General features: G+C 37.4%; 1 protein-coding gene across 8 annotated transcripts; it reads left to right on the top strand.

Annotated features, from left to right (window-relative positions):
• The first annotated feature begins 295 nt into the window (after positions 1-295).
• CEP152 (centrosomal protein 152) lies at positions 296-99,109 on the top strand. Of its 8 annotated transcripts, XM_043472049.1 has the most exons (30): positions 296-449; positions 1,047-1,196; positions 4,442-4,541; positions 6,368-6,461; positions 18,789-18,892; positions 19,117-19,189; positions 19,268-19,546; positions 20,643-20,808; positions 23,498-23,641; positions 24,741-24,880; positions 28,714-28,914; positions 33,900-34,047; positions 35,181-35,272; positions 36,008-36,171; positions 50,954-51,149; positions 56,959-57,081; positions 57,667-57,776; positions 58,517-58,645; positions 58,767-58,902; positions 63,357-63,542; positions 65,242-65,523; positions 67,901-68,032; positions 71,935-72,585; positions 76,149-76,278; positions 79,937-80,104; positions 83,235-83,334; positions 84,216-84,319; positions 92,471-92,627; positions 92,871-92,974; positions 97,752-99,109. In XM_043472049.1, the coding sequence occupies exons 4-30, from the start codon at positions 6,375-6,377 to the stop codon at positions 98,789-98,791; spliced, it is 5,346 nt and encodes a 1,781-aa protein (XP_043327984.1). In that variant the 5' UTR covers positions 296-449; positions 1,047-1,196; positions 4,442-4,541; positions 6,368-6,374; the 3' UTR covers positions 98,792-99,109. The 8 variants fall into 8 exon arrangements, with proteins under 8 accessions (XP_043327984.1, XP_043327985.1, XP_043327983.1 ...); XM_043472050.1 differs by lacking the exon at positions 1,047-1,196; XM_043472048.1 differs by lacking the exons at positions 1,047-1,196; positions 4,442-4,541.
• The last annotated feature ends 45,070 nt before the right edge of the window (positions 99,110-144,179 follow it).

Genomic DNA, 144,179 nt, shown 5'->3' on the forward strand with positions numbered 1-144,179 from the left:
CAAGACCGGTTTCTCGGCGCGAATGAAGACCAGGTGCTTGGGCGTCTCTAAGTAACTGATAAGCCCGCCCTCTCTAGAGTCAACACTTTCATAATTGGCTCGGGAATTCACCAATAGGTACACAGGAGGAACTTCCCGCCACCTCTGGCGCCCGCTTTTAAACAGCCGTGTAGTGTTTGCAACTGCGGGCGGACTTCTCAATCTAGCTTGAAAAAGGCGGAGACTTCCGCTTCTATGCCCCGCCCCGAGCCGGCATAGCCCCGCCCACCATGCCCGCGTCTAGACTGCAATTGAAGGAAGCGGCTGCTCCTCAATGGCCTCGGGGCTCAGTGGGTTCGGTTGTGAGTAGGAAGACGCTAGCGGGTTAGAGCCGGGGTGAGGTATTTGCTAGAAGGTGGTGTTCCTCGGGAGCTTGAGTGTCACCGCTGTGACAGCATCCGTGGCCTCCGGTGAGTTTCGCTTCCTGGCTGGGGTGGGGCTGGGATAGGAGGAGGTCCGGGGTCCTTGGGGTCCTGGTTGAGGCTTCCCGGAGGACTGATCTCCTCCCTCCCCAAATCCCGGGGTGGTGGATTGCTTGCGGGTGGCGGGGCTCCGCCTTTGACTTTGAAGTGTTAGCCAGATCTCAGGTTCCTACTTAGGAGTGACGTTTGGGAAGCATCCTCGCCTCCTCCAGACTGCTAGGGTAACCCTGAGACCCTGCCCTGGGGACACCCGCCGTGGTTACCCGGCGCTGTGCCTGGCTCACAGTGGGTGCTCTGTACACGTGTGTTGACCGAGTGCAGGTGACCTGGCAGCCCAAGTCAGCAGCCTCAGGCATCTTGGGCTCCGTGGTCCTTCGGTCTCGCGGTACCTGTTTGTTGTGCCATAGTTGAAGCCAAACGGAGTTCCTTGGTAAGGACTTGGCTTATTCTTCGTTCAGCCTGTGGGTCCCTACTCTCAGCATCCTCTGGGCACCCTGAATGCATTTGTTCAAGCTGTTGTTCTTAGTACTGATCACAGGTTATTGTCATTTGCCTTTATGTCTGTTTTTTTTTCCTTACACCAAGTCCTGATGAACTTTGTGATCTTGAACAGTGATTGCAAGTAATTGCTGAATGAATAAAACAGGCCTCCTAAGCCTAGTATGTTGCAAGTCTGAAACAGACTAATGTTCTCTGGCTGTTTCCATTCTTGAAAGGAAGCTAGCATATAAGCAAGTAAGTAGCATTTCCTTCCCCCTAGGGCACTTAAAAACCACTTTTGTGGCACTTAACGTTTTCTGTCTTACAGCCATGAACTTGAGTCTGGTTTAACCTGAATTTTGCCATATTCTTCAGATGCTGAGACAATGTATATGCACTTCCTACATGTGAATGCACTCAACTAAATGAGTTGAAATTGAAGCCTTAAGAAAAGTACAAGAAATAAAGACAGAAAGTGCCAGAGTAACTAAATTCATGAAGCAACAGGATTGGGGGAGCATCTTGAAGAAAGTGTTATTTTTATCCCAGAAAAAGTTGCATTATTTGAAGGACACTTTCACACACAGGGCACACTCACCTTTTCTCAGATAGACTGAATGCTGTCGGTTTGTTTAACATCTTTTGTAGCTGGCAGACTTGTATTCATCAGTAACATGTTATATAAAAAACAAAACTAAAATGTATTGATTGACACACAGTATAGGGCACTTTACATACGCAAATCTTGTGGATCCTCATAGCCAGTCTTTGAAATAGTACAGTTTTTGTTAAATAAAACCCTATTTTATTAATGAAGAAATGGAACCAGTTGTGCAAGTTTGCACAGCTGATAAGCAGGCGAGCCAAAACCTAGCCCCTGGTTGTTTGAATGAGTGCCCTCTTTCTAAACCACTTACAGCCATGCTGTGTCCTTTAAGATCTATTTCTAATCTAAAGCCTTTCTTTCTGTGAAACTTCTTTCAGCCTTCTTTTCTTCTTCAGTTCAGATCAGTTGCTCAGTCGTGTCCAGCTCTTTGCGACCCATGAATCACAGCACGCCAGGCCTCTGTCCGTCACCAACTCCCGGAGTTTACTCAAACACATGTCCATCGAGTTGGTGATGCCATCCAGCCATCTCATTCTCTGTCGTTCCCTTCTCCTCCTGACCCCCAATCCCTCCCAGGATCAGGGTCTTTTCCAATGAGTCAACTCTTTGCATGAGGTGGCCAAAGTATTGGAGTTTCAGCTTCAGCGTCAGTCCTTCCGATCAACACCAAGGACTGATCTCCTTTAGGATGGACTGGTTGGATCTCCTTGCAGCCCAAGGGACTCTCAAGAGTCTTCTCCAACACCACAGTTCAAAAGCATCAATTTTTTTGGTGCTCTGCTTTCTTCACAGTCCAACTCTCACATCCATATGTGACCACTGGAAAAACCATAGCCTTGACTAGATGGACCTTTGTTGGCACAGTAATGTCTCTGCTTTTTAGCAACTATATTCCAGTAAAAATGGAAAAAAAAAAGTACAAAAAGTTACTTGTAAAACAAAAATAAATATTGGTTGGGTGCCTCACTTGTGCAAAGTGTGGGAGAGATACATTTTAATAATTCTGCCTTTAGAGTGCCTATAAGATGAGGCAAAAACAATGCTGCTTTTGCTTTTTAATATTTCATGCAATTAAACATCCATTGATCTTTGTCATTGCAAGGAGGGAAAATAAAACAACCAGGGACAACAAAATGAGTACTAAGTGGGACATATGACAGAACAGTCTTGGTAATAGTTTCAGAAAAGAAGTTATCTAAGAAGAAAATATTAAGTAGCTTGCTACTAAAAAAAAAGTACTGTTCACTTACTCTGCATCTTGATTTTTTAAAATGTTTAATGTATAGAGAAATACTTCATTATTTTTATTAGTGACACACTGTTGCCAAATTTATTCAGAAGTACTTTTACTAGGGCAAATGCTCTTTTGATATATTGATAGTTTTCAAGATGGTGTCCCCAATTCACACTTTTCATCAGCAATTCATGAGGATGCCTGTTTCCTATAAAATAGCCACCACTAGGTGTTATCGAAGTTTTCCAGTTTAGTGGTTGAGTGTCATATTTCATCAGTTGTCCATTTTAAACTGAGTTGTCTGATTTCTTTTTTGTCTGTGCTGGGTCTTCGTTGCTATGCACGGACTTTCTCTAGTTGCAGGGGCTCCTCTTGTTGCAGAGCGCAGGCTTCAGTAGTTGTGGCACATGGGTTTAGTTGCTTGGCAGCAAGTGGGATCTTCCTGGACCAGGGATTGAACCCATGTGCCCTGCATGGGCAGGCAGATCCTTATCCACTGTTACTACCAGGGAAGTCCTTTTTCTCATTTCTTTGTGAGAATTGTATTTTGGTAGTTTGTCTTACATTTTGCAAGTATTTTTCTCATTATTATTATATCTTTGTGTATATATATATATATACACACACACATATATATATGTATATGGGTTTTTTTTTTGTTTGTTTGTTTTTTTCTGGTTAAGTTTCTGTCAAGTTTTTCCTTTTTATGGCTTCTGAATTTATTATCTTGCTATTTTTTTTTTAAGCAACTTCTTTTATTGTTCTGAATATTAACTCCTCTGGTAGAAGTAATTAGTATATGTTTAATATGCAGAAGAAACACATTAGCTTTTATTTTACATTTTAGTTAAAACACTAATTATCTTTTTAGTAAGTTTTTTTTAATGCCTAAGTAAGTTTATCAAATATACTTTTATGCCTAAAACAGTTTCTTATGGTCTCTGACAGTTTGCGCTTTTCAGAAGGAAAGCTAATTTGTACCTTTTCTTCCCCAGTGGAGAGAGATTTTGTTCTTTCAGATAGTTTCAAAAATTTCTTCTTTATGATATGGTTTGGATTTAAAACACCATTCAAAAAAAGACAGTTGTGTCTTTTACATTTTCTCCACTTGGAAAGACCTTGTAGAATTCACTGTTATCTATTACTATTCGAGAAAAAGTAGTTTTTTTTTTTTTAAAATAGCTATATTTAGCAACAGGCTCTTGTAAATCTCAATGTTCTTTTTCAGTATTCAACAGGAGTTGATGGCAGGTTAGTGAAGGGCAAAAAAACCCCAAAAAAACAAAACCCTCTCTCCTTTTACCTAGTGAAAGAGAAGTTAATCCAAATTTTGTATTCTGGCTTTAAGTATAAAATTCAGGAAAAGGTGGAAAATATCATAAAAATTAGAAGCAGGAAAGATTATATCTGTCTGGACAATTCAGTCTTTAAGGTCCAGCCTAACTGCATTTCTTTTAAGGTGCCAGGATCTAAAGGGGGTTGTACTTTTCATTGTGTATTATCTATAATATTTCATTATCTGTTATCTATAATATTTCTACTGTCTTTAGTGAACTTGATGTTCACCTGAAGTAGTGAAAAATCCCTAGAGATGTGAGCTTGTGTGCGTGTTTTCCCCTCACCGCTTCAGCTACATTCTGGCCTCTTCTCCATATTCAGGTCTCCATCTTCTGCTGGTATACAGAGGGTTCCTGGAGCCGCTGAGTGGAGACCAGGTTGAGATTCCCCACGTGTCTCTCTTCCCTCTCAGTGAAGAAGGGTGCGTGTCCCTTCCTCCATGGTGCCCTGGCACAGGAGCAGGTCTAGTCTAAGAAGCAGAGGCTGGAAGGGTTTGTTGACATGAGGAGTGTGAATTCCTAAAGTTGAAATGAATGGGGTGGTTGTAGGGACCAGAGAGGAGAGGAGTAAAGAAGTTGAACCACAAATTAGAGCTTGGCCAAGAGACACAATTCAGTCCTTGAAAAACAAACAAAATTTGACTTATGGGAATTATCACTGTTGAAATTTGTATTTGTGTTCATCTGTAAAATCATATTTCATCTATTCTAATATGCACATTTTCTTTTCACGTTTTTTTTAAAGGCTGCTCCCCATGGCTGATAGGATCTTAGTTCCTTGACCAGGAATTGAACCTGGGTCACAGCAGTGGAAGCACTGAGTCCTCACCCCTGGACTGCCAGGGAGTCCCCTTCTTTTCACATTTTAGCATCTGCAAAGTTGGACCTTGTTTTGTCGTAATTTAATTGGCCACATCTTTTGCTTAGCAGTACAAATGAAGCTGTGTTATACAATCAAGGGCACCTTTAATCCAATGAAGTGGAACAGCTTTTGCTGTAGAGCTACATAAAAGTAGCTTACATGGCTTACATAAAAGTTTGTGATCTTAGTCCTCAACTGTTAACAGGCAGGAGCTAAGTTCTTCATGGTAAAATGTATTTGGATTGCCGGGTCTGTGCTTCTCATTTCACTGTCAATTTAATGACAGTTTAGAGCCTGAAAAGTGCAGTCCATGAGCTGTGACCCAGGCTCACATCAAAGCGCTTTTCACTGGCACACACAGGAGTAGACTGAATCGAGGGCAGTGTTAGGCCGTGTAATTGATGACGCCTGCCTGCTTTTTTGTCAGGATGCTTTGGAGCTTTGAAATTCTGGGTAGGTTCTGTGGACTGTCAGGATCCCTAAATATTGTTTAAACCATCAGCCGTCTTTTGACCACAAGTACTTGAAAACCCATCTCCTGCTGCCACAGCAGTGACCATTCTCCAGGGAACACTTGCTGTTGCTTTTGGACAGTGGTATAGCTTCACATCCTTCACTCATGTTTTTCCTGAGTACTTTTTACTAGAACCTGATTTGATCAAGCTTAAGAGCAGGACATTTAACACATTTTTGTTGTGTGCACTGTGGAGTTTGCCAGGTTGTAAATGTTTTTTGGGTAGCAATCATTAACACAGCATATAGTGGCTCTCTTTCTGAAAAACATGACATTTGTATTGGTGATATTCAAAAGATGAAATAAGAACTTCCCTGGTGGTCCACTGGTTAAGATTCCATGCTCCCACTGCAGGGGGCTCGGGTTCGATCCCTGGTCAGGGAACTAGATCCCACATGCCACAGCTAGCACAGCCAAATAAATATTTAAAAAAGAATGAAACAAATTGTGGTGGATGCTACCTGTGTCATATTTAATACATCAAATTAGAAACTTTGAGTGTGTTCTTAAAATTTTTCTGTTTGGGCATGTTTGTGGTTTATTACTATTTTTGTGTGTGGACAAAAATCTTACTGTGTTGAGTTATGCTTTCCAGACCAGAAGAAAGTTCTAGTCATAGGTTTATTAGCTTTTGGCATTTTTTCATCTTTTTATGAATTTCTGTTATAATACCTATTTTCTGTGAATCATGGTTTAATTTGTAAGAACTCTCTTTATATTGATATTTGGAATACTGATCACTTGTCATGTGTGAGTTACATATAGCTTCTCCCCGGCTGCACCTGTCTTTTTGTGTACGACATCTCATGTAGTTTGCTCTACAGTAGTTTTTGTGGGCTGTTTAAAAACTAAGCATCTTTTTGTTCCTGCAGGAGGACCATGTCACTAGACTTTGGCAGTGTGGCCCTGCAGACGCAAAATGAAGACGAAGAATTTGACAAAGAAGACTATGAAAGGGAGAAAGAGGTAAGTTATTCAGAAGAAGAATTCTAAACCCGATCTTAAACAATTTTATATTCTAACCAAAATTATATCATTTTGTGTCATTTCAAAGGTCTTTTCCCCTACCCTGAAACTTGATCGGCATTTTAAATGGTAGATGAGTGGAAGGCTTCCTTTTTTTGAGACAAGAATAAAACACAACTGTGTATGATGCCATCAGTTAAATGGTTAGATTCTTTAAGATCTTTTCATTTAGGAGGTAGTGGTTGATCTTGGAGGCAGAGATGTACTTGCATGGGCAAGTCAGCAAGATTCTTTGCCTCAGGTATTCCACATGCTAGTGGAGGCAGATGATAAACAAGCAAACAAAGTAATTTGTGTGAGTGATAATTTAGCACTGATAAATGATAGGGAAACAAAATATAGTGATATTAAGGCAACCGGCTGGGAACTGGTTGGGGAAGGTCCCTTGGAGGAGGAAATGTTTGAGCTGAGCCTTGAGTCATGAGATGAAGCAGAGATACCGAAGCCCAAAAGGAGTACTCTAGGCCAAGATATAAGTGTTAAGCCTGGAAATTGAGAAGAGAAACCTCCATATCTGTAAAATAGCCAGAAGGCTGTGGTGTTGGGATTGTATGAGCAAGGGGTTAGTGGTGAGGCAGGTGAAGAGGGGCCAGATCATGGGATGTCATGGGAAAATGTTTGTATTTTTTTCTAGGAGTGGTGGGAAGCCAGTGGAGGATTTTAAGCAGGGAAGTGATGTCCGATTATATATTTGAAAGATCTTTCTGAATGCTCTGTTGGGCGAATAGATTTAAGGAGAAAAGGAGTAAGTGTGTTTAGTGGAATTCTTGGCCCAGTAGTAATAGTAGCAGCCGGTGGGAATCAGTTTGATTGTGATGATTGTTTTTAGTTTGAGTCAGATTTCTTGATTGACTACAATAACAGGTTTTTTTTTACTGAATGTTGATATGACCCATTTTCTTTCTTTCTTTCACATGTTTTTTAAAATTTTTTATTCATTATAGTTGACTTACAATGTTGTGTTAGTTTCAGGTGTATGGCAAAGTGATTCGTTTCTCTTTTTAGATACTTAGATTCTTTTTTAGATTCTTTTTTCATTGTAGGTTATTATAAGATATTGAATATAGTGTGTTATTCAAGAGGCCCCTGTTTTGTTATTGCTTTTACATATAGTAGTGTATATATGTTAATCCCAAACTCCTCATTTATTCCTCTTCACCTTTCCCCTTTGGTAAACATAAGTTTGTTTTCTATGTCTGTGGGTCTATTTCTGTTTTGTAAATTCCTTTGTATCATTTTTTTAGCTTCCACATATAAGCAATATTATGTTTGTCTTTTACCATCTGACTTGCTTCACTTAGTATGATAATCTCTAGGTCCATCCATGTTGTTGCAAATGGCATTGTTTCATTCTTTTTTATGGCCAATATTCCATTGTGTATATATACCATTGTGTAAATCTTCTTTAACCATTCATCTGTCAGTGGACACTTAGATTGCTTCCATGATATGACCCATTTCCCAATATGTAAAATAATAATTTTTAGTAGTTACCATGGACCATTTGTATTAATCGGAAGCAATGAATGGGGTCAGTTGCCCGCATGGCTGGCAATAGCATTAGGGTAGAGACGAAGCTGGCGGCTTGGTGGATTTTGTCTATAGACGTGTATTGTTTGTTTGCACAGTGTTTTTGAAAAATTGAATCTAAATTTAAAGATTGGAAAATTTTATGCAGCAGTCCAGAGTATCTGGCCTGTCTTGAAATAGGCTGCATGTGGCCTGTGTCTGCACATAGTCGTAGGTGGGCTGGAGCTGAGCAGTGGCTCTCCCATTCCAGCTGGCCATGGTGCCCCCAAACAAAACAAAACAAAACATGGACTTGTGCCCTTGAACCCACTAGCTTCACTCTTGTAAATTCTCTGCCAAGTCACTGAGGGCATTGGAGTTTGTGACCCTTGCCAGGGTTTCCAGATTTTGATAGGGGCCTTCGCAACGATTGTCGTGGCAGAGATGGGGTTGAGGGTTTTCTGTTACTTTTTAAACTCACAGCATGAGGTTTTCATGACCATGATGGCCTTGGGTAGTTCACTGGAATTTAGCTACTGGGATTCTTGAGAGGATCAGTTTGAGTAATTATTATACTAGACTTTAAAGAAGAGAAAAAATAATCCTGACAGGTGATTTTTTTTCATCAGAAATGGTGGGTAGGGCATTAGAACTTACTACCAGGTGTATTGTGTGGTGAAAGTTTTAAACGCTGTATTGATTAAGGAGACAGTTAATTCTAGATGACATAGAAGATAGCCACTGGGATCATTCTTTGATAGATTATGTGCTGGAGTAGGGAATTTCCAGAGGAAAAGATGATCTTAAGAGGTTAAGTATTTGAGAGTGATTGTTTCTAGCACAGTAGAAGAAAATAGCCAGTTAACTTTGACTCTAACTTGATTACTATGGATAATAAATGTTATCCATATGTTAATGAATGTTAAATGTTATCCAGATGTTAATAAAAAGTGTTTCATATTTATTAATAAGTATTTTACCTTTTTAAAAAATAGCTGCTAGGGAAGAAGTGAGATCAGAGGTTAGAATTTCAGCAATAAAATTCAGAATTTTTGTAAAAATTTAGCCATATATATATTTTGTCATTAGTTGGTCAGTTCAGTCGCTCATCCATGTCTAACTCTTTGTGACCCCACGGACTGCAGCACGCCAGGCTTTCCTGTCTATCTCCAGCTCCCAGAGCCTACTCAAACTCATGTCCATCGTGTAGGTAATGCCATCCAGCCATATCATCCTCTGTCGTCCCCTTCTCCTCCTGCCCTCAATCTTTCCCAGCATCAGGGTCTTTTCCAGTGAGTCAGTTCTTTGCATCAGGTGGCCAAAGTATTGAAGTTTCAGCTTTAGCATCAGTCCTTCCAATGAATATTCAGGACTGATTTCCTTTAGGGTGGACTGGTTGGATCTCCTTGCAGTCCAAGGGACTCTCCAGAGTCTTCTCTAACACCACAATTCAAAAGCATCAATTCTTCGGCACTCAGCTTTCTTTATAGTCCAACTCTCACATCCATACATGAGTACTTGGAAAACCATAACTTTGACTAGACGGACCTTTACTGGTGAAGTAATGTTTCTGCTTTTTAATATGCCCTCTAGGTTTGTCATAGCCTTTCTTCCAAGGAGTAAGTGTCTTTTAATTTCATGGCTGCAGTCACCATCTTCAGTGATTTTGGAGCCCCCCAAAATAAAGTCTGTTACTGTTCCTATTGTTTCCCCATCTATTTGCCATCAAGTGATGGGACCAGATGCCATGATCTTAGTTTTCTGAATGTTGAGTTTTAAGCCAGCTTTTTCACTCTCCTCTTTCACTTTAATTAAGAGGCTCTTTAGTTCTTTGCTTTCTGCCATAAGGGTGGTGTCATCTGCATATCTGCTGCTGCTAAGTCGCTTCAGTTGTGTCTGACTCTATGCGACCCCATAGATGGCAGCCCACCACGCTCCCCCGTCCCAGGGATTCTCCAGGCAGGAACATGAGTGGGTTCTGCGTATCTGATGTTATTGATATTTCTCCCGGCAATCTTGATTCCAGCTTTGTCATGGCGAGTTAAGAAATAATAAATCACCTGATCAAACCTAAATTCATTTTCATATCTAGAAACCTTTCCACCTCCTCAGTCTCCCTGACCCTACAGTAGCAGAATAGTTTAAAGGCTTAAGAAGTTAAAAAAAGAAAATAATCTTTTCATGCCTGCCTGGTTGGGATTGCTTTGGGATTGCCAAGCAGATTAGAGTGTTAGTAGTGGGCTTCCCAGGGCTGCCTGCCAATGCAGGATATGCAGGTTGGATTCCTGGGTTAGGAAGATTCCCTGGAGGGGGAAATGGCAATCCACTCCAGTGTCCTTGCCTGGAAAATCCCATGGACAGAGGAGCCTGGCGGGCTACAGTCCATGAGGCCGCGAGGAGTCAGGTGTGGCTGAGCAGCACACACACACATGGCTAATGCACATTGCTTTCTCTACTTAATAAATCACTTTGTATTCAGTTCATTTGTGTAGGGGGATTGCTACATTCCCAAAGATGTCCCAAGTAGGCCATATCTGTCTCATGGGCCACTTTGCTAAGGATTTGTGAGATTTCCCTCTCTGTAAATGGCACAATAACCACTTGGAGATTCTGACCGTCTCGTATGAATGGCCAGTTGCTGATACAACATGCTTTACCAAGCTGTTTGGTTTTGACACTTTGGGATCAGCTGGGATTTTGTCCACACTTGCCCATAAGTCAGTGAATAAGTCATAGTCAACTTCTAGCCTCCATGCCATCCTAATTAGCACCTCTACAGTGATGATCTGGACTTTTCTGTTTCTATTCCCTCCCTTGTTTGCATGGAAGAGTAAATGGAGAAAGTGCATTTAATCTTTGGAAAAGGAAAGAGTTTAGTAAAGTGATTTCAGTATTCAGAGGACAGTTGGACCAGTGAAATCTCAAGACACAGACCACCACAGATAGACCCATATTTTGAAAAAAAAAAAAAAAAAAGAAAGAAATACTCCAAGAATTTTTCAGAAAAGTAAAGCACTATAATCATCTCTAAATCGCCAAAGTTCTGAATGGTATATTGGCAAAAGTTTGGCCATCGTGTTCCAAGGCATGGCAGACAAGTGTATAACCCACAGCCTCACCAGGGTTTCATTGGAAACTCCACCTCTTATACAGTGAACAGAGTAGATTGGAGTACAGGCGAGGGAGGGTGAGAATATGATGGAGCTATGCTGTCATGTCAGTTAATACTCATATCATTCTTTCCTCACAACTTATTGGAGTTCATTACTTTGAGAACTACCGATGTAGCTGTCCTTCTTGCTACTAAGTAGACCTCATTCAAAGTATTCTAGGCAAACTTTTACATGTAAAGCTTGTCCAGAGAAGAGGAATTCAAAAACTCTTTCCTTAACTCATTCATAATGTAACATAGTATCTCTGACTCAACTGACATGTGTTTGAGTAACCTCTGGGAGATACTGGGAAGACAGGGAAGCCTGGAGCGCTGCAGTTCGTGAGGTCACAGAGTCAGTCACAACTTAGCCGACTGAACACGACAACAATGTTCAGTTCAGTCGCTCAGTCGTGTCCGACTCTTTCCAACCCCACAGACTGCAGCACGCCAGGCCTCCCTGTCTCTCACCAACTCCTGGAGCCTACTCAAACTCATGTCCATTGAGTCAGTGATGCCATCCAACCATTTCATCCTCTGTCGTCCCCTTCTCCTCCCACCTTCAATCTTTCCCAGCATCAGGGTCTTTTCAAATGAGTCAGTTCTTCACATCAGATGGCCAAAGTATTGGAGCTTCAGCTTTAGCATTAGTCCTTCCAATGAATATTCAGGATTGATTTCTTTTAGGATTGACTGGTTTGATCTCCTTTTGCAGTCCAAGGGACTCTCAAGAGTCTTCTTCAACACCACAGTTTAAAAGCATTACTTCTTCAGCACTCAGCTTTCTTTATGGTTCAACTCTCACATCCATACATGATACTGGAAAAACCATAGCTTTGGCTAGATGGACCTTTGTTGGCAAAGTAATGTCTCTGCTTTTTAGTATGTTGTCTAGGTTTGTCATAGCTTTTCTTCCAAGTGGCAAGCATCTTTTAATTTCATGGCTGCAGTCATCATCTACAGTGATTTTGGAGCCCCTCAAAATAAAGTCTGTTACTGTTCCCATTGTTTCCCCATCTATTTGCCATGAAGTGATGGGACTGGATGCCATGATCTTCATTTTCTGAATGTTGAGTTTTAAGCCAACTTTTTCACTCTCCTCTTTCACTTTCATCAAGAGGCTCTTAGTTCTTCTTCGCTTTCTGCCATAAGGCTGGTGTCATCTGTGTATCTGAGGTTATTGATATTTCTTCCGGCAGTCGTGATTTCAGCTTGTGCTTCATCCAGCCTGGCATTTCGCATGATGTACTCTGCATATAAGTTAAATAAGCAGTTAATATAAGTTAATTAAACAACAAATGTAACAATGTGATTTTGCAAAACATTTTCCACCTAAAGTCACTATGTAATTTCATCATGGAATATTACAGAGATATAGTTGTTGCTGTTGTTGTCATTGTGGTTGCTGAAAGCCCCAAAGTTACTGGTAAAGCCACATGTGCTTTAAAGTAGACTGTCATTTTGCTGGAGCCGGCATGTACTTTCTGCAGTGTCACCAGAAGTAGTTCTTCGATTATTGTTTGGTTTTCCTATGGCTCAGTGGTAGAGAATCCGCCTGCTGTGCAGGAGATGTGGGTTCAATCCCTGGGTTGGGAAGATCCCCTGGGGAAGGGAATGGCAACCCACTGCAGTATTCTTGCCTGGAGAATCCCCCGGACAGAGGAGCCTGGCGGGCCACAGTCCATGGGGTTGCAAACGGTCAGACAGAGCTGAGTGACTGTCACTCACAGATGAACTGTCACTCACACATGTATGTATTTTGGAGCCTGTGGTTTGGAGTAGAAGGAGTTAGTAATCTGTGCTTATCAAGATAATACTTGCTGATTATCGTTCACTTCAGTTCAGTCGCTCAGTTGTGTCCGACTCTGCGACCCCATGAATCTCAGCACGCCAGGCCTCCCTGTCCGTCACCAACTCCCGGAGTTTACTCAAACTCACGTCCATCGAGTCGGTGATGCCATCCAGCCATCTCATCCTCTGTTGTCCCCTTCTCCTCTTGCCCCCAGTTCCTCCCAGGATCAGGGTCTTTTCCAATGAGTCAACTCTTCGCATGAGGTGGCCAAAGTGCTGGAGTTTCAGCTTCAGCATAAGTCCTTCCAATGAACACCCAGGACTGATCTCCTTTAGGATGGACTGGTTGGATCTCCTTGCAGTCCAAGGGACTCTCAAGAGTCTTCTTCAACACCACAGTTCAAAAGCATCAATTCTTCAGTGCTCAGCTCTCTTTATAGTCCAAGTCTCACATCCATACATGATTACTGGAAAAACCATAGCCTTGACTAGACGGGCCTTTGTTGACAAAGTAATGTCTCTGCTTTTAACTATGCTGTCTAGGTTGGTCATAACTTTCCTTCCAAGGAGTAAGCGTCTTTTAATTTCATGGCTGCAGTCACCATCTGCAGTAATATTGGAACCCCCAAAAATAAAGTCTGACACTGTTTCCATTGTTTCCCCATCTATTTGCCATGAAGTGATGGGACCAGATGCCATGATCTTAGTTTTCTGATTGTTGAGCTTTAAGCCAGCTTTTTCACTCTCCTTCACTTTCATCAAGAGAGTTTTTAGTTTCTCTTCACTTTCTGCCATAAGGATGGTGTTGTCTGCATATCTGAGGTTATTGATATTTCTTCTGGCAATCTTGATTCCAGCTTGTGCTTCTTCCAACCCAGCGTTTCTCATGATGTACTCTGCATATATGTTAAATAAGCAGGGTGACAATATGCAGCCTTGACATACTCCTTTTCCTCTTTGGAACCAGTCTGTTGTTCCATGTCCAGTTCTAACTGTTGCTTCCTGACCTGCATACAGGTTTCTCAAGAGGCAGGTCAGGAGGTCTGGTATTCCCATCTCTTTCAGAATTTTCCACAGTTCATTGTGATCCACACAGTCAAAGGCCTTGGCATAGTCAATAAAGCAGAAATAGATGTTTTTCTGGAACTCTCTTGCTTTTTTGATGATCCAGTGGATGCTGGCAATTTGATCTCTGGTTCTTCTGCCTTTTCTAAAACCAGCTTGAACATCAGGAAGTTCACGGTTCATGTATTGCTGAAGCCTGGGTTGGAGAATTTTGAGCATTGCTTTAGTAGTGTGTGAGATGAGTGCAATTGTGTGGTAGTTCGAGCATTCTTTGTGATTGCCTTTCTTAGGGATTGGAATGAAAACTGACCTTTTCCAGTCCTGTGGCCACTGCTGGTTTTCCAAATTTGCTGGCATATTGAGTGCAGCACTTTCACAGCATCATCTTTTAGGATTTGAAATAGCTCAACTGGAATTCCATCACCTCCACTTAGTGATGATGTATTCAAAACCTGGAAAATGATCTTGAGTAGAAAGATAAGTGGTTTGAATAGCAGATGGCAGACAGAAACTTGTACCTGGGAATACAGATTTGAATCCCTCTTAGTTTTTATACTGGTACTTCTCTAGGAGAATAGTAAGCTCAATTGAGCTTGGAATGATATAGTTTAAAGACTGTTTCCATCACAAAGCCTTTCTTCTACTTTTAACTGCCTTGTTTGATTACTTATGGGTACATTTTTGATGTGTTGTTTCCACTAGGGGGAGTTGTAAAGCTAGCATTTGTTTGCATTTTATATTCTTTATTTAGTGAAATTTTCTTGTCATCACCTAAGTAAAGCAAAGAAACAAATAGTGGAGTGTTCATATTGTATTTTTTTGTTGTTGTTGTTCATGTTACATTTTGTTTTCCTTTAGCAATTTCTTACACTTTATCTGGGACTTTCCTGGTGACTCAGTGGTAAAGAATCTGCCTGCCAATGCAGGAGACCTGGATTCAGTCCCTGGGTCGGGAAGATCCCCTGGAGAAGGAAATGGCAACCCACTCAGTAGGAGTGCCTGGGAAATCCCATGGACAGAGGAGCCTGGCAGGCTGCACTCCACGGTGTCACAAAAGAGTCAGACATGACTTAGCGACTAGACAACAACAAATACTTTATCTAGATGGTGCCTTTGAAATGTTTCCCATAATATATAGGTATTTTTCAGGAACTGTCACAATGGGAACAAAAACACTGAACTCTGGCTGACTGACCTGTATACAAACAGGTAGGACTGTGTCTTCCAGTGGCCAACTGAATGTCTTGTGGAAGAAGATCGGAGTGGGAATGGAGAGATTCAGGTTCCCCTGCTGGCCCAGGGGCTGTAACTCCTGCTTTTGTGGGCATGCCCCTCACCTGCTCTCGGCCTTATTGTGGTCACCTTTAGCAGGAGAGATTTGGCTTGGAGGGTCTCCATTGTTCCTTCCAGACCTAAAGTTCTATTTGTCACTTGCAGTGTCGCTGATATTTGTCTAATAAATGTTGCCCTGTTTCTTTTACAGATAGGTGGCAATCTGGGCAAAGTCTTCCCCTTTAAGATTATAAAATTTGTTTTACCTAATGGAAAGGATTTAAAAAATTTTTTTGCATGTAGTGTAATTCATGGACTAAAGGTCTAGCTGCCAAGTTATTTGGCCCTTTGTCAGTCCCATATTGGGCCTTTTCAGGGATGTTTTTATTAATAACTTGGCTCTGGGGCTAAGATCAAGATTCTACTTAGTGTGTATCCATGAAAGCATTATTTCACAGTTCATATTTTAAAATATCAGAATCGGTTCATCAGTGCACTTGTTGGGCAACTGGTTTAGAAGGCAGATGAATGCTGTCCACTCCATTTGCTGCTGTCCTCTGGGGAGAAGATATATTATCTGCTTTGTAATCTGAGAACTCTTGCTTTCATGAATATCAAGGATTATAGACTCTGAAGACAGTCTGTTTACTTAATTTAAGCTGAAGAATCTTAAGAAAAGGTTTACATGTTCCTTGTTTTACATTCCCCTTGAACTAGGCTTTTTGGCTGTTCTATGTAGATTATTGTAAAAGTGTTTTGTTGCTAAAGTTCTTTGAGTAAAATGCTCTCAAATAATTTTTTTTCTTTATTTTTTCAGGAACAAACACACAAGCTAGTAAAGGGAGAGGATTTTATTGACTAGTTTAAAATGCATTTCATAGGGGTCTTAGCAATGTGAATTATCTTTTCCTAGGGAAAGTGTCTCTTTAATTATTAAATTCAGTTGATAACTCAATCATATCCTAAGAGGATTGCATTTGCAACCAAAAGACAGTTATTACTTCCAAATTTGGAAGTCATAAGGGGAATTAGTTCTTGCTGTTTATAAGGATTATTATCTTTGTTCTTGAATCTGTATTTGGTAATTGGGTGGATCTTTAATGAGGAAATTCTATAGTTTCTAAAATTTTCTATTTGGTAACATGCATAAGTTGATATGATAATTTTGTGTTTTATGGCACAAGGTTCAAAAGCAAAATCTATTTGACAGTTGTATGAGGAGGGTACCCTTTGATCCCAGGAATGGAAGCAGGTGGTATTTTGTTCCTGAATGGCCTTATTGGGAAGCTCATTTAACCTCTCTCTGTCCTCAAAGTTATGGAGCCAAGGAATATAGCCCAGCTATGACAAAGATCTTGAGAAATTTTTTGAACGTGAATGAAATGATTTAAAAATGTTAGTACATTTTGTAAAATATTTTATAAAACACTAAATACAGTAGGGATGTTTTGCTACTTTACAAGTTTACTTATGGATCCAGAAGCATTTTGAGGAACTTAATTGCTTATGCTCAAATTAATTTTCCTCCATGGATGCCAGTTTTGTTAATTTTGTGATGTTGCAAAGAAAACTATAAGAACTGCTTAATTATTGTGTGACTTTTTCTATCTTTATGGGGGGGGTGTGGAAATTGTACTGTTTAGATGTTCCTATTAAGGTTTTTCTGAATTATAAAGCTGTGTACTTGAACCTCACTGAAGGTTTAGAAGAAAATGTTTTTTCCTTATAGGAGTCCTTATTTGATTTAAGTATAAAACATTTATTTTGATTTTACTCCCTGTGTTATGTGTGGGTATAGTCTTTCTTAAAGTTCTCATAGGTGCTTTTTTTTCTCTTTGTGAATTTTGTCTTTGTAAAATCACTTTGCCACCTTTCTCTTGAGTTCCATTGTGGCATCCTACTATATTAATGTGTTCTGTTTTAGTGTTTGTTATTCTTTATATCTTTAGGTCAGCTCTGATATGGATAATTCACAAAATGATTTTTCAGTTACCTATGTGAGCAGGTGGCTGATAAGTCAAGGTGCTGGTTGTTAATATCAGTTTCATCAAGATAACTTTTTATTGGAATAGAATATTTTTCTCTTGCTTCATTTTTGGAGAAACCAATGTGTTGAGAACACCTTCGAACAAACAATCCACTCAATGTTAGAAATATGTATGTGGGTGAAGAAGTGTCCCCCTTCCCCACCTCACATACCCCATTCCATTCCCAAGTTTGACTTCACCAAAACTCTGTTAACAGTTGGGGCATTCTTTTCAGACATTTCTTAGGATAGTTTTATTTAACTTTTACCATATGCATTTTAAGAACATCTTTTAAATTATAAATGTAATACTCAGATATGTTTTATAGCTACACTGCATTTCTTTCATTCTAATGGCAGAGAAATAGGGGAAAAAACCTGCCATAGACTAAGAAACATCTCATTTTTTTCTTCTGGATATTTATAGAGTATTTAATAAATTCAAAATTGATTTATTACATAATTTTATGGGATTGATTTATATACTGTGGAGGAACTTGGTTACTTTACTAATAATGTAACTGGTGCTTAGGTTTAAAGAGAAGTCATTATAAGCAGTCCTTTGACCCTTTAGTAACATAATGTTTGAATCTTCTGATTATTACAAATTTTAAGTCATTATATTGGGATTTGAAGACATTTACAGATATTGAAATTCAACAAATTAGACAATTCATTTGTCTCTTTGTCACAGTTTATCTTGAAACTTGAGTGAATTTATCTAGTTGTTATAAGGCTAAAGATGTGATTTTTCTGGAAAAAAATTGGAGAGCAAAATCAGATGCTTTTATGTCAGTTTTAGTTATACTTTTGAGAGCACTGTATCCATAAAAACCTGAGTCTTACAGCCTTCTTTCTACTCAACTGTTTATAAGAGCCAAGCATTGTGTATCTTTTCATCATTGGAATTGGATGGCTCTCTAGTAATTAGTCACTCCCCAAGAGGTTTCCATCGTATTATTGGAGCTTCTAAGGGCTTCCAAGGCCACCTGCTGCCGCTGCTGTTACCACCACCTGGGTACAGTGCATCTGGCCACTCAGATTCCCTGGAGGGTGTCTGATTGCCAAGTCCTCCAGGTCTGATTACTGGTAGAACAGGATTCTGAGACTCAGATCTGCCCCCCGGATAACATGATACAGTGATCGTGCCATTATTATGACCTGCTGTGTTTGCCTAAAGAAGTTTTAGAAGCTTTCCTGCTATATGTGTGCCTGAATCTAAGACCTCTAGAAAAAGATAAAGCCTTCCAATATAAATCCTGATATTTATGTGTTCCCCTTCCCCCAAGTGAACTGACAAACGTAATTCCTGTGGAATTTAAGACCTTTATTACATAGAGAAATTAGGAAATTCTTTGACTTCTACAGTCAAAATCACTGGTGCCAAGGCAACTTTGGTTTGGCATCTTGGGTCTGAGCCAGTGTTGTATTGACGCTGACCTTTCTGTCTCAGTTGCAGCAGTTACTCACAGACCTGCCTCACGATATGCTGGATGATGACCTGTCTTCCCCCGAGCTTCACTATTCAGACTGCAGCGAGGACGGCAGAGAGGAAGAGTAAGGACCTGAAACCCCTTGCGTTGTATATCACAATGCTTTGAGTTTTTTTCTTTAGATACCTTGCAGGCAATAATAACAGATATGATTGTGAAATTGTAGACTACTACTTAATCCTTTAGGTAAAATTTGGAGGGCACCCATGTTAAAATCTTGAGGTTCTCTATGGTGTCTCTGTCCAAATAGATGGTAGGCTCTAATTTAAAATACTGATTTTTCTCAAGCACACATCATTCTGAGCAATTGGAGATGAACTGGACTGAGCATCAAGTGCTGCCTAAACCTCCAAATGTAAATGTAAGTATCTGGCACCAACTTGACTTTGAGGGTGGGAATAGATCTTAGTACCTTTCTCTTACTCTTGTTATCTAATAGGCCTATAATGAGATTCGGGATATATGTATTGGAGAGAAAAGTGGCAATGGCTGGGAAGAGAATCAAAGCAGAACTGAAGACCAGCATCCTGTCTACCATCCTGAAGGAGGTGGAGATGAAGGTGGAAGTGGTTATAGTCCTCCGAGTAAATATGAACAGACTGATTTATATCACCTTCCTGAAAACTTTAGGCCATATACCAACAGTCAGAAGCAGGAATTTAATAGCCAACCAACCAATGTAATTACATTTTCAGATACTCAAAGGAATCATTTTCAGGTATTGTAAAAACTTGACTTTCAAGAAATTTGTGCATGTGTGTACACACATTTGCTGTGTGTGTGTGATTAAGAAATGTTTGTGAAAAGTGCAATAGTAACATTTAAGTACAAATAATGCTGAGGGTGCATTTAATCAGTCTCATGCTGAATTAGTCGTGCAGTTTTCTGTTTACAGTCTAATTAAATCATCTTAAATGAGAATTTTAAAATAGAGACTTCGTGGAAATAATTAAACATTAAAAGTTAAGTCTGTCAAAGAATAGCCACCTTTGTCTACTGAGGCTTCTGGCTTCTACCATTAACCCTGCTCTGGTGAGAAGCTACGTTCAGGTACCCTGATAGAGTTTAAAAGTGGTTAATCAGTACATGACAGCAGTCAGTTACCTTCATCATCTAGCTCATCACCCTTATCACACATTTTGTGTCAAATACTTCAAAGCCAATTATCTGTTGTGATGATACAGCAGTAGATAGGGTGAATGTTAAGGAAAGAAATACTTTCCCCCTCTGCCTCTGGAGAGTTTGATGAATAAGACCTTAGGATACAGTTAGCTGCTTCTTAGATTTTCTCAATGACCATGAATGCCTCATTTCACTAATAGATATTCTGTGTTACCTGATGACAGGATAATTTTTTGGTCATTTTAAGGTGGTCATTTCCCCTTACTTACTTATTTCTCCTTACTTCCCTTACTTCTCTATAAAATATTATTCATCCCACAAAAGTTACTGAGTATTTATTACATATGAGTCATTGTATTACATGTTATTGCATAGATGTGTTTTCACGATGTTGGTATCATCTAAATTATTCTTAAATGTTTATATACAATCTCACTGGAATTCTTGAATGTTATTTATGGAAATGGCTCTATTATATGCTCAGAAGTACAACTAAAATGTGTGAAATTACATGTTTCAGGCTTTCTATGAACTTTGTTAAGTAACAGTAAGTGCTGTTTTTAAGTGGAGATGTATATATAAAATTTGTAATTGTACCACCATTAAGTGTTATAACAAGTTGTCTAATTCAGATAATTTTTGAAGAAAAGAGCAAATCCTAATCATCAATTTTTTCTCTCACCTTATAATAGCAATTTGGGATGTCCCAAGGTCCTAGTTGTCAAGCTTTGGAATCATATAAAGTGACGTATAAACCTTTTCAGTCTTCTGCCCAGAATAATGGCTCACCAGCCCAGGACATTGCAGAAAGTGACACATTTGAAGGTCTGCAACAGCAATTTTTAGGAGCTAATGAAAGTAGGTATCAAGTTTAAATTTCTTCACTGCCTATTTGGAGAACTTGGAGCACTTGGAGCATGTTCAAGAATTATGATTTTAAGTAAGATAATGAAATTTTTTGAAAAGAGTTCAATTTTAAAAGATATATCCTGAAGTTTGAATAAGCGGACATGAAGTCTAGAATTGACTTCAAATATCATGTTGTTGGTGGGTAAGTTTGTGTGTGGATGTAGATAAAGTGAGATGGGCTATGAGTTCACAATTGTTGAATCTAGGTGATGGTTTCATGGGGTTTATTGTACTCTTTTCTCTACCTTCTTATATATTTAAAATTTCCCTTAGTGAAAAATTATAAGGAATTTTCTCAGCTGTATATTTCAGTCATTCTATTTGGTTAAGACTTAATTAACTTCATATAGCATATCTTTCTTAACAGAAGTCTAAATTGGAAAATGAAATGTAGTTTTCAATCTTAGATTTTTTTCACTACATAGAAATATAATTTAGTAAGTCAACCGTTATCTTAATTTTTTTTGTTTGTTTTTAGAGTTTTATGTAATGGACAACTTTGATATAAATGACTATACTCAGAATTAAAACTAGACTTACATCTCAGGTTTAGTCCTGTGACACTTGCGAAAAAATTTTCTTTTGGAAAGTATATGTATCAGTAAAAGTGCTACTAGGGAATTTTGAGGAGATCCGAACATTCAAAACTAAAAACCAAACTTGACTAATCTGAATCTTTGTTTTCATACATCCAACTTTTGTCATCCTTCTTTCTGGCATGTGAAGTAACTTCTAGTTATTGCTGAAGAGCCAGTTCACATTCTAGAATGTGAACACAAGTGTTGTCTTTGTATTACATTTAAGAAGTGGGGGAAAAGTCATATCAGATATTCTGGGTTTCCTGGGCTGCATGCACCACAGAGAGAACTGAGCCCTAGTGCCCTAACTTCATGGTGCTGCTTCCATCTTAAGCTTAGGCTATAGATAGTGTCAAGGAACACCTTTTCCCCCAGCGAGCTGGCAGCAAATATATGGGCAGCCTCTCTCTGTTCCTGAGGTTTTGTGGCATGAAGAGATGAGGAGGTGGACAGTGTGTGTGGTATAACTCTTTTGGGGTTAAGTAAATAGACATCACAACGGTGGCCTGACAGCTTGATGTTATTCTTCCAGTTCTGCTGTGTTTGGTTACATTTATACTGCCTGGTCGTTTTGCACATATCGCTTTCATCACTTCCTTAACAATCTGCATTTTTATCCAGTTGATTCATTTTTTTGTTAGTTACACATTTGCCTAAATTTGACATCTGAAAGTTAATTAACTTAGTGGTAGTGCTGGATTTAGTGATTATAGGTTCTTAGTAACAGTAGTTTAAAAAAAAATGAGTTTGAAGAGAGGTGGCTTGTAGATTGTGTTTATTCCTGGATTAGCCATGTTCTAAGGCCCAAGAGAAGTTTGACTTGTAACAGAATTTTCAGCCTTCAGTTGGAGGTTTCAACCATATCTTTTAAAAAGAAGATTGTTTTATTTGTTAGCAAATAGTAGCATTGTTCTTATAGGATAATATTCGTCATTGTGTAGTTGAAAGATTATCCTGCTTCTGTGAATCACTTTTTTCTTTTTCTCCCCCGGTGATTTTTAAGTGGTCCTTAAAATGACTTTAATTCTGAAAGAAGACCTCAAAAATTTTTTATTAATCTATTCTTTAATTTGTTTAGCAGTTATTTGCCAGTATAAATGATTTCATTTTTGCTTAAAATAAAATATTTTGAGAAGGATGTCTAGAAATTTTCTTTGAATATGGTTTTATAGAAGTCGATGTACTTTTATTTTTCAACTTAATGAGAGCTTGGAGCTCTATTCGATTGTTATTGGTATATACTTATTTTTCATTAGCTTGAATGGTAGTGATTCAGAGGTATACATTAACTAGTGACTTTTCAGACTTTCGTGGCAGTGACCATAGTAAGAAGTATGCTTTTTTTTTTTGCATTGTGATGAGGTCTACAATATTTATATAAATACTGTATAAATAAGTTTTACATAGTAATATTTATGCTACATGATACACTGATCATATTCTGTCTTGTTATTACCAAACCAAAATTTGGATCTTCTTGCCTGCTTGCAATAGAGTCAATCTAACCAACACCTGGTTGTGGTGAAGGGAAAAGTGTGAAAGTATGTCACTGAGTCGTGTCTGACTCTCTGTGACCCCATGGACTGTAGTCCGCCCGGCTCCTCTGTCCATGGAATTCTCCAGGCAAGAATACTGGAGTGGGTTGTCATTCCCTTTTCCAGGGGCTCCTCCCACCTCAGGGCTTGAACCCAGGTCTTCTACATTGCAGGCAGATTCTTTACTGAGCCATCAAGGAAGTGCAGCATTTATGATAAGGTTCAGTAAGAGAAGTCCTGGACAGCTGATGCTTAAAAAGCTCAAACTCCTTAAATGGCCCCTTACACGCTGCACTTGCCTTCACTACAACTAGGTGTCAGTAGATTGGCTTTACTGTGTGCGGGTAAGCAGACCCAAGTTTTTGGCTCAGTAACATTGTTTATTAAAAATGCTAGTCATAATCTCCTGAATTGATTTCATGATACCCTAAATTATATTTGCAGTTTGATAAAACATTGCCTGAAAAGACCACAAATTTACATTTTGATATGCTTTTATCTAATAAATTGTCTTTAATTCCCAAGCAGACTCTGCAGAAAATATGCAGATTATTCAACTTCAGGTTCTTAACAAAGCTAAAGAGAGACAACTGGACAATTTAGTTGAAAAGTTAAACGAAAGTGAACGTCAAATTAGATATCTGAATCATCAGCTTCTGATAACCAAAGGTGAGAAAATAGCTGTTGAGTGCTGTTGTGTTTGAGGTTCATAGAGCTAGATAGCTTATTTCCAGTAACCTCATTTTAAATATGAAGCGTAGAGATTTGATGCACTTGATGAAGGGCTCACGATGAATCAGTCAGAACAAAACAAAAATCCAGGACTTTTGACACATTGCCTTGGACTCCTTTCCAGAACATACATTTTGAGGTCCTCATTTTTTTCCCCTTTTTTCTATTCTATTAGATTGATAGAATCAGTGAACATTATATAAATATGCTGATAGCATTCCATCTTAAAAAGCTATCGATTCTTTATGTAGTTTACCTTGGATAAAGTATTCCAGTTCCCAGAGACGACTTGTGTTTAGTGTGCAGTACGTTTTCTGAGCCTATGAATTAGCATAACATTTCAATCCAAGTGAGAGTTAGTGATCCTGAACTGCTTTGAGAGTGCCAAGGAGAAAATGTGGTCATCTCTGGGAGAAGCAGAATGTAAACACAGATTTCAGATTATAATTGCTCACTCTCTATGCTTTCTGTAGTTTCGGTCAGTGTTGAACTCTCATTTGTAGAATAATTTTGTGACTGAACTCCAGCTTATTTCAAACTTAATTGATAGTGAAAAGATCTTTTGTAATGCTCATGAAATTTATTTTGAGAGAAGAACTTGTGAACTGTTACAGTAAAGTATGTGGGAAGTATTAAAGACTAGGTGAATTTAAGAGGTCATTGAGAGTATGTATAAAAAATAATTTTTCCTCAGATTGTTTCTTTGATCAGCAGGCGCTTGTCATATCTATGTAGCTTCTCAAGTAACAGATATTGAAATGATTTTTTAGGGGATCTTTTGGTCCCTAAAGGGATACAATAAGATTTTTGAAGAGAGTGGTTTGCTGTTCTGTAAAAAAAAATTTTTTTGATGTCACTCGCATTCTTTTTTTGAAGCTTTTCTGACTTTTTCCAAATCAAGTGAAGTTCATTATCTGAACTGAATTAAATGCAGCAACATTTATATGTGATAAAGTTCTCATGTTTGATAGATTATGGCAATTAAGGATCCCTCTGCAATAACATATTACTTATATAAAATTTTTTAATATTCTAGATGAAAAGGATGGTTTGGCCCTCAGCCTTCGAGAATCACAGAAACTCTTTCAGAATGGAAAAGAAAGAGAAATACAGCTTGAAGCACAAATAAAAGCACTGGAGACCCAAATACAAGCATTAAAAGTCAATGAAGAACAGGTAAATATTTGATCTTCATTATTTATGGCAAAAAGTTGTTGATTACAATGAAATGTTAGTTGCTTAATGTTTTGTATTGTGGGACTAAATTTAGAAAAACTTTGAAGTTTACACATTCTTCTCCCATAAGTCAGTCTACATTTCTTTCCCTTTCCGTGGAGGAATGGGTCTCCCATTCACCTAGTCATCTATCCACCAGAAATCTGGAGGAGAGCTCAGCTTCGGTGTTCCTTTGTCTAGTCAGCCACCACGTTGTGTTGAGCCTCCTCTTTTCTGCCCACACGTCCCTAGTTCAGTATGTTATCATCTTTTGCAGAAGTCTTTTATGTAGTCTCTAATCTTTTACCCCTTCTCTTCTTTCATCTGGCCATCTGAGTAATCTTTCTGAAGCACATTCTAGTTATGTCTTTCCCTTACTTAAAGTCTTTCAATGACCCTGCTTTACTTGCGGGATGAAATAGGGTGTCAGGATGACCATCTGATCCTTGCCTTTCTCTTTCTCACTTTTTTTTTTCCAGTTTTATTTATTTATTTATTTTTTTACTTTACAGTATTGTATTGGTTTTGCCATACATTGACACGAATCCGCCGTGGGTGTACATGTGTTCCCCATCCTGAACCCCCCTGCCCCACCTCCCTCCCCATCCCATCCCTCTGGGTCATCCCGGTGCACCAGCCCTGAGCACCCTGTCCCATGCATCGAACCTGGACTGGCGATTCGTTTCACATATGATAATTTACATGTTTCAATGCCATTCTCCCGTATCATCCCACTCTCGCCCTCTCCCACAGAGTCCAAAAGACTGTTCTATACATCTGTGTCTCTTGCTGTCTCACATACAGGGTTATTGTTACCATCTTTCTAAATTCCATATATATGCATTAGTATACTATATTGGTGTTTTTCTTTCTGGCTTACTTCACTCTGTATAATAGGCTCCAGTTTCATCCACCTCATTAGAACTGATTCTAATGTATTTTTTTAATGGCTGAATAATATTCCATTGTGTATATGTACCACAGCTTTCTTATCCATTTGTCTGCTGATGGACATCTAGGTTCTTCTCTCTTAAACTCAGTAGCCTGTCTGTTTTTATGTACTCATATGTGCTGTCTCCTATCACTGGAATGCCCTCTCCTCAGCACATTGCTATTTGATTAACAAGCCCCTGCTCAAGGCTTTTCATTTCCTAAGTCTTCCCGTTTTCTTCCTCAACTCAGATGTTCACATCTGTTACAACAGACCTAGAATAATCTTGAAGGCCAGAAGGGGTTGCCCTCATCTTAGTAACCTCATCACATAAGCCTAGAGCCTGATATATTATAGGTGATCAGTACATGGTGAGTGAGTTATGGTGTTCAAAATTGACCTAACCTCTGAATTTTTTTTTCTTACATATTTCTCTCTTCCTGCTCTGATATTATCACAAGTATAGTTTTATTTTGTGTTTTGAAATCTGATAAACAAGGGCTACCCTTAGAATTCTTAAAATATTTAGTAGCTCTTTTTTACACTTTTCCTTCTAGACCTTGCAAATCAACTTCCCATGCTTTATAAAGTCTTGTTGGGATTTTGATTAGTGAAGCATTGTGTTTACCATTTTATGGATGGTTAACCAAGTCTTGGCGAGGTCACATTACTTTTCCAGGATTACAAAGCTGGTTACTGACAAAGCATCAGAAACTAAATTTTCTGACCCCAACAGACTAGCCTTTGAAGTGGTGGCACATTCTCTGATTAATGAGAAGGGTGGCCATTTGATCATGGGAAATAGTCACAAGTCATTGGTAGCCACGCCTGGCAGTGAATGATTCTTGTGAGTAATGCTGTTTTGGTGGTTACAAACAAAAGTGACTTGGTTCTAGATGAGATTAGTGGCTAGTTCTGAGGATGGAAGAGTTTAAACAATGTTGTCTCAAAAAAAAATAAAATAAAATAAACAATGTTGTCTCATGTCTGGTTCATTTTCAGCCTTCAGTTCTTAGCTAAAAACAGAGAGGACTTCTCATCAGCCTTACATCTAAAGTAGTCTATTGCTTCTCACTCCCACTCCCCTCCATGGTGCCATATTTTATCACTCTATTTTAAAGCCGTCTGAAATTATCTCATCTGTTTACTTATTATTGTCTGTCCCTTTTCACCAGAAAGTAATAAGACTTTAGGCCTTGGCTGTCTTGTCATCCTGTCCTTAAGTGCTTGGAACCCTGCCTGGCACAAAGTGTCCACATCATTTACTGAACAAATGATGAATGTCTTAAGTAGTTTAAGTGGTATTGGGATAAATAGGCAATCTCTGGAATAGAATGAAGAAGCGACCTCATTTGAAATTTTTCATTTTTATGTGTAATATAGACTATCATTATTTAAAATTTTTTGAAAAATGATAGTTATTAAAGAGTGGCTTTTATGTCATAATCTACATAATCTTTTAGTAATCTTTTTATAAGTTAGAACTTGCATTTATAAAAAATAAAATAGTATAAAATTAAATTAAAAATTAAAAGTAAATAAATTTAAAAAGGCAACAGAACCACCAGGTACATTAATTTTCTATTGCTGCTTTAACAGATCCCCACAGGCTTAGTGGCTTAAAACAGCAAAATTTATTACCTTACAGACAGAAAGTCAGAAGTCTGGCATGGCTTTCATTGAGCTAAAATCAAGGTGTCAGTAGAGCTCTGTTGCTTTCTGGAGATCCAGGGGAGAATCCCTGTTTTTGCTTTTTCCAGTTTCTAGAGGCCCCCTGCATTCCTTGGTATATGGTCCATTTCCATTTTCAGAGCTAGCAGTCACAATTCTGACTTTTTTTGCCCCAGTTTTCCTCATTAAAGGACCCTTCTGGATACAGTGGGTCCACCCTGGTAATACAGGACGGTCTCCTTATTTGAGGTCATCTGGTTAGCAACTTTTATCCACTCACAACCTTAATTTCCCATTGTAATGTGACAGAACTATTCACAGGTTTCAGGAATTAGAACATGGGCATCTTGTGGGAGTTGTCAGTAAACCTGCTACACAATTACTTCTCCATAACCATACAGTTACAGTTTAAAAAGCTTCCTTTTTAGTATGTGACCACTGAGAAGGTTCATCAATCTTTCCAGCAGCAGTTGTCTTTAACCTCCCTTCTACCTCCCTCCCCATCCCACCTCTCATGTCTGATTCATGCTGCTCTTTGGCAGAAACCAACACAATTCTATAAAGCAATTATCTTTCAATTAAAAAATAAATAAATTTTTTAAAAAGTCGTCATTTTCCCATGACCTAACAGTTGGACTTCCCTCCAGCACTTGGAGCACAGAGCGATGCAAACAGCACTGAGATGGGTGTATAAGCAGCAGACTCCTTGCCTGGAACCCACATTGCCATCATGTTGTGCAAAATCTTCTCTCTCTTTCCTCAGACACTTCCAGACTCTTTTTCCTTGTGAATAATAATCCCAGCAACCACGGGCCTGGTGGATCCCAGCTAGGGAACTAGAGCCACCACGGGGAGACCTTTCTTCTCTTTGTTCTTGTTCTTGTTGTTTAGTCACTCAATCATGTCTGACTCTCTGCACCCCTGTGGACTGTAGCCCGCCAGGCTCCTCTGTCCATGGGATTCTCCAAGCAAGAACGCTGGAGTGGGTTGCCATTTCCTACTCCAGGGGATCTTCCCCACCCAGGGGTTGAACCCCACGTCTCTTGTGTCTCCTTCATTGGCAGTGGGTTCTTTACTACTGAGAAGCCCCTACTTTCATTTAGTTAAGCGTGGTTGAGTTTTAGAATTAAAATTCATGAAGATAACACAGAGTCAGAATACTGTAAATGTGTATCCTGTGTGCATTTTCTAGATGATTAAAAAGTCCAGAACTACTGAGCTGGCCCTGGACAGCCTGAAGCAGCAGCTGTCGGACTTGCATCATTCGGAATCGCTTCAGCGCATGAGGGAGCAGCACGAGAGCATCGTGACGGGCCTCACAAAGAAGTATGAGGAGCGAGTGCTGTCCTTACAGAGGAGGTTGGATGCTGCCCTTGCTGCACGGAAGGAACAGGTTGGAGTGATTTCAAATAGCAACTGTTAGAAACAAGTCAAGTCATGGCTGACGTCTTGCGGTTCATCATAGAGAAATGCTGGGTGTTTGCAGTAGGTGTTTGAGTATGAGTAAAATTTAAAAGCCCGAAGAGTTTTATCTGTGGATATGCCCCGAGGGCATACTTTTGGAAATCCTTCCTCTGGTAGGACTGGTTAGTGCTTTCTCACTTCTCCTATTACTACTTCTTCATTTGTCGAATATTTATGCATATTGTTTATATGTCTTAGAAGATTCCAAACTGAAAAGAAGGAGTGTTCTAGGAGCTGGCCTGGAATTGAGTGGTTGTCCTTGGAGATTAACCAGGAGAAGACCTTTCTTGGGTCTCCCAGTGTTTGGTTATTAACTTGTCAGTAAATATTGTCTAGAAATGATTCTTGGGAGAAGAGTTGATTTTGAGACTAGTGTAATAAATAGGGAAGAGATTCTGATCTGAAATCATTTAGATATGAAACTTGAGCATGTTTCACAGTTTTTATTTAGCTTTGCCCCAAAGGGAATAAAATGTTGTAACCCAGGTAGTGGGTTTGCTTGTGCTCCAAAACCCCAGATAATCAGTTGAATGAATAAAATTTCAGGGATTGTCTTTCTCAATGTAATTTCAGAATTAATTTAACCCAAGGAAAGAAGAGAAGAATGTTAAGATGAGAAGATCTAGAAAATCCCTCCCCATTTAAAATTCACACTGGTTTGGGTTGTTTTTTCTTATTTATACAGCTGACTGTAAATTTTTCCATAATTTAGGTTGAGTACTATAAAACTGCATTATTGGCAATAATAATTGTTTGTATATCATTTCATTTTATTTTACTTTTATAAGTGTTTATATGAATTTTTATTGGATTTATTTTCCCATATAGATTTTTTTAAGATTCTTTTTATGTAGAAAAATACTGTGAATTTGATCAGTGTGAAGGATAAGTAGAGGGTGGGGAAAGACAAAGACTTTGACAAATTATTAAAGTCTAGAAAAAAAGGTAAAAGAATAATTATTAAAGTCTACTTTCTGTAATATTAAAACATATAGAATTTGAGATATGGTTTTATTAAGTGTGGCTCTGTTTGGGTAGCAGCGTGAAAGCTGCTGTGGAGAGTGGTGCATTCTCCAATGATGAGAGGAGTCAGTATCCGTGGCTTTTCCACGCTGGGTTGGGGATCTCTCCGTTCTCTCCTGACTGAGGCACACTCACTCAGGGGCAGCCTGGGAGCAGTTCCTAGTGTGTTTCAACCCCTGTACTTGTTCCATTCACTTTTCTCACCTCTTCCGACCCCTCAAGCCAAAGAATCCTAGACTAGAACACAGAACAGTCTTCATTCTGTGCTGACTGGGCTTCCGATGCCTGAACCATACAGTGAAAGTGTTGATTAAGGTCTTGTCTGCTGTTACATTCTGTCAGTGATTTTTCTTTTTTCTTTTATTTAAAACAGAGCAGAGCATAGCACTGATGTCAGCTTCTGCGTATTGTTATAACTGCTTTGCAAAGTGGTGATTCTGAAGTGCCCGGTGTTTTTTTCTTTCTGGGAATGCTTTTTTTTTTTTGGTATCCCTTTCATGCTGTCCATTTGCTATCATTTGACTCAGCAGTATTTTTAATAAAAGGCGGTTGGTATTATCTCAGAATCCAAGCCGAGAGTCCTAATTGGAAAAAGTGCTGTAAAGATCAGCCAAGAGCCAGGGAGTTGGCTGCCTGTAATCAGGAAAATGCATGAGTGTGTTCTATAGAGTGTGATTTAGATTTTCTTACCATAACTGGTAACCATACATACATACTGCCCCTTGTCCTTTTTTTTTTAAAAAAAATAGAAAAGTTATTGAAGAGGAGCAAAATCTTTCCCTTTCTGATAAGCCTTTTCCTGCTCCACTCCACTCTGCAGGTTACAAAGAAGAATAAAACAACTCTTGAGAAAGAGTAGCATGGAATTAACTAGGTGATGTAGCAAATGAACAAGTTTGCTAATGTCTGGGTTCTTAGTAGCTTGCACATAGTCACACAACTGTGTACCTAAGTACATGCCAGTGTTACCTGAGTAGATGATCACACATTGTATGATTTGTGAGTGACAGAGATTGTTAACCTGACATCTTCTAAAGCAGTCCATGACTAGGCTCCAGGGAGCTCTTGAATCTCTGAAATTGTGGGTGTGATTTTCTCTTGGGTGTCAGTATATGCAGTTTTCTTTGAGAAGACCCATGAGCTTATTCAGATTTTTCAAGAGGTTCAGACCTCCCCCTTGCAAAAATTTGAAAATCACTGCTTTGTGAAAAACTTGCTCTTGGAGGGGAAGGACTATACTTGTAAAATAATCATATTATTTCATTTGTTCAGCAAAGTTTTACTGAAAACAGCTAAACATCAGGATGTAAAGAAAGTTTACATAGATTTAAATCTATTTTGAAAGACAAAACTCAATGCAGAAGCTACCTAATTCCACGTGATGGGAGGAGTAGCAATCCATCATATAATCGTGTTTATATGTGTTTTAATTTTTGTGTAACTCATGTATTTTGAGAAATACATGGCATGTAAAATTATATTACTAATTTAATATTTTCCTCAAGTCATCAGCTTTTCTAGTAGAAGGGATTGTACACACACTCAATGTGTAGTTGTTCTTGTTATTTTGGCTGAGTTACCCTTGGGTTTTGTGTGTGTGTGTGTGTATGTGTGTGTGTGAGACAGAGAAGATGAGAAGAAATGAGCTCTTGCAGCTTGTAATGTTCCTTCACTGACAGGATGCTTATAGCATGCTATCTCTGAGGTGCTTTCCTTCCAGGTGTCTCCTTTCTCTTCCATTCACAGAATCCTGAGATCTCTGTTCAGGTGTCTGAACTGACTTCTACTTTTTCCTGATACCGGTTGACATCTCTGATTAGCTCCTCGGTGGTTTAAATCTTTCTTCATTCTGGTCTTCTTGAAATCTTCAGCTTCTGTTGAAGTCATGGACTTTGGTTTCTATGTTATGACCTTCAGCTGATCTATCTTCTAATCTTTTATATGTATTTAAGCACTTCCTATTGACTGAGAGACTCCAGCAGACCTGTGTGCATGTGGCTTGATTTTTTTTTTCCTTTGTGCACTACAAATCTGTTCAATTCTATTTCATCTTGGAGGTTCAGCTATTGTCTCTTTTTCACTGCAGTTATCTCATTCAGTCTTCAAAGACATCTGCCTCTGTCAGTCTTGAACTGAGTGTTCTCACTCAAGCTAATTGCGGAAAAGATAGAACCATTTATTTTTGTTTTGTTTCTTGGTGTTTAAACTGCATAGTTTTATGAGTATGATATATGTTTTCCTGAACTTGTCAACAGGAAACAGCATGACTTAATTGATTGTTCCCTAAGGCCCCCACCTTTGCCCCCTGCATTCTGCCATGTGGCTTTTGGGGATCTTAGGTCCCTGACCAGGGATTGAACCAGAGTCTTGGCAGTGAAAGCCCAGAATCCTAACCACCAGGCCACTTGGGGGACTCTTAATTAGATTGCTGCATATAGTCAGATTATTTCCATGGTCTGCCTCTTTATTGTAATAGTTTTCATAATTACCTTTTCTTGAACTCTTTTGGGCCAGTTCTCAGTGTCTGGTAAAAGCTATCGTGACCTTCCCAGCACATAAATGTGACTTGTCTCCCCACCTCTTCTTGCTCACACATTCACATTGTCATGAATATTAGCTCATCCGTTGTGTTTGCCTTGTTACTTTGGTGCTTTAGAACCAAACTGGCCTGGGAATCAGCAGCAGTGTGCCAAGAGGTTTGCACTGTTGAATAAACATGGACCAGGTTCCAGAAGCTTCATTTTGCTCAAAAATTTGGTAGAAAAACGTTAAAGCAAACGTGACACATTATGAAATAGAATACAAAATGCTCATGAATTTTTAAGCTAACAGGGAACTTCAGAGTCTCTCTGTTCTGCTTAAGGAGAGTGTTAGTATCCCTATGAGGTGATATATTTTCTATTTGTAACCGTAAGGCATTATTAGGCTTTAGATTATGGTAAAATCAGGCCCCAAATGCCTTCTCTCTGTCTCAAAGTCCTTTCTTGATATGCCTCTTACTATTTATTTTCTTCAGGCTTTTTCAGGTAACTTTAGCCAATTACCTTGATTTACTTATGTGCCTCTTACATGCTCTGCTATTTGCCTGGAATTCAGCCTGTGTCACCCTTCCTGAATGAGAGAGATGATGATTTCTTCTACCTGGCTTTGGGATTCCCATGGCTCATTACTTCCAAACAGTTTCTTTTTGTAGACATTTGAATATATTATATACCTGCTCTAGATTCTCTGTATAGCCCCATGTAATTACATACATGCACACATTTATCCTGTTTTTCTTTGTCATTTTTCAAATGTCTTTTGTAGCATTCACTATGTATAAGGCACTATATAGGCACCTTCAAAGAGACTGTTAAGAGAAAAAAGACATATACAAGATGGAAAAACATGACAGAAACAGATCAAGTTTAAAACCAGTTCAGAAGAGGGAGGGCTACTTTTTGGCTATTCAGAATAGAGTAAGTTTCCATGTGTTTTGTCTGTATTCTTGCTGACTTGGGACACAGATTCCATGGTTCAAGGTGGTTTGCCTACTGTGTAACACAATTATACTGAGAGTGTAAAATGCAAATAGGGATGTAATATATTTCCTTTGGCTTGAACAAAATCCAATTTTATAATAACAGTGTCTTAGGTATACAGAGCAGAAAGAGACTTTAGAAGCCATCAGATTCAAATTCAACCGAAAGGAGAAACAGACTGAGCAGTCGGTGACTGACCGGTTTGTTCTCCTGACTCAAACTTGTGCACTTGACCTTGTAAAAGAGGTGCTCCTGTCAGGTAATGATTTTATATTTGACTTAAAATCCAAATATGTAAGGTCATAATTGTCAGTTTAATATACAATAACTTGCTTATGAAAAGGACTTCTTGGATGCTTTTTCTGTTTAGGAAGATATCTGCTGTCATTTGAAAGATCAGGTTAAGCAACTGGAAAGGAATCAAGAAGCAACCAGATTAGAAAAGACTGAGATCATTAACAGATTGACGAGAAGCCTGGAGGAGAGTCAGAAGCAGTGTGCCAACCTGCTGCACTCAGGTGGGTGTCTGTGTGGGTGCTGGCTCCCCAGAAGGCTAGGAGAAACTGTGGAGCCAGCATAGTAGGATCCATGAATTACTGTAAAAATCCAGAAAATAACAGAAAAGTTCATCGGGGACAGAATTTTTTCTTAACATTGTTACTGGTGTATGTCTATGAAGATGTGGTGTATTTTCATTAGATAATTGGGGAAATCCAGACAAGTATAAAGTAGAAAATAAAAATAACCAATAATCCTACTATGCAGAGACAACGGTTAATGTTGTTCACAAGGGAACATGTATAGACAGTTCCCTGCTTCTGTACCTAGTGTGTTTTAAAACAAATCCAAGCTGAATGTGCAAAGATTGAATAATTTATACGACTGGTACAATGTCTGAAGAATGGGTTATTCAGAAGTTGAAGTCTGTCTAAATGTGTGTGTGTGTGTGTGTGTGTGTGTGTGTTCTGGTGGGGACAAAATTCGCATCATACTCCATTTAGGTCATTTAAGTTTTGTGTCCTTTGTTCCACATGGTATTACTTACTGAGCCTTTTTGGTTGCCATTAAAGTCTTTGAAAATATGATTTTCTTTAGTTGCCTAATACTCCATCATTACTTTGCTTAGCCATTTCTTAGATGCTCATTTTCTTCTGAGGAAACCCAATAAAGTCCTTTTTAAATGGGAACCTTTTAACCATTTAAAATATTAGGTTACTGGAGTTTCAAGAGTACAGTCCTAGTTTGCTTCTAATACGTGTGGAGGTGGGAGTGGTGGAAATAAAAGCACTCAGAAAGAAGCTAAAGGCAGCAAGATGTGGTTTTCTTATTGGAAGGTAGAAATGGATTGGGTTCTAAAGAATTTTTACTTTGGTGATCTGTGAGCTAGAATGTTCTGCTCCTATTAAAGGACTTGTGGAGTGTTAAGGTCTGTAGACATGGCTGGTTTAATTTATGGCAAGGTTACAGTAGCCCATGTCTTCAACTCCCCGAGGACCTTTGGGCAGCGGTACTAAATCTTGAAAATGTCAGCACCACACATATGCTTTCTGGGTCCCACCGGCTATAACCTCAGTGGATGCAAGTTCTTCTGTATGTCATAGGTGGTTTGTTCCGTTACATCTGACGTATTCTGTGGTTCTTTCTCCCGCAGGCTCAGTACAGGAGGTGGCTCAACTCCAGCTCCAGCTGCAGCAAGCACAAAAGGCACATGCTATGAGTGAAAACCTGAGCAAGGCTTTGCAAGTGAGTGTTGCCACTAGGAAGAGACTTTCTGGGTAACTGAATTAGGCGATGGTTACATCACCTTTTTGAACCTTGGATTTCTCTGTGTATGGTGGTTGGACCATCTCCAATCCGGCTCACAGGAGTCACTCACAACCTTACCCACACAGCTGGGTAGCCAAGCCCTGGTCTGCCCACCTGTGGAGCAAGGGACCATCCCTTCCTTCACATGGCACGTTCTTTCATCTTGGGGAGTGTCCCAGAGATAGGTTTATCTACAGGTGTGGGAAACCTACAGTTCAACTGCAGTCCTCACACCCTCCTCCAGTACCAGTTATGTTTTCCACTGGAGGAAGTGTTCAGTATTCCCTTCCCTGGAAAGATGTATAGTATTTTGTGCCTTTTCACCACTGGCAGACTAAACCAGTCTCCTCTGTCCCCTACTCTTAGGCAACATGCACTGCCACCAGCTTCTCAGCTCAAGGGAGGCTTTTTGTGGAGGACGGAATGTCAGTGAGGGAGGTGTTGAGAGAGGTGTTTACATCTGCTTTCTCATTCACTTTATTTGTTCATTCAGTTTACTTGAAAACCTTGATATGTACTGGCCTTTACATTTTTAATGCATGCCAAAAAATGTATTTGAAGTAGCATTTCTGCCTTCTGTTGATCATTAAAATGAACTTTGAAGAATAGAAAGAATGACTGATTCCTTCTTATAAAAAAATGAAAATGACTTTCAATAATTTTGTGTTTTAGGAAGAATTAAAAGAACTAAAAGATGAAATTTCTCTGTATGAATCTGCTGCAAAACTAGGAATACTTCCAAGTGACTCAGAAGGAGAATTAAATATAGAACTAACTGAATCATATGTTGATTTGGGTATTAAGAAAGTCAACTGGAAAAAATCCAAAGTTAAAAGGTATGGAGAAAATACTTTACTATAGAAGAATTCACATTAATAATATTGATGGTGCATAATAAGCAAGCGGCACCAGGCATGAAATGATGAACTGCCTAGGGGTTCCTTAGTGCAAATCAGTTTATTTTAGTAACTTCTAATGAACTGCCAACGTCAGAAATCAAAATGAACAGAAACCTCAAGTGTTGCTATTGTACTGTCTTAATACCTATAGGCACGTCAGTTCCAATAAGGTAAAAATAATTTACTTAAAATATACAAGTTAAATTCTACTACTTAAATTATGTATCTGTTTTATTAAGGCAAGAGCATATTATTTTTATTATGTTGAAAGCAGCCATTTATCAATGGTATGTGAGAAAATGAGCATTGATTTTCCCTAGGAACCTTACTGTGACCTTATTTATTTATTTATGGCTACGCTGGGTCTTCGTTGCTGTGCAAAGCCTTTCTCTAGTTGTGGCATTCGGGGGCTACTCTCTAGTTGCGGTGCATGGGCTTCTCATTGTGATGGCTTCTCTTGTTGTGGAGCATGGCGCTGTGGGGCACATGGGCTTTAGTAGTTGTGGTGCCCAGAGTCAGTTGCCCTGTAGCATGTGGAATCCTCCCTGATCAGAGATCGAACCCATGTCCCCTGCATTAGCAGGTGGATTCTTAACCACTGGACCACCAGGGAAGTCCCTGTGACCTTACTTTTAAAATAGGGATTCTGTCTTTTATGCTTAATACAGATATTTTAATGCTGCTTATTTAGCACATGTATTTTTAGGAATCTCATGGAAGGGTGTGCGTCATTGTCCCTGCTGGGCCTAGCGGGGAAGGGAGTGGTCATGGTAGAAGAGGGAGCACATTTAGATATCATGAAACACTTAAAAGATAAACACAGGAAAGGATGTATAGTTTTAAGCATTTGCTATTTGGAAGGGACTATTTAAGGCTCTCGGAGTGGAGTATGGAAGATGAAAGAGACGCTCTCCCCACAGGGAGTTTATATTTTGTCTGATGAAGAGAGGGAGACATACTTGTAAGCCACTAAGTGCTGTGTGCTAAATGCAGTGCTTAACATACAAAGGGGGTATTTAGCCATTTCTTCTTCTGGCCTGGGATAAAGATGAAAGATAGGCTTATTTGGAAGAGATTGCATTCAGGCTAAGGAAAGCCTTTCTTCAATGCATTCTTGAATGAAGCCACCACCATCCAATTTATACTTTAAGACTGAGTTTGCCATCTTAGTGTTTAGTGAAGGTGTTTACTACCTGGTGTGTTTCAAGTATCATGGAACTAAATACAAACATATGAACCCTCTGAAAAGTTTGTTCCACAGTAAGTTTTAGAACTTACCTATTTTAGTGCTGTGATTCCATTTTCAAAACAACCAAATGAGGTGCAGTAAATTAAGATCTCAGTCAGGTGATGCTGTGGAACACAGTGTTACGTTAGTTGAGTTAGGTAGCACTTATCTGGAAGTCAGTCTTTAGAGACTCTCATCTCAACAGAGCACAACTACAATCCAGACAGATGCCAAGAAGCAAATAGCTGACCTGGATTATGTGATATATCTGTTAGAAGACATCTTGGGGCTCATACCCCAGGGCCATATTGACTTAGATTTGTTGGTACCCCGTGTGTGCATGTGGGTGCTTCAGTCGTGTCTGACTCTTTGAGACCCCATGGACTATAGCCCGCCAGGCTCCTCTATCCGTGAGTTACCTGATTTCCTAAGTGACCGCGGAGTAAATGGGTCAGGGAGCTGGGAGAGGTGCTGCCAGGACTTCAGCCGGCCAGCTCAGTCTCAGCAAGGAGAGAGCGACAGGAAGCCACAGTGCCGGAGCGGCCACGCCGCGGGGTAAGCAGCTTTTATACATCTAGGCCTGTTCTGATCCACATCAGAGTGTCCACAATTGTGATCCTGAGTTATCAAAGGAAGCCTTCAGCTTTGGTTAGTTAATTATAAGCAAAAGAGGATGAATGCGCTTTAAACAGATTTACATAAAAATTTAAAGTTAAAATGTAGTCATCTGGAAAATTGACTGCTGTGAATGGCTCATTTCCTGTTAATGCTGGATTAATTCTCAGGGGCTAGTGGAAAAAGCCCAGTCTTTAGATCCAGAATTGTTTTGATTCATAGCTTTGCTGTTTATTACTAACTTTCTGACCTTGGGCAATTTTCTTGACTTTTCTTAGCCTATTTTCTTATCAGGCAAGAGTATAGCATATCCCTTGGGGGCTTAAAATAGATAGAATATAAAGGGCCTCATGTCATAAATTCTAGCACATACTAGGCATTTAATCAGTGGTAGCTGTTACTATTATTATTTAAGAGAGACTTGGCTAAAATATACCATTGATAAGATTTTATATTAATCTTTTTTCTTGGAGTGTAATTCTTTACAATGTTGTGTTTCTGCTCTACAACAAAGTGAATCAGTTATATGTATACATATATCCCCTCCCTCTTGAATCTCCTTCCCCTTAATCAGCTTTTGATTGGACACATTTTATAAAAAGTCTTTGATCCTCATTTAAATCTTGGGGAAAGCATGGGAGACATATTATTTTAGAGTTGGGAAAACCGGAGCTCAAAAGAGCGAACTCCTTAGCCCGAGAAGACAGACGCTTAGCCACAGAACTAGTACTTCAACCCAAAACTTGACTGTCATGTATATCTGTTGGTTCGTATTTGCAAGACAGTCAAACCTGTTTGCTCTAAACTTCATTCTTCTATGTTGTTTTAAAAAGAGGATTAAAGATTTAGTTTCTGCCAAAAAAGATATCTCTGCAACTTATTACTTTACTTTATCCCATAATTAGTATGGGAATTGGATAAATAATACATGTATGTATGTGTGTGTGTGTATATATATATATGTAGGTTTATCTTTTGATGTAGAGTTATTCCATCTTGCCATTTACTAAAATATATTTACTTTGCCCTTTCTATTTAGTAATCATCACCCAGATCCTACAGTAATTTAAAGCACATCCCTGTGTTGTAGACACGCATTCTGGGAAACAAACTCACTCAGAAGGATGATGCAGATAGAGGAGTGCAGTTTATTACACCGGCGGGTCCAAGGCAGAGTCTCCTCTTAGCCAAGGACCCGGACCAATTTTTGTGAAACCCTTATATACCCTAAGTGTACGTGCCCAAACCCACCTCCCCAAATTCCCTGAAACTAGTCTGAACAAAGGAAAAGAAAGATACAATCAAAGATAACCTGTGATTCATATGCCTTAGGCCTAGGTAGTTAACAGTGGACAATTATCAATAGGCCTGTGGTCATACCCCAATAAGCATAATAGAATTCATAATTCTGTTCGGTTACACAGACAATTAGGGGTCTTTTAGGTGACTGAGGGTCTAGGTACGAGCCCTGGGGCTCTTCCATCCGGGGGGCCTGGTTTCCAGTTGGTATGTCCTTTCCATGGGCATAGAGCTCAAAGTCCACAGTCCGGCCGAAGATGGAGTCCTGCTTTCAAGATGGAGCCTGTTCTGTCTGTTTCTTCCTTCACCTGTGGATAATGAACTTGAGACATCACATGGCTATCATACCAAAAGGAATGCCAGTGTTAAACCAGGAAAGTGAGGGATAACTAAAACAGGTGGTTTGTCACTGGGGCTCAGGAAGATGTTCAGTGAAGTGCAGGATAAGTGAAGACATTATCTTACAATCATCCCTCCTATCATTGGCTACATGGCTCAGTAGGTAAAGAATATGCCTACCAATGAGGATATACTACAGTTGCAGGTTTGATCCCTGGGTTGGGAAGATCCCCTGCAGAAGGAAATGGCAACTCATTCCAGTATTCTTGCCTGGAAAAATCCCAAGGACAGAGTAGCCAGGTGGGCTGCAGTCCATCAGGTTGCAAAGAGGCGGACACGACTGAACACGCACTTAGTTACTTACTGTCCCTCCCACCAGTGCTTTAATGGATAAGAATTGAGCTTTGTTGTTGTTCAGTCATTTTGAGGAAAAAGTAAAAGTGTTCTTAGTTCAAAGTGGGAAGAGGTACAAGAGAGATTAGATTTGTACCTTTTCTCTGCTGAATCATGTTTCTTAGAACAAAAGGAAGCAACACTTTGCCAATGTCAAGAATTTTAGTTCTTTGTTGACTTCAGCTCCTTTCAAATCACTGACCCAAATATTAGCGGCTCCAAGCTTTTATTCCCAACTACCATCTCCCTCAAGCTACTGCTTAGTAAACGTTAAGGGTTTAGCTCAGTGCTGTATTTCACATTCATGGAATGGGAGTAGCTAAATCTGCATGCAGCCTGCAGACAGCTTCCCCTCTTCCTTATTGTAGTTGGCTGTGAAGCTCAAATAATAAACATTTAACAAGTGGAAAGCCTTTCTCCTCCGGTTTTCTCAGCAGGCTTCATCAGGGACAGTTTATTTGGATTGAGGGGAACCGCCCTCCCCAGGGCTCACTAGTGAGCCTAATACAGAGCTGGTCACCACTGCTGGCTTTTCCCTTTTGGGAAAGAAGAGAAAATTATTTTAGCTAGCACTTTCTCTGCTCTGACTTGGCTCCCTCTAGGAGTACATGGTGTGCTATTTCAGTGGTCAGTGTTCAGTAAGAAAAGAAGCATAATTTGTTAAGGGCTTGAAAGTTAGTTCACCATGTCGTGTAGCACTGGAAGATGCATTGCAATATGTTTTATATTTCTTACATAAATTATATTTATCTCATATTTATATAGAAATGGTTTAGGTTGGTGAGATCAACACACATACACATATTTACACTATATATAATACATATTTTAAAAGTTGTGTATATTGATAAATATGTAGTACATTGCCAAGAGCTCCTTTTGTAACATTAAAAAACCCCTAATATTTTGTTAATCCTCTCTCTTTCTGTATATGTATATGTATGTATATACACAATATGCATATATATGTGTGTATATATTTAATGTTTCATTTGGAATCATCTGAAACTGAAAAATTAGAGAAATTATGTTAATCTGGATACTACTCTTTTTCATTTTTCTTAGAAACAGACTTTAATTTTTTAGAACAGTTTTAGATTTATAAATTAACATAGTACAAAGAATTAACCCATATTCTGCATCGGTTTTTCCCTATTAACATTTTACAACAGCATGGTACAACTCTTGAACTAATACTGATGAATTATTGTTAACGAATATCCATAGTTTATTTAGATGTCCTTCGTTTTTACCTTGTGTTCTTTTTTGTTTCAAGATCACATCTAGGATACCCCCTTATAGTTAGGAGTCATTTTCCCCTAGGTTCCTTCTGACTTTCCTCGTTTTTGAGGACCTTGACAGTTTGAGAAATGCTGGTCAAGTGTTTTTAGGAAGGAAGACCCTCCTGGAATTTGAAGTTTTTCTCGTGGGTTTTGTGGAGGAAGACTGCAGAGATGAGGTTCCATTTTTATCACATCGCTTTAAGGGTACATACTATCAGCTTTTTATTTCTTCTCAAATGTAGCTTTCTTCTTTTTTATGGAAACACTGGAAGTTACCAGTTAAAAGCAGCCATAATCTTACTTCCCCTCCCAGGAAGAAAACTACTATTAACATTTTGGTATATAACTTCCACGTTTTCTATTTTGTAGGTTTCTAAAGGATAAAATACTATTAAATATACTACTTTAATATGTGTCTTTTAACTTGGTACATTCTGAAATCCTTAGATATCTGTAAATATTGTTGTAAATACTTATCAGTGGATATGTGGAACTATATTTTAGTTAGGAATACACTTTAAAAATTTTGTTAACCATAATTAATGCATTATTATAACTAAAAGCATACTTGTAGTCTGGTCTTTATTCACATCTTTGGTTTATTTCCTTAGATGTGGGTGAATAATCTTGTCAAAGAGCATGTGTGTTTGATGCTTTTAATAGGTGTTATTAGTCATATCATGATAGTACCTATTTCTCTGTACCCTAGCCATTGTTGAAGGTTATCACTTTTCCTGTTTAAAAATTTTATGTAGTTAGATCCATCACTTTTCCCTTTTGATTTCTTGATGATATTTTTCTAGTATTTTTTATAACTTTGCTTTTTAAACCTTTTAAAATTGTAAAATATAACACATAAAAGTGTATGAAATATAAGTGTCCAGCTTAATGTATGATTTTAAAATGAATTCCCATGGAACTATCATCAAGGTCAAGAAATAAAACATTGCCAGCCTGTATTCCTCTTTCTAGTCATAACGTTGAGCTTACTACTGTCTTAACTCTTAAATTATTTTGATTTTCTTGTTATCTTTTAAAAGCTAGTTATTCTTGCCTGAACTCTATGTTAGATTGGCCTTCATTTAGAGAGAACTCATATATCAGGTGGTTTTTCTTTTTCCCTCTTTTCTATAGCTTTATTGAGATATACAGTTGACCCTTGAGCAACATGGGTTTGAACTGCAGAAGTCCACTTATATGTGGATTTTTAAAATAAACATAGTATATGTATTTTTATTTTACAGGTGGTGGAGGAGGGGGCCAGCACCCCCAATCCTCCACGTTGTTCAAGGGTCAGCTGTATTTCCAGGGTCATAAAATTGACCCATTTGGAGTGTACACAGTTCAGTGTGTTTAGTTGTCCATCTGTTACCACAACCTAATTTTAAAACATTTCAGCTTTCCCCATAAGAAGTCCAGTGCTTACTCCCAGTCATTCCCTGTCATCCTGTCTGTCTTCACTGTGCTCTACTTAGTTGCTCAGTCGTGTCCACTCTGCCACCCCAGGGACCGTAGCACGTCTGGCTCTGCCCTTGGGGATTCTCCCAAGAATACTGGAGTGGGTTGCCATGCTCTCCCCCAGGGGATCTTCCCAACCCAAGGATCAAACCCAGGTCTCCTGCATTGCAGGTGGATTCTTTATCATCTACCAGGGAAGCCCAAGAATATCAGAGTGGGTACCTATCCCTTCGCCAGGGGAACTTCCCCACTCAGGAATCCACCTGGGATCTTCTGCATTGCAGGTGGATTCTTTACCAGCAGCTCAGGCAAATACTAATTTTCTTTCTACCTCTATGGATTTTCCTATTCTGTATATTTCACTTTAATAGATTTATATAATATGTGGTTAGCTTTTTTTTTTGATTGGCTTCTTTCACTTGGCACATAATGCTTTCAAGGTTCATCCATGTTGTAGCATGTATCACTACTTCAGTCCATTTTATAGCCAAGTAATATTCCAAATATATTCTAAACAAGTAATATTGTACAAATATAGCACAGTTTGCTTGTTTATTCATCAGCTCATGGACATTTATTTGGATCATTTTACTTTTTGGCTATTATGAATAATGCTGCAAATTTTTGAGTGGACATGTTTTCAGCTTTCTTAGATGGTTTATATGGCAACTTTATGCTTAGCATTTCGAAAAATGGTCAGTTTTCTGAAGTGGCTGCACTGTTTTACATTGTCACTGGCAATGATTGAGGGTTTCAGTTTCTTTATATCTTCATCAGCACTTGTTATTTTCTATTTAAGAAACTATAGTTTCCTGGTGGATATGGAATAGTTTCTTATCATGGTGATTTGCTAATGATGTGGTTTTTACTTGATGGCTAATCATGTTGAACATTTTTTCATGTGTTGATTGGCCATTTGTGTTTTTTCTTTGGAGAAATGTCTATTCACATCTTTTGCCCATTTTAAAATTGGGTTGTCTTTTTACTGTTTAGTTTTAACAGCTATTTATATATCCTGAATTTAAGTCCCTTGTCAGATACATGCTTTGCCTATATTTTTTCCTATTCAGTGAGCTGTCTTTTCTGTTTCTTGATAGCATGCTTTGAAGCATGAAAGCCTTTAATTTTATGAAGGTTAACTTATGTACTTTTTTTTCCTTTGGTTGCCTGTACTTTTCTAAGAAACCATTCTCTAATCCGAGATTCCGAAGTTTTATACCTGTTTTCTTCTAAGAGTATTATCTCTTATATTATGTCTTGAAATCCATTTTGAATTAATTTTTTGCATATGATATGAGGTAGGGGTCTAACTTTATTCTTTTGCATGTAGATATCCAGTTGTTTTGTACCATTTGTTGAAAAGACTATTTTTCACTAAATTGTTTTGTCATGCTTGTCAAAAAATGAATTGCTTGTGAATGTGAGAGTTTATTTCTGAGCTCTCAGTTTTATCTCATTGAGCTATGTATCTTTATGCACTAGATTGCCATATCTTTGTAGTAACTTTTGAAATTGGAAAGTGTGAGTCTTCCAACTTTGTTCTTCCTTTTCAAGATTTCTTTGGCTAATCTGAGTCTCTTGCAATTCCATATGAATTTTATGATCAGTTTGTCAATTCCTGCAAAGAAATTAGGCAAGATTGTGGTAGGGATTGTATGGAATCTGTAGAACAATTTGGAGGAATATTGCCATTTTAATAATATTGTGTCCAGATCCCTGAACACTGGATATTTTTCCATTTATTTTGATCTTCTTTTATTTCTTTCAGTGTATTGGTCATACACGTTTATAATTTTGTGGTTTTCAGTGTATTAGTCATGCTTTTGTTAAACTTACTCCAGTGTTTTATTCTCTTGGCTATTCTTTTTGCTGGATTGTTTTCTCTTATTTATTTTTCTGACCTCAGCACGTAGCTTGGAGGATCTTAGTTCCCCAACCAGGGATCAAACCTGTGCCCCCTACAATGGAAGCATGGAGTCCTAACCACTAGACCCACCCGGGAATTCCTTGGATTGTTTTCTTAAATTTATTTTCAGGCAGTTCATTACTAGTGTATAGAAATACAATTGATGTTATATTGATCTTGTGTCCTGCCACATTGCTTAACTTGCTAATTATAATTAGTTCAAATAGTTTTTTTAGTGAACTCCTTAGGATCTTTTATAGTCAAGATCATGTCACCTGAAAATAGACATATTTCTTTCTTTCCAATGCCTTTTATTTCTTTCTCGTGACTAATTGCTCTAGCTAGAAACTCTAGTAACAGTGTTGACAGAAGTGGCAAAAGTAGACATCCTTGTCTTGCTTCTGATTTTACCTGGAAGTATTTAGCCATTCTCCATTAAGCATGGAATCTAGCTGTGGGATTTCTGTAGATATAGGTTTTCTTTAGATTTTTCTTTCACCAACATTTTGTTTGTGAGACTTACATTACATTGTAGCTGTAGCTACATTACAAGTAGCTATAGCTCTTTCATTTACATATATAAATATATGTGTGTGTAACTTTCATTTGTATGAATATTTCACAGTTTATTTTCCTTTCTACCATTCATAGATTCTTAATATTATTTTCTGGTGCAATGTATATACATTTCAGTTGGGTATATACTTAGAAGTGAAATTTCTTGTAGTACATGTGTTTCAATTTTAACAGATAATGCCAAAATCTTTTCCAAATTAGTTGTGCCAATTTACCTCACCACAAGAAGTGTATGAAAATTGTAGTTGTGCTTTGTCTTCTTGGTAACACTTGATATTGTCGTTAATGTGTAGTGTTATTTTATTTTGATCTTTATTTGCATTATCCCAGATTACTAATGCGATTGACTTCTATTTAAGAAAATATGTCTATTGTGTTTATTGATGGCTTGGGTGTAGGGGTGTGTGTGTGTGAAGAGGGACTTGCTTGTGTCCCTTTTCAGTTTTTACATGATTTTTTTGTGTGTGCATGTGTTCTGTTGATTTATAGGAGTTTTTTGTTTTTTAATATCTGTTCTAGATAGGCATTCTTTGGTTATGTGTATTGCAAATATCTTTTTTCACTTTGGGCTTGTCTTTTTATCCTTTTCATGTATCTCTTGATGAATGGAAGTTCTTAAACATCAGTCAAAAATTTCCATCTTCATGGTTAGTACTTTTTATAGTCCCTTTAAGAAAAATCTTTCCTTATTTCAGGGTCATGAAGTTATTCTTTTATGCTGCTTTCTGAAAGCTTTGTTGCTTTGCTTTATACTTTAGTTTTGCCATCTACCTGGAACTGCTGTTCTTGTTGGGGTTTTTCTGACTATTCTTGCTTGTTTACACTTCCGTGTGAACTTCCATGTTTAACTTGTTCTGTTACAGGAAAAAAAAAATCCTGATAATATTTTCACTAGGGTCATGTTATATATATATATATATATATATATACACACACACATTAACCCAGGGAGAACTGATATCTTTAGGATGTTGAATTTACTTATTCAAGAATGTAGCATGTCTTTTAAGAGTATTTTGAAGTTTTTCACATTTAGATTTTGCAAAATTCTTGTTAAATTGATGCCTAGATATTTTATTTGCAATAGTGAATGGCATGTTCTTTTCCATTATTTCTTCTGAGTATTGTGTGTATATATGATTTCTATATTTTAGCTTATAACCTGTTGCATTCTAATTCTCTTCATAGTAGTTTTTCCATTAGATTTAAGATTTTTTAGATATAATTGTATCATCTGCCAATGGAGATAGTCTTACTTCTTCCTTTTCACTTATGCTCCAAATTGCTTTCCCTTTAAACTTAAAGTTCCTGTATTTTATTTAGACATTAGTAGTATAAATGCTCTTTCCCAAAGTGGTTTTACCATTTTGCATTCCCAGAAGAAATGTCTTAGAGAGTTTCAGTTGTTCTCTGTCATTGTTAAAACTTGATAGCCAGTCTTTTAAGATCTGAGCACTTCTAGTGTGTGTGTAGTGATATCTCATTGTGGTTTTAATTTGTATTTCTCTAATGACTAATAATGTTAAGCATCTTTTGATGTGGTTTGCTTCCTCTTTTCTTGACACACTTAACTGCCATTTGTGTATGTTGTTTGGTGTATATATATGGACTGGCGTGCTGTAGTCCATGGGGTCATGAAGAGCCGGACATGACTTGGCTACTGAACAACAATATGTTGTTTGGTCTTCATATAGTTCAGGATACAAGCCCTTTGTCAGATATATGTGTTGTGAGTGTTTTCCTCCCCTCTCTGGTTTATCTTACCATTTTCTTATGTTATCTTTTGAAGAGCAAAAGTTTTTTTATAAACTCAAATTTATTTCTTATTTACATTTCATGGTTTTTGTACAGTTCATGAGTTATTGTAACTCAGTGTTAACAAAATTTTTCTGTTACGATTTTAGAAATTTGATAGTTTTGGCTCTTATATTTACATCTGTGATCCATTATGAGTTAATTTTTTAGTATAGTGTGAGGGAAAATTTGATTTTTTTTATTCCAATAAATCCAATTGATCTAATTCCATTTGTCAGAAAAACTTTTCTTTCCCAATTGACTTGCCTTGATATATTTAATAATCAGTTGACTGTATGTTTGTGGGACTGTTTCTGTACTCTCCATTCTGTTCCAGTGATCATTTTGGAGGGAGCAGTCTTGATAATGTAACTTTATAGTCTTGAAATGGGCTGAACAAATCCTTCAACTTCGTTGTTTTCAAAATTGTTTTGGCTACTCTAAGTACTTTGCATTTCAAAATAAATTTTATGATTAGCTTGTCAACTAATACAGAATTTGCCCTTTGGACAAATTTGAAACTTAAATTTCAAATTTTGAAATGTGTTGAATTTATAGATCAGTTTTGGGAGAATTGACATCTTAAGAAATTGCCACTTGTCACTTACACTTCCGTAAAGCTGAGGGAATTAAAGAAATTGAGTCTTTCAGTTTCTGAATATGTGTGCTATACTTCTCTGTTTATCTAGGTCTTCTTCCATTTCTCTCAGTTATGTTTTGTAGATTTTATTAAATGTTTGTTTATTTCGTGGTGCAGGAGTCTTAATTGTGGCATGCAGGATCTTGAGTTGTGACATGTGGGGTTTAGTTCCCTGACCGGGGATTGAACCTTCGCCCCCTGCACTGGGAGCTCTGAGTCTTGGCCACTGGACCACCAGGGAAGTCCCAATGTTTAGTAGTTTTCAGTGTAGAGATTTCCCTTTAGCTGAAGAATTTCCTTTGGCATTTGTTCTACAGCATGTCTGCAAATTCTTAGTTTCCTTATATGGAAATGTTGTTATGTTTGGTGATTATGGAATTCTGGATCAACTGTTCTTTTATTTCAGCACTTTAAAGGTATGCTCTCCCACTGTCTTCTGGCCTTGGTAGTTCCTGAATAGAAATCTATTGTTATTTGAATCGATTTTTGAATCGTTATTTGAATGTGTAGTTTTTTTCTCCTGCTGTTTTTAAGATTTTTTTTTCTTTTTCTTTTTTCAGTACTTTCATTATGATGTGTCTAAGTGTGTTTTTCTTTTAGTTTATCTCATTTGCGGTTCACTGAGCTTCTTGAAAATGTAAATTATGTCTTTTACCAAATTTGTGAAAATGTTGACTATTATTTCTTCAAATACTTTTTCTGCCCCTATTGCTTTCTCTCTCCTTCTGGTCCTCCAATTACATATAATGTTAAATCTTTTTATGTTGTCCCACAGTTCTCTGAGACACTGTTCATTTTTTTTTTTCCACATTAGATAATTGCTATTGAACTGTTTTCAAGTCCGCTCACTCTCTCCTCTGTCATTTCTATTCTGTTGAGCCTGTCAGTTCCTTTTTTTTTTTTTTAACTTTTAGGTATTGTATTTTTTAATGATAAAATTTCTATTTGGTTCTTTTAACGTTTTTATGCTCTGTTGAAAATTCCTATTTTTTCATTCATTTCAAGTATGTTTTCTTTACTCATAAAGGCTAGATATTTGCTGCTTTAAACTTTTAAAACTCTCTGTAATATTTCTAGCATTTGGGTTTTCCTTGTTAGTTTTATATTGAGTAAATTTAGATTGTATACTAGACACTGTGGTTATTTGGTTGTTTAGAGACTTGTATGGGTGTTTCAAATCTTCATTTATTTCTCTGAGCCTTTGCCACACTGGTTTGAATCTGTCCTGTGTATGTAGTTAGTCAGTTTGAGACTTGTGTGGTTCAAATTTCAGAGAGAGTCTCCAAATCTTTGCTGATTTGATGCATGCAGTCTGTTCTCTGCATACATAGTTCAGGGCTTAGACTAAGGCTTGCTTATACACAGAATCCAGAATTCCTTCCTCTGGTCATCCCCTCAGGAATCTTCCTGCACTCTTACTTCATCATTGGCTTAAGCAATTGGGTGTTGATATAACTTATAGTGGCTTTCATGTTTTTTGTGTTTGAGATTCATTGAGCTTCTAGGTTTTAGGGGGTTTTAATTTTCATCACATAGAAAAATTGTGGTTATTATTTTTTCAAATATTTTTTTCTATCAGCCTCCCCACTCTTCTGGGACTTTAACTACAGTTAGGTTAGAAAATTTAATATACTCTATGTATTTCTGGTCTTCTTTCTCTTTGTGTTTAAGTTTGCTATGTCTTTATGTCCATGGATCTTTTCGTATGCTGTATTAAATATGCTGTTAATTTCATCTAGTAGGTATATTTTTTCAGATATTTTTATTTTTTGTCTCTGTAAGTCCAATTTGGGGCATAAAGTCTTCCATTTCCCTCCTCATTGTTTTCGTGTCCCTCCCCCCCACCTCCTTGAGCATATGGCATATACTTAATTAATTCTACTATCTGTCATCCCTGGTCATTTTCTCCTGGTTACAGTTCATATTTTCTTTCCTGCTTTATTCACATTTGGTAAATTTTGATTGGATGCTGGACATTCTGAATTGTATGCTTTAGATTTTGGACTTCATTGCATAAAAAAAAAATACTGTTATTCTTTTTCTGTGACATACTAAAGTTACCTGGAATTCATTTGATCCTTTCAAGGCTTCTTTGTAGGCTTCATTAGATCAGATTTAGAACAAACAGCTTAATCTGGGGCTAATTTGGCCTTATTACTAAGGCAGTATTTGATGCTGTGTGACTTAGGAAGTCTCTCCACTATGGTTCATTGAAATACAAAATATTCCCAGCCCTGCTCTTTTGCTGTGGCTTTCCCTGCCTCGCCCCCATCTTGAGGTAATTTTCTCACGTATACCACAGGTCTCCAGAGCCCTTTCTCTATGTAGCTACCTTCCTCACAGTGTTTTGCTCCCCAGATTCTAGCCATTTTGGTTTTCCCATACTGAATTCTGCAACTCGGTGAGACTGCAGAGAGCAGACTCCCTGGGTTTCCTCTTTCTAAGCTGCATACTGGAAACTCTCCAGGAAGAAAGCTGCAGCCATTATAGCGCTAACCTTGCTTTACTTTTCTCAAGCATCACTACACTATGCTGCTTGTTGTCCAGTGTTTGAACACTACCATTTCATTTATTTTATTTAGTTTTCTAGCTTTTTTAAAGACAGAAAGGGAAGACTGGTCCTTTTAATCCATTATGGCAAGGAACAGAAATACTCATTCCAATTTTAAAATTTATTGACCAACTGCAGTGGGGATTAAATTAGCATGGCATTTATTTGTGTTTTTTTTTTTTTTTCTTTCCAGTTGTTCAGATATCCACCCAGACCTGTGTTTTAATAAAAGAGAGACAGAAATTGTTGATGAGGATAACTAGTGTTTTACTATTCATTTCCTCTTTATTTTCACATTGTTTCTCTTGGAGTCATGAAGGACATGTATATATAGCATGCAATTTATCAAAAGGAAAAATGCATGCTCTGCTGAAGTTCATATGGTTGAACTTCTTGCAGTGAGGCAGCAGGACTATGCTTAAGAATGGTCTTCCTCTGAATGAACTTATTTTTTATATAGGGATGTATCAAAGGCAATAACCTGTGTATGACAAAGCTTAAAATTGTTTTTGAAATACAAGAATATAGTTGGATGGGTTGCAAAGCATGGTTACCACTGCAGTTAGTTGCTTTTAAGGAATAGTTATGCTTGATTTGTTATTGGATTTAACCTTAAATACAATCATTTTTCCATTAGCATTGTACAACCAGAAGGCCCAGATGAAGCGCTTTCTAAAGAGGAGGTCATCTTGAAGCTGAAAGCAGAGGTGCAGCGTTTGCTGGATAGCAACTCTGTGAAGCGTCATCTGGTGTCTCAGTTACAAAGCGAGCTCAAAAACTCTCATAAGAAAATTGAAGATCTCCAAGTGGAGAAGGATGAAAAAAGCATTGAGGTAGAATTTATAAAGCTGTAAAGCTGTTTTTCAAGACTTCATAAAGAAAAGTCTTACAGTTTTCACATTTAAATTAAACCTTTGTCTTTCAGGCATTCATTTGACTTTTTTATATGTAAAGTTAATTAATTTCTGACTGTGCTGGATCTACTTTGCTACACACAGGCTTTCTCTGGTTGCAGAAAATAGGGAATGCTCTTTAGTTACGGTGCCTGGGCTTCTCATTGTGGTGATTTCTCTTGTTTCGGAGTGCAGGCTCAGTAGTTGTGGCTCTCAGGCTTAGTTGCCCCTCGGCATGTGGAATCCTCCCAGAGTAGGGATCGAACCCACGTCCCCTGCATTGGCAGGCAGATTCCCAATGACTGGACCACCAGGGAAGTCCATAAATGAAGTTTAAAGAAGGAAATGCCACTTAAAAGAATATACTTTCTGGTTACTCTTGGCACCTAGTAAATGAGATGCCAATTAGGTAAAATTCCATAACCACAAATCCAGTGAAGCATTCTTTATAACAGGGTATCTGCATTTCCTCAAGATTGGCTTGTTCCGGTAGTGCTTTAACATCTAGTTAGACTCTCCACAATGAAATGCCCTAGCAATTTGTCTGATATTTCCCTGGCCCATGTTCTTAAAACAAGTCATTCTACAATGAAAAAAAAAAAATTGTATGGTGGTGTTAGAGGTGGGAAAGGCTTGTCAGAGTCCTTGAAACCTACCTTTATATCTTTATAAAGTGAGTTAGTGTGCTTACTTTATAGATAAGGTAAATGAAACTGGAGGAATTTGTGACCCTTCTGGGCTTAGAGTGAGTCTTTGGGTGAATTGAGACTAAAACATTGGACTAATGAATAGGTCAAGGTTATTTCTCTAAGATTATGCTATCAGAGGTCTTTAGGGATTGATCCTAAATCCCTAGCTCTTTCAACAGCTGCCTTTTTCACCCTTCTCTATTTCTAAATCCCAGCTCACCTCTATTCCCATTGGAAAGAAAGATCTAGAAGCTAAGAGGAGAGGGAAGGTAATATATGAGTGTAGGTAGGTGGGACTTGCCTGGTGGTCCAGTGTTCAAGACTCTGTGCTTCTGCAGAAGGCATGGGTTCAATCCCTGGCCAGAGAATTTAAGATCCTCCGTGGTGTGTGGTGAGCCAAAAAAAAAAAAAGGATGTAGGTAGTATATTCCTTTTCCTCATGGATGGAAATAATATTTTACTTCCTACTTTGGTACTGTTTTATCTCTTGATCCTTTAAGCTAGGAGTTGTATTCATTAAAACAGTGCTATTAAAGCAAAGTGTGCAAGATGTTCTCTGGCGCTTATTATTGTGGAATTTTAATCGTGCCTAGTTTGCTTTCCAGAAATAATAGTGTGCTCTCACTGTGAAAGCCCTGCCCAGTTTGGTTCTTTCTTTTGAGTAACTATGTTTGATGAGCACATTGATTTCAATATTAATAAGCAAATGAGAAACGGGAGACTGTGCTTCCCCACAGCACATTTAACATCTTTAAACCAAGCTTTTTTAACTGTTTCCATGTGTTTTTTATAAAGAATGGAAATGAAAATTTGTGTTAGGTTAGAGTTGATTAGTTTAATAAGCATTTTAGTGTGAGTGTGCTAAGAGTAGGAGCCTGATTTGGGGTCTGAACCTTAGCTCTGGTGTCTTGTTGCTTTCTCTTTTCCATATTGAAATCCCTAGTTGGCGTTTGCTGTACAGATACACTTTCACATGTGTGGCAATGGCTGGTGGCCATTCCTTGTGTTGTTTTTAACCTTTCCGTTTGCCTCCACACTCTACAGTCTGTTTTTATCAGTAGATTGGAGGGAGCCATCTCATCTTTGAATATCTTTTTTTTTTTTTTTTTTGCCAGGTAGCCTTCTGCCATAGTGATTTCTCAGCAGTCTACATTTGGTTTTTCTTAAAGTGAGACTGAATTCGGTCCTTGATGCTTATGGCTATTCTGCTTCAACTTAACTATATAGGAATCTCTTGAGAGTATTGTCTTGATAATTCTGTGAGTGTTTGCTCAGTAAATATTTATTGAATTATTACATATGTTGACCCATTTTCTAGATGGGGAAGACGGAGAGGAGATAATAATTTAATGGACAGGTCGGTTTTTAAAATAAGCACTCAAGTTCTCAGTCATCTCATTAGCAGATGAATGCCTTCAAACTTGGCCTTTGCCTCCTGTTTCTCTCATCTTTTTCTAATGAAGCTCCCTATTTAGTCTGTAAAGTCAGAAAGCAGGGTTGGGGAGGTATGTGGATAAAAAGAAAATCATTCAGTTTAGTTTTTTTTTTTTAAAGCTATTTTATGCAAGGTCTAATGGGATTCAGCAATGAAAGAAACAATGGCTGTTCTGTGAAGGAACTTCAATTCTAGAATATCGCTATCCAGTGGAAATATAATAATGCCATATATATAACTTAAAATCTCTAGTAGTCCCATTATGGTAAAATAGGTGAAATTGATTTTAATAATTTATTTAACCTAGTATATATAAAATGTTATCTTCTCAATATGTGATCAATATAAAATTATTAATAAGACAGTTTTTTTGTGTGTGTGTGTGCTCTGCCCTTGAAATCTGGCATGTATTTTCTGCTTACTGCATGTTTCTATTTGGACAAGTCACATTTCAAGTGCTCAACAGCCATACGTGGTTACTGGCTACCATAGTGAATACTACGGATCTATAAGAAGATGGACGTGTATAACTTTGTGTAATAAGGATGATACTAATTACAAAGTGCTATGAGAAGGAATAACTAACTGATCTTGGGGGTGGCGTGGGGTACTAAGGTAGCCCTAGTGAAGTCTGTGAGGGAACTTTTGATCTCTGTCCTCAAGGATAAACCCAGGGGAGAAGGTGGAAAGGGACATTTCAGCCTTGAGCGGACGTATGTAAAAGGATGTAGCAAATAAGCTGTAAGTTCATATTATATAAACTTAGTCTTTCTGAAATCTTTAATGCAGCTAACTTCATTAAATGTCTTGATTTTTTTTTTAATTGTGGCCGCACTGGGTCTTTGTGGGGTGCCGGCTTTCTCTGCTTGCTGCGCACGGAACAGCCACTTTCTCTGGTTGCTCTTGAGCGCACGGGCTCAGGAGGTGCAGCAGGTGGGTTTCGTTGCTCTGCAGCGTGTGAGATCTCAGTTCCCTGACCAGGGATCGCACCCGAGTCCCCTGCACTGAAAGGCAAGCCCTGGACCACTAGGGCAGTGCCTCTATCGATTTTTTAGAAAGAATGATCATAGCTGGCATCAAATCCGGAGCTTAATGAAATGATGTTGAAGTTTTGTGCTTGCTAAGAGAAAGAACACAATAATTTAAACTTCCCTGGATGTCTTTTTAAAGAGAACTGGGCCATCAGAATCCTCCTTTAAAGCCTTTATGTATTAAGAAGGGCAACAAAAATATTTCCTATATAATCTTTTTTGACAGATTTCTTTCATAGATGTTTTAAAGGTATTGATATATTTATTTCTTTATAAATGCCTTTAGTATGTTTTATATCCATTTCTATGCATCTTATATAGAACAATTTAAAGTTACTGCAGAGTTTTTTTTTTTTTTTTTGCTTTTATGTCATATGACTGTTCATAGCAGTGCTGCTTTATGACATTTCCAGGATAATATGTGATGAAACTGGGGAGTCTGCCCATATATAGCACTGTGTAGTGATTAGGAGTGGGTCAAATACTATGCTGTTCATTTCAGTTGAACAACTGGTCCATTAAGGTAGAATGTGGCAAAGGCCTTAGGAAAACCAGACTGGCTTACTAGCAGGCAGAGACCACATCGACACTGAATTTTTTGTAAGCTTAAGAAATGAAACACAGAACCCTTTCTGTGTGTGATACTTAATAGAGATCGTTACCTTACCACAAGCTGTGGTTAAAGCCATACTCTGATTCGAAGGGACTTGATAGGCAATGTTCAGTAGCCAACTCAGAAGGGTCCTGGCTAGAATTTTTTGAGACATAGAAATTAGGAAGATAGTATAAGAGTTGGTATATTACATTTCTTGTGTTTTTGAAGATAATGCCTTCTGTATTCCAGCTTTAGAGAGAGAAATTTTGTGGCGACATTCAAATGGTCCTTTTCTTTTGAAAGACATTCTCGAGTTTTGTGCCAACAATTACTGCAAGTACCAAGTCCCAGTGTGCCTGCAGTGTGAAAATATGTCAAAATTGAGTGCAGTAACTAGCCATGAAGATTGTTTTTTCAGGGTAGCAGTATGATGTTACTTTCATTCTAAGTAATAGAAACTCACTTATAGGGAAGGAAGCACAAATGAATGTCATAAACCTTAAAAAGTAGAGGCCATGTTAAAAAAAAAAAAAAAGCCATTCTAATAAGTCAACAAAATCCTTTAAAGTCTCATTAATACCCCGAAGTCTGGAAAGCTAACAGAGTAGATATTCTTATCTCCTCTTTCTTATAACTGGGACAGGAGCAGTGACTTCTGGGACATGATGCAGGTGAACCAGCAAAGCCAGCAACTAGAGCAGTCTCCCTCTGAAGGAAATGAAGACTAAATGGGAAAAAGGAGCCAAAGCCTTGGGGTTCTGTCACCCCACGTAGAATGAGATACATATACCTCTTTTTCCCCCAGTTAGTGGAATGAACTTTGGTATAGATATATTTTAAACATTGAAGAAGAGACCTCAGAGTTTAGGTAAATAATAAAATCAATAGGTCAATTAGAGTAGATATTTAAAAAAAAACAACTTTGACCTCTTCAATGAACAAATAACTTATAAAAATGGATAAAAAACTCAGGTAGTAAGAGGAACCTTACTATATATATATATATATATATATATACTAACCTTATATATATATATAACCTTACTAACCTATATATATCTGGGAAGATGAAGAACAAGTGAACAATGAAGGCATGTAAGAGGTTGCTCTCTGATGGTGACACAAGAAATGCAAATAAAAAAAATTTTGGAGACCCCTTCCCTCAGCAAACACAATAATCATTCAGTCACTGGCCATTGGTGGCAAAGAGAGCTGGACAGACTCTTGTACTACCTGACGGTATACATGTGTACCAACTTTCTGGAAACAATTTACCAAAGTCTGTCATGAATTCCTATTGAATAAAATGTATGAATTAATATTGACTAAATATGCTAAGCCTAATGGGTGAGAGTGTGATGAAAAATAGAATGTTTCCATAGTCGCAAGTGTCTCTGAATAATATACTTACTATTCATTGCAAAATAGTAACTTTATAGTGGAGGTGCCTGCAGACAGGGTCTTTGACCTTCATCAGTTAGTTGATCATCACCAGTGGTGAGGCATATTGATGTCATATGTCTCCTCAGAAGTGTTCACATCACTTCTTTGGTATTCATGCCAAAAATGCATAACCTTTTAAATTATTAAATTTAATAATGAAGTAACATCAGAAAAGCTCAAATTGAGGGACAGCCTACAAAATAAACGATTAGTACAAGTACTCTTCAAAAATTTCATGGATTTGAAAGACAAAGACTGAAAAAAACTGTCCCAGATTGGAGGAGGCTAATAAGATGTGACAACTAAATGCAATGTAGAGTTGTAGGTTGCATCCTGAACCAGAAAAAGACATTTAGAAGAAAATTGGAAAATTCTGTATAAGGTGTGTAGATTGGGTAATAGTATTGCATCCTAGTTAATTTACTGGTATTGATAATTGTACTCTGGTTATTTGTACTGTTTTTGTACTTTCTTTGTAAGTATGACATTGTTTCAAAACCAGTGTTTAAAAATTTTTAAAAACCTGAAAAACTTTTGATTTCTCTTTAACATTTAGACTAAAACAGATACCTCAGAAAAACCAACTAATCAGATATGGCCTGACTCTTCTGACATGATTGTCAAAGATGAACTACTGCAGCTTAAAAATGAAATTCAAGTTTTACAGCAACAAAATCAGGTGATTAAAAAACTTTCCTCTATTTTATGAGAAATCTCATGACCTCATTAAAAAATAGAGAGGTACTATGACACAAAGGTACTAGTGGACAAGTACATTAGCAGGTAACTAGGATTGCAGTTATTTCCTTTTACTACTGGTCATGTGGTAGTATTTTCATTGGAAGTTAAGTTAGTGTAATTCCAGCTTCCTGTCTGCATAATTGCATGGCTTTTGGAGGTATTCTTTGCTCCTTAGTCAGCTCTTGACCAAAAAGTAAAACCTTGCTTATTTGTATGGATGGGAAGATTATTGTATTCTAAGACTTGTTAGAAAGACTTGTAAACTAAGACTTGTTAGTTAGCCAATTCTTCACTGATTGAATGCTTTTTTACAAGTTTTTAATGTTTACTCCAATCAGAAAGCTACTTGATAAGCCTATACTCTTACAAGGCCTGAAGAGACTTTTATAGAATTATGAAAATGATATCATGTCAAATAATGTTATAACGAAAGAGAAAAGGGACAGAGGATATCAGAAAATAAGATTAGACTAGTCAATAAAGGTGTTTATTTCCTCTAAATACTTTATTCTTTTGTATCCAGGAACTTAAAGAAACTGAAGAAAAACTGAGAAATACAAATCAAGACTTATGCAATCAAATGAGACAAATGGTACAAGATTTTGACCGTGATAAACAAGAAGCTGTTGATAGGTGAGGTACAGACAGAGGCCTCCCTTCTCACATCTCCTATTCTCTCTCCCTTACACACCCCCTCCAAAAGATTCAAGTAAAATGATGGGGGTGAACCCTCCCCATTGAGATCATAAATTGGAGAAGATGAGTCCCTGGCTTCTCAAATTAGAATTTGGAACTCCCTTTCCATAGACATAATGTTACGTAGTGGGTTGAATTCTATAGAATCATCCAAACTGTAGTTCATTGAAACAGTAGAGCTTAATGGCTTAACTCTTTTTTTTTTATAAGAGAAATTTGTGGGAGGAAATAATGTCTTCTAAATACAGAGTCATAAACTTGGAAACAGACTTTTGGAACATAACTTACGTGTGAGTTGGGTGCTTTAGTATTTGCGTTTAATATGGATAACTTAGAATTTTGGAACCACACCCTCTGTTATTTCAATTATTTTTTTATAAACAAGTTCTAAACACAGACTGTTATACTCTGTGTGAAGGACTAGGGCATTCACACATCTAGGTTTCTAATTTTTCTCTAGAAACATTTGTAGAAAGACAATGTTGAAGATTCTCATAAGATCATCTATTGAAAGTTAACTATTACCACTTTTGGTTGGGGAAGACCAATCTGATCTTAATTGCGCTTTGCATTCGTAGGGAAGGAATGGGAAGGAAGGGAGGGAAACCAGTTCATCTCGCTGTTTCTGGTAATGCTGGGCACTGCCTTAGATTCCGCTGTCTGTCGTCTGTCTCTAGGTCTGAGAGGACTTACCAGCAGCACCATGAAGCCATGAAAGCCCAAATACGGGAAAGCCTGTTAGCAAAGCACGCTTTGGAGAAACAGCAACTCTTTGAGGTTTATGAGGCGACTCGCTTACAACTTAGGTGAGAATGCAAGTCTTGCTGCCCTTGAAAGTGTAGAGAGAGCTTTCTCTTATTCCATCATTTAGAGGAAAATTGTTCATTCTGCAGCCTTACATTTAGTTGCTGGTTTTGTATATCCAAGGTCTGACTTAGATAAGGTGAATAAGGAGATGGCGGCTGTGCAGGAATGTTACCTGGAAGTGTGCCGAGAGAAAGATAACCTAGAAGCGACTCTCAGGAAGAGCATGGAAAAAGAGCAACAGGCACAGGAGAAGAAGGTACAGAACAAGTTCATGTTGTGCTCACGTCATTGCTCTTTGAAACCAGTGCACTCATTCTCTTGTGGAACAGGGAAGACTTCTGTAGAAGGCTCTTTACGTTTGACTGATTGACACGAATTCAGCTCACAAAAGTTCAGTAAACATTGAAATGATTATTAAAGCCCTAGTAGAAAATGGCAGATCCATAGGAGAAAGTGATTCTTCCTTGTAGATTTCTAAGAAACCAAAGAGAGTTCTATAAAAATAAGGGAGGTGGACCCGAGTCACTTTGAGTCTGAAGCCCAGGGATCCTTGTTTTGTGTGTGTTTGCTGCTCAGGTGGTTACTCCCAGCCCTGTGAGTACTGCACGAAGTATCCCCCTCGGAGACCTTTTTCTCTGACCCATTTCTCTCAGCACGTAAGCATCCATTTGTGCTGGGGAAAAAGGCAGGAATTTGAACTGTGGTATTGTGATACAGGAGGTGATGATGTGGGGCTATGGAGAGGAAGGTCAGTTTAAGTGTGACCTCTGTCCAGGGAGGTCTTGTCATTCAAGGAAGCTGGAGGAGCTGCAATGTCCTCTGTACTCCTGCCTGAATCTTCCAAGTTGCCCTTGGCGAGTGTCCAGGAGTCAAATCACTTAAAAGCAGTTGCCCCTCCTGTTTTCTTCCCTATCCTGACCTGAGCCTCATCCAGACACCCAGCCATCTCTCCCTTTCCCTTGAGACCAGGCTGCAGCCCACAGTCTGAAAGCCACCTGCATCAAAATTAGAAAATATTTTTAAAGTCTTGAGGAAATGTTTTTAACAGAGATTTCTGAATAAGTTATAATAAAGCGTGGCGATTGCTACTGCCAGACTTGAAAAGAATGGCAAGGAGCAGGTGAGGAAGTCCAGTTCATTTAATATTTTGATTATTTTTGAACAGGTTAATATGGTAGAAAAACATGCCCTGTATACATACCATCTAGTGAAAAAAAACTAAGGGGAGATGTTTTAGTTTGTACTCATGAAATAAAAGCTAGAAAGTGTCTTAAATTACCTAGAAATTAAAGACTTAGCTCAGTAATGTTTAAAAAAATTAAAATAGGGAGAAGATCTAGTGTGATTGTTTTCTTTCTTTCTTCCTTTAAATATATAAATTGGCAAGAATATAAGAGCATTTCTCTCAAAGAGGTCATTCTTTTTAGAAGTATATCTCCTAATACTTTGAAAAGAATCAATTTGGCTGTAAAATTTCACCCCCCATAATCGATCAGTTGCAATTAATAGCTGGTACTAACTGGTATTTTGGCTCATGAATTCTTGTGCACTGGGGCAAGAAGAAAAGTTAAAACTATTTGGGCCTTCCAAGAAAACCTACAAGTTAGACTTTTTTTCTTTAAAAGTTTTAAATTGCCATACAATAAAACTGATTCTTATTCATTTGATGTCCATGTGTGGACTGAAACAGAACAGTCTCATCATCCTAAAAAATTCCTCTGCGCTATCTGCTTGTAGTTATACCCATCCCTCACTTAAAGGGCCAGTGTACTTAAGAGCAGTTAATATTTTAATTCCTTTCTTCTCTGGATATTCTTTAGTTTTTTTATTTAGGTTTATTTAAGTCCTTTACAAAGCTTAGTAGCCTTCATGAGCCAGTCAGAGTAGAACTCCTTTACATTTATGAGACTTTAATTTTTTCGTATCCTCCAGAACTAGACAAAGATATGTATTTACATACCAGTGTACTTTCCTAGGACTTGTTTCACATTCACACAATGGGAGAATCTTACTAACTTGAGCAAGCTAGGGAGCTGTTAGGGTAGTCCTTCTGCACAGGACGTCAGTCGTTTTCCCTGCAGTTGGTCTCCGGGTCAAGAGCTTTGCTTGGATACAAAATGTATATGACAGGCAATGCTGTGAGTCCCCAGTTGTATTTCCTCTTTTCATATGTCATCTTTCTGAAACACTTGTTGAATCAGGCTGCAGGTTAAGTCCAAGTTCAATTCCAGCCTTTAAAGCTTCTATTAACAGATGTTAACCCGGCATGTTCATATACACTGGAAGCTTCAAACTGGGTAGTAATCAATAAAGGCTGTGAATCTGTGAGCTTCCCTCGTGGCTCAGACAGTAAGGAATCTGCCTGCAGTGTGGGAGACCTGGGTTTGGTCCCTGGGTTCAGAAGATTCCCCTGGAGAAGGAAATGGCAGCTCACCCCAGTATTCTTGCCCGAAGAATTCCACAGACAGAGGAGCCTGGTGGGCTACGGTTCCTGGGGTCGCAAAGAGTTGCACACAACTGAGTGTGCACACACAGATACACATGAGTCTGTAGACGAAGAAAAGGTGACCGATGCTGCCCTGCGTAATGCCATTCCTATGCACAAGCTAAGGCTTGTTAATACAGTTGTAATCCATGTTAAATCAGTCCTTAGAAGTTGGATTTTTTTGACTGTCAGAGGCATGCAAAACAAGTTTCAACATTTTAAAACTATCCAAGTATTCCTTCCCTTGAATGATAAAACTTTTTGAATTAAATATTCCTGTAGTATGTTCAAATGACAGATTCCTGTGACCAATTAATTTGCTTTTCTTCTGTAGAGTTGGAAGCAAGGTTTTCCTCACTGTGGTGGATTGCAGAAACGGCCACACTTTCTTCTTATCCCTGAATGTGGGTCTCTTTGCAGTGTGGCTTTGTAGCTATTCTCAGTTATAGATAGTCTGTTTATCTTCCCTTGAATCTGACCTTGGCCAAATGACTGACTTTGGCTAATGGGATATTAGTAAAAATTATGTAAAAGGACACTTAAAAAGCATTTATGTGTTGGTCCTTAGAAGCTTGATACTCTTAGGAATGCTTTGTCCAAGCACCATGTGAAGGATCTGGAATAACGTGCTTGATGATGAGACATGTGACCAAGTCACTGTGTCAGCCTGGTGACGTTGAACAAACCACTAGGCATGTGAGTGTTGCCGTCTTAGACCACTGTAGCCCCAGTTGTCTGCAGAGATGAGCTGAGTAGGCTCAGGCTATCACCACCACCCAGCTGATGCACAGAATCATGGGAAATAATAGATGCTTCTTGTTGTCTCTGTATTGCCTGGTTTATTATGTAGTTAAGCTAATATACTCACACATATAGACACACAGAAAATTAGTAGCAATTTTCTTCTGTGTGTCAAAAGGAAATGCAGATACATATAGAAACAACTCCTAAAGGAAAGGCACACACAGATAAGATAGTTTGGGGATTTGTTCTACAGTCAAAACAAAAATAACAGTGATATATGATCTATGATGTGACAACGGACAATTTTCCTGACCATGTGGATGAGATAGTCCTAGTACAACTTCAGTCCCCATGATGTAACTGAAGAAATGGGTCTCTCAGTCCCTAGGAGGTTTTCCAGAACCATACAACCCTCAGCAAACATAGATAACATCTTCTTGGCATGTACCAGTGGTGGAAAGGACTCAGATAGCAATTAAGACAGAAATAAACAAGGTCGGCTGTGAACCAGAAAAAAATCGGGACAACCGTATAGTCATGAGTCAAATATAATGCCAAAGAATCAGAATAAAAGATCTGTTGCCAAGTACTAGGTATGTGAGGTGTGCTTCCTTGGTATTGTAGTCTGTGGTCTTCAATGTGTTTCTTCTCATAGCATCTTGGTGGGACTTCCAAAAGACCCATTTGAAGAAACTTTCAAACAAATGGTCGTAGATAATTTTGATCCCTGAGTAGAGTTTTATTAGGGTTTTCAGACCAATTGTGTTCCTAGAATAGAAAATATTATAGGAATAGTTCAAATGATTAAATTTTAACTGACGCTTGACAGTTCTTATTTGATAATGCTTTAGCTAGTTTTGGTAAGGTTTTGTCTTTGATAATGAGAAAAGTGCTAATCTGAATTTGTTGAAGGATGCATAACTTTTAGAACAGAGCAGTAAGAGACTTCCCTAGAGTTTCAGTGATGAAGATTCCATGCTTCCACTGTAGGGAGTGCAGTTTTAATCCCTGATTTGAGGAACTAAGATTTGTGCCCTGCCCCACCGCCCCGCCCCCCCCCCCCAAAAAAAAAATAGAGTAATAACTTTGGGCTTCTCTCAGAATACAGATCTTTTCAGAAATGTGAGTTTTCCTGGGCTGTGATACCTCACATGTCCCGTGATGGCTGGGCTGTAAACATAAATGTCAGTTTCACTTTTAAAAAAGGATATTTGGTCTTCTGGGAGTATTTATGTATTGGATGCATTTATTGTGCTAGATGCCTTTTCTTTTAATGTATCCAACTGTAAATTTCTTATCCAAATATGTGAGATGTAGGCAAGTTTTTACAAGACAACTTATTCAACTGATTGAGTTAGCATATAGGAAGTTCACTTGTCTCTGTTGCTGTTTTCTATTACATGCATATAAATATTATTTTATAAATTTGACTTGGAGAATATTAGTGTCATATGAGATACTTATTTGAATTTTGTTTAAAGAGACAGCTATTGGAGGAAAGAGAAGAGTATGTAAGGAAACTACAGGTGGAACTTGAAGAAAAGTACCAAGATACCCTTGTGATGGAAAAGGACAAGTGGCTGAAAGAACACGAAAGTAATATTAAACAGCAGGTTGAAAATGAAGTGATATTAGCAAAAGAACACTGGGATAAGGAACAGAAAGAGGTGTGGGTTAAAATTTCTTTCTAGTCGCTATGTTTTAAAAATGTATAGTATTAACTGTTGAGAGAGAGCTCTTCCTGAACTGACATTATTTTTAATAGCCAAGTACATATCCAGTATTCTTGCCTGGAGAATCCCATGAACAGAGGAGCCTGGTGGCCTGTAATCCATGGGGTCGCAAAGAGTTGGACATGACTGAGAAACTAACATACACACACACACACACACAGACATATATAATCATTCATTTTATGTCTTTGAATTGGGCTGTTTGCAGTTTACACCAGTTTTATTTTTTAAAACTTCCCACCCCTTAGTTCTTTAGCCTAATTCAGGAAATGTGTTTTGAGGGGTACTTTTTAAATTTTTCAAATGAAACAACAATCAAATTTCATATTGTGAAATGATTCTGATAATTTGAGACCAATATAATTAACAAATACTTAACATACACTGTGGATTAGAAGATAGAAGTAATGATTGGGTAGACTTGGAGGTACAAAGCTTCTATTAACCTCTGTAGCAAATGAGGTTAAGAAATGCTCATAGTTTCCAAGAAAATGAAGAACCAAATTGTGATCTTAAAAACTTAGTTGAAAGTGAAATAAGTTCTCAAACTTGTTTAAACTAGCTTCTTTTGTCCTTGCTATTGCTATTAATTCGGGTTGGGGCTACCTCAAAATGAAATCGTAAACCATTGTCCTGTCTTGTGACCTTCCTACTCATCTCCCATCCCTTCCCTCAAATTTCATCAGTCAAGTGCTGGCACCTGAAATTCCTTCACTAGTCATTTTTTAATATAAAAATACATTCTGGAGTGTATCTAGCCATGTATGTATAAAAATATAGATGGCACAAAACAAATGTCCTATTTTTAAATTACTGCAAATTGTTTTTTAGTTGGATTTTTTAGCCAGTTATTTACTAGGTGGAAGAGTGAGACAGCTATAATGCTTTTGTGAGAATGTCAGGAAAGGATAAATCAAAAAAGGCCACTTAAGGTAGCTCTTTTGAGAGAAGCAATGCAGCCAGCAGCTGTGGTAGGCAGGGAAGTAATCTGAAAACCCTGGATACCCAGGAGGTGGGAAACAAAAAAGGAAAAGCAAATTTTGCTGTTTCACAGTTTTGCCCACTACTAATTATGTTTGCGTCCATCCGACTACACTGCTGAAAGTCGTATCATTAAGACATTCTTCCAGTAATGCCCTTCTCTTGAATGCACAGCTGACTCAGTGCAGTTTAATATGACAAACAAGATTCTAATGTGTTCAAGTAAGTCAGACTATTTTTTAAATTGTTCAATTTTAGGTTCATTAATTATACTTACCCCATGCCTGCTCTGATATTGATGGAAAATCACATATTCATAGCAGAGATTTTCTTCATTTTTTTCTTTTTTTAAAATCATACCATCATTGTAGTGGCAATGTGAAAGTTTCCATCTTGAGAGCAAGGTAACCTGATCTTTTACAACATGCTTAAATCTCCCATGTGACTTGTGTCCCATAGATAAAGTCAAAGAGTAACTTTCAGGATTTCTGTAGGATATGTTCTCATTGACATTTCAAAACCTCACGTGATTACTGCAGCAATGTTAGATGGTTCTCAAACCATCTGTGGTTGCTTTTTTGGCTACCTGTTAATTCTAGTTTTTGCTTATTTGAATATTTTTCTCTTCATGTGATTTTTCTTCTGAAAACAGATCAAACAAGAACTGATTCAACAGCTTGAAAAGGAGTGGCAGTCTAAACTGGATCAAACTATAAAGGCAATGAAAAAGAAGACCTCAGATTGTTGCAGCCAAACTGACCAAGAAACCACCATTGATGTTATTTCCAAGAAAGAGATGGCAATCATGATAGAAGAAAAGAAGCGAAAGATCCAGCAAAATTTAGAGCAAGAGAAGGAAACAGCCATCAAGGGGAACTTGAAGAAACTTGAGTTTGAACTGGAACTCAAATACTGTGAAAATATTGCCAAACAGGTAATAGGCAGGTTTACTATAGCACAATTATTGGAACTGCCTACTAATGAAAACCTGTTAAGTGCTGCCATTGAACTTGTTCATAACTTTATATTTAAATATTTTGTGCACCCTAGTGTAGAGTAACAATCTTATGTTCTAAAATTTTCACTATATTTTTGTCACAAAACTATCAACTCTCAGTTTTTCTCTATATTCTTTCAGTGTACAAAATGTGTGCTCCTCTGAGTTGGTCTAAATATTAAGATGACTGAGGTTAATGATGATGGTTTGACATCTGAATGAAGCATAATTTACTTATGTATCTTTCGTATCTAACTTTATGGAAAATATTTTGCTAAAGTAGTTACAGATATGTAAGCTTAAAGTGAATAAGATATTTAACAATATTTGTGTTGAGACTTGAATCTGGAAGCCTACCTTTTAAATGCGACTTTGTCTATAAATCCTGTGGCCAGAAAGGGTATCATCACCTCCCCTTGGAAGCACTCAAAAAGGTAGCTCCTTTTTAAGTGGGGCCTGTTACTTGCTTCCAAGAAAGGTCAGACAGAGAAAAGCATAGCTCTGTGTTAATAGAATAAAGCTGAGTTATTATTTTGTCAATATTGTTTATTACAGTGATGCTTAAATTTTTTGTTCTTTGGATGTCTTTACAATTTTAAAAACTGAAGACTTGAAACAGCTTTTGCTATGTTGGTTGTATAATTTTTTTTTACTGTATTGGAAAAAAACTGCAAGAAAACTTTAAAAAATAAGAGTCTTCATGCATATTTGCCTTTGGCTTCAGGGAAGTGACACATTATATAGCATGTAGCCTCTGGAGAACTGTACTATTTACACATGAAAGAATGGGAGTAAAAAAGATAAAGGAGGTCCAAATATTTTGAAAATAATTTTTACCTAACAAACCACCTGACAAGGTTTCTAGCCCTCAGAGGTCCTCGGACCTTAATATAATATTATTTATTATATATTTTAAAATTTTAGATCTGTTACTTAATGTAAAGTCTTAAGATAATATCTGAAGTAAAATTTTAAAAAAATACGTACTCGGCTTTTGATAAATACTTGTTCTGCCTATCTGATAAATTGTTATTCATGATTTTACAAGGGATACTGAAAGTATGGAAGCATAGGCAAGTATATGTAATTTTATTAAGGGTATTTTCAGTCAGTTAGAAAAATAATTTTCTCAGCTGTTTAAGTTTTGAACAGAGTTAATAAAGTGTTTTATTGGCAAAGGGACATATTTAAGGGTGCTGGTTCGGTATTTATATAATTACAGATCTTGTGAAGAAAAACAAAAAGCCGTATGTTGTAGAAAGGAAATGTTTGCAGTAACTTATGAAGGAATATAAATTTCTGTAGGAGCTTTATCTTTTCCCCATGTTTTTAACTTTCTAGAATTTACCTATAAATTTATTTAGCATCTTAGTGACAAATTCAGCCCCTTACATCAACTCTGCTTTTGTGTGTATGTATGGTCATATGTATATCTTGATATTTTGAACAAGGAAATAGGAAAGATTATTTAATAAATGATCCGTGGTAACCCATAATGGATTTACAACCAGATCACCCTCATAATTCAAGGCTTATATTTTTGCTTGACTTGAAGTATCCCCCTTACTTTATAGTCACAGATTCATCCTTGACAGCAAGAAAAATTGTCGAGTATAAGGCTCTAAACTGTATTGGTGCATTTGCCTGTGTGCATATGTTGATACGTCAGGCACAAGGACTGAGAAGGTGGTGGGTATACTGACTGGACAGAGGCCAACGCCGAGCAAGCTTCCTGCATTTCTTCTTTTTCACCCTGAGATAAATAGGAGTTTGTTGGAAGTGGCAATTTCTATGATTTTCTAGTAATGGTGGTTGTGGTGGTGGTGGTTTAGTCACTAAGTTGTGTCTGACTCTTTGCAACTCTATGGACTGTAGCCCACCAGGCTTCTCTGTCCTTCGGGTTTCCCAAGCAAGAATACCGGAGTGGGTTGCCATTTCCTTCTCAAGGGATCTTCCCTACTCAGGGATCGAACCCTGATATCCTGCATTGCAGGTGGATTCTTTTTCAGGTGGATTCTTTACTGACTGAGCCACCAGGGAAGCTCTTTCTATTAATTGTAGTGGCCATTAAACATGTATAGCTTTCTGCTTCCTCTTTTGGCATTTGCATGGGCCAGTATGGAACATTTAGAACAGAAGGATTAAATTCACTGCTGGGGATAAGGGCTGGGAGGTACTTGAAATCAGTTTAACTACTCCAGTGCAAAACAGCATAAAATGCACAGGGAATCAGAGAGGCTTCCTGCAAATGGGATCTTTCTGAAATTGTATACCTTACTTTACCTCCCCATCTCTCGCAATTGCTCTCCTGAAGGTAGAAGCAGCTGTGCAGAATGCTCGTCATCGGTGGCTGGAAGAACTGCCAGAGCTGGCAGAATATAAAGCACTTGTAAGAGCAGAACAGAAGAAGTGGGAGGAGCTACAGGAGCAGTCAGTGGCCAAACGGGTAAGAGCTCTCCTGGGAAGAACCTTCAGGAGGACCTCATCTCGGTCCCAGGAACTCCTACCTGCTCACAGCCTTGTGGAAGGATTACATGCAATAGTGCCTATATAAGCTTAGCTCAGGACCGAACTAGTGGGATCTGTTTTCATCCGTATCATGTATTTGAGGGGAAGAGAATGTGTCTCAGAGTCAATGAAACTCTCACAATCTGGAACCTTACCCATGGAACAAAATCTTTTTCTACTTTGCTGTATTTCTAGGAGAATCAGAGAGCAGTTAGCTATATGATATCCTTTCACATGTATAACTGTTGTTTTATGTGCTGTGTCAGTAGTCTTATACTTCCTTTGGTAAATAATCATCACTTCTTTCCAGAGATGTCATGTTGCTTGACTAGAAGCATCAGGTATTACAACCATTTGTATTCTCCCAACTTACTTTATTAGTATAAACCAATTCTAGTCAGAATACCAATAAACTGAACTTAGTTTTGAAATTTAACCCAATAATTTGAAAATTTATTTGGAAAACTGAAAGGGCTAAGAAATTTAAAATATTCTGGAAAAGAAGTAGTAGTCCAGCCCTAACACTTAATAGAATATGTTGGAAAGCAACAATTCAGACAGTGTTGAGTCACAAAAATAGAATTCTTTTTCATTCAGTACTACAGAGACATTGAAGATATGTCCAACACGAATAAGAACTTAATTGTTTCAAAACGTGGAATGAGGAATTATTCTACATTAAGTAATCTTATGATAGCCAGACAGCACTTTGGAAAAATTGTTTTCCCACCCCAAACATCACAGTAAACTCTAGGTTGATTCAGAAATTAAGCATTTTAAAATGAAAGTATAGGAAAATTAAAAGAAATTGAATATTTCAGATTTGCATCATAATTCGGTAGTGAAGCAACAGGCACATTAGCAAAGACAGATAAATAGGATAAAATATGTACACCATTTAAAACATTTTTGTTTATGTAATAACATTAAAAGAGGGGATAATAAAAATAAGGGAAGTAAGTGAATCAAATAGAACCATTATATGTGATAAGAAAAACAATACAGATTTATGAGAAACAATCTATGGATAAGTACCCCAAATATATGAACATACAGTCTTCATGAGAAGTCCACAAATAGCAAACTTAAGGTGCTATTTTATGCCGTGTGTTTATATCCTCTCTTAATTGTAATACGCAAGATATAATAGATTGAAGTTTCAAGCATATATTACTCTCCTGTTGTCACAACAATTTTGGAAAATAATGTGTGTAGTAGACATTGTAAATGAATCATATGTTGTATTCATAGTCTTATATTCCACAAATTACTTAAGGAATAATTCAGCGTAAGTAAAAAAAAAATGTTTTAATATTTTTCTCAAGTTATGTGGTGGTACATGGATGATCATTATAATATTCTCTGTATGTTTTTAGTTGTTCAGTTGCTAAGTTATGTCCGACTCTTTACAACCCCATGGACTGCACACGCCAGCCTTCCCTGTCATTCACTATCTCCCAGAGTCAAACTCAGATTCATGTCCATTGGATGATGCCATCCAACCATCTCATCCTCTGTCACTCCCTTCTCCTCCTGCCCTCAGTCTTTCCAGCAACAGGGTCTTTTCCAATGAGTTGATATTTCAAAAGGAAATTTAAGAGATAGAGAGAAAGAGGAAACTCTATGATGATGTACATATGTCTCTTAGAGTTCAGAAGTTAAGAATAATAAGTTGATCTTTCCGTAAGAACACAGAGTCCTGATTGAATATATGTGAATGTAGAAATACAGAAGCAAGAGGACCACGTGTTGCGTCTCAAACTTTCAACAGGCATGAGAATCACGTGGAGGAGTTGTTAGAGCAGATTCCTGGGCTTTGCTCCTAGAGATGCTGATTTGATGGGTCTGGAGTGAGTTAACATGTTGTAAATCCTTCCTCCAAGCCAATGAGGTAGGCAAGAGCGTTTTTCAGCACTGGCCGAGAAGTTCTTGTAAGATTAGAGGGATACATCAAAATCTGGAAATTTAAAGCTAGTTTCCAGAATCCAAAATTAGTCAAGTTGTTTCCTCAACTTTGCTGCACATTTGAAAAACTTGAGAATCTTTAAAAATTGCTGCTGCCTGGCTCCCCCCTCCAGGCTTTATGTTTTAATTGGTACAGGGTGTGGCCTGGGCATCAGTCAGGATTTTTAACAGCTCCTCAGGTGATTCTAATGTGCAGCAATGTCAGGAAGCTCTAAATCAATTAATGCTGCCAAATTCTCCTGTAAAACTTTATATGAGAGGTTGTATAGTTTTGGTGAGGTTGGACGGGTCACCCAATTTCCCTGGAACCTGACCCCTCTACCCTAGTTACCTGTTGATCATTTCCAGGCATCCACTGTGACATGCCCTGTTTGCCTTTTTGGGAAAGGAAACATGTTTCACATGGCTACTGAATTATTTTACTGGTGGTAAAAGAATTTTGCTGTGAATTCCTTTGTAAAGCTCATCTTAGTGGGTTCCTTTAGTAAACTTAAAGAATGATTCAAAATTTTTGACTTATATCCAACTGTTTAGGAACACATTTTATTGAGTAAAGATACATAACGTGCCTAGGAATCTATATAGTTGAAGATAATTTGCTATAATTATGTAATAGCTAAGAATTAAGGAAGCCAACCCTTCATCTCCATAGCCACAGTGTATATATGGTATTGATTCATAGTGGTCACCACCATCTAGGCCAGACCAATTATTCTTTTGCATTTGTATCCCTGTGGCTTCTCTGATTTAGTCCAGGGAGTATTAGAAGTGAAAGGAACTTGAGGTTATCATCTAATCTGCTTGTTATATAGAAGACAGTGTAAAACAGATAAATTTTCTAAGCCTGTGCAGCCAAGAGTAACAGTAAATACATAATATTTTCTGAGTCTTATTGTTTGCTATGCTCTGGACTAAGTGCTTTAAATGGATTACTTATTTTTGTCATTTAATCTTAAAAAATCTTAAATAATTTTTTGCTTATTTAAATAATTTAAATTAAATAATTTAAATAAAAAAATCAATTATCAGATGGGCATTGTAATTATCTCCAGATTATAGATGAGGAAATTGAGGATCAAAGAAGTTGAGGAGTGGGAAGTTGTTAATTTCAGCAGTTTATCTCCAGAGCCTGTATTATATGAGGCTGCCTCTGTAGTCCAAGTCAGGATTTGAGCTAGAGCTCAGGATTTTTAATCCCCTGTTAATTTTTGCTTGTGTTCTATTGATGCATATGATCTACTTGTCCTGTTATTCTGTTACAAAGAAAAATTAGATTAATGAAAAAAAATGACTTTTCTGTTTGATATTTTATGAACTGATTTAAGCAGTAGAATTGCATTAAAATACATTATGTTTGCCAGCAAGTTATTGTTCAGGTAAGTGTTACATTCCTAAAAATAGTAAGATTTCCGTATGAGGCTGCTTTTTGCTTCACATAAAAGATGATTTATTTTTGGGTGGCTTAGATTTGAGATAGCATCTGTATTAAAATACAAATTTTTTTTCTAAAATTAATTTCAGATAATTATGTAACTGTATATTTTTTGGTCACTTTAAATTTCTAGTTATCCATATAGAAATGGATGTTTTATACTTTAATTTTGTTTAATTTTTATTTTTAAATTTTATTTATTTTTGTCTTACATAAGACAAAATATTAGATGGTTTAAAATGAGGGCAAAGATCTTCACATTGGGTGTAATTATATTTTAGGACCAACTAATGTCATACTTAAATTTACTTTTTCTCTTTAATTTTGATTTTAAATCTCTTGTTTGACAAGTTCAAAGATTAACCCAAACAGTAACTTTAATTTTTTTTTATTGATGGAAAGAATCATAAAAAGTTTTCATTATATATTGTTTTACTCTTTAGATACTGTTTGCTGTTTCTGAAGCTAAAGAGAAATGGAAAAGCGAGGTTGCAAATATGAAGAAAAATGTCACACCTGGAAAGGAAATGGAAGAGAAGATTCATTCTCTGCAGAGAGAGCTTGAGTTAAAGAATGAGGAACTCCCCGTGGTTGTCAGGGCTGAGCTGGCAAAGGCCCGGAGTGAGTGGAGCAAAGAAAAGCAAGAAGAAATCCACAGAATTCAAGAACAAAATGAGCAAGATTACCGGCAATTTTTAGATGACCATCGAAATAAAATTAATGAGGTGCTTGCTGCAGCTAAGGAAGACTTTTTGAAGCAAAAAGCTGAACTACTTCTTCAGAAGGAGACAGAATTACAGACGTGTCTAGACCAGAGCCGCAGAGAATGGACTATGCAGGAAGCCAGGCGGATCCAACTGGAAATCCATCAGCATGAGGAGGACATCCTAACTGTCTTGGAGTTTCTCTTAAAGGACACTCTGAAGGAGCAAGCCAGTGGTTCAGAGAGTAAGCCCCTTTTGGAACTCTTGTCGACTTGTTCTTCGAAATGGATGTCTGTGCAATGTTTTGAAAAACTAAAGGCCTGCATACAGAAAGCATTTCAAGATATACTCTCCTTACTGATAGAATCTATCGACTCAGACTGGGGGAAGGTATGTTCCTGATAAGTGAAAAGAGCTATGATTCAGTGTCATGTATGATTATTGAAGTTGCATTTGGTATTTCTTCCTTTCTTCATTCTCCAGTTTAATAGATGTGAGACTTGTGTTTTTACTAGTGGTTTAAAAAATCTTTAGCAAATTCAAAGGATTGCAATATATATTTTTTTGCCCCCAAAACTTTGCTCCTTCATAGTGCCACAAATATGAGCAGAGCTTTTATCTTCTAGATATCTTTTTTTCCCTAAAAAAACAAAACAAAACCCATGCTGTTCTTTGTAAGGACCTCAGATTTCAGAAATGGAATAACTTTCATTCCTATTTTTGGGGGACATGACAACTTTAAGAAACATGCATCGTATTAAACTAGAACTTCTAAAGAGTTTGAAAGCCTATTGCTTACCCTTGAATTTATATCTCGTGCAGGCAAAAAAACACTGAGTCCAAAGAATATTGTTTTAGAAATAAACAAGTAGAGGTACGGTTTAATCACATAAAACTCTGAGGCAGAGTTTTGTTGGTGTATTTTGTATGTGCATGTAGAATGGATTAGTTGTATTCTTCTCATTGTATAAGTATTCTCTGACACCAGCTTTTAGTTTGTGTGGAAGATCTAATAAAACCAAAGTCTTGCTGCCTTATCGTTAAATACATTAGATATACATGAAAATTCCAGAATGGTATTCTAGCCATTGTGAGCAGCCAGTGTTAACATTTGGTATTTGAGGTAGAAACAAATGCCAATATTGTAAGTTTTGTCTGATGGAAGGGTTGAAACATGAGTTAAGATTCATTAAAATATTGTGATTAAAGATTTTCAAGGCCAGGATTGAGCATTTGGTATTAATACCTACTGGAAAGAATTATAGGCTACAAAAAAGAAAATCTGAGTTCTAATCCCATACTTAGTAATGTCTAGTTTATTACTTTGGGTAGTCATAAATTATAGTTGCTCATCTGAAAAATAAAATACAAATCCCTGGTCTAATTCCTTGGATTTGGGTAGGATAAAAATGACACAGCTTGGTCTTTCTGCATCTTGCATTTGAAACAATACAGAATTGTAGAGCCAAAGGAACCTGAAAGATCAGTCTACCCCATCCCAGTTCAACCCAGTTGATATTTTTATTCTTGATTTCACAAAGATGTTACTGCCTAATATTACTTTTAGTGTAAAATTCACTGGGCAAGACCAATTCCCATGATTACTGCTTAAAATACTTTATTGAGAATTTTTGGATGAAGTATATAATTAAGAAAAATTATTTATGGCAACTTAAAGGGTATGAAGTGATGGGAAGATCATGTTATATGCTTTCGAGTTTGCTTTCCTGAAGCAAACTTTTGTCTGCTCTAAAAGTCAAGAAACTCACAACACCATTCTTCTAATGTTAGCATAGAATCAACCCCGGGGTCTTTTTATAGGGCTTATAGTTGTGCAGGCTTCCCAGCTGGCACAGCAGTAAAGAATCTGCCTGCCAATGCTGAAGACACAAGAGATGGGGGTTTGATCCCTGGATCAGGAAGATCCCTTGGACAAGGAAATGACAACCCACTCCAGTATTTTTGTGTGGAAAATTCCATAGACAGAGGAGTCTGGCGTGCTACACAGTCCATGGGGTCACAAAGAGTCAGACATGACTGAGTGACTGAGCACACATAGTTGTGCAAGCAGGATAAGGCCCTCTGTATGACTTTATGTGTCTTACACGTATATGGAGACAAATTCACATAATTTGGCTCAGAACTTAGACTTTTGCAGCTTATGTTGAGTGGGATCAGATTCCATTCTCGGGAGAAGGGTGACTCTGAAATGTCTTATTTGGCATTTGTTACAGAAATTTGTCACAGAAGAGTAGTACTCAGCCTTCTGCTGTCTTAGAGCTAACTCTGCTCAGGACCTTGAGATAAAGCAGTGATTAAAAAGCAGTGATTATAAATTTGTGATACAAGTGCCGTAAATGTGAAGAGCTGTGATTTATAATTAATTAAATTTGTGGTTTTTTGAACTTCTCATGAAACTTAAGACTGGAAAAAAGTGATCAGTATATATAAAACAAGTCCTCATTAAAATTACTTAAATGTCAAGATTTAATTAAAATTTTTTTCAGCTTTATTGAACTATAATTGACAAATAAAATTGTAAGATGTTTAAAGTATATATCATGGTGATTTGATACACATATACATTGTGAAAAGGTCTTCCCAGGTAGCACAGTGGTAAAGCATCTGCCTGCCAATGTAAGAGACCCAAGAGATTTGGGTTCGATCCCTGGGTGGATTCCACCATTTAGTTAATTAACACATCCATCACCTCACCTATTTACTGTACTTTTTTGTTGGTGAGAACAATTAAGTTTAGATTATCAAGATTTTAAATGGCCAAGTTGTTGCAATGAATTAAAAATACAGTTTCCAATAAAATGAATGCCTTATCAAACATGTTATTTATATTTATATACTAAGTATATTAATACAGCAGTTCATAATGACGAAAAGAAAAGAGAAATAGCAATTGGAACACAATTTTTAAACAAATTTAAGGATGTGTGGTTTTACCACCAATGTCAAGTTAAAATTAAGACAAAAAGATTGCTACTTTTTTTTGCCATCTTGGTTTTTCTCCAGTTCTGAGCAGAAATTGGAAACATTAGCTGCCTTTGGGATCATTTTTTATTACTCCTTTGGTCTCAACCTCATAGCGTCTTGATTGCCTGGAGTTTGCAGTCTTTGTACCTATTGACCTCTGCTTCTGTTGGGCTACATGGGTAGTTTTCCTGACAGTGATTCAAAATCAAGGCTTCCAGAATTAAGATATATAAAGTATTTTAAGTAATTAAACAAGACAGCTTTCTCAAGATCATCTGGTCTGTTTGGGATTCACTAGTTGTCCAAAATTGGAAAATATATTGTCTTAAAAAAATGTCCCAACATTAGTGAGTTAGTAGCCGTGTTGCCAGAACAGAAAGTAGAATGCAGAAAGTGTTCAATAAATACTAGTGAGGAAATGGTCTTGTGCAAGATTTTCACTTAAGTGAGCCTCAGTTTCTCTCCTTAACATTAGAATTGAATGGTCTTTCCTTGTCAACAAATGACAATGTAAAGTATTTAGATACATAGCATACTATGTAAGTTTCAAAGATATTTATTGTTGTTACTTTCAATTCGTGGAAGGCATAAGCTTAGTATTGTAAATTTCTAATGAATTTGCCCCCTGTTGCAGTGAAAATGTTTCGGATTTCCAAGAACAATTCTGATTGCTCATGTCAGTCCTGTGGGTTGATCACATAAACTCTTAAAATATCTTAAAAGTGCAAACGATATCTCCATCTGTCCCATAGCTAGTCTACCAGTCCTCTGTTGGATTATGGTCTCATTTGGAACATACAATCATAGGAGTCTAGCTGATAGTAATGACAGTATTCACATAAAACCCTAAGAAAAATGTTGATAGTTTAGGCCAGATTTTTTTAAGGCTGTTTTCTTTTTATATTTTTAATATTAGCATTTTAATTAGAGTTTTAATAGACATTAACTATGAAGATAATCTGTTTCAGACAATTATGACCAAGATCTATAAGGATCCTGCCACGGGCAGAGGAGACCCTGGAGTCCAGGCGATGCTTCCTGCGCCTACGTCTGGACGCCATGCTCTGCCTTTGGCGGCTGTACAAGAAGCAGAAGCTGGTAATGGGATTCTGTTCCTACTTGTCTTTGCAATATCCATAATTCCAGTTCCCGAGGGTTGCTCTAAGGATAAAAGGAAATCAAAGATGTGCACAGTTTTCATGAGTGAACAAATGGGTGATATGATGCTACTTTATGTGTATCCTCTCCCTAGGTTCATTTTACATTAGAAGACAGGGTTGCTGTAGGCCCTCATATTTCCTCCCTTTTCATGGTCTTCTCTCCATTCATAAGTGACTCGTATTATAAAGGTAATAATGAAAATTTTAGTAGAGCAGTCATCTTTTCATTCCCTGGCTTTGTTGAGAAATCAGAGGTTACACATAAGAGAATTGCCAAATCACTGAGACTTTTCCATTCAGGTTACTGAAGCTTGTTTCAGCTATTTTTAATAGAAATCTCTCTGAAGTGTACTAAGTGTTTCCTGCTATATTTGGAGTTTTCTTCAGGTGGGGGGCAGTGTTTTTTTCTCTTCCTCTCTACCACCTGGCACATAGTGAATGGCACATAGTTTGTGTTCCTTGAATATCTGATGAATTAATAATTTAACTTAGTGACTTAGAGTTGTTAGTTTGAAAAGAATTGCACCGTGCTGCAACCCCTTGAGGTATTCAGAGCTCACTGGGGAATATGGGCATATACTGCCCATTTACTGGGATTTTGAACTAGGAACTGCCATTCTCCTTCTAAGTTCCAGTCCTCTTAGGACATCCACCCCTTGTAACCTCCTCCCTTCCCCCACCTACAAATTTATACATATTTTTTCTGTTTCTTGTCTGCTGTTTCCATTGTAACCTGGAAAAGAACTAAGGCTTGCCAGAGGAAATCATGTACAAAGTGAATAACCTTAGTTTCCACACTCTCCAATTCAGTAGGCATATTACCAGAGTCCTAGAGAACATCTGCCTTTTCTAAGACATCAGTTGACTGTTATTTCTCTCATCGTCTGACCAGAGACCCTCTTCCCTTACCTCTAGGTTCTAGATGGTTGCGAATATCTTTTTGCCAATTAAGTAAATACTAATTTAACAATTAGCAGGGTAATACTATCCTAATTTGTATTTTGTTTCCTACTTTTCAATGTCACTTTATGTCTGTTGTTATATTTAGAATAACTTGAAAGTTACTTCCTAATTTGTGAAATGCATAGAAATGAGTTTTAGATATCATTTGGCTTTGGGAGGTCTAGTCAATATGAAAGAAATCAGTTTTGACTTAACGACAAATCAGGCTATAGAAGGATTTACATTCTTTCTTTAATCTTTTTTCCCCTAAAAACAAACACATTAACATCAGAAAGGGTTGAATAATCCAAAACATTTACTATGTGATCAAGCCCCTCACAGTCCTACTACCAGAGAGTACCTCTGTTAGTAGTGTGGTTATATTCTCTTAATATTTTATCATTTTAAAAACTAATTTAAATATTAATTATGAAATAATTGATACATGCAAAAAATATGTGTAACGCACAGGTAAGTTATCAACCCAACAACCAGGAGCCCACTATTTGACTTAAGAGGTAGAACATCACCAGTACTATTGAAGATGCCCGTGTTTCATCATCATTCCATCCCTGTAACTTCCCCACCAACTGAGGTAATAAATATTCTGACATTAAAAAAAAAACTTTCCTTGCTTTTCTTTATGTTTTGACCAAATATTGGTATCCTCAAAAAGCTATTGCTTTCATTTAACATTAAAAAAATGGTTTAATACTTGTTTTAGTCTTTGTAACTTGTTTTTTTCCACTTAATATTGAGCTTCTAAAATTTGTTAATGTATATGGCTCTGGTTCATTCATTTTCATTGTTGTATAGTATTCTGTTGTATGAATATAGTATAATTTATCTATTTTCTTGTCGATGGGCGTTTGGCCTGGTTTCCAGTTTTACAAAACAGTACCTTCAATGAAGTGTGTAAGTGCTGTGTATGGTGATGTTTCATTAATCCTTTGATGTTTGTAAACATAAATGATACCATTTGAAAGAAACTGAAAAGTAAGAGAGCTAAGAATAATTTTGCTGGACCAATGTTTTTACATCAACATTTTAGATACTGGCCTCTGAGCCTGTGCCAATTTGTATTCCTACTTCATTATATCAGTTATATTAATAGTAATAATCTGTCATTTTTGTATATTACTTAAATTTTATAAACTTTGTATGTTACTAGTAGCCATAGCTATTCCTTATTGTATACTTGCTCTATGCCAGGTTCTGTGCCAGACAATATTTGTAGGTTTATACCTCCTGACAGTTTTGTATCTTTTTTTTTTTTAATTTGGAGATAATGTCAAATCTTACAGAAAAGTTGCAAAAATAAAAATAGTTGCAAAGATCACTCATATACCCTTTACCTAGATACACTTAGTGATAACATATTACCCCATTTGTGTTCCTCCGTGTGTACATGTCTGTGAACATTTCATTTCTTTCTGAACCTTTCGAGGATAGGTTATATACATTATAGGACTTCCCTGTTGGCTCAGACAGTAAAGCGTCTGCCTACAGTGCAGGAGACGCAGGTTTAATCCCTGGGTTGGGAAGATCTCCTAGAGAAGGACATGGCAACCCACTGTAGTATTCTTGCCTGGAAAATCCCATGGATGGAGGAGCCTGTTAGGCTACAGTCCATGGGGTTGCAAAAAGTTGGACAGGACTGAGCAACTTCACTTTCACTTTCACTATATACATTATGCCCTTTTACCCCCAAATACTTCAGTGTGTATTTTCCCAAAATAGGGATTTTTCTTATATACTTTAGTATAGTAAATTTAACATTAGATGAAAATCTGTGTTACATAGTTTTATCAATTTGCTCTTTGTATTCTAATTTTGTCAATTGATCTGATAAAGTCTTTATAGCATTTTTTTCCCCTTATGGTACTGCAGTCTGTCTGGGGTCATGTATTATGTTTAGATGTCACGTCTCATTAATCTCTTTTAATCTGGGGTATTTCTATGGCCTCTTTTTGCCTTTTATGACATTGATATTTTCGAGAGAGATATTCTTCACTCTCCCCAATACCTGTCAACCCCTGGCCTTTAATAGAACTTTCCTCATTTTGAGTTTGTCTGGTGTTTCTTCATGATTTGTCATGGATTGTGTTTTCTTAGTTGGACCACTGCACAAGTGGTGTGATACCACACCTGGAAATGTGTAATGTTCATATTTCTTGTTGTCCAGTTTCTTCACTGTATAATTACTGTGTTTTATTTTCTCCCTCACAACTAATTAGGAATCTGTGGGGAGATACTTTCAACACCGTAAAAGTGTTCTTCTCCTAGCAAAATATTCTAGTCTCATCTTGAATGTACTCTGCCTCAGTACTGGAGTCAGCCATCTCTTGAAGAACCCTGGCTCCTTTTAGTGGACAATTGTATTCGATACTAAGATCTGAGCATTGTGTTTCAGAGCAGTTTTTAAAATAGATGATATTATTCAATTTTCCATATTAGGAAACTGAGTCTCAGAGGTTAAGTAATGCAACAGCTGATAAAATAAATAGTGAAAACAGGATTTAAATTCAAGTCTCTTTTTCTTAAGCATCATACTTTTTTTCAGTTAGACTATAGCCTTTAGTCATGTCATCTGGTTTCCTTCCTTCTCATAGTCTAAATTGATATAAAAGTGTGCTATCATTTAATTTTTGCAGATAAGAAAAAGATCCTTGAAATTAAAGATTCATGCTGTGGACACTGCTTCCAAGAACTTGAAAATGCAAAGCAGGAATGTCAAGATCTGAAAAGAAAACTGGAGAAATGCTGTAGGCATCTTCAGCATTTAGAAAGGAAGCACAAAGCTGTAGTGGAAAAAATCGGAGGTTAGCATTTGAAGTAACACTGCTACAAGTGTAAATCTCCTTGATCCTGGTTGGAATGTTCAGATGGGACATTTTAGTTAATGGAACCACTGATTATCTTTGGGAATTACTATATACTAATTTGGATCTGATTTTTATTAGGCAAATAGTTATTACTGAACTTAGTCCTTCTTTTTTTGATTGAATAGCTTTTGAGTGTCTGTCAAGCAGTGTTCTAGGCACTGGGGGTACAGCAGTGAAGACATCAGACAAAATTCCACTTCTGATGGAGATGTACTGGACTCTGTTCTCTTGCTTCAAGAAGCTTATCATTAAAGGAAGAGAACTGAAAACATTAATGAATAATTGCAGCTCTGGGTAGCTGGCAGTATGTTCATGTAAACTAGGAAGAAAGGATGTTAGTTGAATCTTCCTCCTATTAAAGAAGGCTTGACTAAGCCTTGAAAGATGAATGTGTTTGCCAAAGAGAATGGCGTTTCAGGCAGAGGGAAGAGACATGAACCAAGGCGTCTGGGTCTGATGTGGCCTCCTCTCTCCATCTGTTCTTCACAATGCTGTCGGGGAGTTGTCTAAACGGCCCGTCTTCTGCCTTTTCCTATTGCCCTCTTGAAGAAGGGAGCTATTGGGCTCACAAGGCTGCTCCCTCTTACCTTTCACAGGGTGTTGACTTACACCCTGTGCTCTGTATTCCTTATCTTTGAAATATTTCAGATGCCCGAGCTGGTCAGGAATTTTCTTTTATAATATTGTCATTCTGTCCTATGCTTTCCCCTCTCATTCTTGTTTTGGCCCTACTCTTGCCCATCCTTTAGAATTCAATTGAGAGGATATGTTGTCTGCAGAGCCTTGATTTTTGCCAGTGTTGGGCTAGATGGGCTGCTTCTGTGTGGCCTCAGGACATTTGTCTCCTCTGGTAACAGCCTGTATCTCACTTTTTGATTACTTGCCCAACATCTTTTTAACCTACAAATTTGTTGAGATGGTATCTCATTTATCCTTATAGTCTGGTACCCGTTATATACAGTAATAAATGCTTGAATGAAGGATGGACTGAATGCAAGGGTCCCAAACAATGTTTCATCCAGACCCAGGCGGGTAGGTTCACTTTTTTCCTCCATCCACCTCTGTCATTTGCTTGGACAACAGTCGTCTTTTTCTGCTTCCAGTCTTGCTTCCAATCCATTCTCCATCAGGAAGCTAGAGCGGCCTTTTAGAAAAGTAAATAGGATTGTGACACTCTGTTGTTGTTTAAAGCGCCTCAGTGGCTTGTCTGGCCCTCGGTGTAAAACAAAATTTGACATAATTTAAGAAGCCCTTCCTGATCCCACTTCTGCCAGCCTTTCAGGCTCATGTCCTGCCCAGCCCTCTTATCCTCTCACAGAGCTGTGGCAGGGATTTCACTGACTCTCTGGGCCTTTGTGCACCTCTTCATTTACCAACAGCATCTGTCTCCCCATCCTGGTCACAATGCCTGGCTAACGCCTATTCGTCAACCCCCAGGCACATAATTTCCCTATAGAGGCTTTCCTAAGCACCCCAGACTTGACTAGTTTCTTCCGTTAGGCATTTCCCACTGCTCCTATGAGTTTTGTAACATTTGTCATCCTTGTGATTATTTAATGTCTGTATTCTCCTTTGGAGTGTGGTGGTGACAAGGATTAAATCCTGTCCCAGCCTTAGCATAGTACCTGGCATCATAGCACACTTGGTAAACATTTTTGCCCAAGAGTAGCCACCTACTCCCTTTACTGCTTCCTAAGTCTGTTAAAGATAGGTCATAATTGTTTTAAGGCTGAGAAAGTGTTTTAGCAATTTTGAGATAAAAATTTTAACAACTGCATTTCCCGTGGTGATTGCTTAGGTTTTTAACAGCGGCTGGAGAGCGAGTAAATTTGTCCAACTGTGGTGGTAAATTTCTCTTCCTGGAGGAGGCTGTTGTAAAATTTGATGAAAATCAAGAAATTTGTTTTATGTAATAAAATGATAAGGGCAGTAGGTTGTGGTTATTTACAGATAATAATATTTAGCACTGTACATTATGATCATGCAGTAGTTATTCTACATAGTGTTTTTTGAGGCTGATTACTTCTATAATTTGTGGACTTAGAAATAATCCAAGAAAGTTGGTAGTTGGCTCAAAATAGCAAGCCAATAAAAGAGGTCAGGGTCAGCATTTAAGCCATTTGATAATTTCAGTGTTTGTGTTAATGTAAATCTGCTAGTTGATAAAATTTTTGCTATTTTGATTGCTTTATTGTTTATTAAATTCCATTTTCCACTGTCATGGTAGCATTTATTGAAAAGTAATGGAGTAAGAGTGAGTGGATTAGAAATATACAAGCTGTATCCATCACTGGGAGAACAGAATGATTTATTCCCCAACCTGTAGGGTGTGTTGAAAGGCTGGAATAGTAGGAAACAAGGGGTGCCATTTTCATATTTATTAAACATTGTTATTGCCAGACCTTGTATAAGGTGCTGTGCATTTACTATTTTATTTCCATTATAATCGTCAAGGTCGATAACACTATCTGCATTTTACACATTAAAAAACTCAGTTTCAGAAAGATTAGTTTGCCTAAGCTCATCCAGTGCGTAAGAAGGCCTTAAACTTGTGACTCTCTGACTGAAATTTATGCTTTGTCCTCTGTGCCACAGGGACTCCATCAGTCTCCTTACCTTGTTTTTAAAAGTTCAAAGAGTTAAAGATCTAATGTTATTTTTGAAAATGGCACCTACTTAAGCTTAACTTTTTTCTCTTAATTTTGTATTGAGGTGCTTGTTCAATGATCAATTTATATGAGCATAGACTGCATACCAGGGTCCATGAGGGACATGGAATTAGGAAATCTGTATTTCTAAATAAAGCCTTCCATCTAACTGGAAGGCAAACCACATGCATATGAAGCAATTGGAGATTTATTACAGGACAGTCTGTAACCCAAAATGAGTTGAAAATGGAATACAGATTTAAAGTGCTGAGAATATAGAACAGTGGGTGGTCAGATTTGGGTTTCACAGGGAACGACTGGAAATTTGGCAGTCTCCTCTATGAACATTTGTGCTGGTAATTTAAGGGAAAGACAGAGAAAAAGAGATTGACCAATATACTATACACTTTCTTTTTTAGAAGAGAATACTAAAGTCGTTGAAGAATTAATAGAAGAAAACAATGACATGAAGAATAAATTAGAAGAATTGAGAACACTTTGTAAAACACTACCACCGAGGTAGACGTTTACTATTTCAAAGAAACTGTTTATTTCTGAGTATCTTTACTTTTTTAAAAAATAACAGTCCTATCAATATTATCATACCAAGAATATAAATTACTGTTATTGTTGCATAGCAAAAAGTATGAAAAAAAAAAAACTTTTAAAACCCTATTCCCAGGAGATACTCTTTTTTTTGATAGGTATGGTCCCATTGCCATTTACTTTGTTGTTTTGGGTTCGCGTTTATACAGAAAGGTTGTATAAACCCAGAAGATACTCTTTATTTAAAGTCTTTGGGTTGGGAAGATCTGCTGGAGAAGGGAGAGGCTACTCACTCCAGTATTCTTGGGCTTCTCTGGTGGCTCAGCTGATAAAGAATCTGCCTGCAATATGGGAGACCTGGCTTTGATCCCTGGTTGGGGAAATCTTTTGGAGAAGGGAACAGCTACCCACTCCAGTATTCTGGCCTGGAGAATTCCGTGGACTCTATATCCAAGGGGTCACAAAGAGACATGCCTAAGTGACTTTCAGTTTCACTTTTATACAAACACAGCATGTGCACATGTTTTAAAAATTGAGATTATTATATAAGCCACTTTGTGGCCTTTTATTAGTATTATAAGATAAACTCTTCCCCCATGTCATTAGATATACTTTTATAAGGTACTCTTCAGTAACTGTGTAGGTTTTCATCATGTGGATTTATTGTGATATAAGTAACCATAACACTTAAGTTTGCCTTTTTCTCCTAAATAATTATAGTAGAATCCTCAGATGTGTATTTTTTAGCACACAGCTTGTTTTATTAGAATATATATTTATGTATATATATTTAAAAAATTATATATGCATATTTTTCAAATTACATTTTTCACTTAATCTCTGTACTTTTTTAGGTCACTGTCAGAAGGAGCTATTGAAAATGCCTGCCTGCCATGCAATGAGGTGGCCTTGGAAGAACTTCGCGGGCAATACATTAAAGCTGTAAAAAAGATTAAGCGTAAGTCTCTAAAGAGATTCCTAAGGTTTCAAGGTGGTTTGGGTCTTTTCTGTAACTAATAGTAGTAATTTGGGGGAATTTTCTGAACTACCTTAATCTGAGATATTATATCACCTGTTTTTAGAAGAGATCATTGATAGCTTTTCTAAATTATGTCGTAATAGGTGATTTTACCCAAGTAAATTTGGGGTTTGCCACCAAAATTTTAGAAGTGGCACAGGATAGAGGTATTTTTATATTGTTAGTTATCCTGGGGTTTTTTTGGATTAAAATGTATGTGTATATATATTTTAAAGTATAATTGACATATATCACTATATTAGTTTCAGGCCTGTAACATAATTGATTAGGTGTTTGTTTATGCTGTGAAGTGATCACCACAATAAGTCTAGTTTCCCCATCACCATACAAAGTTACAAAATATACAATAGTTCCCTCTTATCTGTGATTTTACTTTCATGGTTTCAGTTACCTGTGGTCTATTGTAGTCCAAAAACATGAAATGGAAAACTGCATAAATAGTAAGTTTTAAATTGCAGGCCATTTTGAGTAGCATGATGAAATCTCAGCCATCATGCTGTCTGCCTCTGGAAGTGAATCACCCCTTTGTCAGCATATTCTGCCTGTTGGTCACTTAGTACCCACCTCGGTTTATTGGACCCACTATCACTATATCGTAGTGGTTGTGTTCATAACCCTTCTTTTACCTAATAAAGGCCGCAAAGTGCAAGAATAGGGATGTTAGCAATTCGTATATGCCAAAGAGAAGCTCTAAAGTGCTTCCTTTAAGTAAAAAGGTAAAAGTTCTCGACTTAATAAGGAAAGAAAAAATCATATGGTGAGGTTGCTGAGATCAACAGTAAGGACAGATCTTTTACCCACAAAATGGTGAAGAACGAAAACAATTCATGATAGTTTTGCTGTCACACCTCAAACTGCAAAAGTTACAGATACAGTGGATGATAAGTGCTTAGTTAAAATGAAAAAGACATTAAATATGCACAATAAGATACTTAGAGATCACATTCACATAATTTTATTAAATTGTTAAAATTTCTGTCTTACTAATTACTGTTGTTAATCTCTTACTGTGCCTAATTTATAAATTAAATGTTAAGAAGGCAATGTATGTATCAGAAAAAATGTATATATAGGGTTCAGTACGTGGTTTCAAGCATCCATTAAGGGTCTTGGGATGTATTCCCGAGGGATAAGAGGGGACTGCTGTAAGGTATTCTTCACTATATTCACCTGTGCTGTACTTCCTCATCCTCATGACTTTGTACTTATCGACCCTCTGCCCCATTTTGCCTGCTGTTCAACCCTCTCCCCTCTGGCAACCACTAGTCTGTTCTCTGTTCATTTGCCTTTTTTATTTATTTTTTTTTTTTAAGATTCCACATATAAATGAAATCATACAGTATTTGTCTTTCTCTGACAGTTCACTTAGCATAATGCCCTCAAGATCCACCCAGGTTGTCACAAATGGCAAGATTTTCTTGTTTTTTATGGCTGAGTAGTATCATTGTATGTCTAGAACACCTTCTTTATCCATTCATCCACTGATGGATGCTTAGGTTGTTTGGATAGCTTGGCTATTGTACATAATGCTGCAGTGAACATTGGCACACATAGATCTTTCTGAATTAGTGTTTTCACTTTCTTTTGATAAATATCCAGAAGTGAAATTGCTGGATTATGTGGTAGTACTATTTTTCATTTTTTGAGGAACCTCCATACTGTTTGAGTATGTTTGAGGAACCTCCATAGTGGCTATGCCAATCTACATTTCCATCACCAATTCATAGGGTTTCTCTTTTCCTCCACATGCTCACTAACACATCTTGGTCTTTTGATAATAGCCATTCTAACAGCTGTGAGGTGATACCTCATTGTGATTTTGACTTGCATTTCCATGATGATTAGTGATGTTGAGCATATACTTATTGGTCATCTCTATGTTTTCTTTGGAAATCTATCTATTCCTCTGCCCATTTTTTAATCAGGTTGTTTATTTCTTGTTGATACTGAGTTGTGTGAGTTCTTTATATATATTTTGGAAATTAATCCCTTATTAGATATATAATTTGCAAATATCTTCTCTCATTTATTTAATAGGTTGCCTTTTTATCTTTTTGATGGTTTCCTTTGCTGTGCAGAAGCATTGTAGTTTGATGTAGTCTCATTTATTTATTTTTGCTTAGATTGCCACTGCTTTTGGAGTTGGGTCTAAAAAAAAATCACCAAGACCAGTGTCAATGAGTTTATTGCCAATATTTTCTTCTAGGAGTTTTATGGTTTTCTGGTCTTACAGTCAAGCCCCTAATCCATTTTGAGTTGATTTTGTATATGTTGTAAGAAAGTGGCACACTCTGATTCTTTTGCATGTGGCTGTCCAGTTTTTCCGTTACCATTTTTTGAAGAGATTGTCCTTTCCCCATCATATATTCTTGCCTCCTTTGTTGTAAATTAGTCAACCACGTGTGGGTGCGTTTATTTCTGGGCTCTATATTTTGTTCCATTGATCTCTTTGTTTTTATGTCAGTACCACACTGTTTTTATCCTTCGTTTTGTTAATGTGTGGTATATTGCACTGATTGACTTGTGAATGTTGAACAGTCCTTGCATCCCTGGGTTAAATCCCACTTGATCATGGTGTATGCTCCTTTTAATGTATTGCCCAATTTGATTTGTTAGTATTTTGAAGATTTTTGTGTCTGTGTTCATCAGTGATATTGGCCTGTAACATTTTTTTTTTTTTTGGTGGTGTTCTTGTTTAGTTTGGCATCAGGGTAATGCTGACTTCATAAGATGTGTTTGGGAATATCCCCTTCTCTGGTTTTTTTTACAAGAATTTGAGGAGGGTAGATATTATATCTTCTTTGAATGGTTGGTAGAATTTACTAGTGAAGCCATCTGGTCCTGGGTTTTCTTAGTGAGTCTAGCTAAAGGTTCATCAGCTTTCTTTTTTCAAAGAACCGGGTATTAGTTTTATTGATCTTTTCTCAGTTTTGTTGTTGTTGTTTTTCTTTTAAGTAAATCTTGTTTTTTTCCCTCTCTCTTCTTTCATTAAAAAAATTTTTTATTGAAGTATAGTTGATTTACAACGTTGTGTTAGCTTCTGGTGTACAGCCAAGGGACTCATCTATATGTGTATATATAATATATATTATACATAATATGTATATTATTTTCCATTATGGTTTATGATAGGATATTGAATATAGTTCCTTCTGATATACAGTAGGACTTTGTTATTTATCCCTTTTTTATGTATTAGTCTGTATCTGCTAATCACAACCTCCTAATTTATCCCTACCCCACCACCTTTCCCCTTTGGTAGCCATAAATTTGTTATCTATGTCTGTGAATCTGTTTCCGGGTAGTTTTTTTTTTGGTGGTACCATGTGAATTATAGGATCTTAGTTCAGTGACCAGGGATCCAGTCTATGCCCCCTGAAGTGGAAGTGTGGAGTCCTAAGCACTGGACTGCCAGGGAATTCCCTTTTCTGATTTGCAAATAAGTTCATTTGTATCATATTTTAGATTCCACATATAAGTGATATCATATGGTATTTGTCTTTCTCTTTCTTTCTTCACTTAGAATGATAATCTCTAGATCCATCCATGTTGCTGCAAATGGCATTATTTCATTGTTTTCTATGACTGAGTAGTATTCCATTGTGTATGTATATGTGTATACCACATCTTTTTCCATTCATCCGTCAATGAACATTTAGTTTGCTTCTGTATCTTGGCTATTGTAAATAATGCTGCTATGAACATTAGGGATGCACGTATCTTTTTGAATTAGAGTTTTCACTAGATATATACCCAGAAGTGGTACTGCTAGATTGTATGATGACTCTAATTTTAGTTTTTTGAGGAACTTCCATTATGTTTTTCATAGTGGCTGTACCAATTTACATTCTTACCAACAATGTAGGAGGGTTTCCTTTTTCCACACCATCTCCATCTTTTGTTTTTTGTAAACTTTTTAATGATGGCCTTTCTCACTAGTGTGAGGTGATACCTCACTGTAGTTTTGATTTACACTTCTCTAATAGAGATGTTGAACATCTTTTCATGTGCCTGTTGGCCATCTGTATGTCTTCTTTGAAGAAATGTTTATTTAGGTCTTCTGCCCATTTTTTGTCATGGAATTTTTCTATTTTTTTATGTCTCTAATTTATTTTTGTTCTCATTTTTATTATTTTCTTCCTTCTACTAACTTTGTCCCTTCTTTTTTCTTCTTTTTCTAGTTCCTTTAGGTGTAAAGTTAGATTGTTTAACATTGTTTCCCAAGGTAGGCCTGTATTGCTATGAACTTCTCTTTTAAAACTGCTTTTGCTATATCCAGTATATTTTGGTATGTTTTATTGATTTTTTCATTTATCTTTAGGCTTATTTTTTATTCCTTTGATTCATTGGTTATTTAGTAACATGATGTTAAGTCTCCACATATTCGTGCTTTTTCCAGTTTCCTTTTTTGATTTTTAATTTCATACCATTGTGATTGGAAAAGATACTTGATATGGTTTCAATTTTTTAAAAGTGCATTGAGACTTGTGGCCTAACATGTGCTATAATCGTGGAGAATGTTGTATGTGCACTTGAGGAAAATGTGTATTCTCCTGTTTTAGAGTAAAATAGTCTCTACATATCTTTTAAGTTCATCCAGGCTACTATATTGTTTAATGCTAGTGTTTCCCTATTTATTTTCTGCCTAGATGAGCTACCCATTGATGTAAATGGGGTATTAAATCCCCCTATTATTATTGTATCACTGTTGATTTCTCCTTGTAGGTCTGATCATACTGGTGCTCCTATATTGGGTGAATAAATTTTAACAAATGTTATTTATATCTTCTTGTTGGGTTGATCCCTTTATCATTTTCTAGTGTCCATCTTTGTCTTTTATTACAGTCTTTGTTTTAACGTCTATTTTATTTGATATAAGTGTAGCTGCTTCAGCTTTCTTTTGCTTTCTATTTGCATGAAATATTGATCCATTCCTTCACTTTAGCCTTTATATATCCTTACATCTGAAGTGAGTCTCTTTAACGTTTCTTGTATTTCCTGTTTATTTTTTGTTTAAGTTCCCTCTGTGTTCATCCTTTCTTATTGATGAACATCTTTATGACCATTAGTTTGAACTCTTTATCAGGTAAGTTACTGACCTCCATTTCATTAAGGTTTTTTTCTGGGGTTTGTCTGGTTCTTTTATTTGGAACATAGTTCTGTTTCTTCATTTTGCTTAACTCTCTATGTGTTTAATTCTATGTATTATGTGAAATAGGAGAGCTACCTCTCCCAATCTTGAAGGGGTGGACACAGGAAGACTAGGGTGTGTTTAGGGTGCTGTGTCCTGGGGGTTGTAGATTGCCAAGAATGGTCTCTTCAGTTGTTTCATTTGTGTGGGGCCCAGAAGCACAAGCCTTCTAGTCCCCAAGGCCAGGTGTTCAAGGGATGTCCCCTACTTGGACTGTGCACACCTGCTGGGTGTGGTGTGTCAGGACAACCAGGGAATGCAGACGTGGGACAAATGGCTGTAGCACGGCAGAGGGAGAGTGCTCAAGTGGTGCCTGCAAGGGCCAGCGCTTGTAGAAGTCGGGGGCCCAAATGGCTCCCGCGAGCACCTCTGATCCTAGGAGAGTTCTAACAGATTCTGCCCTTCTGACGGATGCTTCAAGGTCAGCAAGTGCATCTCCTTCACATAAGGTCTAGGCATGTGTCATGCTGTTGTTTTTGCACTGGGTTCCCGACTTGAGCGAGTCTCTGAATGGGTCCTGAAAGAATGGGATCTCCCTTTGCTACAGCACTTTGTGTCTCTTGGATGTAAACCAAACCTTTTTGGTTTCCAAAACCAGATGTTTTGGAGGCTCATCTCTCTGGTTCAGGTCCCAAGAGTTGGGGCATCTGATGTGGGTTCAAACCCCTTGCACCTCAGGGAGAAGCTTTGTTTTTGTGCTATTATTCCTAATTGTGAGATGCCATGTCCAAGGTGAAGGTTTTGACAAGACTGTTATCTACCTCTGCTATTCACCTTGATATGTCTGCTTTGCTGTGGGTGACTCTTCTGCTAGTTCTCAGGTCATTTTCGGGGACAGTTGTTCCATATGTGGCTGTAGATGTGGTATGTCCATGGGAGGAAGTGAATTCAGGATTTCCTATAATACCATCTTGAACTGCTTTCAGAATTTTTCTTCTTGGACACTAATATTAACCTAAAAATTTTATAATCTTACAACTTAGATCACTAGTCCCCCCAAAAATGCCATATGAGTTTTAAATGAGTTATTATTTTTCTCCATAAGCTTTTAAAGACCATAGAGAATTAATGTTATTAGGAATTGTTCCGTGGTTTCTCATTATTTTCATAATGGATTATGTCATACATGTAAATTTGTTTATCAAGACCTTTGTGGTACTAGGTGGTGTAATATATCCTACAGAATTATTTATGTGGTTTGTTTTCCTAGTAGAAAACCTCCAAGTTTTTAACTGTAATATTACATAGTTAGTATATATATCTCAGAACAATACCAGTGTTTATGTATGAGATATGTATATTTGCCTCCTAAAGCTTGCATTCATTTTAAACAAAATGAGTGGGAGATGTCTCAAGTTTCAAATATAATTGGTAGATCATCAAAATCATGCTGTAGATGCTTTGAAAATGCCACTTAATATAAAGAATATGCTTCTTTGTTGTTCCTGTTCTAACAGAATCCATGTTACTAGAAAGAAATTAACTTTTTGTTAATAATTAATCAAAAAGTGAAATTTTAAGCTTCCTTTTTCATCCTAATGTGATAACTTGTTGTGTATTTACATGTATTACATTTTAGAAATTGGTTGGATATTTTGTATTGACATGTACTCCATTAAAATTTTTCCCACTTGAAATAATGAAAAATAGTCTTCCACTTAGCATTTTTGCATAGAATGTGTAATTTCCGGGAAGAGCTTACTGATAGAATGGGATTCCTTTATGAATTAGACTCCTTAATTTAATAGGGATGGTGATATTCAACCAGTAGGATGTAGCCCTGGATTTAGCACAAAATGTTAATCTTAAAGAGTGGTTCAGTTGAGTTCAGGTCAGTTCAGTCGCTTAGTTGTGTCTGACTCTTTGCAACCCCATGGACTGCAGCACGCCAGGCTTCCCTGTCCATCACCACTCCTGGAATTTACTCAAACTCATGTCCATTGAATTGATGATGCCATCCAACCATCTCATCCTCTGTCATCCCCTTCTCTTCCTGCCTTCAGTCTTTCCCAGCATCAGGGTCTTTTCTGAGTCAGTTCTTCGCATCAGGTGGCCAAAGTATTGGAGCTTCAGCATCAGTCCTTCCAATGATGTTCAGGACTGATTTCCTTTAGGATGGACTGGTTGTATCTCCTTGTTGTCCAAGGGACTCTCAAGAGTCTTCTCTAATACCACAGTTTGAAAGCATCAGTTCTTCGGTGTGGTAGTCCCAATCAAAGCACATTGAGTTAAAGATAAAAGGAAGACTTGAAAGCTGTGAACTGCTTTTAAGTGAAAATTTCAGGAGGCACCGTGAGTCTCAAATCTCTCCCTGCAATAGCATTTTGTATACTTCTCATGGATTCTAGTATTATATTTAGTTGGATATTCATAAGTGCTATGGAAAGAATTGAAGAAACAGTGAAACATGGGTTTTTAGAGCACAAGTAAACAGAAGGCTGTGAATCTCTCCAGCTTATATTGCCTCCTTTCTCTGTCTACTTCTCTCTTCCTTGCTGCCTCACCCTTTCAGTATATTTCTTTTTCTCTTGTCTTAACTTGACATGTAATTGAAATGCATAAATTTCTGTGCCTCATATTAATGATAATTTCTTGTCTCAGTGTTTAAAATATGACAGTTTCCGTAGGGGATATGCTGTGTTTCTCTGACCATATTTGTGTTCTGTCATCTTTCTAAGTGGACTTTTAGATTACTTCTCCTTTTAGTCTACTAAAATGGTGACCGAAATATTCCATTTTAATGATGGTGTTAAGCTATAATATTTAAGCTATATCTCCAGTTACTTCATCTCCCAGAAAATTGATCTGAAGTCTGCCTCTCTTATTTTGAAAAAACTGCCAATAAACATGCATTTTGTGGGGATTCCCCCCGCCCCCAGGTGACATGCTTCGTTATATTCAGGAGAGTAAGGAAAGAGCTGCAGAAATGGTAAAAGCAGAGGTATTGCGAGAACGTCAAGAAACCGCCCGAAAGATGCGCAAATATTATTTGATTTGCCTCCAGCAGATTTTGCAGGATGATGGGAAGGAGGAAGGGTAAGTTCTGTCTAAACAATGTGTCCTGAGAGTACCAGGACAGCATTTTGTCATTTTGTAAGCATTTTCCTTAGCCACAGAATTAACTGTATCTACACGATGAGTAGAGGGTTAAGAGAGGCTTAATGTCTGTGCTACTCTTAATGGTGGCAGAGCATATAGGAAAACAGAAATCCTGGGGCTAAGGAAACTCATTTTCTTCCTCTACACTCTATTAATTTTATTTTCTGGAATTTCCCACAGGGCTGAGAAGAAGATCATCAATGCTGCTAGCAAGCTTGCTATGATGGCAAAATTGCTGGAAACACCTATTTCTAATGGATCCCAGAGCAAAACTACACAGTCAGGTATGCGAAAATGAGTTACTTGAAAGATTTTTCTCTCTCTTTCTTTTAGATATTTAATATTTTTAGTAGGAAAATGGGGAATGTAAGGAGTGAGAGCTAATTTATCAAATTATATGCATATTTTACTTAAACTGGAAAAACAGTATAGTTTCCAGTTCAAGTAGGCAGACTGAGCTTGCCCATCAGCTTCATTTTGCTGCTTCTATCCCTAGAAAGGATAGAAAGAATTTTAAGTGACAATATAGAAAGAGAGAAAGAAGAAATTATAACTCAGCTTTTAAAAGTTATAATTGCTAGATCAGAGGCTGTGAGAAATCCCTGAAAGAAGACAGGCGTTTTAAGATTGAAGATGGAAACCTCAGTTCAGAGCTCCCAGAAGATGACAGTTACAAGTGGGAGCAATGGGGAAACTGTTCTACACAGGATGGTGGTGGTATATTCCAGAAGTAGGAAGCCTAGGGGATACCATTGGGGTAATTGGTATTCCAGAGCAACCAAAACCAGGTGGGGGCACTGTCTTTATTTCTGCCTACTTCCCTTTCTGAACCTCAGTATTAAGCTGGGTGAGAGCAACAGAAACAGTCTGGGGACAGGGCAGTACTCTAGTTGGCTGCCCACACCAAGGAGAGACCGAGAGCTCACATGCCCAGAATTATCAGCAATTAGGTCTTTCTACTCTGCTGCTCATTCATTTTCACTCCACTTGCAACTGCTTTAAACAACCAGCAGATACTGTGCTCAAGACATCTAAAAGATATACATTCAACTGAGAATTACTATATATTTATAGAAAGCAGCACCATGAAAAAAGAAACCAAACTTAGAGCAAGACATAGCAAAAAAAAAAAAAAAAAAAAAAAAAAAATCCTCCAAACAGAGCTTACACATGTAGAAATAGAATTAATAGAACAAACAACAGGATGTGAGAATGTTAGAAAAATACAGTATCCTCAGAAACATGAAAGAGGATATTGTAGAGGAAACTAACAATATTCTAAAATTTATATTATTTTCAAGGAGAAGATACAGATACTTATAACTCTGTAGCTTGCTGTAAAGATACAAGTTTAAGTATGTGTATAAAAATTTAAGGCTAACACGTGGGGAAACTAAGCCTATGCACCAAACTGCTGAGCATGTACTCTCGAGCCTGTGAGCTGCAACTCCTGAGCCCACATGCCAAAACTACGAAGCCCATGCACTCTAGAGTCTGTGCGTCACAACTGCTGAAGCTTGTGTGTCCTAAGCCTGTGCTTTGCAATAAGAGAAGCTACTTCAGTGAGAAGTCCTCACACCCCAACTAGAGTGTAACCCCTGCTCAGTGCAGCTACAGAAAGCTTGTGCATAGCACTGAAGACCCAGCATAGCCAAAAATAAATTTAAAAAGAAAAAGAATTAAGGCTAACTAATAGAGAGTTATTACATGGACATCACCAGATGATCAACACCGAAATCAGATTGATTATATTCTTTGCAGCCAAAGATGGAGAAGCTCTATACAGTCAGCAAAAACAAGACCGGGAGCTGACTGCGGCTCAGATCATGAACTCCTTATTGCCAAATTCAGACTTAAATTGAAGAAAGTAGGGAAAACCAATAGACCATTCAGGTATGACCTAAATCAAATCCCTTATGACTATACAGTGGAACTGACAAATAGATTTAAGGGACTAGATATGATAGACAGAGTGCCTGATGAACTATGGACGGAGGTTCGTGACATTGTACAGGAGACAGGGATCAAGACCATCCCCATGGAAAAGAAATGCAAAAAGGCAAAATGGTTGTCTGAGGAGGCCTTACAAATAGCTGTGAAAAGAAGAGAAGCCAAAAGCAAAGGAGAAAAGGAAAGATATTCCCATTTGAATGCAGAGCTCCAAAGAATAGCAAGGAGAGATAAGAAAGTCTTCCTTAGGGATCAGTGCAAAGAAATAGAGGAAAACAACAGAATGAGAAAGACTAGAGATCTCATCAAGAAGATTAGAGATAGCAAGGGAACATTTCATGCAAAGATGGGTTTGATAAAGGACAGAAATGGTATGGACCTAACAGAAGCAGAAGATATTAAGAAGAGATGGCAAGAATACACAGAAGAACTGTACAAAAAAGATCTTCATGACCCAGATAATCATGATGGTGTGATCACTCACTTAGAGCCAGACATCCTGGAATGTGAAGTCAAGTGGGCCTTAGGAAGCATCACTGTGAACAAAGCTAGTGGAGGTAATGGAATTCCAGTTGAGCTATTTCAAATCCTAAAAGATGATGCTGTGAAAGTGCTGCACTCAATATGCTAGCAAATTTGGAAAAATCAGCAGTGGCCACAGGACTGGAAAAGGTCAGTTTTCATTCCAATCCCAAAGAAAGGCAATCCCAAAGAATGCTCAAACTACCACACAATTGCACACTCATCTCACACGCCAGTAAAGTAATGCTCAAAATTCTCCAAACCAGGCTTGAGCAATATGTTAACCATGAACTTCTAGATGTTCAAGCTGGTTTTAGAAAAGACAGAGGAACCAGAGATCAAATTGCCAACATCCACTGGATGATCGAAAAAGCAAGAGAGTTCCAGAAAAACATCCATTTCTGCTTTATTGACTATGCCAAAGCCTTTGACTGTGTGGCTCACAATAAACTGGAAAATTCTGACAGAGATGGGAATACCAGACCACCTGACCTGCCTCTTCTGAAACCTATATGCAGATTAGGAAGCAACAGTTAGAACTGGACATGGACCAACAGACTGGTTCCAAATAGGAAAAGGAGTACGTCAAGGCTGTATATTGTCACCCTGCTTATTTAACTTATATGCAGGGTACATCATGAGAAACGCTGGGCTGGAAGAAGCACAAGCTGGAATCAAGATTGCCGGGAGAAATATCAATAACCTCAGATATGCAGATGACACCACCCTTATGGCAGAAAGTGAAGAGGAACTAAAGAGCCTCTTGATGAAAGTGAAAGAGGAGAGTGAAAAAGTTGACTTAAAGCTCAACATTCAGAAAACTAAGATCATGGCATCTGGTCCCATCATTTCATGGCAAATAGATGGGGAGACAGTGGAAACAGTGGCTGACTTTATTTTGGGGGGCTCCAAAATCACCGCAGATGGTGATTGCAGCCATGAAATTAAAAGACGCTTACTCCTTGGAAGGAAAGATATGACCAACCTAGATGGCATATTAAAAAGCAGAGACATTACTTTGCCAACAAAGGTCTGTCTGGTCAAGGCTATGGTTTTTCCAGTGGTCATGTATGGATGTGAGAGTTGGACTGTGAAGAAAGCTGAGTGCCAAAAATTTGATGCTTTTGAACTGTGATGTTGGAGAAGACTCTTGAGAGTCCCTTGGACTTCAAGGAGATCCAACCAGTCCATCCTAAAGGAGAGCAGTCCTAAGTGTTCATTGGAAGGACTGATGCTGAAACTGAAACTCCAATACTTTGTCCACCTCGTGCGAAGAGTTGACTCATTGGAGAAGACCCTGATGCTGGGAGGTATTGGAGGCAGGAGGAGAAGGGGACAACAGAGGATGAGATAGCTGGATGGCATCACCGACTTGATGGACATGGGTTTGAGTAAACTCCGGGAGTTGGTGATGAACAGTGAGGCCTGGAGTGCTGTGATTCATGGGGTCGCAAAGAGTCAGACACAACTGAACGACTGAACTGAACTGAATAGAGAATTAGAATATATAACTTTCAAAGTAGTAAGGGTAAAACTTGGAAGAAAACGTTTTCAATCTAATACTCTATAAAGGAAAAATACATCTGGAAAGCATACGTAAATTGAAAATAATAGTAGATTGAAACAGCTGTCACACTAAACATGAATTGCTTAAACCCAGTAACAAAAGAGCATAATTTTCAAACAGTTTTAAAAATTCTAGACATATGTTATTTCAGATAAGACCACCATCAGCAATTCAAAATACAGGGCTAGAGAGTGATATACCAAGCAATGTCGATTGATATTAGATAAATTATAGAGTTAAATACAGTATTAGGTAAATGTGAGTTAGCATTAAACTGACCAAAGTGAAAGTTCATAATGATAAAAATTCAGTTGAACTTCGGGAAAGCAAGAAGCAAAGATTGTTCAGGAATTCCTGAGTTGAAGGTTGGTAAACATTCTTCAAATAGAAGCACAAAGATTATTTGTGTAAATAATGGAATGGTGATGTGAACCTTGGCTATAAAGGGGCAATGGCATATAACATGAAAAGTTTTCTGGATATGGTCTAATGTTCCCAGCAGTTGCAAATCCTTTATATGGATTTTAGGGGCCATAGTACCCAACTCTGACATATGATGCCTCTGATTCTATGCATTGTGGAGTTCTGCCTCTGATCAGATTTAGTGCCTTAGCTAATTAAATCAGAAACTATTTTAGCTTTGAAAGAATGTGTTGTGTGTGAGTCTTGAATTGGGGTGGGGGGTCCTTCCACCAGATTTTCTTCATCAGAAACTCGATACTTGACATCAGAGCAAGTTGGAAATGTTGCAGTTGGCTGTTGAAATGCTGTACCACCTATTGCATAAAATAGTAGATCAGCTGGATAATAATAATAGATTTCAATTGCAAAATTACTCAGCTTTATCATATATATATATGAGATTTTAAAATGTTCAGTATTGATGTATTTTCTTTGAAAATGATAAAATATATATGCGTTGCTTGGAAATATATAAAAACGTGTTTTTTTTCCCCTCCTCTTTCAGTGTTAATTTTCTGCTAATTCTGTTTTCCCCTAATTTTGTGTTCCCTTGTACATAGGAGTATTGCCTCTGACTTCAGAGAGGCTGACTGGAGTTGAAAAATTAAAAAGAAATGATGTGAATCAGAATATACCATGTCACATGGAAAGCAAATCAAACAGTCTAAAAACTATCCCCAGAAGTATGTGCGACCAAGTTCCTAAGAGGAGGGCTGCCTGTAACCTACGAAGGCAATTAGAGGATGAAGAGCATGGGGACGGGAAGCCCAAGTGTTCCAGAGAGTCGCACCTGCACTTTCAGTTCAGGGATAACAGTCACAAACATGTAGACATTTTGCCAAGGAGTGTTTCTCCTGAGTTTGTGCCTTGCGAAGATGAAAGAAGCTTTGGTTTACACAAGAAGAAAGACCTTGTTGGTGATCCTGACTCTGAATCACTCCAGCACTCAAACGCACACCCATTCCTTGGAACCTTCGGAAATAAACCTTCATCTCGATATACCCCTGATCTTTCTGAGTCTGAATCCACACACATTACTTTTCGAAGTCCTAATGAAAGACTTGGTTTAAAAGTATATAAATGTAATCCACTAATGGAAGGTGAAAACGCTGCATCTGAGAAAAGTCCAAGTTTGGGTGTTAAGGAAATTCCCGTAAAGGATGGAGGGGACCTGAGTGACTCTTCAGGCTGGCGTTCCAACACTGCCACTCTACCCTATAGCAGTCATGAGGTGTCATTTTTGCACAGTGGGCTGCAAGACACTCTGGATTCGCTTGCTGAATCTGTGAATTTCAAACAGTTTTCAGCAGCCAGCTGTCTTTCAGACTCAGAGAAAAACATGATTCGTCAGCCTACGAAATGTCAGAGTGGTCATGCTCCAGACCTGTCAGAAGAAATCACATATTCCCAGCCAGGGAAGAGCAGCATGACTCTTGGATACCCACCTCATCATAAAGCTGATACATTAAAGTCAGAATTCAAAGAACTGAGCAGTACAGTACCACCTACCATGTGTCCGCTGCCTTCGAGAAAATTAATTGCTCCTCTGTCTAGCCAGCAAGATAGTGGCTTCGATAGCCCATTTGTCAATCTAGACTAATTGTTGTACAATATCTAAGAAGAATCATTACTATATTGACAAGAAAACTGAAGGGAAGACTTGAAACTGAAATATTTGTGGGCCCTACATATTTTGAGATGTTTTAGTAACATCTGACTATCATATAAGTAAAGTATTCTCATAAAATTACTTGAGATATTAATGTTGCCTTCATCTTCCAAAGACTTTGGTGGTGCGTGTGTAATCTGCTTTTGGTGTGGTGCTTGTATTTGGTTGCTAAACCATCTATTTTTATACTTATAAATTAGCTCCCTGTGCAGTTTTAAATTATTTAAATAAACTTGCATATGGTCTATAGATTTTTTATGAATTGTTTTTTAATTCACAATGTAGAAATGTTATGTTGGCATATTTGAAATTCATCCAGAAAAATATATCAATTTTGGTTTGTTATGTATGATCAGCCAGATTTAATTTTTGAAGTTAGCCATGTTTAATGAGTCTGTATATTTGCTCTGCACATAGTTTACCTGGAAATATCTGCTCAAAATTTTGATCCTGCTTTCAGCTACTGGAAATGAAGCATTACAAGCATTGCCACAAACTATGTACCTGTATCCTCACTTCATTATTTCAAAATTAGCTTGAATTTTTTTTTTAGTTGGCGTTTGTGTTATTTCAGATCTCCTGTGACATGCAGAGACTTTGTCTCTCTTATGGTTTCACAGTCTTTCCTTCATCTGAAGCATTCCTTTTTAAAAATGGAAATAATCTTTGTCACACAGCCCCAAATTTTAAACTATTAGATTTTTATGTTCATTTATAGTGCAGAATTGGCTAACTTATTGATGCTGTGGTTGACGGTTACATTCTAAACCATGCAGAAATGAATGACCACTTGAATATGGTTGCATTTTGTTTTTAATTCCTAGACATAGGTATTAAAGTATTAGGTGTTTGCAGGTATTTCCTGAAAATGCCATAGCTTTCGCTCATCTGTCACCCCAAATGTATTATGGACTGTATTTATGGGTTTGTCCTGTATATTTGGCTTCCCAGGTGGCTCAGTGGTAAAGAATTTGCCTGCCCAACGATCCCTGGTTCAGGAAGATTTCCTGGAGGAGGAAATGGCAGCCCACTCCAGTATTCTTACCTGGGAAATCCCATGGACAGAGGAGCCTGGGGGGCTATAGTCCTTGAGGTTGCAGAGACAGACATGACTGAGTGATGGATGCTAACAAACTGATTTGTCCACCAGGCTAACTTTTATGATGGTTGGATGGGTGGCAAGGTGCATCATCCTCCTGCTGATAACCATCTCTAAAAGCAAGAACCTAGAAGTGAACCTTTTAGGAGTTGGAAAGTCTGTCAACTGGTGACCAGATATAGATAAACCTAAATATTAGCACTGATTTCAGTGCTTGAGTTAACATGAGGTTGGAGAAAGGGACACGCTGCCGTCTCTTCAAAATCTTATTTGTATTTCTGAAGATACAGTGCCTTTTCTCCAACAATTAGGATGTCATTTCTCACTCGAGGAAAACTAAACCAGTTAAATTTATCTTCCACATGGATCTTGTTGGTTCTTAATTATTTTGAGTCCTGGATATTACCAAACTGAGAATCAAGCCCATTGCTTTCCTAATTTTTCATCTTTGTGTGTTTGTTTTAAATCCTATTTTAACCCTTAGCATCAAGGCTAAAAGTAGAAATCTTCTTGCTCCTTTTGTGGTATCCTTAATCTATTTTTGGTATCCATAATTTCAAGAGGATTAGGTTACTTTATTTCATACACCTTACGCATAACCACCAAGAAAGGTATAGACTGGTTAGTGTATACATGAAGGGACCACACAGCCAAACTACCACAGTTTAAATCTGTCTGAAGGGTGATGTCAGAACAAAGAGAAGAGAGGAGCCCCGTAAATGTTATTGTCACATAGATCTCACTTCATCGTGGTTTTAATCTTTTTATATGTTTCTGCATTTCATTTGTTAACGTCACGTTAGGGACTTTCATGTGCATGCTCACAGGGGATACTGATCTCTGGTTTTCTTGTCATACCTGTCTTGCTTTGATGAAAACGTAATACTGGTCCTGTAGAATGAGTTGAGAAGTTCCCCTGCCTCTATTTTATGAAAGAATTTGTGTAGGCTTGCTGTAATTTATTCGTTGTTGTATAGAATTGACTGGATAAAGCCATCTAGCTTGGGCTTTTTGTGTGTGTGGTAGGAAGGGAGGGCAGGTTTTTAAGTAATGATTCTCTTTTTCTTATTATAGAGCTTTAGATTTTCTGTTTCTTCCTTAGTCATGGGTGAAATAAGGGACATTAATTACCAACCCTTCAGAATTAGAATGATTATAAGAGAATACGACAAGCAACTTTATATGAACAAATTGGACAACTTAGGCAAAATGAAACCTTTCTTTTCTAATATAGGTACTTAAACTTCTGAATTTCCCTCTAAGCACTGTATAAGGCATACTTATAAATTTTGACATGTTGTGTTTTTGTTTTCATTTAGTTCAAAATACTTTCTAGTTGCCCCTGTGATTTCTTTTTGGACCTATGTATTATTTAGAAATGTATCACCTACATTTGAGATTTATCTTTTGGGCCTAGCATGTGACCTAGCCTGGAGAATGTTTCACATGCATCTGAAAAGAATACATATTCTCCTCTCATTTGATAGAGTGTTAAAAAATATGTTAGGTCAAATTGGTTGATAATATTGTTCAGATCTGCTACAGCCTTGCTGATTTTTGGTCTGCTTGTTCTGTTAGTTATTAACACTGGGACATTTTCAACTATAATTATTAATTTGTCTATTTCTCCTTTTGATTCTCTGATACTTGCTTCTATCAGTGAGACAAGTATGCCAACAACAAACTCTCTCCAGTTTTTACTTTGTACTTTATTTCAAATTCATTTTAGAAGGATGGCATTTGATGGATTTAGGATTCTCTGTTGGCATTTCCCCACCCCTGCCCCAGGCCCTTTGATTATGTCATTCCACTGCCTTAATGGCCACCATATGTTTGCTGAAAAGTTAGCTGTGAATCTTGTTGTTCATGTATTCTGAACTGGCTTTAGGTACATATATCTTAATATATTTGTTACATAAAAGGTACTAACCTTTAATCATTATAAAATCTCTTTTTATCTAGTAATATTTCTTAGAGTTCATTTTTAAGATACTACTACAGCCATTCTGGCTCTCTTATGATTATTGTTTGCATGCCATATCTTTTTTTTGTCCTTTCTTTTTTAACCTATTTTATGTCTTGATTTCAAATGGGTCTCTGAAAGAGCACATTGTTGGATCTTGCTTTTTTACACAGTCACTGTTTGCTTTTGGATTGGAGATTTTTAGTCTGTTTAATAAAATTATGATTGGACTTACTATATTTGCCATTTTACTTTTAGCTTTCTCTATTATTCGCTTGCTGTTTCTCTCCTGTGATATATGTCTTTTTTCCCCACATCTTATGCCTTTTTTATTACTGAGTTGCTTGTTTGAGTTCAGTTCAGTTGCTCACTTATGTCTGACCCTTTGTGACCCCACGGACTGCTGCACACCAGGCTTCCCACTCTGTCTCCAACTCCCAGAGTTTGGTCAAACTCCTGTTCATTGAGTCTGTGATGCCATCCAACCATCTCATCGTCTGTCATCCTCTTCTCCTCCTACCCTCAATCTTTCCCAGCATTGGGGTCTTTTCTAGTGATTCAGTTCATTGCATCAGGTGGCCAAGGTATTGGAGTTACAGCTTCAGCACCATCCTTCCAGTGAATATCCAGGTCTGATTTCCTTTAGGATGGACTGGTTGGATCTCCTTGCAGTCCAAGGGACTGTCCAGAGTCTTCTCCAACACCACAGTTCAAAAGTATCAGTTCTTTGGTACTCAGCTTTATAGTCCAACTCTCACATCCTTATATGACTACTGGAAAAACCATAACTTTGACAAGATGGACCTTTGTCAGCAAGGTAATGTCTCTGCTTTTTAATATGCTGTCTAGTTTGTCATAGCTTTTCTTCCAAGGAGCAAGGGTCCTTTAATTTCATGGCTGCAGTCACCATCTGCAGTGATTTTGGAGCCCAAGAAAATAAAGTCTGTCACTGTTTCCATTATTTTCTCATCTATTTGCATGAAGTGATGAGACTGGATGCCATGATCTTCGTTTTTTGAATGTTGAGTTTTAAGTGAGCTTTTTCACTCTCCTCTTTAACTTTCATCAAGAGGCTCTTCAGTTCCTCTTTACTTTCTGTCGTAAGGATGGTGTCATCTGCATGTCTGAGGTTATTGATATTTCTCCCAGCAATCTTGATTCCAGCTTGTGCTTCATCAAGCCCAGCATTTTGCATGATGAACTCTGCATATAAGTTAAATAAGCAGGGTGACAATATACAGCCTTGACGTACTCCTTTCCCTATTTGGAACCAGTCTGTTGTTCATGTCTGATTCTAACTGTTGCTTCTTGACCTGCATACAGATTTCTCAGGAGACAGATCAGATGGTCTGGTATTCCCATCACTAAGAATTTTCCACAGTTTTTTGTGATCCACACAGTCAAAGGCTTTCATGTGGTCAATAAAGCAGAAATAGATGTTTTTCGGGAACTCTTGCTTTTTCAATGATCCAATAGATGTTGGCAATTTGATTTCTGGTTCCTCTGCCTTTTCTAAATCCATCTTGAACAACTGGAAGTTCATGGTTCACATACTATTGAAGCCTGGCTTGGAGAATTTTGAGCATTACTTTTCTGGTGGCTCAGACAGTAAAGCGTCTGCTTACAATGGAGTAGACCCAGGTTCGATACCTGGATTGGGGAGATCCTCTGGAGAAGGAAATGGCAACCCACTCCAGTACTCTTGCTGGAAAATCCCATGGATGGAGGAGCGTGGTAGGCTACAGTTCATGGGGTTGCAAAGAGTCGGACACGACTAAGTGACTTCACTTACTAGTGTGTAAGATGAGTGCAATTGTGCAGGAGTTTGAGCATTTTTGGCATCGCCTTTCTTTGGGATTGGAATGAAAACTGACCTTTTCCAATCCTGTGGCCCCTGCTGAGTTTTCCAAATTTGCTAGCATATTGAATGCAGCACTTTCACAGCGTCGTCTTTTAGGATTTGAAATAGCTCAACTGGAATACCATCGCTTCTACTAGCCTTGTTCGTAGTGATGCTTCGTAAGGCCCACTTGACTTTGCATTCCAGGATTCTGGCTCTAGGTTGGTGATCACACCATCATGATTATCTGGGTTGTGAAGATCTTTTTTGTATAGTTCTTCTGTGTGTTCTTACCACCTCTTCTTAATATCTTCTGCTTTTGTTAGGTCCATACCACTTCTGTCCTTTATTGAGCCCATCTTTGCATGAAATGTTCCCTTGGTATCTCTAATCTTCTTGATGAGATCTCTAGTCTTTCTCATTCTGTTTTCCTCTATTTCTTTTCGCTGATCCCTGAGGAAGGCTTTCTTCTCTCTCCTTGCTATTCTTTGGAATTCTGCATTCAAATGGGTATATCTTTCCTTTTCTCTTTTGCCTTTTGCTTCTCTTCTTTTCACAGCTGTTTGTAAGGCCTCCTCAGACAACCATTTTGTTTTGCCTTTCTGCATTTCTTTTTCTTGGGGATGGTCTTGATCACTACCTCCTGTATAGTGTCCTAGTTCTTCAGGGACTGTGTCTATCAGATTAATTCCTTGAACCTTTTTGTCACTTCCAGTGTATGATAGTAAGGGGTTTGATCTAAGTCATACCTGAATGGTCTAGTGGTTTTCCTTACTTTCAAGTCTGAATTTGGCAATAAGGAGTTCATGGTCTGTGCCACAGTCAGCTCCTGGTCTTGTTTTTGCTGACTGTATAGAACTTCTCCATCTTTGGCTGCTGCTGCTGCTGCTAAGTCACTTCAGTTGTGTCCGACTCTGTGCGACCCCATAGACAGCAGCTCACCAGGTTCCCCCGTCCCTGGGATTCTCCAGGCAAGAACACTGGAGTGGGTTGCCATTTCCTTCTCCAATGCATGAAAGTGAAAAGTGAAAGTGAAGTCGCTCAGTCGTGTCTGACCCCATTGACTCCAGCCTACCAGGCTCCTCCGTCCATGGGATTTTCCAGGCAAGAGTACTGGAGTGGGTTGCCATTGCCTTCTCCTCTTTGGCTGCAAAGAGTATAATCAATCTGATTTCGGTGTTGACCATCTGGTGATGTCCATGTGTAGAGTCTTCTCTTGTGTTGTTGGAAGAGGGTGTTTGCTATGACCAGTGAATTCTCTTGGCCAAACTCTATTAGCCTTTGCTTCATTCTGTACTCCAAGGCCGAATTTGCCTGTTACTCCAGGTAACAGGTGTTTCTTGACCTCCTACTTTTACATTCCAGTCCTGTATAATGAAAAGGACATCTTTTTTGGGTGTTAGTTCTAGAAGGTCTTGTAGGTCTTCATAGAACCATTCAACCTTAGCTCCTTCAGCATTACTGGTCGAGGCTAGACTTGGATTACTCTGATTTTGAATGGTTTACCTCAGAAACGAACAGATATCATTCTGTCATTTTTGAGATTGCACCCAAGTAGTGCATTTGGAATCTTTTATCAACTTTGATGGCTACTCCATTTCTTCTAAGGGATTCTTGCCCATAGTAGTAGATATAATGGTCATCTAAGTTAAATTCACCCATTCCAGTCCATTTTAGTTCGCTGATTCCTCAAATGTCGATGTTCACTCTTGCCATCTCCTGTTTGACCACTTCAAATTTGCCTTGATTCATGTACCTAACATTCCAGGTCTTCCTTCTGTGGAAGGTTAGGTAGTATGATTTAGAGAGATTAGTGAGGCCATGCTATAGAGGGGCTTTCAAGGAGCAGAGGAAATAGGGAATAACAAGAGGACGGTGTGCTGTTATAATTAGGCAGGAACAAGGGTTAAGCCAGGGTAGAAATGGTTAGATGAAAGAGGTTATAAGATTGAGAATGTTGCAGCAACAAGTTTAACAGGATCTGCTGCCTGATTGAGTATAAGGTCAAGGGAAAGAGAAGCACTGAAAGAGTTTTAGAGCCTGGGTGATTGTGAAGAATGTGCTATCAACCAGTGTTGGGGAGTCAGGACATGGTGAGTTTTAGTGGCTGTGCCCTTGATTGAAAACTGCAGTGCTTGGCCCTTTGATGGGTGATGATTGCAAGTAATTGACAGATAATACTTCATGCCGAGCATTGTGTCAAGCTCTTTGCTAGCTCATCTAATGCTCACAACAGTCTTTTAAAGTAGGCTCTATAAGGGTACTTTTTCAAAATTGAAGTATAGTTGATTTACAATAGGATGTTAGTTTCAGCTATACAGTATAGTGCTTCAGGTTTTTTTTTTTTTTTGCAGATTGTATTCCATTATAGGTTATTATAAGATACTGGGTATTACTTCCTATGCTATACATCTTTGTTGCTTTTCTGTTTTATGTGTAGTAGTTTATATCCATTAATCCCATACCCCTAATTTTCCCTCCCATCCCCCACTCTGGTAACCGTAAATTGATTCTATTTCTGTGGGTCTATTTCTGTTTCGTATGTACATTCATTGTTATTATTTTTTAGATTCCACATACAAGTGGTATCATACATTCTTTGTCTTTCTCTGCTTTATTTCACCAAGCATACTCTCTAGGTCCAGCCACATTGGTGCAAATGACAGCATTTCATTCTTTTTTATAGCTGAGTAATATTACATTTAGGTACACACCACATTTTCTTAAGCCAGTTGTCTTTTGATGGGCATTTGGGTTCCTTCCACGTCTTGGCTATTGTGAATAGTGCTGTTGTGAACATTGGGGTGCATGTATCTTTTTGAATTAGTGTTTTTGTTTTTTCCACCAGATATATGCCTAGGAATGGAATTGCTGGATTATAAGGTAGATTTATTTTTAGTTTTTAAAGGAAACCTCATAGTTTTTTCCATAGAAGCTGCACCAATTTACATTCTCACCAACAGCGTACAAGGGTTCTCTTTTCTCCACATTGTGTCCAACATTTCTTTTTTGTAGGCTTATTCGCGACAGCTATTCTGACAGGTGTGAGGTGATGCCTCACTGTGGTTTTGATTTCCATTTCTCTAAATAATTAGTGATGTTGAAGCATCTGTCCATGTACCTCTTGGTCATCTGTATATCTTCTTTGGAAAAATGTCTATTCAGGTCTTCTGTCCATTTTTTGACTCAATTGTTTTTTTTTTTTCTTTCCCATTTATTAGTTGGAGGATAATTACTTTACAATATTGTAGTGTTTTTTGCCATACATTGACATGAATCAGCCATGTATTTACATATGTTCCCCTTCCCGATCCCCCCTCCTGCCTCCCTCTCCATCCCATCCCTCTGGGTCTTCCAAGTGCACCAGCCCTGAGCACTTGTCCCATGCATCCAACCTGGGCTGGTAATCTGTTTCACCCTTGATAGTATACTTGTTTCAATGCTATTCTCTCAGAACATCCCACCCTCACCTTCTCCCACAGAGTCTAAAAGTCTGTTCTGTACATCTGTGTCTCTTTTTCTGTTTTGCATATAGGGTTATCGTTACCATTTTTTTAAATTCCATATGTATGCGTTAGTATACTGTATTGGTGTTTGTCTTTCTGGCTTACTTCAATCTGTATAATGGGCTCCAGTTTCATCTATCTCATTAGAACTGATTCAAATGGATTCTTTTTAATGGCTGAGTAATATTCCATAGTGTATATATACCACAGCTTCCTTATCCATTCGTCTGCTGATGGGCATCTAGGTTGCTTCCATGTCCTGGCTATTATAAACAGTGCTGCGATGAACATTGGGGTGCACGTGTCTCTTTCAATTCTGGTTTCCTCAGTGTGTATGCCCAGAAGTGGGATTGCTGGGTCATATGGCAGTTCTATTTCCAGTTTTTTAAGGAATCTCCACACTGTTCTCCATAGTGGCTGTACTAGTTTGCATTCCCACCAACAGTGTAAGAGGGTTCCCTTTTCTCCACACCCTCTCCAGCATTTATTGCTTGTAGACTTTTGGATAGCAGCCATTCTGACTGGTGTGTAATGGTACCTCATTGTGGTTTTGATTTGCATTTCTCTGATAATGAGTGATGTTGAGCATCTTTTCATGTGTTTGTTAGCCATCTGTATGTCTTCTTTGGAGAAATGTCTGTTTAGTTCTTTGGCCCATTTTTTGATTGGGTCATTTATTTTTCTGGAATTGAGCTGCAGGAGTTGCTTGTATATTTTTGAGATTAATCCTTTGTCTGTTTCTTCATTTGCTATTATTTTCTCCCAATCTGAGGGCTGTCTTTTCACCTTGCTTATAGTTTCCTTTGTTGTGCAAAAGCTTTTAAGTTTCATTTGGTCCCATTTGTTTATTTTTGCTTTTATTTCCAATATTCTGGGAGGTGGGTCATAGAGGATCTTGCTGTGGTTTATGTTGAAGAGTGTTTTGCCTATGTTCTCCTCTAGGAGTTTTATAGTTTCTGGTCTTACATTTAGATCTTTAATCCATTTTGAGTTTATTTTTGTGTATGGTGTTAGAAAGTGTTCTAGTTTCATTCTCTTACAAGTGGTTGACCAGTTTTCCCAGCACCACTTGTTAAAGAGGTTGTCTTTTTTCCATATTATATTCTTGCCTCCTTTGTCGAAGATAAGGTGTCCGTAGGTAGGTGGATTTATCTCTGGGCTTTCTATTCTGTTCCATTGATCTATATTTCTGTCTTTGTGCCAGTACCATACTGTCTTGATGACTGTGGCTTTGTAGTAGAGCCTGAAGTCAGGCAGGTTGATTCCTCCAGTTCCATTATTTTTTGTCAAGATTGCTTTGGCTATCTGAGGTTTTTTGTACTTCCATACAAATTGTGAAATTATTTGTTCTAGTTCTGTGAAGAATACCGTTGGTAGCTTGATAGGGATTGCATTGAATCTATAGATTGCTTTGGGTAGTATAGCCATTTTCACAATATTGATTCTTCCAGTCCATGAACACGGTATATTTCTCCATCTGTTTGTGTCCTTTTTGATTTCCTTCATCAGTGTTTTATAGTTTTCTATGTATAGGTCTTTTGTTTCTTTAGGGAGATATACTCCTAAGTATTTTATTCTTTTTGTTGCAATGGTGAATGGGATTGTTTCCTTAATTTCTCTTTCTGCTTTCTCATTGTTAGTGTATAGGGATGCAAGGGATTTCTGTGTGTTGATTTTATATCCTGCAACTTTACTATATTCATTGATTAGCTCTAATAATTTTCTGGTAGAGTCTTTAGGGTTTTCTATGTAGAGGATCATGTCATCTGCAGACAGTGAGAGTTTCACTTCTTTTCCTGTCTGGGTTCCTTTTATTTCTTTGACTCAATTGTTTTTTATATTGAATGGTATTATGAACTGTTTCTGTGTTTTAGATATTATTTGTATCATTTGTTGTATCATTTGCAAATATTTTCTGCAATTCTATAGGATTTTTTGTTTTGGTTTGTTTTCTTTTACTGTGCAAAAGCTTCTAAGTTTTTTTATTTTATTTTTAAAATTAATTTATTTATTTTAATTGAGGCTAATTACTTTACAATATTGTAGTGGTTTTTTGCCATACATTGACATGAATCAGCCATGGTGTACATGTGTTCCCCATCCCAATCCCCCTTCCCACCTCCTTCCCCATCCCATCCCTCAGGGTCATCCCAGTGCACCAGCCCTGAGCACCCTGTCTCATGCATCGAACCTGGACTGGTGATTTATTCCACATATGATAATATACATGTTTCAATGCTATTCTCTCAAATCATCTCACCCTCACCTTCTCCCTCAGAGTCCAAAAGTCTGTTCTTTACATCTGTGTCTCTTTTGCTGTCTCGCATATAGTGTCATCATTACCATCTTTCTAAATTCCATATATGTGTCAATATACTGTATTGGTGTTTTTCTTTCTGACTTACTTCACTCTGTATAATAGGCTCCAGTTTCATCCACCTCATTAGAACTGATTCAAATGCATTCTTTTTAATAGCCGAGTAATATTCCATTGTGTATATGTACCACAGCTTTCTTATCCATTCGTCTGCCTATGGACATCTAGATTGCTTCCATGTCCTAGCTATTGTAAACAGTGCTGCGATGAACATTGGGGTACACGTTTCAATTCTGGTTTCCTTGGTGTGTATTCCCACAGTGGGATTGCTGGGTTGTATGGCAGTTCTATTTCCAGTTTTTTAAGGAATCTCCACACTGTTCTCCATCATGGTTGTACTAGTTTGCATTCCCACCAACAATATAAGAGGGTTCCCTTTTCTTTGCACCCTCTCCAGCATTTATTGTTTGTAGACTTTTTGATAGCAGTCATTTTGACTGGTGTGAGATAGTACCTCATTGTGATTTTGATTTGCATTTCTCTGATAATGAGTGATGTTGAGCATCTTTTCATGTGTTTGTTAGTTATCTGTATGTCTTCTTTGGAGAAATGTCTGTATAGTTCTTTGGGCCATTTTTTTACTGGGTCATTTATTTTTCTGGAATTGAGCTGCAGGAGTTGCTTGTATATTTTTGAGATTAATTCTTTGTCAGTTGCTTCATTTGCTATTATTTTCTCCCATTCTGAAGGCTGTCTTTTCACCTTGCTTTAGTTTACTTTGTTGTGCAAAAGCTTTTAAGTTTCATTAGGGCCCGTTTGTTTATTTTTGCTTTTATTTCCATTACTCTGGAAGGTGGGTCATAGAGGATCCTGCTATGATTTACATCAGAGAGTGTTTTGCCTGTTTTCCTATAGGAGTTTTATAGTTTCTGGTCTTACATTTAGATCTTTAATCCATTTTGAGTTTATTTTTGTGTATGGTGTTAGAAAGTGTTCTAGTTTCATTCTTTTACAAGTGGTTGACCAGTTTTCCCAGCACCACTTGTTAAAGAGGTTGTCTTTTCTCCATTGTATATCCTTGCCTCCTTTGTCAAAGATAAGGTGTCCACAGGTGTGTGGGTTTATCTCTGGGCCTTCTATTTTGTTCTGTTGATCTATATTTCTGTCTTTATGCCAGTACCATACTGTCTTGATGACTGTAAAAGCTTCTAAGTTTGATTAGGTCTCAATTGTTTCTTTTTGTTTTTATTTCTTTTGCCTTGGAAAACTGACCTAACAAAATAATGCTATGATTTATGTCAAAGTGTTTTGCCTGTGTTCTCTTCTAGGAGTTTTGTGGTACCATAGCTTAATTTAGGTCTTTAAACCATTTTGAATTTATTTTTGTATTTGGTGTGAGGGAGCATTTTCATTTCAGTAATGGACATGTAGCAGTCCAAGTTTTCCCAACACCACTTGAAGAGACTGTCTTTTCTCTATTATTTATTTTTGCCTCTTTTGTCATAGAGTAATTCACCTTAGTTACATGGGTTTATTTATGGGCTCTCTATTCTGTTCATTGATCTATATGTCTGTTCTTGTGCCAGTATGACACTCTTTTGATTACTTTAGCTTTGTAGCATATTTCAAAGTCTAGAAGGGCTATGCCTCCATCTTTGTTCTTTTTCTTCATATTTGCTTTGGCAGTTCTAGGACTTTTGTGTCTTCATTTGAATTTTAGGATTATTTGTTCTCGTTCTGTGAAAAAATGTCCTTGGTATTTTGATAGGGATTCCATTAAATCTGTAGATTGCATTGAGTAATATGACCATTTTAGCAATATTCTTCCAATTCAAAAACATGGGGTATCTTTCCATTTCTTTGAATTATCTTCAGTTTCTTTAACGTTTTATAGTTTTCAGGATATAGGTCTTTCACCTCCTTGGCTAAGGTTATTCCTAGGTTGTTTTTTAATGTGGTTTTACACAGTGTTTTTTCTTTCCTCTTTCTGATATAGTGTTACTAGTGTATAAAAATACAACAGATTTATGTGTATTAATCTTGTATCCTACAACCATGTTGAATTCATTTATCAGTTTTAATCTCCAACTTTGGGGTCTTCTATATAGAGTATCATGTTATCTGCATATAGTGACAGTTTTACCTCTCTCTTCCAATCTGGATACATTTTATCTCTTTTTCTTGTCTGATTTCTTTTGCTAGGACTTTCAATACTATGTTAAACAGGTATGGTGAAAGTGGGCATCCTTGTCTTGTTCCTGAATTTAGCAGGAAGCCTTTCAGTTTTTCACTGTAGAGTAGGACTTTTTGGGTAAATGAAGTTGAGGCTTAGAGAGGTTAAATTATTTGCTCAAGGTTAACACAGTTAACACATGGCAGAGCCAGAAGTCACACCCAGGTCTCTGGCTTTTTTTTTAAAATAAACTTTTCACTTAAATTAGTTTTAGAGTCACAAAAAGGTTGCAAAGATAGTACAGTGTCCGTATACCTCCCACCCAGATTCCTCTTTTTTTTTTTTTTTTTTTAAATTTTTAGTTATTTATCTGTTTGGCTGTGCTGAGTCTTTGTTGCTTTGCGGGGGCTTTCTCTGGTTGTGGTGAGCAGAGGCTACTCTTTGTTGTGGTGCGTGGGCTTCTCGTTGCGGTGTCTTCCCGTGTTGCAGAGCCCAGGCTCTAGGTTCATGGTCTTTAGTAGTTGCAGTTCACAGGCTCTAGAGTATGGGCTCAGTAATTGTGGCACACCGGCCAAGGCATGTGGAATCTTCCTGAAACAGGGATGGAACCCATGGATGGAACCCATGTCCCCCGCATTGGCAGGATTCTTATCCACTGCACCACCAGTGAAGTCCTCTCCAATTGTTAATAGCCTCCAGAATGATGTATTTGCCACAACTAAGGAACCAATTTCATCTAGCTTATTTCCCCCCTTTATTGTTTTACTCCAGAGTTCATGGTCTTAATCCCTATACTGTCTTTATTTGACTTGGTTTCTGGCTTCCCCGATGGTTCAGCAGGAAAAGAATCTGCCTGAAATGCAGGAGACACAGGAGATGCGGTGATCCCTTGGTTAGGATCCCCTCGAGGAGGAAATGGCAACCCACTCCAGTATTCTTGCCTGAAAAATCCCATGGACAGAGAGAGGAGCCTGGCAGGCTACAGTCCAAAGGGTCTCAAAAAGTCAGACATGACTAAATGACTACAAAGCACGCATGGGTGAATTAGAATTCATTTTAAAGGGGAGTTCTTTCCTCTCCTTCCGCTGTTCTGCCCATGATCCCATGAAAGAAAATGAGTTCAGCAGGCTTCTCCACATGTAAAATTTGTTTAACTTGCTTTCTTGGTAGGACATGGGAAAAAAATAGGTCTTCAGTGGAGGTTTATGGATTAGGGCATTCTATGGAGGTTATGTTGCAATTCCGAATTTACCAACACAACTGGAAAACCAATGATACAATAGAACCATCTTTTGTAATTTTAAAATCCAACCAGTAGTGATTCATCTAAAAATGAAAAGACATTTAGAAATTTCCTAGCAGTAAATATGCCATTCTAAAACTTCTTGATATCATTATAACATTTTTTCTTAAGGACCAGAACAGGAAATTAATTAGAAATCAAAATGGTAAGTGCCATTAAAGAGAAACTTCTTTATTTTTAAAAGTAACATAAATGGAATGGCCTTTTTCCATAAAGTTTGGGAATAATATGAAAATTTTGTGATCGAATTAAATCTTGTGCTCTTAAAAACGTTGTCTAATGAGTAAATTGAATAGAACTAACAAAATATGTGGTTTTAAAAATTGTTTTGTTTTGGTTCAGACACAATCCCTGTCTGAAGGATTTTGTTTTCTCACAACAAATTTGACCTGGCAATTTTATTAATCATGTTGTGTACATTATGAACTGGACCAAATTTTGCTTCCTGTTGTCTGACCTTATGAACCATAGAAATGCACTTCATTTATAAGAACTTAGGGTGAACCCAGTTATTGCATTGTCACAGTGGCCCTATAGATACTAATGGTTTTATTGGCTGCCAATATGTGTTTCTGGAAATTTTTTAAAAAATGTACAGTTTCACAATTTTGCTCTACAGAAACTCCAAGACTGATTATTCATCAAAGTTACTTTGATTTTTGAATGCTCAAGTATTCCCATGAATGAATTCAAATTTCTGTTTTAATTGGCCAGAAGTTTTTCAGAATTCTTACCTGCTGGGTTTCTTAAGGCTTGGCTCATGTATAAACACAGAAAAATAGCATATGCCTTTGGGGTACCTATTAATATAATGGGCCAGCTGGCGAGGGCCACTTTCTAGATATCTTACCTACTGAAAGCAAATTATCATCTTCCAGTTGCCTCCTGAGTAAATGTGGTAGGAAGTTCACTTTTAAAGGTCTTTTCCATGGAGCAAATCAAATTGTTAACATGTATTTGCCCAGTCTGAAGCAAAAGTGAATACCAGTAGAAATTCCCAACTTGCTCAAAATCAAAACATGTAAGATTAACCAGAGGCTTCCTTAGGAGAAGTGAAAAGTTCTATTTTTCTTGGAAGAAGTCTTCAGAGATTATAGATCCAAACACACATGGGTATGAGCAGCATGAGATTTTAAAAAGACCTCGAAAAATGAAAATGTCTTGTCTCTAAGTTCCTCAGAGTAATTAACATATTGTAGCTGACAAATTCTGTGGCCAAATAGAGCTTCCCATCCCTGCCTAACAGCATGAACAAACATCTGCTGTCTTCCCCTTTCCATCAGCCTGCTTAGAGTCAGACTCTTAGAGAAGGGGCAGAGATAAGTGGCAGAGGGACCAAATCCCAGTGCCAGAACTTAGCTTTCAAAATGTTCTCTGGGATGAAGGCTCAATTCAGAACACCCACTTGGCCAGAGAAAGGGTTTTGGAAACAGCAGAGTGGCTAACATTCTTCATTCTTTTGTGCTCATTTTCCAGCAAGGACAAATATTTGATTATATAATGAAGAAGTTATGTCTCCTGGCACCCAAAGAACTGACCTACAATGACAAATGTGCAACTTATTAAGCAAATTCCATGGGGCCTGCAACACGTACTAGTCGTTTTCTCAAGACACGTAGTTGCTTTACCACCAAGAGCCCTTTCCCAGTGCTTCCAGCTGGCAAATCGCACCCTCATTCGGATCCATTACTTCGTAATCACACAAAGCTTCTCTGTGGCTTTTTTAAAATAGAAAATAACTTGATGTGCTCTCGTTTGGTTTTGCTGCCATGATTCTAGAGACCATAGATAATCATTTAAGCCCAAGCCTATGATGTGCATTTCTATTGGAGAAAAAACAGAGCAAGAGAGCCCCCTCCCCATGAGTCTCATCTATACCGCCTCTTTGTTTCCTTAATTGAGATGCACATCCTGAGCAGAGATGCCTGGTTTCTATTTAAATGGCTCTAAAATGCGTTCCCTTTGTTCTGGAGCGCTCACTAAAGCTAGTCCAGAAAACTTGGCTCTATGGGCTACTGGAGTTTCTCCTTTTCCAACAAAACACGTGGGATGGGTGGTTGTGCCAACGGTGAGCATAATCACAGCAGCTCATTAAGTTGACTGGCACAAATCCTGTGTTTGCTGAGGAGGAATAGTATTATGAGCGGAAATACCTCCATGGGGAGTATTGCGTCGCTGTCATAACAGGTTAAGCTTTGGAGAGCCTTAGGAAGGAGATAAGGATTGCAGTAGCTGCTGGTTGTGCGTATTTCACTTGTATCCGAACATATGTTGCAGTTGTAGTATATAGAATGATTTATATATATATATATATGGTGAGAATTTGTTTATAAGTGAGTTTGTATTGTTTTTAAAATACTCGTAGATCCAAATGGTAATTGAACCTTTCCAAGATGTAAAGTGGAAAGCCTCCTTTCCAGCTCTGACCCCCAGTTCCCTAGTTCTCCACCTTATAGCAGAATCTTCTACTTCAGTCTATGTACACAGGTGTATATGCACATACAGCTCTTATTTTATGTAAGTGGTAGCATGTTATATTCTGTTCTGTACCTTCCTTTTACAACAAAAAAATTAAAGCAAGCTTTTTTAATGCTAAAAAATAATGAAAACTGGATATAAAAAAATCAGTCACATAAGTGTGGGGTGGTCCTTCACAGATAAGTGATGACTGGAGTGTAGGGTGATCTTCCAGTGGGGACAGCCATCATTACCCCAAGGTTGGAGGGAGGCAACCTGGCGAAGGAAGACAAAGCTAAACATAGGAATCCCCTTCTAACCTTCTCTTCTGCCTTACTGTCCTACTCTGTGTTCCTTCCTCTAGACCTCCTCTGTGCTTTTCCCACCATCCATCCTGCTTTCCCACCCCTCTTCCTCCCCCTTCCTCTGCAGATTATTCACTCAGTTCTTTTCATCTACTCTTTTCCACCTCCATCTCTTCCAGCAGGCCATTCTTCTGGATTCCTTGACTAGTGCCCTTTCTTGCCTTTGAAGTTTTTCTTCTCTAGTTGGAGGGCAGGAGCTGCCTGTGGTAGTGAGGGTCATGAGAAGGACATTAAGGGTCACACCAGGCTGGGTCTGAAGAGGGTGACATTGAGCTGGTGTAAAAGAGGGGGTTTCAGGGTCTGGAATCAAATTGCCTTCCCTGCCTGCTCAACTGTAAGAAGTAGTGTTATCTGCCAAGGTTCAACCAGGGAGGAAGAACCAGTAGGAAGGATAGGGAGATAGAGAGGGAAGTAGGTAGGTAGATAGATGGATAAATATTAAGACACTTATTACAAGGAATTTGCTTATGCAGTTGTGATGGCTAAATAAGCAGGTCCAAAGTCTGTAAGACAGGCAGTCAAGAAGAGAGGAATGCAGCTTCAGCCATTGTCTATAGGCAGGGTCTCTCTTATAAGGCCTTCCAGCCTATTAAGTCAGGCCCTCCCAGGATAATAGCCCTAATTGAAAGTGATATGATTTTGTGTGACTTAAAATCACTCAGATCTGCGTACTCCCTTCATAACAACACTGAAATTAGTTTTTGATTGAGTAACTGGAAGAAGGGACATGAATATAACAGAATGTCTGTTATTTTCCTTCCATCCTCCTTCCATCCTCTTACAACAGAATATCATTTCTAGCCCACATTGTCCAGAAACATATGAGAAAGGGAATTCTGGGTCATACAGTTTAACTCGAGAAAATTGAAATACTATGAAATCATCTCAAATAGTTAACATGCTGAATAGTTGCTAGATGAATGCCCCAGTCCTCACCAGGTATCCTAGAAGGACTTGGAGCTATTTTGCCTTTTTTTTTGTTTTTTTGGTTTCCTGCTGCTTTTGTGGTGTCCTTAAGAAATGGCATGGGCAGAAGTAGGACATTCCTTACCCTGTCTCTGGCTTCCAGTTGGGTTTGGCCAATGGGTCGTGCTGGCAGGAGATAGGAGAGGAGAATAGCAAAGTCCAAGTGTTTAATTCCCTGGCTCCAGCCCTTGGATTATCTCAGGATGCCTGTGAACTAAAGGGAATACTTACCTCAAGATGTCCTTCTCTACACCAGTACTTCTCAAGCCGTATGTGCTGAAGGACCAGGTTTTGTTGTTTTCATTTCATCATCAACTGATCTTGTTGACCTTTTATAGTAAGATATTATAGGCTTGTATGTCTCAGCAAAGTCAGTTATAAAAGTTTTAAGCTACATTCTCTCAATTTTTGTACTCTCATCTCATTGTGGACCACTGATTTTGCAAACTGGATCCTACTCACAGGCCACACTTTGAGTTGCACTGGTTTCCATGACTCTCTGGGTCAGAGTAATCTCTCCTTCCTCTCATCGCTTACAGGTTGGGATAGAGTCAATCCAGTTGTTACTAGCCCTAGGGTTCCCACATCAGCTCTATGGTTACCCCACATCTACACGTTTATAAATAAACCATTCTCAAATCATCCCATTTTGATTATTATGTTTCCTATTACAGATTGCACTACTCTTTTTCTAAAAGCATGGTCAGTACTTTTACCATCATTTACTAATTCATCAATTCAACGTATTTTTCACTTAATATTTAACTGGCATGACTCATTAAAATTTTGATATAATTTTCTTAATCTATGCATGTGTTATTGAGTTATTTAGATTGTAAACCTTGGAATACTAAGACCATGCTTTGAATCTAGAAGATGTGAGTCGTATGTTATACTAATTTGCGTCTGAGCCCTCCCTGAAGGATTAGTGGCTTTTCAGAAAGCTGTTTGCAAGAGGGACCTAAGTGCCTCCATGGAGATAATGCATCATGATGGAGAGGAGTCCTCATAGTGAGAGAAATTCTGAACAGGGCTTGGTGTTTGCCTCTCAGGTTACTCTGTGGGCTAATGCCTGAGGCCCTTGGATGACAGTGTAGTTGTATTTAACCACCAAAAGCTAGTTCATGAAAACCTTTTAAAAAATCGACATTGTAAGTTAGCACACCTAACTCCTCCCTCTGACAGTGTGCAGAGCAAAGGAGATAGTAGTTTGCTGGCAGAGGTGGTGGTGGTCAGGGATGTGTGTAGTGTTCTGTGGAGGTAGTACAAACCGTAGGCATCAGAACATTATATAGAAACTTACATGACATACATGTGAGTTTCTGAACTTCCCTATGTTTACTCACATACAGGTCAGATAAGTATGTCCCAAATAGTGCATGGGCACAATTAGAATTTAAATTTGAATTTCAGGTAAACTAAAATACTTGTTTAGTGTAGGTATATCCCTAATATTGCATGGGACTCACACTAAAAATTACTTGTTCATCTGAAATTCATATTCATTTGGGCATCTTGTATTTTAACTGACAATCCTAGTCATTAATCTTCTCTCCTTGGTCATAAAGGTAGGTACGTAACTTAGGCCTGGATAGGGATGCACATAAGACTCAAGCTTAGGCAGTCAGTCTCCTTCTAGGATTTTATGTATGGTTGTTGAAAGAAAAAGACATTGTCTTTCTGAAATGAAGTCAGTTTTCAGATCCTCTTCCGTTAGCCAAGTGAAGGAAAGCATATACTGATCAAATGCAATACAGTGACTCTGGAATCAAATGACAGACAGAGGCAGACCTGGTGACATTGTCCACATAACATAGTTTGAGTTGGTTTTCTGTCTCTTGTAACTGAAGAGTCTTGCTTCATATTTTGTGACTGGAAAGATTACATGAATAGTTCCAGGTCACAGAGTTAGAAGTAATTTCATCTATCTAGAGCTTGTGTGACCCCTAAGTTAATGCTTTCTCTGTCATTCTGCAACTACTAGGAAATTTAAAAAAATCATCAAACCCTGAAGAAATAGAGAACACATGTGTGACTAGATTCTTCTAATGTGTAATTAGATTCTTCTAATTCTAATATCTGGTCCTCTGAGCTGAGTCTCCAGTAGAGCCCTACCAAGGTACCATCCTTCTCCTTCCTCTGTTCCTCCTTCCTGTCCCTTGAAACTGACTCCCCGATAATAAAAACCAGAAGCCCAGGTCTCCTAAAACTACTCTGAAAGAAAAGATGAACTAATTATGTTAAAAATCATTGTTCTTGAAAGTAAAAATGTTAAACCTATGGGTCAGGGGTCTCTAGTCATCTTAATGTGAGGGGACACCCCTGCCACCTAAGACTTCTTTCCTTCAGCCTTCAGGGTACAAAGAACTAGGAACACAGTTAAGGTTCTGAGGTCTCTTTACATACTACTGGTCAAGCGTTGGGAACGCAGGAGTTGCTCCACACTTTGATTGAGAATAAGCTGTTTGGATGAAGTATCTTTTCTGAATTAAGAATCGGCATCTTTTGATCACTGTAACTCAGTTGTAAATAAAAAGAAATCTAGAGATAAAACAGGCACCGTGGTTCTCAGAAACTGCTCCTGTTTCATTAGCAAGAGTGCAGAGAATCCCTAGCCCCAGGCTTAGGGCTTTATTCCACAGAATAGAAAATTTCCACATGGAAATTGTGATTCCCTCACATTTTTGTATTTTAAAACAGTTAAGTGAGATTGATCAGGGACAGTAGACATTAGGCAGTAGTTACAAATATAATTTATACAGGATATCCAAATTGAGTTGTGGTATGCTGTCATCTAATGTTTTACTCCCCTCTAGTGGATTTTTATATAGCACACGATACCATAAGTATGCTATAGGATAGCAGATTTTAGAGGAAAAAATAATTTTAAATGTATTTAAAGCATGTTCATGTTCTACAGAATTTCTATGCAACTCTGTAGAATTTCAAAGGTAAAAAACTTAAACTTGGAGTTCTCTTAGTCTCGATAAATTTCTATACAATTGTTGGGAATTTCAAAGTTAAAAAACTAAACTTGCAGTTATTTTAGTACATACTCCTATTTTGCAGGTAAAGAAACCAAGACTCAGAAAGGGGAAATGATTCACCCAAGATCACACAGTTGGTTTCTAACTGAACTTCTCATTACTAATAGCAATATAGAACATGTAAATCTCTGGTTTCCACTGAAGTAGCCGACATGTCCACTCAGATGCTTGTTAACTGAGGAAAGAATTATGTCTTGGAGGAAATTGGAAATCAAATTCAGTAAATGTATTACGGGTTCTGAACACCCTGGAGGGGAGGGCCTTGCACTGGGAAGGGAAGGTTAAGCGTTAACAAGGACCTAGGGATGGAAATACTGACCAGGTAAACCTGTTTGGCTTCCTCTTTGCTAGTGCTGATGGGGCAATACCTGCTCAGAGGTGTCTTTTGGCTTAGAGATATTTCTGTTTTATAGTCTGAATTCTGATTGTAGTCAGCTCTGCTTATTCTCCTAAAGCTTTCACCATCATTCTCCAAAGAATTCCTGCCTCCCCCTGCTCTCCAGATAAATGTAAAGTTTCTTTATTTTATTTGGTATTGGAAGTTTCTATTTGAGATACAGTACTAATAGTTTTTAAAACTTGCTATATAAAAGTAATTCTCATTCAATGTGGGCAATATATTAAAATATTTTTTCATAAAAGCATGAAAATCTCTCACAATGCTGATTCACTTCAAAAATGTCTAAGATTCTAATAGACTAGTCTTCCATAGATAACAACTCTAAACTCTGTGTAAAATGAAATAAATGAACAAGCAAAAGCTACCTGAATAAAATTAAACAGGTTATGGTGACAAATTGTCATTTGGAAGAAGGAAATAGCAAAGAGTGAATTTTCTTTGTTTTGTTTTTTTTTAAATAGCTTTTAGCTTTGAAGCATACTACATTTGGCCATTTGGGGCAATTAAAGGACTTGCCAGGTGGTGGAGTGGTAAAGAATCCGCCTGCCAATTCAGGAGACATGGGTTCGATCCCTAGGTCTGGAAGATCCTCTAGAGGAGGGTATGGCAAGCCACTTTAGTATTCTTGCCTGGAAAATACCATGGACAGAGGAGCATGGTGGGCTATAGTCCATAGGGTTGCAGAGAGTTGGACACAACTAAAGTGACTTAGCATGCACAGCCTCTGGAAAATTAGAGAAGAATGTTAGCAGTGAGAAAGCCAAAACTTCTGTGTACCTTCTGTTATCTCAAATTCTGCCTGAATGGGCCAGAGTCTAAGTAGCTTAAATGAGAAAAGAACATCTGAACTGAAATTTGAGTTCAGTGCCCAAGAAACTAGATTTTGTAGTTTAAATCCATCTACTAAACCAAACAAACAGAAAACAAACAAAAAGTAATACTCTTCTGAGGAACATAGCAGAATATATTTTCCCCAGATGATGTTTACAAATGTCCAGGATACAACCCTAAATTATTGAACATAATAGAAATACAATATAAGATCTCTTCTTGAGAAAAATAACAGTAAACTTAGGTAATACCAAATATGATCTAGTTGTTGGAATTAGCAGACAAGGATTATTTTATTGAATTATAGTTGATTTACAATGTGCAATCTCTGCTATGTAGCAAAGTGACTCATTTACATACAGACATTATTTTTTACATTCTTTTCCATTTTGGTTTATCATAGGATATTGATTCACTATGGTTTATCATAGGATATTGAATAGTTCCCTGTGCTATACAGTAGGACCTTGTTTATCCATCCTATATATAATAATTTACATCTGCTAATCCCAAGCTCTAGTCCTTCCTTCCCCCACCCACCTTCCCCTTGGCAACCACAAGTCTGTTCCCTATTTCTGTAAGTCTGTTTCTGTTCTTTAGATAGGTTCATTTGCACCTTATTTTAGATTCAACATATAAGTGATATCATGGTATTTATCTTTCTGACTTCACTTAGTTTGGTAATCTCCAGTTGCATCATGTTCCTGCAAATAGCATTATTTCATTCTTTTTTTATATCTGAGTAGTTGTCCATTGTATTAATATATATGTACCACACCTTCTTTACCCAGTTATCTGTTAATGAACGTTTAGGTTGTTTCCATGTTTTGGTTATTGTGAATAGTGCCTATGAATATAGAGGTGGATATATCTCTTTTAAATATAGTGTTGTCAAGGTATATGCCCAGGAGTGGGATTGCTGGATTATATGATAATTCTGTTTTTAGTTTTCTGAGGAACCTTCACACTGTTTTTCTACAGTGACTGCACCAACTTATTCTCAATAGTGAGGGAGGGTTCCCTTTTCTCCACACCCTCTCCAGCATTTGTTATTTGTAGACTTTTAAATGATGGCCATTCTCGCTGGTGTGATGTGGTACCTCACTGTAGTTTTAATTTGCATTTCTCTAATAATTAGTGATGTTGAACATCTTTTCATGTGCCTACTGGCCATCCATATGTCTTCTTTGAAGAAATGTCTATTAAGGTCTTCTGTTCATTTTCCAATTGGGTTGTTTTTTTGTTGTTGTTGTGGAATTGTATGAGTTGTTTGTATATTTTGAAGATTAAGCCCTTCAGACAAAGCAACTATTATAAGTATACATAATGATGTAAAGATGTAAAAAATATAAAAATATACTTACAGTGAATGAAAAGATAGAAAATTTCAGTAAGGAAATAAACCATGAAAAGAACAAAACATTAAAAATTACCTTATATGTAAAATTTGCTTGATGGGCTTAATAGCAAAAGGAGATGATAGAGGAAAGAGTCACTGAACTTGAAGGTAGATCAACAAATATCTAATCTGAATGACAGTAAGCAAAAAGACTTAAAAAAGAGGTATTTGTGTTATAATATCAAAAGATTAACATGTGTATATTTTGCAAACCAGAAGAGAGGAGAAAAGGCAAATGAGATGGAAAGAAACATTTTAAGAAATAATGGCCAAAATGCCCCTAATTTTGTGTACATTATAGATTTACATTTTAAAAAAGCTCAGCAAACTCCAAGTCACAGAGCACAATCAAACAGCTGAAAACTAAGAATAAAGAGAAAATCCTGAATGCCACCAGAGAAAAATAATACATTACACATAGGAGAACAATGATTTGAATGAGCTCTGAAATCTCAGAAACAAGGACAGAAGACAGTTAAACAACATCTTTAAAGAAATACCAGGAAAAAAAAAGAAAACCTATCAGCCCCAAATTGTATCTCAACATTATTCAATAAATGAAGGCAAATAAAGACAATTCAGATAAAAGAAAGCTAAGGAAATTCAGAGAACTTGTCATCATAACTCCATTAAAGAAATGCTAAAAGAAGTTCTTTGGGTTGTAGGGAAATAAGTTCAGATGGAAACCTGGTTCTTCAGAAAGGAAGGGAAGAAAAAAAAGAAACAAAGGAAGGAAAGAAGGGAAAACACTCGACCTGGTAAATATAAAATATTTTCTCTTAGTTTGTTTAAAATACATGATGATTTTGAGCAAAACTTATTGTCTCATGGGCTTGTACTAGACAGTCAACCCTTGAACAACATGATTTTGTACTGTGTAATTCCACTTATATGCAGATTGTTTTCAATGAATACATTAGAAAAATTTAGAATTTTGAGACAATTTGAGAAAACTCACAGATGAACTGCACAGCCTAGAAATAGCAAAAAAAATTAATAAAAAATTAGATATGTCACAAATGCATAAAATATATATAGATACTAGTCTGTCCTTACAAAAACATAAAGTGAGTGTTCTTTGCTCTCTTGTAATTGGTGAAACTGTGTATCAGTCTATCATCAAAGGTAATTGGTTTTTCATTTAAAAAAAGTATGACAATGTTTCTGATACTATATTATGAATATGACTAATAGTACATGTCATAAAATTTTATAATGATTTATTCATTAGTGTATAGGCTAGGCTACTATGAAGTAATTATATCAATTATACTCAGCTACTATAAAGCTTCTATAAATAATATTGCTTTTTTTTGTTAACAGTGCATGAAATGTTATAAATAAATATGAATTTGCTTTTCATATTATCTTTTTATTTTTGATGTCTAATTAGAAATACATATAACATTTACACTGTTTTTTATCATATGAGACAGGATTGGTGTAGATACTGACAGATAATTCATCTTGGTACACAGATGATGTAAACTTACAGTGTTGATGAATATAGTGCAGTACTATAAATGTATTTTCTCTTCCTTATATTTTCTTAATGATTTTTTTAGCTTTTTGGTAAAAATACAGTATAACACATATAACATACAAAATATGTGTTCATCAGCTGCTTATGTTATCAGTGAGGCTTGTGGTCAATACCAGGCTATTAATAGCTAAGTTTTGGGGGAGTAGTCAAAGTTATATACAGATTTTTGGCTGCACAAGGGGTCATGTTGTTCAAGGGTCAACTGTATATAGGTGTAATATTATACATATGACAATTATAGCATAAAGGATGGAAATGACTGTTAGGTAGACCTATATGGTTATAAGTATTGTTCATTTTACATGAAGTGTTACAGTGATATTATATCTTGATAGCAGTTTGGATTGAACAGATGTATGCATTTTTCAAAACTCAAAGAACATTACAGATTTGTACATGTCAGAATATATGAATTTTATCTTGAAAGAAAAGTAATATAAACAGTATTAAACTCTAGTTGATAATATGCAAGCTGCAACCTTTAAAGAGATGTATACAATGTGTTGCAGTGTTAAGAATCTGTCTGCCAATACAGGAGATGAGGAAACACCTGTTTGATCCCTGAGTTGGGAAGATATCCTGGAGTAGAAACTAGCATCCCACTCCAGTATTCTTGCCTGGAAAATTCCATGAACAGAGGAACCTGGCAGGCTACAGTCCATGGGGTTGCAGAGTTGGACATGACTTAGCAACTAAACAATGACTACAGGGTGGAGGAAGAGGGCTGCTGATCCTGGAAGCACCTCTCTGACTAACTATATTAATGTCTTCTATTTGTTTGAAATGCATGAAAAATTAAGAGAGATTAATGTATGGCTAGTTGTTGTTCAGTCGCTAAATCATGTCCTACTCTTTGCAAGCCCATGGACTGCAGCACACTAGGCTTCCCTGTCCTTCACCATCTCCTGGAGTTTGCTCAAACTCATGTCCATTGAGTTGGTGATACCATCCAACCATCTTATCCTCTGTCACCCCCTTCTCCTTTTGCCTTCAGTCTTTCCCAGCGTCAGAGTCTTTTTCCAATGGGTTAGCTCTTCCCATCACATGGCCAAAATATTGGAGCTTCAGTTCCAATATATGGCTCTAATGTATGGCTAGAGGAATGCATAAATGGATAGGTATGTGATAAAGCAAGTATAGTAAAATGTTATTGGTATGACCTAAGTAGTAGATATATAGTTGTTGACTGATAAATTTCTTTAACTTTGCTATATGTTTAGAATGTTTATTAAAATATTGGAAATATGATTAAAATTGACATTTATAAAGATTTATATTAATATGCTCCTTTATTGATTTTATAATGTAATGACGTTTATTACTGTTGTAAAGATGACTTTTAACATGGCATAAGGACACCTTTTCAAACCCAACTGTGAAAATAAACACAGCTTCCAGAAGTGTGTTTAATGTGGAAGTATCTTAGCTTGGGCTGCTGTAACAAAATATCATAGACTGGGTGGCTTAAACAACAAATATTTATCTCTTATTGTTCTGGAGACTGGGAAGTCCAAGACTAAGGTGCTGACAGATTTGTTTCCTGTTAAAAACCCTGGTTCCAGACAGCTGCCTTCTCTGTGTTCTCACATGTCAGTTGAGAGAAAGTTCTAGTCTCCCTTCCTATTCTTATAAGGACTTAATCCCATTATGGGGGCCCCACTTTCATGATCTCATCTAAACCTAGTTACTTCTCAAAGTGCTATGTGCTCAGTCGTTCTGCATTGTCTGACTCTGCAATTCCATGGACTGTAGCCTGCCAGGCTCTGGAGTGGATTGCCATACCCTCCTCCAAGGGATCTTCCCAACCCAGGGATCGAAAATGCATCTCCTGTGTTGGCAGGCAGATTGTTTACCACTGTACCACCTGGGAACCATCACAGAACTGGGGGGAGGCTTGAGTGTCACCGTATTAATTTGGGGGTAACACAGTCATTCAGTTCGGAACAAGAAGTTACTGAAAAAGCAAGCTCCACAGATGTCATCATATAGCAGTGCCACTTTTAATATTTTGATGAATACTCTCAGTGTTTTAAAATGTTATATATTCTCTCTTTTGTCAGGTAATTTTATCATGACTTTAAATATTTCTCTAAAGTATGATTTTAATGGGTAAATTACATGAAGCTATTAAATTAATAAATGTTCCTATTTGACATATTATTTCTGAATTTTCATAGAAATGTCCACATATTATAAAAAGAGATCACAGAATAAGAATCAAGAATCAGAGGGCATGAGACTTCTCAGTTGTAATGAATAAAATTAGAAGACTGTGGAACAGTGCCTTCAAAATTGGAAAAATGATTTTCAATTCATAATTCAATACTTAGCCTGTCAATAAAGTGAATAATGCAAATTTACCTCAAATAAAAAACCAAACCCACTATGAGATGTGCTTCATCAAAGCAAGTTGTCAAGCAAAGTGAAAAATACAGACTCCAGGGAATAAGGATCTAATGTAACATAGTGGAGAAGGAAGGACATTCCCAGGATGCTTGTGAAGGGAAGTTCCAATGGTACAACAAGCCTAGAGTAGAATCAGTCTGGAATAATGGGAAAGGATGGCAATAGCTGAGACATCAGCTTTTCTTTCTTTCTTAAAGAAAAAGGGAACTTAAAGAATATCTGCCGAGCTGAACTTGAGACAGTATCTTTAGTTCTGTTGAAGAATTGTGGATGAAGTAGGAGAGGTATGTTTTAAAAAAGTTGAGGAATTGTAAAAGACAGTATATCCTTTAGAGAAAACAAGATTGCATGTAGAAGGAGATTTATTGTATACTATAAGCTCATTCCTGAATAATATTTGTTTGATTATAATAAATAATACACAGATATAAGCAAGAAGAATAAACAGTTATATTGAGATTATCAGGGAGAAAAAGTATATATATGTAGGGACAGGCAGGGTATGTGAGCCAAAACTTTATTTTCCATGGTTGGAAATAAACTATAACACTAAAAAAAATTAAAAAGCATCAGTATAAACATGTTATTTAGAAACTAGAGGAAAGACTTGAAAACACAGATAAAGGAACTGAAAATTGTTGTCCCTGGAGGACAGTACCTGGGCATAGGAAAGGACGGGGCACTCTTTTGCTGTTTTTCATTATTTGTGTTTTTCTTTATAAATTTCAGAAACTATTAATGGGAGATGGTTATGTATTCTGCTGGTCCAAAAGTTGAATTCCTTGTATTCCAGGTTGCAAGAAGCTCTGAGAGGGGTTTACAAAGGCTAACCACATTATCCTGAAACTCCACATAATTGCATTGCATGGTTATATAACTGCTTTTAGTAGGCCCTGTCACCTACATGTAACATCTGGTGTCTGGGTAGAATTTCTTACATCATCACCATACCCATCCTGTGCCATTGTCCACAAACTAAGATAATGACTGGTTATCTCAGAGATACAGTTGAATTGCTGCGGTCAAAGAATGACTCACCTGCAGGCATGCCAGCTGGTTAAAGGCTGGGAGGGGCTAGAAATACAGGGCCACCCAGGACTACTGCAGCTCCCCATCATGGAGAGGCTTAAACAAACGCTAGGTTAAGGCTTTAGGGGAATGTTGCAGTGACTTTTGTGTCAGGCATTTTGTTGCAGTGGACAACTCTGAAGTCCCTCCACCCAGAGATTCTGTAAAGATTTATTCTTAAAAAGAATGGCTGTTGTTGTTCCATTAATCTCTAAGTTGTATCCGACTCTTTGCAACCCCATGGACTAAAGCATGCCAGGCTTCCCTGTCCCTCACTGTCTCTTGGAGTTTGGTCAAATTCATGTCCACTGAGTTGATGATGCTATCTAACCATCTCATCCTTTGCCACCCTCTTCTCCTTTTGCTCTCAGTCTTTCCCAATGAGCTGGCTCTTCACATCAGGCGGCCAGAGTATTGGAGCTTCAGCATTAGTCCTTCCAATGAATAATCAGGGTTGATTTCCTTTAGAATTGACTGGTTTGATCTTCTTGTAGTCCAAGAATGGCTACAAGTTAAATGCAGTTAGTATTTAGGGCAAGATTAGAACCCAGGAAGAGGTGTTAATTACCTCTCTACTTTTTCTATCAACATTAATTTATACTATCTTGCCATTTTCTGTCAAATGTTTCATGTGTGTTTTTAAAAAATGTATATTACCCATTTCAGAAGTCCATGTTCCATATGTGATCATTGGATTAAACTTTGACAAATATGTTAAAATTTTGCTTGAATTTTCTGTGTCCTTACAGTTTTTTATTCACTCAGTCTGTAAACTTTATAGGTATGTGAAATCTCTGAGACAGTGAACTGATAAATTTCTCCTTGTAGTCATGTCAATTTTTCTTTATATATTTTGAAGCTATTTATTATATTGGTACACATTTTTAGGATTCTTATTCCTTCCTGGTTTATAAAACATTTTTTTCTTCCAGTTTTATTGATATATAAGTGACATACAGCACTGTATAAGTTTAAGGTATATAAGTTTAATGATTTGACTTACATACGTCATGAAATTATTACCACAATAAGTTTGGTGAACACCCATCATGTTATATAGACACCAAATAAAAGAAAATATATGTTTTTTTGTTGGTGATGAGAACTCAGGACTTATTCTCTTAACAACTTTAATATATAACATACAGCAGTGTTAATTTATTAATCATGTTGTATATTATATTCCTCGTATTTACATGTCTTATAACTAGAAGTTTGTACTTTTTAACTGCCTTCGCTGAATCCCCACCCACACCTCCACTGCTTCAGGTAACCCCATTTTTTTCTATGAGTTTGTTTGTTTGCATTTTGAAGTATAATCCACCTACAATGCCATGTTCTTGACACAGAAGATTCAATATTTCTATAAATTACAAAATGATCACCACAGTAAGTCTAGTTACTATCATCATATAAAGATATTTCTTTATTTTTGACTCTATTCCTCACACTGTACTTCTTATCCCCAAGCTCATTAATATTTTTACTCTCAGTTTGCACCTCTTGGTTTCTCTTGCTATATCAGCTATCCCCCCTCCCCACCCCCAGTCCTCTGGCAACCACCAGTTTATTCTCTGTGTCTCTGACACTGTTTCTGTTTTGTTATGCTTGGTACTTTGTTTTTCAGATTCCATGTAAAAATCAATCATAATATTTGGCTTTCTCTGACTGACTTTGCTTAGCATAATACCCTCTAGGTCCACCAACATTGCAAAATAGCAATATTTCATTTTTTATAACAGTAATATTCCATTATATTTATATGCATATATAATATTGTGTGTATATATATGTGTGTGTGTATACATACACAACACCCCTTCTTTGTCCATTTATTCATTGAGAGACAGATTGCTTTCACATTTTGGCTATTGTGAATAATGCTGCAAGGAACATAGGGATGCATATATCTTTTTGAATTAGTGCTTTTGTTTTTTTTGGGGGAAATAGCAAGAATTAGAATCTTGTTATTTGTTGTCCTTTTGATAATAGCCATTCTGATAAGTGTGGAGTGATATTTCATTGTGGTTTTAATTTGCATTTCCCTGATTATTATTGATGTTAAGCATCTTTTCATGTGTCTTTTGGCCATCTATATGTCTTTGTTGAACTGTGTCTACTCAGATCTGCCCAATTTTTAAACAGGTTGTTTTTATGATTGTAAGTTGTAAGAATTTTCTGTGTATTTTGGACATTAACACCTTCTCAGATATATAATTTGCAAATATATTTTCCAGTTCAGTAGACAACCTTTTCATTTTTGTTGATGGTTTCCTTTGTTGTACAGAAGTGTTTCAGTTTGATGTAGCCCATTTGTTTATTTTTACTTTAGTTTCTCTTGCCTGAAGAAACAAAAACAAAAGCATATTAAAAATACTGCTAAGACTGATGTCAATGAATGTACTGTCTGTTTTCTTCCAGGAATGTTAAGGTTTCAGGTCTTACATTTAAGTTACATCAGGTCTTACATTTTGAGTTTATTTATTTATTTATGAGTTTTATTATTTACTTATTTATTTATTTGAGAAAGTAGTCCAGTTTGATTCTCTTGTATGTTGTTGTCCAATTTTCATCTTTTCCCCATTGTATATTTTTTCCTCTTTTGTCATAGGTTAATTGCCTATAAAAATATGGATTCATTTCTTGGCTCTTTATTCTGTTCCATTGATCTGTGTATCCGTTTTTGTGCCTGTACCATATTATTTTGATTACTGTAGCTTTGTGGTATAGTTTGAAACCAGGGCTTGTGACACCTCCAACTTTGTTGTTGTTTCTCAAAATTATTTTGGCTATTCAGGAACTTTGATTTTTCCATGAAGTTTTGAAACTTGTCTGTTCTAGTCTGTAAAAAAAAAAGCTTTGATATTTTGATAGGGATTGCATTGAATCTATAGATTTCCTCAGGGATTATGGTCCTTTTAACAGTACCAGTTCTTCCAATCCATGAGCAGAGATAACATTCCATCTTTTTGTGTCTTCTTCAGTTTCTTTCATCATTGTCTTATGGTTTTCTTAATATAGTTATTTTACCTCTTTTGTTAGATTTATTCCTAGGTATTATATTCTTTTTGATGCACTTGTAAATGGATTGTTTTCTTAACTTCTCTTTCTGATAGTTTATAATTAGTATATAGACATGCAACACATTTCTGTGTAATTTGTAACCTGCAAATTTACAGAATTCATTAATGAAGTCTAGTAGTTTTTTTCTGGTGGTGTCCTTAGGATTTTCTGTGCATATTATTATGTCATCTGTGAACAGTGGACATATTCTTGCAACCCCAGGGTCTATAGCCCATTAGGCTCCTCTGTTCATGTGATTTCTCAGGCAAGAATACTGGAAAATGTTGCCATTTCCTTCTCCAGGGAATCTTTCTGACACAAGGATCAAACCTGTGTCTCCTGCATTGCAGGCGGATTCTTACCACTGAGCCACCAGGGAAGCTAAGTCCGTGATCTATGATTCTTAACTTCTTTTTCATGTTTTCTATTTGTATATCTCTTGAGTTACATTCTGCTTAATTCTTTCAGCCCTATTACTCACTTCATAAAGTCTTTTTTTAGCTGTGTCTAATCTGCTGCTTCTAATTCCAGTTTAAACATTTATGTGGATTTCTTGCTAGTTTTTATAAACTCTTGCTCCTTGCCGTATTTTTTATTGTCTTCTTGTTTTCTTTAATTAAGCATATTAAACAGTTATTTTATTTTAATATTTGATTATTCTAGCATATCTAGTCTTTACAGGTATAATTCTGAAGTCTGTTGTTCGTTCTGTTTCTCATTCGTGGTGTTCTGTTTCTTTATGAGTTTTGGTAATGTCTTTTAATGAGAGCTCAAGTGCCTTGGAACTTCATCCTTAGGAATTTACCAAAATCTGGGTTTAATTAAGGTATGTTACTCTGCAGAGAATTAGGTTTGCAGCTCAACATAACTGTAGGGCCTTTCCATAGATTTTTGTTTTTTTTTTTTTTGCACCCAATAGAAATTCAACTGCAAACTATGGCTTTGGTAAGAAATTCCAGGAGAGAATTTTTTTTTTTCCTTCTACCTGAGTCAAGTATGAAGTAAGGAAATTTTCTTATATTTTACCTCTTCGGGGCTTTTGTTTTTTGTTTTTCCACTTTGCTCACTAATAGCTTATCTTCCAGGGGTCTCACTTTCTTCTATACCCCTTTTCCCATCGGCCACCAGAGATTAACAGATGGTTTTAGTGCAACATTTGGCTTTAGTGCTGACTCACCCGCTCAGCTCATACTTTTTTTGAGATTTTGGGCCTTGGAAGATTTTCACTTCCTTTTCACATCAACTATTCATTTAATGACTTGTGCATTTTTAAAAATACACATATCTTTTATTTAGTATTTTAAAGTGCATTATACTAGGAGAAAATCTATGACTCGCATATTGAAGGAATTATAAATACTTTTGCTTCCTTTATTTCTTTATTGATTCACCCTTCTTTTCTTCTCTGTTGCCTTTATTCTTTTTTAATTCTTTTTCATTATTTCATTTTCTTTTTTGTCATTCTGTTTTTATTTTCATCTGTCCTTGCTATTTTTCTCTTTCTTGTCTGCTTATTCTTATGTTTCTTTTATTACTGTGTTATCCCTCTTGCCCTTTCATTCCTTTCCTTTTGTTCTATCATTCATGTAATTTTTCAACAAAGGCCAAAAAACAATTCTTACTTTAACACAGAATGATACTTTAATAATCTCTCTCTTTTTTTTTTTTTTAAGACAGTTAGCTTAACCATCCATTAGGGCAAAGAGGTTCTATGTCACTGGAATTAGATCAAATATATAGTGCCTTTCACATAGTAAGTGCTCAATAAATGTTTGTTTTTGAATAAAACTTCACTAAAAGTTCTAAATCTACTATGGTGAGCACACTGTGGAATCAAAATGTTGCCAAGTAGACTGTACCTGTGACTCAGTCAAGCCTAACCCAAACTGACAGAGAAATCGATGGAATGTTAATTGATAGCAGCTGGATGACTGGCATGAGCGCAGCCACAGCGAAGGGCCAAGGATCTCTCAGGGAGTATAAAATTTACATTTATCAAAGACCCCAGAGGCTTTTTAATGAGAATGACCTCTGGTTAAAATTAGAGTTAAAGGGAAATAAAGATAGTAATTTGGAGACTTTTGCTCTTAGCATGTTTTCCACTTAATAGCCACTGACTTAGAAAATGAAACTACGGAATTCTCATAATAGTAATGACTTGGCCTTAATGATCTGAAAAAGCCTATTAGGTGGGTTCATGACTTGTTGGTTAGCAACACTGGAAAATAGACTTACTAAGTGGAGAAATCGGGGATATGTCCCAAATTTTAAAACACTCTTATCAGTGTCTTGGCTGGTAGAAAGCAGACTGTGGTGACTGATTTTTGCCTCTTAGAGTAGCCTGAGAGAGACTGCTTATTCACTGGAATTGAAAGATAATCTAGATGGGTTTGAAGGAAATTAGACTGAAATTTTTGTGGATTACTAGCTTACTGTATAACTATAAGACCTCCCACTATACAAAAAGTCCTAGGTTGATACTGGAATAATGTCACAAGGCAAAACCGTAGTGCAAGATCTAAGATACATTTTGGTTAGGGGACCCAGACAGTTTCCTTTTAGGGCTTGGGATTTGCCCAAGAGAAATTAGTAATCACCCAGTCCACTCAATGGGGCCTCTGGTTTGTGAATATAAAGCTGACTGATCCAACTAGATAGTAATACACTAATCTGACTTTTGGTATGTTTGAAATATTGAAGTATAATTAGTGTTTAACTGTATACTGGTATTTTTTTTTTAATCTATTTTTTTCCTTCCTAAGTAGACACCTTTATTTTCTGTAGCATTTTAAAGTAAATTCCTGACATTGTTTTATTTCATCTATAAATAAAATCTTGGCTATTCCTGAGAAGGGTCAAAGTTATACCCAACTGGTCTGGTAGATAGAGGAAGCCACAAGACTGGAATATGGTCCATGATACTTCTTCCTTACATGCTGATGCTAACGTTTGCATAGTCATTTCTGTGTATGTGTCAGGAACATTTTAAGTGTTTTACATTTGTTAGCTTATTTAATACCCTTGACAAACTTGGAGGGAGTTGACTTACTTAGGAATCCATAGGCTGTCAAACCAACCGTATCATCACCTAGACATGGCACATGGCCCACTCTGTAAAAAGTGCTGAGAACTGTAGCCACTCTTAAGGGTTTTTCCTTTATTCTTTCTCTCTAAGCCTCAGAAGGATGGAACTGACTTTAGTGATTACTGGTGTTTTATATATATGTAAAAAAGTTATTTCTCTGTATAAAAGACCATTAATTCAAGAGACAAAGTTCTGTCTTCATTCTTTTAACTTGAAAAGTATTCCTTTATCAGACTAATACTCTATGGCATCTTTACATTTTTTTACCCTTGAACAGTGTTATCTAAGTATGGATTCTGCTTCTTTATCATGATCATGAAGAAATGGAAGAAGGTATATTGAACAGAAAAAGATAACAGAAAAGGAAAGATATACCCATCTGAATGCAGAGTTCCAAAGAATACCAAGGAGAGATAAGAAAGCCTTCTTAAGTGATCAGTGCAAATAAGTAGAGGAAAACAATAGCATGGAAAGACTAGAGATCTCTTCAAGAAAATTAGAGATACCAAAGGAGCATTTCATGCAAAGATAGGACAATATAGGACAGAAATGGTATGGACCTAACAGAAGCAGAAGATATTAAGAAGAGGTGACAAGAATACACAGAACTATACAAAAAAGATCTTCATGACCCAGATAATCATAATGGTGTGATCACTAACCTAGAGCCAGACATCCTGAAATCCAAAGTCAAGTGGGCCTTAGGAAGCATCACTACGAACAAAGCTAGTGGAAGTGATGGGATTCCAGGTGAGCTATTTCAAATCCTGAAAGATGATGCTGTGAAAGTGCTGCACTCAATATGCCAACAAATTTGGAAAACTCAGCAGGGGCCACAGGACTGGAAAAGGTCAGTTTTCGTTCCAATCCCAAAGAAAGGCAATGCCAAAGAATGTTCAAACTACCACACAATTGCACTCATCTCACACATTAGCAAAGTAATGCTCAAAATTCTCCAAGCCAGGCTTCAACAGTATGTGAACTGAGAACTTGCAGATGTTCAAGCTGGATTTAGAAAAGGCAGAGGAACCAGAGATCAAATGGCCAGCATCCATTGGATCACAGAGAAAGCAAGAGAGTTCCAGAAAAACCTCTACTTCAGCTGTATTAACTATGCCAAAGCCTTTGACTGTGTGGATCACAACTATCTGTGGAAAATTCTTAACGAGGTGGGAATACCAGACCACCTTACCTGCCTCCTGAGAAATCTGTATGTAGGTCAAGAAGCAACAGTTAGAACCAGACATGGAACAACAGACTGGTTCCAAATAGGGAAGGGAGTACATCAGGGTTGTATATTGTTACCTTTTTAACTTAATATGAGTACATCATGAAATACCAGACTGGATGAAGCACAAGCTGGAATCAAGATTGCTGGGAGAAATATCAATAACCTCAGATATGCAGATGACACCACCCTTATGGCAGAAAGTGAAGAGGAACTAAAGAGCTTCTTGATGAAAGTGCAAGAGGAAAGTGAAAAATACTGGCTTAAAATTCAACATTCAAAAAACTAAGATCATGGCATCCAGTTCAATCACTTCATGGCAAATAGCTGGGGAAACAATGGAAACAGTGAGAGACTTTATTTTTTTGAACTCCAAAATAACCGCAGATGGTGACTGCAGTCATGAAATTAAAAGATCCTTGCTCCTTAGAAGAAAAGCTATGACCAACCTACAAAGCATGTTAAAAAGCAGAGATATTACTTTGCCGACAAAGGTCCGTCTAGTCAAAGCTATTGTTTTTCCAATAGTCATGTATGGATGTGAGAGTTGGACAATAAAGAAGGTTGAGTGCTGAAGAATTGATGCTTTTGAACTGTGGTGTTGGAGAAGACTCTTGAGAGTCCCTTGGACTGCAAGGAGATCCAGCCAGTCCATCCTAAAGGAAATCAGTCCTGAATATTCACTGGAAGGACTGATGCTATAGCTGAAACTCCAATACTTAGGTCACCTGATGCGAAGAACTGACTTCTTAGAAAACCCTGATGCTGGGAAAGACTGAAGGCTGGAGAAGAAGGGCAGACAGAGATGAGATGGTTTGATGCATCACTGACTCAATGGACGTGAGTTTGAACAAGTTCCGGGAGTTGGTGATGGACAGGGAAGCCTGCATGCTGCACTCCATGGGGTCACGGAGAGTTGGATACAGTTGAGCGACTGAACTGGTATTGAACTGATAGACTTAGTCTGGAGTTAACCAGCTTACTTTCCCTCCGAAGGAACAAGGAAAGTAGATAAATTGGTAGGGTATAATACTATATCCCTCTGCTATAAGTTACTATCTACTGTGGTGATTGTTCAGGTTAATATTTTAGGTTTTGGAAAAAGGAGTCTTTTCCGACTCTGTAACTCAGAGAAGTCTGATCATTTGCATTTTAGCTCAAAAAACAAATTTAGAGAGTTGTTTGGATGTTTTAAAGGGAACAAGTGAAGAAATTGTATTTATTTTATTTCACAATTTAAAAATTTCTGAATATAGAGTTTTGTCTCTGAGAATTCAGATATATAAACAAAGAATTTTTCACTGGACAAAGGCTCTAAGTAGGAATATTCCTCCAAAATCATGTAACTATTTTCATATATAACTGTTTGTATGAATGTGTGTGTGTATATCCTTGTAGCACTCTTATGAGTTCACATTTATGTTTAATGTGTAGTCCTTGGAAGTCCTTTTGGTCAGTATTACATATTTCTAAGTAATCAGATAGTTGTCACAATGCTTTATATTGAATAATCTATCCTTTCTTCAAATGTATAAAATCCCACTGTCTCCCAGAGTGATTTCTTAAATATAATTGTTTCTGACCTTTTATTCTGTCTCATTAGTGTCCATAGTTCTGGCACCAATATTGTAATTCAGGTAACTTCAAAATAAACTTTCATGTCTTATAAGGGAATTCTTCTGTATCAGAATTCCCTAGAAAGTTCTAACAAATTTTGATTCCCAAACACATTCTACACCTACTTAATCAGATCCTAAGAAGGGTAAGTCCAAGAATATGTCTTTTTGGAAAGCTCCCCTTCAACCAGTTATTATAGAGCAATATCTATCACAATAGTTAATGGCTATATAATATCCATTCTATTGTATATATTCTATTGCTATTACAAACAATATTGTAACAAATATTCCTGATCCACAGGCATTTGTCCAATAATTTACTTAAAATCAATGTCTAGAAATAAATTTTCTGAGTCAGAGTCTGCTTATTTTTCTGCGTTTTGGTGCTGAATGTCTATTGGTCTTCTAGAGCTATTTAATGCTCCCCCTCGTTATTCTAAGAGAGTAGCCAGTACCCATGTCCTTCCTAATTCTGGGTTTTCTGTTTAATCTTTGCTCATTGTATAAAGAAAGACTCTCTTCCTGTAGTTTTAATTTGCATTTTATTGAATGTGTTTATATGTACATGGACAGGCAACATTTTTAGACTGAATTCTATGAAAATTATTTCTTTATGGGAGAAGTGTATCAGTGTGGGAGTTGAGCCTGGAGGACCTTAGGAAGAATGAGCAGGAAGCATTGTGGAGAGTTCACTCTTGAGGGAGATGGGATTTGGAGCATGAGTCTGTTGGACTTGTTTTCCCAGGTCCTTCCTTGTAAGGAAAAGTATTAATACTTCTAAAAACTACTGAAGCCTAGAGGTTATTATCTTGGGGTGGAGTGGGGCTGAGGGAGAAGATTTGTATATAAGAAGTGGAATTTTCTGTGAACATGTGGACATCAGATGGTTGTTCTGAAATGGGAGAGGCCAGATAGGGGAAAACACAGGTGGGAGTCTGGAGTGGAGTTGGTGAGGGACCATGTGAAAGAGTAAGTCTCTTGATATTTCAAGAAATATCAAATAGGAGACTAGATTTCTTACAGTTATCTATGATGGAGGTTTAACTTATTTTATTTGTTCCTTTTTTTATATCTCAAGTTATTTTCCTTGTTTCATAGATTACATAAATATTTTCCTCAATTTGTTGTGTTCCTTTGTAATGTTTATGGTGGCTTTTGTTTTTTGATACATAGACATATTCTTTTATGATTTCATCTTTAGTGCTTGGCTGTTATTCATAGCTTTCTAAATGAAATTTATAATCATTCTAAGGTTTTAAAATGGCATTGAAATCCTGTGAATTTGATTAACTTAGGTAAAGTTAATACATTAGTGATACTGGATTTTTCAGTTTGAGACATTACCTCTACCTTTTTATTTATTATTTTTATTAATTTTTATTTTATATTGGACTATAGTTGCTTAACAATGTTGTGTTTCAGGTTTATAGCAAAGTGATTCAGTTATACACATACATGTATCTATTCTTTTTCTGTTTTTTCCCATTTAAGTTATTACTGAATATTGAGTAGAAGTTCCTTATGCTATACAGTATGTCCTTGTTGGTTATCTATTTTAAATTTAATACATTTGTACTTTTAACTGTTTATACTTTTCAGAAAATTTCTCTAGTTGTATTGCTTTGCTTTCTTTATATGCTGCTCCTGCATATTCCTTAAGTTTATTCCTAGAAATTTTTTATTTTTTTTCTGTATTGTAATTTCTAATGGACTAATATTGGAACAAAAGGAAGTGATTTTATGTGTTCATTTTTAAAAAGCTGATTTCTTGCTAGTTTTGATAGTCTTCCAGTTGCTTTTCTTGTTTGGCTAGGAAGGCAGTCGTTATCAGTAAACAACAATGATTTTGCTTTTTCCTTTTCAAAAAATATATATCCTTTGCTTTGTTAGCTTCTCTTATTGTATTGGTTAACATTTCTAGAATAATTTTAAATCATCGTGGTAATAGGATCCATTCTTGCCTTTTATCTACTTGAAAAGAGAATGTCTTTGTAGCACTGATTCCCACAGTCCCATCTGACATTCTTTAAAAGAAGAGTTCAGGAGTCAAATATGTTTGGAGATCCATATTTATACATTTGAGCTTCCCTGGTGGCTCACAAGGCTTTGAAGTATCTATAGTAAATACATTTGTTTAAATTTGTTTAATATATGCTTGTTGTTTTCTAAAAGTCCTTAATAATGAATCATAAACCCTCTCATCCCTTATTTTTTTTAACACAGTAACTATAATCTTATCCAGTTCATGCTCTGAATGTTTAAGCATGCTATTGGATTTGATTTTAAACAATTTTAAGCTCACTTTATATAAATCCCTTTGATTCATTTTTTTACTGGTAATTGAATGACAATTCTTACAAAATACATTTTAGTATTTATCTAAAATGATTTAAATGCATTTTTCCTTAGATCAATGTGATAATTCATATTAACATATTTTTAAATATTAATCTATCTTTGAATTCCTGAAGTGCACTGTTCCATGACCATGGGATTTCATATGTGTAGTATTCTTATGTGCTAATGTTTTATTTCATATTTTTGGATTGATTCTCATAAATGCTATTGATCTCCAGTTTTCTTAAATATGTTGTTATCACCTTTATGCCAGCTTTATAAAATGAATTAAAGTCTTTCCTACTTTCTCTATACTAGGTCAGTATTATAGCATAAAATTCTCTGTTCCTCGAGTATTTCAAAGAACTTGCTGTTACAACACGTAGGATCTGATATAAATTTTGGAAGTAGCCACTCCAAAGGGTGGAAAAGCCACCCTTTCAGTGGCTTTTCATGGTACATCCAGATTTTCTCCTTAGTCAGCTTTCGTGGCCAGTGGAGCGAATCAAAGGACACAATTAATGGCCTCCTTGTATTTGTGTTCTTTGCAGTGTGGCTTTGTAGCTCTTCCCATAAAAATGTGAATTCCCCTTCTCTGTGCCTTAAATCTTGACTGATCTTGCAACTTGCTTTGGCCACTGAAGTCTGATAGAAATGACAATGTGTCATGTCCAGGCTTGGACCATAAGTACTTAACTTGTGTCATTCTGCTCTCGCAACCCTGCCATCTTTATTTGAATAAACCCAAACTAGCCTGTTGGATAATGGGAGAACACATGCAGGAAACTGCATGGGTCTCGATCACATCCAAGACCATTCTAGACCAGCCTGTAGCCAGTCATCCGCTGAGCACAGATGGTACAAGATCCCAGGTAAGATTAGCAGAGCTGTCCTATCAGTCTGCAGCTGACTGCAAACTAATGATAGAGCCCAACAAGATCAGAAGAATCACAGCTGACACATAGATGCATGCAGCTTTAGTTAACTAATAGTTATATTTCCTTAGAAAATTATCCTTTATGAGGATATTTTAGAATTTATTACAGTAGTTTCAGATGGCATTCTTTTATGAATTTTCTGTATTTCCTTCATATCAATAGTAATTTGTTATTGTTATTCAGTCACTCAGTCATGTCCGACTCTTTGTGACCCCATGGACTGCAGCACGCCAGGCCTCTGTCTCCCTCACCATCTCCCAGAGTTTGCCCAAGTTCATGTCCATTGAATCAGTGATGCCATCCAGCCATCTCATCCTCTGTTGCCCCCTTCTCTTTTTGCTTTCAATCTTTCCCAGCATCAGAGTCTGTTCCAGTGTGTTGGCTGTCAGAGGGCCAAAGTATTGGAGCTTCAGCTTTGGCACCAGTCTTTCCAATGAGTATTTAGGGTTTATTTTCTTTAGGATTGACTGGTTTGATCCCCTTGCTGTCCAAGGGACTCTCAAGAGTCTTCTCCAGCATCACATTTCAAAGGCATCAATTCTTCAGTGCTCTGCCTTCTTTATAGTTCAACTCTCATGTCTGTACATGGCTACTAAAAATATCATAGCTTTGACTATAAGGACCTTTGTTGGCAAAGTGATGTCTTTACTTTTTAATATGCTGTCTAGGTTTGTCATAGCTTTCCTTCCAAGAAGCAATCATCTTCTAATTTCATGGCTGCAGTCACCATCTGCAGTGATTTTAGAGTCCAAGAAGAAGAAATCTGTCACTGCTTCCACCTTTTCCCCCCTCTGTTCTATTGCCATGAAGTAATGGGACTGGATGCCATGATCTTAGTCTTTTTAATACTGAGTTTTAAGCTGGCTTTTTCACTCTACTCTTTCACCCGCATCAAGAGACTCTAGATTGTCTTCGCTTTCTGCCATTTAGAGTGGTGCGTGCTAAGTTGCTTCAGTTGTGTCCAACTCTTTGTGACCTTATGTACTGTATGTAACCTGCCAGGCTCCTCTGTCCGTGGGGATTCTCCAGGCAAGAATATTAGAGTGGGTTGCTATGCCCTTCTCCAGGAGATTTTCCCGACCCAGGGATCGAACCTGTGGCTCCTGCTTCACAGGCGGATTCTTTACCACTGAGGCATTGGGGAAGCCCTCATTAGAGTGATATCTGCATATGTGAAGTTGTTGTTATTTCTCCCGGCAATCTTGATTCCAGCTTGTAACTCGTCCAGCCCATCATTTTGCTTGATGTACTCTGCATATAAGTTAAATAAACACGGTATACAGCCCTGTCATACTCTTTTTGGTAGTTAAGTCTTAATGGTTTTACTTTTTTACTTTTATGTGTAATTGTTTAGTTTTGCAAAAGTTTTGTCTATTTTGTCTTTTCAAATAATAAGCTTCTAAATATCTTAACTGTAATATGTTCTAGTATAGTATTCTCATTCTCATATTTCCTTTTTTGTACTTTCATAGAATTCATTTTGTTGCTATTTTTTTTCTAGATTTTTGGGTTAAATTCTGACTTCAATTCTGTTATTTCTTGTTTAATGGAAATGTATTAAGACTATGAATTTTCCTCTCAATTCAGCTTTGGCAGAAAATCATGTTTTAAGATACAACATTGTCATTCTAGTTATGTCTAATTATATCTAACTTAGTCACTTTTATTTCCTTTTTTCTCTAGAAAATTATACACAAAATAAATGTTTAGTTTTAGTTTTTGAAGTCTTCTACTTATCCTTTAGTTATAAACTCCCAGTTTTATGGCACTCTGATCAGAAAATAGCAGAAAATGCAATTTCATTACAATTTTGAGAACCTGAGATTTTTTTTTTTTGTGGCTTGGGATAGTATTACTTTCTGAAAATAAACCACTCAATTTTTAACCAAGTAAACCCCTTGATTTGGCTTATTAGTAAGATGTGAGAGTCTTTATAGCTTGGGTGTTCAGTAACACATTGGGTAGTTGATGTAATGTTATAGAAGAGAATTATAACACACACAAGAAGGAGGTAATAGGAAATGTGCACAAGGAATGTTGATGGAATTGTCAGGATAAGCAGAAAGGGAAAAGAAGTTCTGGTTAGCCTTGGTCTTGGTTGATAATATTGCCTTACTGTTTTAGTTTAAAGAAGAAAGTGAGAGTAGGTTACTTTTTCTCTTTGGGGCCTTTGTGTAGAGAGCAAAGACTCAAGATTGTGTAAATCAAGACACCCTGAATGTTATCTGCCCCCCCCCCCCCCCACCCCATCCTACCTCCACTCATCCTAGTCCCTGTGTGCTTGCTAAGTTGCCTCAGTCGTGTCTGACTCTTTAACACCTTAAGGACTGTAGCCTGCCAGGCTTCTCTGTGCATGGGATTCTCTAGGCAGGAGTACTGGAGTGGGTTGCCATGCCCTCTGCCAGGATCTTTCCATCCGAGGGATCAAACCTGCATCTCTTCTGTCTCCTGCATTGGAAGGAGGGTTCTTTACCACTGGTATCACCTGAGAAACCCCTATCCTAGTCCACGGGAAGAGAACAATTTTGCCAATAGCTACCAATAGGTGTAGCATTCATGGTGTGGATCTGCATGTAAGTTCTATCACCTAGCCTGACCTGGGGAGAAAGCTATGGGGTTCCCCACCTGGGCAGCTAACTGAGAAGACAGTTCATAATGTGAACAGCCAGGCAGCGATGATCTAGAATGGTTAGATACAAGTAACCTGCCAACTCTTGGAAATGATTTTTTTTTTTTTTTTTTGCCAGCAGTAAACAAGATGTCCATGACTACATTCAAACTCCTGAGTTCTATTCAAGTTATAGTCTCAATATATACTGATATGATCCCAGTTGATAATTTTACTGCTATTCACATCTTTGTCAATGAAAGACATATATAAATTATCAGAAAATAAAAAAAAACTTCAGCTCTTTTCACTATTAAAAATAAAATTACTTTCTTCTTTTTATCTCTGACATTAGAAAAAAATACAATTTTATCCAATTTTGTTAGTTTTTAATCTCAGTGGATAGGAGAGGAGAAGGGGAATGATTACGGTTTGTTTATGAGCCGGAGCAAACCACCCCTGTCAAATGGATGTTTTGAAGGAGGAATTGTAGTAAGTCTTGACTAGATTCTGAAGTAGATAAACAGAGTAAAATTACTCAATCTCTTTTTCAGGGGAAAAAATGCTTCTTCTCACATCAGGAAGGAAACCACCAGGGGGCCTAGTGGTGTACCAGCATGTAAGTTATCACTATATCTTTCCACCGTATCTTAAGTTGCCAAGAGCTGTTAGCAACTGCAGATGTCAGATTGTTTGTCTTCTTTTTTCTAGATAGATGTTTATGAAAAAGAAAAAAACCCAACACATTTAAATGAAATTCTGTATTTGAGGTTGAAAATCTAAAGTCCAGAAGACTGAATCTAGGCCTTTGCTTAATAATTATTCCGTATATGAGGACAATTCTGAAAACAAGTCTATTTTATTTGCAAGTTCAACTTCAATAGCATTGTTAGTGGGGGCGAATATTTATGGGTAAGCAGTAACTTGTGAATTTTGTTGCTGATTGTATCTGTCAGTGGTTGGTGCAAGTTATAGAAATCATCCAGTAGAGGACCCTGTCCTCTATGTACCTCCTAAGTCCTTGTTTAATATTTCTGTGTAACATTCTCCCAGCTTCTATTGGCCTTTGCTTTTTACCACCCAGACCCCTCCAGAGGACTGATCTCATGATCCTGGATTCACTTTATCTGCATGCATAGGGCGTCTCCCACCCTGCACCCACAGTGTGGCCCATGGCCAGTGACAGATGGTGTGAGGATCTGAAAGCCCAGCTAGCTGTCTTGGCTCAACTTAGGCCAACCTGTGAGGTACAATTTATCACCAAAGCACTTCTGTGGGATCTGGCTGAGACTGGAACTATATACCTAAAATTATACCCTCACTTGGCTTCTACCCTTTCCCAGTCCCACTCCCCCTCCACCCTTAAAAGTTTCTCATTAATAAATTACTTGTATACAAATCCTCACCTCAGACCTGCATCTGGGAAACCTGACCTAAGACAAGCTCAAGTATTTTAAGAAGAAAGGAATTTATTACAGGGAAGTAGATGCTTTCAAAATCACTGAAAGAGAGCAGGAATCAGAGGCCACCCTTCAGTTTAAGAATATACTTGCCATGGTCATAATCTAAGGGAAACTGCTGCCACCATGGGTACAACTATTCAGTGGCCAAAGCTGGTGACTAGACATCAGAATGCTGTGCCTGGCTACTCTTGTGTAGATGCCATGTCTTTAAGACATTGCTTCCAGTTGGAGCTATCTAAAATCTAGAGCATGTTGGGCCTGATTCAATTCCAGCTTCCTACTTATGATACTGCAT

Source organism: Cervus canadensis, chromosome 6 (assembly GCF_019320065.1).
Source record: "Cervus canadensis isolate Bull #8, Minnesota chromosome 6, ASM1932006v1, whole genome shotgun sequence".
Lineage (NCBI taxonomy): Eukaryota > Metazoa > Chordata > Mammalia > Artiodactyla > Cervidae > Cervus > Cervus canadensis.

What these genes read in the sequence shown, in the direction of transcription:
- CEP152 (XM_043472049.1), top strand. Translation starts at nt 6,375, where the DNA reads ATGTCACTAGACTTTGGCAGTGTGGCCCTGCAGACGCAAAATGAAGAC. An exon ending in GAGGACGGCAGAGAGGAAGA is followed by an intron (nt 18,893 to 19,116) that starts GTAAGGACCTGA and finishes ATTTTTCTCAAG; the next exon opens with CACACATCATTCTGAGCAAT. An exon ending in TGTAGTGGAAAAAATCGGAG is followed by an intron (nt 80,105 to 83,234) that starts GTTAGCATTTGA and finishes TTTCTTTTTTAG; the next exon opens with AAGAGAATACTAAAGTCGTT.